Source organism: Pseudoliparis swirei, chromosome 7 (assembly GCF_029220125.1).
Source record: "Pseudoliparis swirei isolate HS2019 ecotype Mariana Trench chromosome 7, NWPU_hadal_v1, whole genome shotgun sequence".
Lineage (NCBI taxonomy): Eukaryota > Metazoa > Chordata > Actinopteri > Perciformes > Liparidae > Pseudoliparis > Pseudoliparis swirei.
Window position 1 is genome coordinate 1,848,721 of NC_079394.1, and position 143,400 is coordinate 1,992,120.

At 43.1% G+C, this 143,400-nt stretch overlaps 4 protein-coding genes across 5 annotated transcripts in view; 2 read left to right on the forward strand and 2 right to left on the reverse strand.

Moving 5' to 3' along the window:
• The window catches only part of fam219ab (family with sequence similarity 219 member Ab), a 7,098-nt gene extending 535 nt beyond the window's left edge, over positions 1-6,563 (reverse strand). Inside the window, exons 1-6 of the mRNA XM_056419575.1 lie at positions 6,335-6,563; positions 4,905-5,004; positions 3,216-3,324; positions 2,197-2,277; positions 2,048-2,102; positions 1-1,059 (exon numbers count right to left, since the gene is read on the reverse strand). The exon at positions 1-1,059 is cut by the window's left edge and continues 535 nt beyond it. Of these exons, the coding sequence (XP_056275550.1) occupies positions 901-1,059; positions 2,048-2,102; positions 2,197-2,277; positions 3,216-3,324; positions 4,905-5,004; positions 6,335-6,412 (582 nt within the window). The 5' untranslated portion in view covers positions 6,413-6,563 and the 3' untranslated portion in view covers positions 1-900. The remainder of the gene's footprint in view (positions 1,060-2,047; positions 2,103-2,196; positions 2,278-3,215; positions 3,325-4,904; positions 5,005-6,334) is intronic.
• Positions 6,564-25,782: 19,219 nt separating this feature from the next.
• ela3l (elastase 3 like) lies at positions 25,783-28,545 on the reverse strand. The gene is made up of 8 exons (XM_056418923.1): positions 28,491-28,545; positions 28,204-28,292; positions 27,939-28,036; positions 27,636-27,763; positions 27,122-27,259; positions 26,747-26,892; positions 25,942-26,094; positions 25,783-25,830 (listed from the first exon to the last, which is right to left on the reverse strand). Exons 1-8 carry the CDS (start codon positions 28,528-28,530, stop codon positions 25,813-25,815), a joined length of 810 nt encoding a protein of 269 aa, XP_056274898.1. The 5' UTR covers positions 28,531-28,545; the 3' UTR covers positions 25,783-25,812.
• A 5,013-nt stretch (positions 28,546-33,558) lies between these two features.
• bco2l (beta-carotene 15, 15-dioxygenase 2, like) lies at positions 33,559-53,621 on the forward strand. The gene is made up of 12 exons (XM_056419623.1): positions 33,559-33,608; positions 41,381-41,558; positions 42,377-42,588; positions 43,428-43,543; positions 43,665-43,767; positions 43,896-44,036; positions 46,163-46,323; positions 49,234-49,404; positions 50,374-50,511; positions 51,529-51,711; positions 51,848-51,958; positions 52,715-53,621. Exons 1-12 carry the CDS (start codon positions 33,575-33,577, stop codon positions 52,829-52,831), a joined length of 1,665 nt encoding a protein of 554 aa, XP_056275598.1. The 5' UTR covers positions 33,559-33,574; the 3' UTR covers positions 52,832-53,621.
• A 3,297-nt stretch (positions 53,622-56,918) lies between these two features.
• Positions 56,919-106,120, forward strand: LOC130197293 (GDNF family receptor alpha-2-like). 2 transcript variants are annotated; one of them, XM_056419891.1, is made up of 9 exons: positions 56,919-57,256; positions 57,377-57,538; positions 58,711-59,067; positions 68,747-68,833; positions 83,536-83,914; positions 94,249-94,361; positions 95,879-96,019; positions 99,306-99,448; positions 104,776-106,120. In XM_056419891.1, exons 2-9 carry the CDS (start codon positions 57,487-57,489, stop codon positions 104,911-104,913), a joined length of 1,410 nt encoding a protein of 469 aa, XP_056275866.1. In that variant the 5' UTR covers positions 56,919-57,256; positions 57,377-57,486; the 3' UTR covers positions 104,914-106,120. The 2 variants fall into 2 exon arrangements, with proteins under 2 accessions (XP_056275866.1, XP_056275865.1); XM_056419890.1 differs by having other exon boundaries at positions 56,919-57,538.
• Positions 106,121-143,400: the final 37,280 nt, after the last annotated feature.

The window sequence follows — 143,400 nt, forward strand, 5'->3', positions numbered from 1 at the left end:
CATGTGTTCGATGGTTGTGGCAACAATATATATTCTTCCCTTTTTGACACAGTTCATATCAGATAAGACACTGTCACTGCGATGCAGGAAAGAGGAAACCGATATGGGCCCAAATAAAACAAATTAAAAAGTGCAAATTCAAAACAAGTCAAGCTAGGGCCACAACAGCAGCGTGTGATTGCACAATATAAATGGGGGGGAAAAATCAAGTGTGCAATGAGCCAATTTGTTATTATTTTCCTTTCTATTACTCAGTCCAGTGTTCCACATGCAATTTGTTCCTCAGCCATTCATGTTCATACATTAATCCCTATACGGTACTAGATATCCTCTATGTAGGGATACCAAGACTGCAGTCCAAATATCCCCATGTCAACGCAATCATACTTATCCCTCAATCCTAAAAAAGTAAGCGTTCAAATAAAAAGGAACAAATAAAAAAAAAACTAGAAATATGCAACCCATAATTCAGTAAGGTAAGCAGACCAGTTGAGTCAGAAGTTATGATGGTTCTTATTTGTCAGGGAAAGGGAGTTCACTTTATAGCATCAATTTACCTTCCGTTTCACGTCCTCTAATACGTGTGTTACACCATGATCACCAGAAGAAGGGCTCTCAAACACAAGTCCTACCATAGGAGGAAACCAACACTTTTACTCACATTTGAAATAAGTATTTCATATTTTCAAATATGCTCCGTCACCTAGATTTGAAACCAAATATTCCATGTTAATTTGATTATTTCTCATCACCATTATTATCGCAGCACTTAACGGTCATTACAATACTCTACCAATGCCTCTCTGTCACCACTGTGGCGGCGAAGTAAACTCACAGCAGATGAAGATTGGGGGTTATATTGTGTGGAAACGGGAAGGGCAGAAGGTCAGAGGGGTGAGGTTACTGTATTTGACAGGTGGTGGAGGAGGTTGCCTGGCAACACATGCAGGTAGGGTTGACTGATTTGGGCAGGATCAGATCCAGGTCCTCGTCGTCCGGGATCTCGTCGAGGCGGTACCCGTCCTTCAGCAGCTGGATGTTCAGATCCTGATTGATTTGCTGAAGAAGGGAAGACAGACAGAGGAGGTTGGTTCCAAACCCCGGGGACCGGTACCATCTCACGGAGCACACCTTGCTCGTGGGCCACGGCAGCATTGGACTCAGTTTGGGTTCAGATTTGATTCTTTTCAGAGAAAATCTTGAAATAAATTTCTCAATGCTGATCGTCTGTTTTCGTGTCTGTCAAGTAAATGTACTATAATAGGAATGTTAAATGGACTTGTACTTGAGACAGAGTGTAGCAAACGTGCCTCAATGAAGGATGACAGATTTATAAATAAGAATACTTTGGCTTTCGGGTCAAAGCCAGCAGATGGTTAGCTGCGCCTGGTACACAGACTGGAATGGCCTGGCTCTGTCCAAAAGGCAACAACACCTCAAAAGGTCACTAATGATGCTGTTATATCTTGTTTGCAAAATCCATAAAAAAAAGTAGTTTTGTGCCAAAAAAACACATCTTCCTCCAGCTTTATCACATCTTGACAATACACACTTTACAAATCTTTAAAGGTATATGTTTGAGCTGGAGTGGTAACCATGGCAAACTGATTTGGGGCACTTTCACAGATGGCTGTACGGATCATCACTTGGAGTTTTGTCATGAGTGAGATGACGACTGCCGTCCGGCATTTTGATATAACACACAATAAACCCACAAGGCCGAACACGTCAGAGACAGACCGGGTATTTACAGGGTGGGAAACGGGACTCCTGGGGAATAAATGTGATGTGCAGAGTTTGCAGGAGCGGACACCTGCTCTGTGTCTCATGAACATTTATGTGCAGGTGCATCCACAATACAAGCAAGCGACACGGCAACAGAATTACCATGCATAAGTAGGATGGATGTAGATGGGTTTGCTTTGAGGTAAACGCCTGGCTCCTGGCCTCGTGACCAACATGAGAGATGGATGAAAGAAAGTGTGTGTGTGTGTGGGGGGGGGGGGGGGGGGGCTGAAACAAAAACGTGCCGCATCGCATGTCTCACCTCAGCAGAGGAGTATCCCGATGATGAGTATCGAGACATATCGAAATCGTCATCGCTGAAACAAACGACACGGATTGGGTTATCATGTGTGTGTTTGAGGTGGTCATGTGACCGTGCATGTCTTAATGTGTGTGTGTGTGTGTGTTTACCTGTCTGTGTCCAGCGCCACCAAGGGCTTCTCATCTGGGCTCTGGTCTAAAGAGGAATAGCCTTTATTGGGCACTACCAACCTGCAGGGAGGGAACCGAGAAAGAGAGTGAGAGAGAGGGACCGAGAGGGGGAGGAGCGAGAGAAAGAGGGAGAAAATAAATGATCAATAACAATAAGGGTGGAACAGGACTCAACCAAGATGATGGAGGTCAAATGGATTCACAAACAGGAAGAGCTGAGTAAGATTGGCAAATATACTGAAACAGTTACGTCTGTTACTACGGTTACCACAGAAGCATGAATGAGGTCTGATTTATAACATTTTACACACCCTAAATTAATACAACTGTACTCTTGCCAGCCCCACAGAAAGACATGAGAATAAAATACATCTGTTCTCTCCCATGGGAACCCGTTTCTGTGGTCAGCTGTGGGTAGAAAAACCTAACACTGCAATACTAAACTAGAATAAGAACTTCAGTAGAGTTTATTGATATGTTTCAATGACTGTTGTTGTGTAATTTCATCTACTGTATAATGTCAGATTATCTAAAACATGCAAGTCAGAGCTCAAGGTTCGAGAATCTGGGTGACGCCTCGGTTTGGGTTTGAACCTCTGAAAGTCCAAGTCCCTGGGGGTGGATAAGAACCTGAGTAACGGGCCTCGATTCAGGTCTGGATTTAGGGGGTCCACGTCCCTGTGTTCGACCTGGTAGATCAGTCCCAGAATGAGGTCATTATGCCTGCGTGTGATTGGACCACAAAGGCCGGGAATAATGAACGCCTCCTTGTGTGTTGTGTATAAAGCTCGTGGTAGATTATTATTCTGCACTATCGGCAGACTTCTCTCAAATTCGGCCTCCTGTTTGACGTGTACCTTTAAGAATAAACTGAATATTCTTGCAAAGTACAGTGTCACCCGGAGATTCTTCTTCATCATGAAGTTCTTCAAACCGCCTCCGGTCGACGAGAAGAAACAACACTGCAAGAGCTAAGAGAGACAGGCGCCCCGTCTCACCGTGTTCTGGCCATCACGTTGTTGTTCTTCTTGGGCTGCTGGTTGACCGGACTGCCGACCGTGTTGCCGCTCTTCAGTGACCCCTTCCTGGCCAGCTCTCTCTGCTTCTCTGCACAACAACACACAAACACCAGCTGACCTCCAGATGAAGAACAAAGTAGACGACGGATTGAGTTGGAGCTAAATGTTAGTTTACAGGACAGCTCCAATGAAATGTTGTAATGTACTCATGCAAACAGTAACTGGTGTTAATGTTTGCACCGAATAAGTCCTTGACAATCCAATATGGGGGATTGTTTTTGAGCGTTAAATCTCTCCTTCCATGACGATGAACCACCGGCTTTGCGGCGCAGCAGGAGAAGTGACATCATGGCGGATCAGATTCTTCAGTTCCTGCTGATCAGGCAGTAACGATCACTGCTGTTATGACTATGGGGGTTGCTTAATGTAATACAATACACAATTCACAAAGCACGAGACACTGGCTCTCGTCTCTGATCCCTTTTCTGATCCTCGTCACATGACTCAACTAATGCCATTCGTCTACTCTGAGACAGCGATGAACTAAACTATAATTACATTACATCACATGTCATTTAGCAGACGCTTTTATCCAAAGCGACTTACAATAAGTGAATCAACCTAGAGTACAAACTAAGAACAACAAGAATACAGAAAGTAACATTTCCTCAACATAGTCGAACTCCAAAAGTACCATAATAAGAGCCATTTAAGTGCCACTGAAGTGCTAATCTGTGTTTCAATCCAGGTATAGCCGGAAAAGATGTGTTTTTAGTACATAATACATCAGCGACACTAGAACAGGTTGTATCTCATGTATAGTGTGTCCCCACTCAATGGCATTACACTTTGAATCCAGAAGTGTTGAAGGTCCATCAGATGCAGATGAGAGGATTTTCTATCTCATGGTTACTTGAGGTCAGAATCTATTCACACAAATGAGTTTAGGCAGAATAACAATAATACAGTTGTTGCCCTCATTGTGGACTGACTTGTAATTTGTAGAATACATATAGAATAAAATGTACCTTTCAGCGACTGACATACACATGTGCCAGGGTTCTCAAAAAAGAATCCTTATGTCAGTAAATAGTTTACTCTTACTGACTCTTAATGTTTCTTCAAGGCTTTGGCAAATAAAGTTTAACAGTAAAAGTCAAAGAGACCAGACTCTGTCCAAGGTGCTGAAAAGAGCCTTTTAGAAAGGACTGTGGCTCTTTTATTTTTTAAGAGATGAGAGCTGAAACATTTTTAGTATGAATTGATTAGAGAACAGTGATCATTATTATTTACGTTATTTTTCAGGCAAAAACCAGCAGCCAAACCTTTGCTAGCTCCAGTTATAAAATGCAAATATTTATATTTCCCTATATAGTAGTTTTTACTTCTATTTTGGCAGCATAATAAGGATAAATAGAACCTAAGGCATCACAACACTCTTGGTTTACTGTATGAATTAATTTTTCAGAGAACTTTTCTATCACATTGTGCAGATGCCATCATCCTAGGAAACACAATTCTGCAAAAGTGTTTCTTTTGTGTCAAGTGATGATGCCACATCTGCACACACCAGTAGGTGATGCTTTCCAGAACCTATGACATCCAGTAGATTACAGGATGTGGTTATTCCCAGACACTAAGCCTACACATACCGACGCTCTCACTCACCTATTTTCATCTGCAGGGGGGAGGGCTTGTAGATAATAGTGACAGGTTCCCCCTCTCTGGGGTCGGAGACCGCCTCTGAGGCTGTGGACGAGGCCGGGTCCTGGAGACAAACGAGACAATGGCACGGGCAGAAAGACGAGCAGAAATGTTCATTACTGATGCATTGATGAATAATTAATGTATTTTTGTAATGCATAATAATGTCTATGCCGAGGCAATGTGAATACAACAGTTCATTAATAGATACAATGTAAGCAAGAGTCTCTCTATCTAGATATACATACATATACATATACACATATATACATCCACATATATATACATATATAAATATATATACATATATAAATATATATATATATATATATACACATATATATATACATATATAAATATATATACATATATATAGAGTTGTTTACAACCTAATAAGTCCAACAAACATACTTCTCAAGAAATATGTTCTATTAACCTTTATTGGGATTGTTCATAGCTGAGATTGAAGTTGTGATTTAAAATATAAATGACACGTTATTTGAACGTAATTGAAGTGATTGAAAAATACTGAAGCTAAAAAGGGATCCATGATTCCTTCAGGTTGCTTTAGGACAATGTGGAGGACTCCTAGAAGTCCCTGAATACAAGTTTGGGGAAACGTTCCTAAACAGTCACATCTGATATCCAAAGGGCACAGATATGGACAAAAAACATATATCAACGAGGGCCCACAGCGGAATGAATGGATGTGTGGGGCCGCCTGCAGGCTGCAGGTCAGACTGCTGAGGGTCTGGTTCTCTGAGGGTCTGGTTCTCTCGTGGCCCCGGCGGGGGGCTGAAGAGGCCGCCCTGCAGGCTGCAGTAACCCGGGCCCCCCGCTACGGCCGCGGAGCGCAGCGCCACATCACTCACACTGGGTTTAAATCAAAATGCATCGCTTTAACGTGTCATACAAGCACAAACGCGCATTTAAATAGAGCTTATAAATGACGCCAAGGCGACACAAGCAGCGTTCAGCCGCACGACGTGCTGCATGGATGCTGCTGATGGAGCAGCGGCGCTGGGATGGGATGAGCTTGTTTTCGCCAGACATGACGGATGCAGCTCACTACGCAGCAGACCGGACGCTGCTTGCATTACACAGTGAATCAAAACACGTCTGTCTATGAGCAAATACATGATCCTCTGGCGCGTTACACTGGCATTTCTACATTTTAATGGCGTAGAAAAAACACTTGAAGAAAATGCCAAACGGTACAGCCAGTATTAGCCTACGCATGGCAGGTGATGGATCCGTCTGGATCCCAAAGCATAACATTAGGCATGGAAGGCCTCACACACGAAACATCCGAGAATAACAGCGACATTACAATTTAATACAATGCCCAAGCATTGATATATTGTTTCCAACAGCAGCCTCCACAAATAACTTACCAGCGGCTGCATCTCCGCCTGCATCTCCGCCTCCTGCACGGCACTCGGCACTTGAAATTTATCTATTTCTTCCATCATTTCCCTCTCTTCTCCTAAAAAAACGAATTCTTGGGAACTGGTCGTTTCGACGAGTTATCGCCGAGATTGTGAGAAAACTGTGGACTCAGATTTGTAACAACCTCTTTAGATCTCCGGTGGCGAGCTTCATCCCAGCAAGCAGGAGGCTATGTCGGAGGTGGTGTGACCAGTTGGGTGACGGGGACTCTACCACCCACTTCCGGGTAGGGTGTTACAAGCTCGGGTCCGTTGATCCAGAAATGGCCCTGGGAAGAGGACCGACGCGGTCCCCAGATAATTGAGAGAGTGGTGGAAGGTCCATTTACTCAAATACTGGAGACTACTTGTCAATATATTTAGGAGGCAAATATTGTATTTCATTTATTATATGAATGACATCAGTTGAAGTTAGGCGAGTACTTTGCAGATTCGGATTATTGATAGGACATGTAATTAAAAATATATATAAACGTAGCCTAATAAGATTATATTTTCTCTATCTAAAATTCACAAGCTATCCAGCTATAAGTAAATAATAAAATGATCCCAAATTTTCTCAGCATTAAAATAATGTTAACACATTATGCATCAACAATTATAATAAAATAGCATCATCCATATTTTTCGTATTTGGACCAATCTACAGGACTACTTTAAAAAGGTGTAATGTGTAAGACATGTCCACATACTCCAAAGACATGGGAGTCCATACAACCTAAATTCATAGTCATCAATTTTTAAAAGAGAGGGGAAAAAGACGACCAACAACCAAATCCCTGAAACACTGAGAACTGGTCAAAATAACCCTCCTATGTATAGTCACTACATAGCAAGCCTAGTTTAGGCCAGCAATGGGCAGGTGAGAGTGATAGAGCCGACGAGGTGAGTGTGACTAACAGGTGTATAGAATAAACTGATGAGGTGGGTGTGACTAACAGGTGTACAGAATAAACTGACGAGGTGGGTGTGACTAACAGGTGCATAGAATAAACTGGTTTGACTAACAGGTGTACAGAATAAGCTGACGAGGTGGGTGTAACTAACAGGTGCATAGAATAAACTGGTTTGACTAACAGGTGTACAGAATAAGCTGACGAGGTGGGTGTGACTAACAGGTGCATAGAATAAGCTGACGAGGTGGGTGTGAGACAGAGTGGGAGGAGAGAAGGAAAGTTGGACTAAATAAATGTTCTCTTTTCTGCCACTTTGGATTTAATGCAATAGACAAACTATCCAAGCTCACAAGGATGATGTCCCCCACCTTTGAGTTCTATAGGCAGGAATAATGGACATGTATCTGATACCATAATGAGTAAAAAGATACTTAAAACCTCAAGTTACAAGCACAATATGTGTACAGACATACATGTACGAGTTTATCTTTTGAACTCGGTGCATCTTTAAGTTCCTGCAAGGAACTTTCATTATTTTGCAGGTGTTGTCGGTCCCTATGAACAAAAGCAGTTGTTCTGAGCACCAGATTCCCTTTAGAAAACGCCTCATGTTTGTGCAGCAGGTGCCTGGCAGTCTGCTCCAGTCCTGATGCTGATCCTCTTGTGCCTCCTTTCCCGAATGTTCAACACATAGTTGATTTGTTCTTTAAGAGCTTTCCCCTGAGCTGCACCATGCTGATAGCAGGGAAGGTCAAGAATTGATGAGACTACTCAATCCAGGCGCTCACATGCGTAGATCGCTATTCCCGCTCTTGTCAGGGAGAGAATCAAATCCCAAGATTATCAAATCAAGATCCAGAATCCAATGGTATTTGAAATGCAAGCCTGTATAACACATACATTGTGTTTTAATTTGTGTATAATGATTCCTTCTGGTCACATGACGCAGACGTGTCTGGCGATGTTTCTGGCGATATCCCCATCATAGTCTGTGTTTTTCTCATTGTTTTTGGTTCCTCGGCTGAAACAAGAAGCAGCACTAGCTTGATTCTGTACAATACGTTCCATTGTTGTGCAGTAAAGGCACAAGGTGTCAGTGTTGTGAGAAGGAAATATATGTTCACATTTTATTTCTTAACATGTTTCAAATGTAGTGCATATTAAATGATGAACTAAGTGTTTTTTTTATAATCATCTACAAATGAAAGCGATTCAAAATGTAATAGGGATTGCATAGTTACTATAACAGGTTTCAAAATAACAGTGAATTTACATTTTATAGATGAGCACTTTATTGCAACTGATTTAAAAGTTGTGTTGCATGTTTGATATTGGCAAAACGAAATATATTTAATGTATTCAATTCAGTTTATTTGTAGAGCTCATTTTCACAAATTACAAATGTGTCTCAGAGTGCTTTACAATCTGTACATATAGACATCCCTGACCTTTGACCTCACATCGGATCAGGAACAACTCCCAAACAACCCTTCAGGGGAGAAAAGGTCAGAACCCTTGAGGAGAAAACAGAGGAGGATCCCTCTCCAGGATGGACAGGTGTCATAGATGTCATGTGACCAGAAGGAATCATTACACACACATTAAAACACAGCAACAACACAATGAAGATGACAGAGTGGATGAAGAGTTGGTCGTGATGAGGTCTGTACCAGCGCCGTCATGGCTCCTCTCATTCTGGCATGGAGGTTTTCCAGCAGGGAGGACCAGCTGTTGCGATGTGAGGAGCTCGCCCACAGACTGGAGGGCTGAGTGGATCCCCTCATCTGGGGATGGGTCTGAGCCCATTTTAGCTTTCCAGATAGTGAAGTAGTAACCCGCCTGTTACCTTCAAATTTACTAACATCTTTTACCCTTTTTGACCCCAGCAATTAAAACCTCCAGAAAATGATTAGAATTAATATTGTTTCCCAAGTTTAAGTGCCAGGTACTTTATGTTTGTTTGTTGATACCTAAATAGCCCTTTAAATAAATAAAAATGTTGATATTTCTTCTATGTTTTACACAGTGAAATACAGCCTGGGGTCAAATTGAGCCCAAAGAACACCGATGCGTACAAGTTGTGTTCAGGACAGTGAAAACATATCATCATGTTCATTTTATGTTTCCCAGTTGTCTCCAATAAATTAGGAAAAGTCATGAACTATGAAGCAAAAATTATGATTTTTTAGAGATGCTAAACATCGAATGGGATCAAATTGACCCCAAAGGTAACAGGAGGGGTGGACTGAGTGGTGTGACTCTGTACTCCTTGTTGCTTGTTTTGTATCGATGTCATTTCTTCACCCAGTTCTCTTCCTATCACGTTTGACAACTTGCTGTCTTTTAAAACGTACAACACAAAGGAGGCCTTAAAGGCAAAACTATACGACATCCTTTCTCTAACCGGAGATCTCCCTTCGACAGTCTTAACTACTCTGAACATTGTCTAGATTTTCTTTGCTTTATTTTGACCAGCTGTGTGTGGTCAGTCACCTCACATATTTGATTCATATTTACTGTTTGCAAAGGGTCTTTTTTTATTAATGAAGTTGACTTTGCAATTACCTTTAGGTAACAATGTATGATATTTATTTACAATACAATATTTCCATGCATCCATCCATGCACCCATCCATTTTCATCCGCTCATCCGGGGTCGGGTCGCGGAACAGGCCCAGCAGGCTGACCCAGACTCCCCTCTCACCCGCAACATTTTCAGCTCATTCCGGGGGACTCGAGGCGTTCCCAGGCCAGATGGGAGATATAATAATCCTCCTAGTTGGGCGTGCCCAGAACACCTCCAGTGGGAGGCGCCCAGGAGGCGTCCTGATGAGAGGCCCAACCACCTCAGCTGACGTCTTTCGACATGAAGGAGTAGCGGCCCGACTCCAAGCTCCCTGCTGATGTCCGAGCTGCTTACCTCCACTACGGCTCAGCCTGGCCACCCGACGGAGGAAACTCATTTTGGCCGCTTGAATCTACGACCTCGTTCTTTTGGACCCCGGAGTTCATGAGTTTGAGTTTAGTTGGAAATGCCATTTTTAAGCCATAGCTAGAATGCATAGTGCAGTCTGGGTTTGGTAAAGAGGTGATTATCATGAATAGACTACTATATATCATCTATATAACTATAGAGTTATAGTAGAAACACCTGTGAAGCCAAATTGTGTGCAAAACAGCCACCATTTTTAATAAAGTAATTACTATTGGGATGGATGAATACTTCCTTGGAGAAGGGTGATCTAGAGGTCACCAATGCCAGAGGTAGATGGTCATGATTTAGACACCAGCCTTCTTCAGGGAGATTAAACCAGTCTATTGTTTTCTCTATATTTGCTGCCCAGTAATATCAGAAGAGAAAGTCCAATTTAAGACCGATGTCTTTGTACACTTTACTTCTCCGTGGTTGCTTACCATCCCATAACAAGCTTATAATATGCTTATCCAAGGTAGTAAAAAAGAGGAGTTGCAGGAACACCGGCAGACATTGAAACAGATATAAGACACGTGATAAAACCTTCATCTTAATAGAATAGACTGCCTGTTAATGAAGCATTGATGGGTTTCCATTTGTCGAAGTCTGTCTTTACACGTGGTATAAATGCCCAGATATTTGAATTCACAATCACACTTGTAAAAAGGCATTTTCTTTTCTAGATACCTTATTGCCAACGTGTTTAGAGGGGAGCGTTCACTTTTGGAGTAATTTAATTGATATCCTGATACCGTCCTAAATTGCCTACGTATTTTAATTAATGCAGGAATAGATTCCACCAGGTTAGAAATATAAACTAATGAATCATCAGCATATAGCGAGACTCTGTGCTCAGTGCTAAATCGGTGAATTCATTTAATGATGGGGGATGCTTTAGGAGGAACGGTTAACAGTTGGACAGCTAAGGCGAACAATAGGTGACTAAAGGGCAGCCTTAATGGGTACCTTGGTATAAATGTTCTTTAAAAGGAGTCTCTGTTCCGTCAGTCTTAAAAGTGTTTGTATGCAACACATTTATTTATTATATTAATACTAGAAACCTCAGCTGCAGACAGCTCAACAACCCACCATTTTAAAAGTCAATAAACAGCTGTCTTGATTCAGGGATTTTAATTAAAACAAAATAAATTACTCAATTAAATTAACAGCTTCGAACCAATTGATTATACACCAGGGACAAAACATAATATGTCCAATGAAAAACCTCAGGAATTGATTCATAACCTGGGCTCTCTGACTGTGAATATAGGTCAAATGGTCTATTCATTCTAAATGATATTACTGAGGTTGAATATCTTTGTTAATGAACATTTAGAATCACTGAGTTGAACCAACTTTAAACAACCTCAGTCATCACTGTCGTGCAGCACGGCCATGGCAGCTTTCTGCCGTGGCACTCAGAAACCTGTCTGCTAGAATTTCTTAAAATAAATAATCAAGTACTGTACAACATTTGTGCAAGTCAACGTTATGTATTATATTTATTAAAATGTTTGAAAGAGTTGTCATACACTGTGGTAATAGTACTTCCATCACTGAACCGCAGCAAGAGTTGATTCAGTGTGTACATTGAAAAACAACAACAAATAAACATGATAAACTTCACAAAAATAGGATTTATTCCAGGACTATGGCATTATTCTGTCCATTCCTTCTGCAGGGCTGGTGACAAGTGCACTCGATACGAACAGTTCAGATCAAACCTGAACTACGGAGCACATTCATTATGCATTCTGGGGAACATAACATGACCTCTGGTAATGACCGCCTGCAAGCATTGGAGATGACTGACACATTTGATTGCACATTGTCCTTACCTGGAAATGCCAGCAGAGAGCAGCAATAGCATGCTCTGCTGCACAATAATGGAGAGGGCCTTGGCAGCAATCAGCCGCCGCTGCAGCCAACATCAGGTGGGTCCGGCTCACGCCAGCACACAGGACACGTGTCTCCAGCAGGGGGCAGTGTGATCCTACAGGAGGCACACAAGCTGGACGCAGGACGAATGACAATGAGGTGTGTGGAGGCGGGTCAAGTAGGTCGGAGTGTTTTCGTGTGCTAAGTGCAAATAGTTTGAGGTCCACACTTCCATATTAATGATATACGAATGTCTGGTGGTCAGTTTGTTGCACTTTGGAAAAAGTCAGACACTGCAAGTATGGGAAAAATAGATCATTCTCTCACTCCTGTTTCTTACAGCTCATGCACACTCACAACGTTCTTTTTTTTTGGTACCCCTTCATGTCACGCATGCTGCTCATGCTTTTCCTTTCACGGCCATTATTTGAGCTTTCATGCCATGATTTAACCTCAGTTGACAGAATAAACATATACTGTATATTATCTAAATTGCTGGATGATGTCAGAGCTGCGTTGTAGTCAAAATCAATTAAATGACTGTGAGTCTCTGTGAAGGTAATTGTGATTCGTGTTCGTGACTCCATAGGAGTCCTGCTATGGAGATCGTATTAAGTATGATTAGCAGAAAGTTCTCATTCATTATTCATACATCAGAACAGTAAGATACCAGAACACATGTATCATCCCTGCCTCAAATACTTAATACCTAATATCATATTCAACCATAGACGGCTATGTGCATGTATTCACTCTGTCTTTTTTTCACACACACGCAAAATGTTTTATTTAAAATGAATTAAAATGATATATTACATAAGATTGAAATAGTAAAATAAAAAGGCACACACACAATTGCTGGTCTTGTAGTGCTCCAAACCAGAGACTAACATGTATCCCTCTTGTAATTAGGATAACACACACACACACACACACACACAAACACACAAACAAACACATTTGACCGGCCACCCACCACTCCCCCCAACCAGACCTCCCGGCTGCTGCAACCCCCATCATCTGCACCCCCTGTGGACCACTGCCCCCTCCTCTCTCTCAACACCTTCTTCCACCAGCACACTCGGCTCCTCATACACATTCCACAACACACCTCCAACCCACTCCACCCCCACACCCCACCCACCCCTTACCCACCCCCAGAGGGAACTGAGGAGGAGTGAGAAGGAGGTCAGGGATCAAAGTCAGGCAGGCTCAGCACATCCAGGCCCTTCCAGCTGTGCTCCAGCACAGCGCAGACGGAGGGCTGACACATCTTTGCTGAGAGAGCTACCACAGCTATGAGGCGTCAGTAAAGTACGCCCCCCAAAACCAGGCCAGCCACCCCCCGGCCAAAGCACCCCATACCTGGCGGCGGAGCAGACAGCCCCTGGCTGGCCTCACCTGGGCTGGTCCGCGGTCATCCTCCCCCCTGGTCCACCCATCCTGGACCTCCCGGACCTTCCACCTTGGGGATGGCACAGGGGATCTTAGCATCTCCTCTTCCTGCCTCAAAGATGCCTCTCTCTCTGGAAAAGGCTGAGAGCTTTCTGTCTTAGAATCAGTGCCTTCAGCACCATCTAACTTCTTCCGCACACCTTTGCTTCTCAGCAAGACAAGCTGGACCACCACCTGACGGACACCCTGCACATGGGATGGACCCACGTCCTCCTCCGGTTCTGGATATGAGTGGCGGGTCGGGGTGCGATGCGCTGCCCACAGGAGCAACACAACAGGCTTCATGCCTCTTCATCTTCTCTCCATCTACATTACATTCACTTCAACACTCTGAACCATGCTTCCTTCTCGCTGACTCTGCCCGATGACTCTGCAATCGTCGGCCTCATTTCATGACGATGAACGCTAATACAGAAATTAGGAGTGAACCAGGACTTGAACATCAGATTAACTCCAGTAAAACCAAGGGGCTGGTGGGTGGACTTCACGGGGTAAACGCCCTCCTCCATGCCTCCTGAGCATCCAGGAGCATCCAGGGACTAGAATTTGAGATATAAAATCCTGGGTATTCCTTGGTGTTCACTGAACAACAAACTGGACTGGTCCGACCACATACATGCACTTTAGAAAAGACACACAGACAACTTCTTTTGCTGAGGAGACTGAGTCTTTCGGGGTGCAGGGTGTCTGAAGACCTTCTTCCTTCTTGTCTGGCATCAGCCTCTTCTACTCTTCTGTTGGTCTTCAGCAGCAGCACTGCAGCACACAGAGACATGAGGAGGCTGGTAAAGCTGAGCGAGCTTGGCATGGGCAGAAGCCTGGTGGAATGGAGATGTGGGGGAAGGAGGGTCCATGATGACTGATGTCGTCCATGATGAGCCATGACAGCCACCCATGCACCTCATGAGCGACACTCACTGCCTGCACGTCACCGGTCACGGCTGCTGACTCATCCCCTCTGAGGAGAATACCGCCCCCTCTCTCTTCCTTGTGTTAGTTTTCACTACAGCTGAGCTCGGTCTCTCACTGACCCACTTCACAAACTTGGGTACTTTGGTCACTAGTCAGTTTATCACTTATCACTCTACTACAGGTGCAACAACATGCTGACTGCTATTACTTTTTGTTTATATTATATATATATATTATATATATATATATACTTTCACTTTGTTTTTAATGCGATGTTTTCTTTTTAATGCTTATTATATTACTTGTGTCTATTTTATATTTCGTTTTTTATCGGTAGGCTATACTACTGATCTGATCCTGTAATTGAGGACTAATAAATACTGCCCATGACTCAGTATTTGCTCAGCTGCAGATTACTGACCCCTCATATTATTATTAGTAATCTCTCTGTTACATTTTTCCTGATCCTTCTAGAACACCATGCTGAGTTAAGTGATATTCTTCCATCTAAACTGCCATTGGAAGATCTGGGATATTGTTCTGATGCTGTGTAATGCATTCCCAGACATTGAGGGATGGAGTGCCATGTCTCAGCATTAAACCTGCGGTGGATCAATGGGAGTGTGATGGCCAGCAGAACAGATGGATGAACAAGATGGATGCTTATTCAATTGTTTTCTCTCACTCGTATCACACATGATCACTTTATGAACTCCTGTCTTGAGAATATCTGATTAGAAAAACCAGGGAGGGGAGGAGTGCAGTAGTTCACACACAGTGTGTGTAGGAACATGCTGACCGTAACATTCAGCTCACTGTGGGGTAGATCACTGGATCGGTGCTGGGCAGCCTGCATGGGTCTGGCACCAGTCTGGTTAGAGGGGAATAGAGAGACAAGGAAGAGGAAGAGAGCCAGAGAGCGAAAGAAAGCAACTGGCAGGTGGATCAATAGAAGGGAAGCAGATAAACAGGAAACAGATGTAGAGCTGCCTTTTTGATGATCAGCTTCAAACCAAAGGCCCCAACCATCTGTCCCAAAGTTGCTGTAAACCACGTTTTTACACACGCATGCATAGACATATTAAAACAAATAACAAAATAATATTCCACTGATAATAAACTGAAGAAGTGAAAAACAATCTAGTTCCATCTTAAGTGGTAAGAGAGCTTTTTAGATGCTTCACATATATATATAAAAGTACTCTGAAGTACAAATATGTCATTGCAAGTGAGCATTCTGCATTGCAATTATTCAAGTATGACTATTTACACTTAGCAAATTACACATAAAGTATCAAAAGTAAAAGTACACTCTATGCACACTGAATTTTCCCATCTTCTTTTTGTATTATCAACATAACAAATGCTTATTGATGCATTTTTTTAAATGTACCCTAATCTTATTTGTTTTATATGCTGCAGTTTAATCTACCTCAGTATATTGTATTTTAGGGGATATATTGTAATGCCGTGTTCCGTTTCTCCTGTTCTCCTCTGTTTCTCCTCTGTGTCTCCTGTCCTCTTGATTGGTTAATTCCCTTCACCTTCCCTCAGCCACTCCTCTGTCTTAATTGGTTAATTCCCTTCACCTGCCCTCAGCCACTCCTGTCTCCTTGATTGGTTAATTCCCTTCACCTGCCCTCAGCAACTCATGTCTCCTTGATTGGTTAATTCCCTTCACCTGCCCTCAGTCACTCCTGTCTCCTTGATTGGTTAATTCCCTTCACCTGCCCTCAGCAACTCATGTCTCCTTGATTGGTTCATTCTCTTCACCTGCCCTCAGCGACTCCTGTCTCCTTGATTGGTTAATTCTCTTCACCTGCCCTCAGCCACTCCTGTCTCCTTGATTGGTTAATTCCCTTCACCTGCCCTCAGCCACTCCCCTGTCTCCCTGATAGTATCATGCCGTACACCTGTGTTTCCCCCTATATATAGTGCCAGTCTTTCCCTTGTCTCCTGTCAGTTTGTTGTCTTGATCTCAGTCTCTAGTGCAGGGCTATTCAACTTCAGTAGCAAGTGGGCCGAATAAGAAAATCACGGGGGGTGTGAGGGCCGCACAGAATATTGATAAAATAATGGCTAAAAATGAAAAACAGTAATGTATATTTCCACAGGTAAACAGTCACACACGAAAATGCGTCGGTATTGTGTGGCAAAAGTGTTGCGAACAAGCATCAATATAAACATGTTTCAAAGTGTAAATATCCGCTCAAGGTAACCAGTTGTTTCAGATCCCTTCAACCAAACTGTTCCCATGAAAACATAAGAAATGTGACTAATGCATCAATATATAAATTACTTGAGCTGAAACTAATATCTGGTGGCGCAGTGCACAGGCTGCATGTCTTTGAGTTCAGACTCCTTTTGCGTGAAAGGGATCGAAACCAGGTCGGGCGATCTTTTTATTTTTATTTTTTCGAAAATGTATTTCTTCATCCGTGGCTGTGATGCGCTGCTCACTTATACAATCGTAATCGCCGAAATGGATATGAACGGTGGCTTAAAGATCTCCAGCAATATGTTTGTGAATGTGTGACGAATCTGGTGCGCGAGACAGAGCCCCGCTGCAGATGTGAAGAGAACACAACGCACGCGCAGGGAAACCAGTAGGTCTGAAAACCAGTAGGGGTGTAACACCGGCAACCAACACGGGTGCGTAACATAAAGATGTAACCATACAGGTTTGGTTGAGGCAACAGTGAAACTCAATGGCTCTGGGTTAGATGTCTCAATGTATAAAAGAGGCGTGTCCGTCAGTTTTATTTTTTCTTACCAAGCTATACTGATTTGCAGGCAGTCTTGCGGGCCGTAGTTAAACTCAAACGGGCCGTATCCGGCCCGCGGGCCGCTTGTTGAATAGGCCTGCTCTAGTGTCTCTGTTTTGATGTCTCAGTCTTTCTTTGCATGGTGATTCCTAGTGATTTTTTTGTAGCTGCATTCGAGCCAGAGTTTTTATGTTTTAATTTTTCCCGAAGTAAAGTGTTTTTTGTTTCACTCAAACCTGGAGTCCAGCCTGTCTCTCTGCACCTGAGCCTCACCCCGTGACACGTAACTGTCAATCTTATTCATCTCAAATGTGCTGTAGTAAAACGACAGATTCGTATAAAATGTCAATTCTTAAGTTCCTAACTATGGCACTTAATGGAAGTACTTGAGTAAAGGTAAGAAGTTATGTTTCACTGCCTTTTGTGTGCTGACAATAGAGATAAATAATAACTGTCATAATTACAATGTACAATTAAGATGCTGCTTATTGGTTAACACTCAGAGGTTCCCTCTGTTATAATAATGCTGGATCATGGTTACAAGATAAGGATGGTTGTAGTAACAACAGGATGTTGAGGTCAATATTTTCTTCATTGATAACTTCATTGCAGGAAGATGAAGTCAATTATTATTTTTATTCAAGCTCTTATGCTATTATTGAAACATGCTAATACACATTAACTATAAACAACAGTACATTATTTTATTATGTCAGTAAAATATGACAATTACAAAAGTGAAACAATAGTTATTCTGTAAAGTGTAGGACTGCAACACATTATTGTTTTTAAGGGTAGTTATTCTTAAATATTTGTTTGATCAAAGTTATATTTTTGTCAGAATTTAAAAATCCAAGTTACATTTTTATGAAGGTAAAATCTCACACAAGAAGCTGCAACTCAATTGTGACTTAAATGATTTACCAAATACCAAAAGAATCATTTCAATACAAATTACTGTTCCCCATTAGGCCTAAATGTAATCTACACAGAACAATTATATCATGGATCAGAAAGTGCTGAACAGAAAGTCCAGCATATTATTATTTTAGTAAGTTGATGCATACATGAGATAGATCTTTGTCTTTGAAACACAAAATAAAACCTGACCTCTGTGAAAGGCCCTTTTATTAATAAACATTAGTTCCTATTCAAAAACATATTGAGATATGCAGCTTTTTTTATATTGATGATGGAGATACACGTAAGACCGCTTGTTACATTATCTCTCTTTCATCCTTGAGACAATATTGATATCACACAGTTAGTGCGTTAACTCCAGTACATTCACTCCAACAATACGATATTCACGTGGAGGAGACTGAGTGTTCAGTAAGTCTGTCATTTCTGGTTACGGCTGTATATAAATATCTTATTCAGACTTTAGCAGATCATAAAATGAAAGAGCGGCACTGGGACACAAGTAACATTTTTGCTGCTGCTTTGACTCCCAGTGGAGTTGGCTCGGTGAAAGCTTGTGTGTCAAATAGGGAGACTGTCAAACGGGCCTGGAGCTCCCTCTCCGTAAACAACACATCAAAGCCTTCCCCGCTTTGATTCTTCACTTGAACTTGATCATTTCCACAAGATAAATCTGTCCTTTATCTCCCTCCGTCTCCCCCTGTGCCCTGTTGTGACTCTCCCACGTTCTCCTGCAGCATCTCCCTCCATCCCGACGTTTCGGCTTTTGGTTCTGGCAGCTCTGCCGTTGCCGTTATTAGTGATGCAGTCGCCAAACACGAACCGCTTGTGCGTTACATCTACTTCTTCTCTTTACCTCTAACATGTTGTTGTCACTCTCAACCAACCCCGTCAACCCAAAATATCCCCATATCATTTGTGTCTTTGCAGTTCCTCCTCCACATCCTCTCAGCTGTGTGATATGGAGGCGTGAAGAAGGCTGACGTAGAGGAGGTCCGTCTGCGCAGAGCAAACTGACAGATGGAGAGTCCCCGCTCCGCACAGCAGAGATAAGAGGATTGGGCCTGCTTGTTGTTGTTGTGGTTGGACTTGCCACAACTCTTAATGCAGTTAGCATATATATATTTGTTTGTGTGTGTATATATATATACATATATGTTTCATTTTATTTATATACATATATATACTTCATTTTATATTTTACTTGTATACATCTATATCTTCATCCCTGTTTTTTATATTTTATATTTATTTATATTTTATTCTCGTGTGTTTAGTTTATTGGTGCTGCTACTGTGACGACAAATTTCCCCTTGGGGATTAATAAAGTATATATCTATCTATCTATCCCGCTCTGCTGAGTGGCGTAGACGAGAGGCTGGTGGAGAAATGTGAACATGTTTGCTCATGTAGAACACAAGGAGTTACTGAATAGAAATAACGAGGAGTATTCGTGAATATGAGTGAGTAGTTGAAGCAAAAATGTAGAAGATCACTCAAAGTTCAGAATCCAGCTAGTTTACAAACACCATTTCTACTTTTGGTCTCTGCGAGACTGACACAGTTGAATTATATCTACATTTCATGACCGTGTCCTTCATGCTCGGGCTGTGGTCAGCAGGTATTTCTGTTCCGGGATCTTCTTCTTCTCCGGCATTGCTGTAAAAACTGCCATTTTCTCTTGTTGTGAAGGCACCTTGCAGGCCTTGTAGAGGATGACGAAGAGGATGAGGATGAGGACGGCCACCACAGAGTTGCAAACGATGGCTATAATGGTCCACACCGACAGGCCCGTCCTCAGGTCATGCTCCATGGTCGACTGAACTGCCGCCTCCAGACTCATGTGGGACACATGACACTTCAGAGTTGGGTCTGACGTCTACAGCATGGTGCCAGGTCCACAACGATGCAGAATCTCCCTGGAAAGTAAGAAAAGAGTTTTGTTTCTCAGCAGTGTATGCCCAGACATCCCCCCCCTCCACACACACACACACACACACACACACACACACACACACACACACACACACACACACACACACACACACACACACACACACACACACACACACACACACACACACACACACACACACACACACACACACACACACACACACACACACACACACACACACACACACACAGTTAACCTGCCTGTCACGTGGTCCAGCAAAGTAATTTCTCCCTGACGAGTCACTAGGACAAGCTCTCTTTATCCCTGCAGATGATCTACATATGGAATAACCTTCCTATGCATGTTCTCTTCTTTGCACCAGGGTTTTATTGTCAATATTCCCTGAGAAGCAATAAGCGCATTAGGAGGGGGTCTAATAAAGCTGGACGATGTATTGTAGTTTATTATCGACAGCATAATTAATGCAGAACATAATTCATTCATTGCGTACACTAATCTGTGGAAGATAGGAGAGTATATTACAGGACAAGAAAGTGCCTTTCGGCTGCAGTGCTGTGTTGAAACATCCTTTTTTAGACGCGTTTCCTTTACACAGACAGAGAGTGATGAAGTTATTAAACTGATAAAGAAGGTGCCAGTAAGCACTTTCCCTCACTGAATTATTTTGAATGAGTTTCAGCAGAAATGTGTTTTCAGGAGGAACGTGTGGGAATATAGTTGCCAGTTTTGTTGCTGATATTAAATGGGTCACTGAGGTGTGTGTGTGTGTGTGTCAGTTAGGGAAAGAGAGAGAAAGGAAAGGAAAGAAAGAAAGAAAGAGAAAGGGAGAGAGGGAGAGAGAACTTGGTTCAAGCATGAGTTGGAGAGATTTCTACCTCAGAGCTCAACAGATAAAAGCATATTTCCTTGCTTCTATATATCCCTCCCTTCCCTCTAATGCATTTCTAATGAGACCACATATTTCCTCCTCCTGCCAACTGAGGACAATACTGCAACAGTCCAGGGCTGGCTGTTGAGAACTCATTTCAAATGTATCCGTCCCTTTACAGGCATTTTATGACCAAGCCAAATAGAGATGGATAGCTCTGACTCGGAGTCGGTGACAGTGATGCATTTGATCTGCTCTCCAATGCAAGAGTTGGTTTCTGTTTGAATCAGATGGGGCCCTCTGAGGATGTTGGTGTAACTTCGGAACTTCCTTCACCTTCACATCTGAATTAAATGTTTAAATTTTTTTTTATCATCAACATTTTTCTGAATTTTGAAAATGTAACAACATTTTGGTCACAAGTCTAATAAATTAGCGTGATTAGCTCCAGATTACTTACACACATAAGAATGGACACCAAGATCATTCAAATCGGGGAAATACAAACAGTTTTATGAAGAAACTAATTTTTGGAGACCCCTCTTGAACAATAGCCGCCATCTTGGATTTTTGAATGGCCAATCGGGCAGATTTGACCAAATAACTCATAATTTGCACGATTCTTATATTAAAAAAAAGCTTTTATCTGCCCCACTAGTGGCATCATTGTAGGGAATGAACCCTCATATTCATTAACTGTGATTACTGTAAATACAACGTCCCTCGCTGCTTTGCAGAATATTTCCAAAATATCCAGAGGAACATTTTCGCAGAAGTCTCGTGACACTAAATGTAACGTATCAAGTTTACAATTTAAATTGGTGCAAAAGCAAAGAATGTGTAAGCTATTAGATGATGTGTGTGTGTGTGTGTGTGTGATAACCTAGTGTGAGCAAAAAGGGTTTGAATGCTCTTATTGATTTCAGACAATCAGTGGTGCATATAACAAGGAAACACAGCCGTCGCACCATGCCATTCATAATTACTAATTATATTTAATAACTTTTACTTCCCAAAGTACATGATTGTGTTTTAATGACTACAAGATAATGTGTTTTCCTTTGCAAGATAAATACATTTCCTCTGAATTGGATTCAATCTATTCTCATTACACAGGCAACGACATGTATCCTCTGCATTTAACCCCTCCTTAGTCATGAAGGAGCAGTGGGCTGCAGTGATGCGCCCGGGGAGCAACTGGGGGTTCAGTGCCTTGCTCATGGACACGTCGACTTGTAGCTAATGGGGAGAGCGGGGATCGAACTGACCACCTTGGGGTTGCAGGACGACCCCCTGACCCCACTGAGCTAAAACAGAGCCAGATACAGCTCTGTTCTAGCTGTTGGCCCCACTAGAGCAGAGCAAATGTGTCAAGATGCTAATATAACTTCCAAAGAGGATTGCTTTTCTGTGTGCAGTTGGATTCTGACACATGTAAGAGGCCCAAATCGCACAACACTGCATTAGTAAAATAATATCATTAAGTTTCAATTTAAATTTAATTCCAGAAAAAAATGTATTGATCAAATGTGTGTTTTGGTAGATTCAAAGGTCAGAACAGCACATGACTGGCCCGCCACACACACACACACACACATGCAAAAACACACGTCCACACACTTCCTGAGGCCACGATCAATACACAGATATCTACAGTCACTAGTCTATCTGTTGTGTCATGGCTCTGCGCTCTGTAGCTGTAGCAGGACATAGTTGAGCTTTAGGTTGGTACTGGTGTCGTGGAACAGCAAGACACAGACACATGCATGCGTGTGTCTGTGAATGGTGCCATTGATTGATATAAAGGCCTTTTGTGTACAAATGAAAAACAATAACATTTAAATGCATGCAAATATAGTCTAGATGCACCAAAGGTTGCATGCCACAGAGGCATGCAACCACACACACATGTGTGTGTGCAGTGACCACATTGAAAACAGACCCATGCTTGTACATAATGCAGCATCTCGCAGACGGAAAGGCTCCGTCTCATGTGACTGAGCGGCCTCCCTCCCTCCCTCAGCTGCATGGCCAACCACTGATATGCATATGTTCACTGCACTAACACTGTTTACAACATAAACAAGTTAAGCCAACAAGTTGTTGATTTGTAGACAAGGGCGTACTCAGACAGTTATTCATGGGTTGTGCTTAAAGGATTCAAACTATAGCGGTCTATTGTGGATAAGTATTTTATATTGCAAATTAGTTTTTGAAATATTTTCAAAAAGGCAGAATTTGAGGAAGGCAATTAATGTTACCCTTATTACATCTTTCAAACATAATTATTCAAACACTTTGATGTGGACTCCAGATGACATACAACATGTATATTGTTGTTTGTCGTATCGCTTTAAGGACATGAGCTTCCCACCAGCCTACCTAGTCCTCCTCCTTCCCCCGGCGCGCGGTGTCCATGCTCCCCCCCCCTCTCCTCCTGCACGCGCGCCTCAGCTGCCAAACAAGTCCTTATGAAACGTACACACATTGAACTACTTGTTTCGTGAGGCGGGAACTTTTGCTTCCAAGTCACCGACCTCTTCCTCACATGGCTGCACGGCACCGGACTGGTAATGCAGTCCAGCTGGTGGTGGAGTCCGGACGGGTTCCCGGTGACCGGTGACAGGCGCGGGGCGACAGAGCGGAGATGCTGCTGTCAAGAGTGGCTGCTCATCATCCCCCAAGCCCCTCCCCCTCCTCCATGCATCCTCCTCCCCCTCCTCGCTCCTCCCTCTCCGAGTGTGTTACTACTGAGCCATTTATACAAAGGCGCTCTTGGAACATCCCATCAAGGGTTTTTCCTCTCAGCCTGTAGCTGTGAAGATTACACGCTGCAACACTTTTGCATAAAAGATCTTTGCATCAACTCATCATTACAAGTTCAGTCAAATACATGTAACATAATGCAAAACAACCATGGGGAATCCAAGAAGAAGACAATGAAAGCACGAGATGCAGCTTGCACTCAGTATGGATAACAATATTGTGACTTCTGTTGTACAGAAGGACTAATTGAAAACTACCCAGACTATTTTGTATATTGACCCTCTTCCTTGCTCAGTTCTCTTGAAGTAAGTTGCACCAACTTGAAGAGCAGCTGCATCAACTTAGAACTTGTTGCTTATTGGTATTCCGGACAACAGCAGAGCGCCCCTGGGGGACTCTCCTTTTCTTTGTCTCGGTGTGTGTGTGTGTGTGTGTGTGTGTGTGATGGAAGTGGGGCACCCTGACTTACAAAGATCAGGAAGAGACAAAGCATTCCTTTGAGGCCTCAGTCCCCTGCTGGCTTCAGAACTCCGTGTTGCAGAGATCAGCAGTTTCACGTCTTTTTGTGAAATATTTGTTAGCACAATCATTTTATTTTATTTGGATGGCTTACTGCACTCACTATTTAATCATTCCATGTCGATGCTGTGCTACACCGCCATTACTGTGCGATGTGACGATGCAAAGTGCTTGTCAGAACGGTATGGGATGCATTTCAAATGCAGACGGGCAATTTCCTCGAATATATCCTCCATTTCCATCCAAATCAAACCGAATTAGCCAGGGAGCTGCACTTGTGCTGTAGCTTTCATGAGAGCTTAGATGAGATAGTTATCACTCATCACTTGCTGATACTCCAAAGACATGCTTCAGAAGAGTGATTCATCATATCAGAGAAATGCACTCACACACACACACAGGGCGTGTCATGTCCGATCCTTCTCTCACATGTCAGTAAAGGCGATTTCACATCTTCCCTGTCAAAACTGATCTGGGTGTGTTTCTGCGTGAGAATCTTGCAAATTTGACTGCAAAAGAAAGAAAGTGAGATGCATTTATTTCTTAATTTCCCCTCTACTCTCATCCTCGTCTCATCATAGCGAGGGGAAATATTCCGAGCAATATTATTACGAGGAAAGATACATTCCCCAGTTTAATTGTTTTCATCAAGCCCTCCCATTGAGAGGTCACATGGACAAACCAGGTCAGTTTCCAGCTGCATATTTGATCCATATTTTATATTTAATTCAGTTTATTCGTAGAGCCCATTTTCATAAATTACAAATGTGTCTCAGAGTGCTTTACAATCTACACATAGACATCCCTGACCTTTGACCTCACATCGGATCAGGAACAACTCCCAAACAACCCTTCAGGGTAAAAGGTAAGAACCCTTGAGGAGAGAACAGAGGAGGATCCCTCTCCAGGATGGACAGGTGTCATAGATGTCATGTGACCAGAAGGAATCATTACACACTAATTAAAACACAGGAACAACACAATGAAGATGACAGAGTGGATGAAGAGTTGGGAGTCGGCATATTCCACCATCCAGACCTCGATGCTCCATCAGGCAGATGGAGGAGTGGGCGGAGTCTCAACAGGGGGCGGAGTCTCAACAGGGCCATGTCATAGCTGGTAGTAGGAATATTCCACGATCCAGAATAAAGTGTCTATTTCATAACGGCGACCACTGTTTATAATCCAATATGCAACTTGGTTCTATTTGACATGTTGTGACAGTTTAGTTTGAATCCCCTGCTTGTTTTAAGTGTTTAAGTTTGAAGCTTTAAGTGTTTCACATCTGTCGGTGCTGTATTTGCAGAACCATTGGTCATTCTGCACAGTATCCTCATTTGGAAAGCTGTCAGAACCAATTTCATATTATTAGTGAGTGAGGACACCTGCTGGATATTTGTTGACATTGTTTCTTTTTCCAACCAGAGTATTGGTACATAGCATTTAGGATTCATTCACTATTCTTCTGGATGGAGGTTAATCAGATGTGGGTATCCAAACAGACAACAACAAGACGGTTTGCTGGATATCTTTTATTGTCACTTCATATTTTCTAGTTGTTAATCATAACCTGAAAAAACAAATATTTATTCATTAGAGAAAAATGTAAACAGCGAAACAGTCAAGAGGAGGTGCTTCCCCCCCCCAAAATAAAGAACATCCATGTGCGTGTCCCTCTCACCTGGTCGATCCAGTCGTTGAAAGCTGACACTCTGGTGAAGACGGTGGGTTTGTTCTTGTAGTTGCAGCCGAGGCCAGAGACAAAGCTGGCGATGCCGTGGACCTCCCAGGTTCCCTCTGTGTTCTGACAGTTCAGAGGGCCACCGGAGTCGCCCTGGACACAGAGAGGAGGACGGCTTATGTTTTATGCATTTGGTGTCGCTGCTGGGAGACCGGCAAGGCACAACTATGAGAATCACAACCAGAATCAATGTTTCACCAAGGACAATGGGGACGCATCACACAGCCGTCACACTATTTGGCAGCAAGATAACTAATCTTTCCCTATTGTTGGAGCTATTAAATTTGACATTTGTATTTAGGTTATATTGTAAAGTAATATTGATTATTTAGGTTATATTTTTATATGTTAGTTGTGATTTAGTTTAATATATCTAGTTTTAGGATTCACTGATTGGGTAACACTGGGCACCTGTGTTTATATGTAGAGGTGGGGAGGCACAGGACCAGCATGCACCTGGGTGGCTGATGTTTTTTTTACCACAGCATCAGAGAGGAAGTGTCAACATTTTGTTTGTTCTTTTTTGTTGGTTTAAGAAATAAATGATCAGAATAATAACAGGCGGAAATGGACATTACTTTCTTTTGCATGCGTCAACACCGAAACCCACGGAGCATCAGTGGCGGCTTGATTTATAGTTTTGTTTGAAGTTGAAGGACAAATAGCCACTACACCTATGATTTGACATTTGTATTTATTCCAATTCCAATCTGCTTCACGACATACACACACACACACCACTTACATTGCACCCGGCCACGATTCCATCCCCACCGGCACACACCATGGTCGTCCTGACCGCGATGCCCCACCAGCCAGGCTGGGAGCAGGTAGCATGGTCAGCCACAGGCATCAAAGCCTGCTGCAGATTTTCAGCTATGGGGCCTCCGGCTAAAACACACAGGTGGTCCGTTACTGCACCCTCATCCACATTCACCAGACACCTTTCAAATCTGCTATACAGCATTTCCCCCAGCGCCAAACTCAGTCCGACCCAAATTTTCAATTTCGGAGTCATCCTACCCCCGGAAAGGATTCATCTAAAATCTCAAGCATGTCGTTTTCATCCCACCTTTTCCATGGGGAACCAAGACCACGCCCACTAAACACAGCGCCTTACTGTAGAGCCTGCCCCACCCGGTGACGTAGCAGGGGTAGAGGTTGGACAGCACGGTGCCAGCAGCAGGGATGCATGCCAGCTGCACCTGGTCGCTCAAAGTTACAGGCTCCGACAGCTTGATCAGGGCGATGTCGTTTCTGCAAGAAAGACAAAAAGAAGGAGAAAGTCATTATTTATGTATTGTACATTTAAATAAATTACCTCCATGGCTAATCTGAATTCTCTAATCTCCCACTGTGAAGACCGTCTGACTGCATTTGCGCACACCACTACGGTTAAAGCGGTCCATTCTTATTTATGTTGTCTCACACATTTTATTATCTGTGGAGAAGAATGAGATGCATGACATTGGAGAACTCGTGTCGGAGGCATGCGCTGGAATAAAGGGAATAAATAGAATGTGAGCGTCAACCCACTTTGTCACCTTAACACACAAGAGATGAGATTATGATGTCCTGCACGTTGTGGCGTGCGACTCTGACTGCTTTGCGCTGCACGCTGACGCTCGTCTTACCCAAACCCACAAAGATCTGGTTCCATTTCTCATGCACGATCATCTTCTCGGGCAGGATGGCCTTGGAGCCGGCCTCTTCCCCCAGCAGGTTGTGTTTGCCCACGAACACTCTGTAGGAGAGCTTGGCGCTGGGGGGAGAGAACAGCTTTTAGAGTGAATGCTCTGATTGTCTTTTCTTTCAGGGTTATATCGGGTTAAGAAGCACAGAATAAGTCCAGTATTTAACAGAAGATCTGTGCGTATGTGATGTCGTGGTCGGCATTAGTTTAGTTGTGTTTCTTTGTCCCTCAGCTGTGTTCCTACTTGATGCAGTGAGCAGCAGTCATGACCCAGTTGGCAGCAATCAGAGATCCCCCACATGTGTGCCTCCACACGCCATCCCTCTCGTACTGCAGAGAGATCTGGACGCCAAACAGGACAACGCAAAGCATTCAGGCGGGTTGCGGGTGTATAGATGTTTGTTGACATCATTTAATTGCAGAATTTCCTGGGTTTGTCTCCGAAGCAGATGCCAAACCCAAAAGGTTTGCCGATGAATCCAAACACATCAACAGACGTGTCGGCGTACCTGCCAGGGCCAGCTGTGGGGCTTGGCATCGACTCCGTTAACCACACGGGGAGTCAGGGGCTCGATGGGTGGGGTGCCACACCCAAGGACTGGAGGAGGAGGAGACACACGTGAGAGTGATGACTGATGAGATGGAGATTATTGACATGACTTTAGGATCTTACATTTGGCACAAACAGACGGCGTAAAGAATCGGACACTTCTCGCTCCCCGTGTGGGAATCGGCTCGCACATTCACTCTCTCACACAAACGTGCAACCACACGGAAACAATCACAGAGTTCTTACCGCTAGCAATGAGCACTGAGGCCAGCACGATGGGGATCATGTTGATGGATGCTTCTGTTCAGGCACAGCGGGACCAACGCGCTCATTTAAACTTTCTACCACAGGCGACGCCCAGGCCCAATGCGGCGACACACACTCCTATTGGTCTGTCACGGCCTCTGGCGATGAAGCTGGACCAATGGCAGTGAGGGTCAGGTTAGGTGTCTGAAAAACACACACAGGTGTATTCTTTTGAACATTTCACACGACCTTCATGGAGAGCGACAGTGTGTGCTCTGTACGCACATGTGTATTCACAAGGGTTCACTTATATATGCATATTTATGACGTGTTCTGTATGTCTGACGATTGTTGACACATACCAGACAGCCGTTGTGTTCAGTTGTTGAACTCACCTTCACTCCTTTCCAGGACTCTTTCCTGAAACCTTGGAATTAAATGCTTGCGTAACAGCATGGGAAGCCAACATCTGGATGACCGGTACTGACCTGTTTTCCTCCGAAATGCAAAACAAAAATCCAACTGAGGCGTTACTACGATAAATAACCAGGACAATGAGCAGACGATGGTGTCACTGGTGCAGAACATATCGATAGACACGCCACAATCTTTTGACACCGTACAACAGACACGGGTCTGCAGGGGATTCTGCAGCGCCAGGAATGTGAGACATGTTGTATGACCGACCACACGTATGATCAAAGTCATCACTCAGTATATTCAAACATCCGTAGCATTGTTCTATGCAGTGAATGTGTTGTTGTAAAGTATATATCCTGAGGTTGTTATGATGACTGGAATGATTTCTAAGCCATGGAGGACGCTGACACCGTTCCTGCGTGTGCAGGCCTGAAGTGACTCGGCACGCAGACTGTGTCAATCTGTCAAAGGCTGGTGAAACGACGTGGCGCCATAAAGGTCAGGGGTCACGGTGCAGTAAACAGGTGGAGTTAGTAGAAGAAATGGCGAGGAATAGTCGTGATGAACACAAAAAGCTTGAACTTGGAATTATTTTCAAGGTGTTTCTGATGAGACACAAATCAGGCCAAACATTGTTTAGTTACAGGAGCTTTATCACTGCTCTGTGGCCCCTTTAAACAACTGATATTTATTTCATTTCAAAACAACTTTTTCATTAGACTTGTTCAGACCAGACTGGAACTTTTGATCGTGAATCAATTAGTTTCCCAATTGACCACTAGATGGGACAATTTATCTGTTTAGTCACCGACGCGAGTTGAATTCTTTCACAAAAGCAAAAATCATGATCAGTCATTTAGAAAATCAGTTTTCAATCCAACTGTGTTTTAGCATCCTTAAAGGAGAACAGACACAACTTTGACATTGCAAATGATAGGAAGAGACTCATACAGATATTACCTTATGACATGACAGCTAAATCTATAACACAACAGTGTTGTTTTTAAAGTTCTGTTTCAAAGTTGGTTTAGAAATAGTTTACAGATTGAAGAAAAAAACACGACAGGAACAAGGACAAGCTGAAACGTACTTGGCTTGTTCTTGGGGGTGTATTTGTGCGTCTAAATGTGTGTGTGTGTGTGTGTGTGTGTGAAAGCATCCCTGCCGTGCGTGTGAACGTCTCCACGGCGAGGATATGCAATTAACTGCCAGCTAATTAAAATAAAACAGTCAACGGATTACAGGCCGGTGTCCAGAAGATATGCCTCCCTCTCACTCCCTGTATTCAAATAATATATTAAAGGGAGGGGTCTTATGTTGTATTATTATGACTAAATTACTCAGGGGAAAAAAGATAGAAACAGATAAGTAAATGATCTAAGTGAATACCAATCTGAGCTGAAATACCACCAACCCTCATATACAGGTAAAAACCTTTTATCTCCAAAATCTGCATCTTACAACTGAGATATGTTTCTACGCCGTCAGATACAGTCAGCCTGAAAAATACTTCCTGCACAATATTTCTCGTGGCCCTAACTATCGCCAAGGAAACAATCCTCATGTACTGGAAATCAAGGAATAACACACATCACACACTGGAAAATGTCATTTACAACACAGCAGAACACACATCAGGTCATCACTCCCTATGTTTGTACAAACGTAACACCACTCATCTTATTGATTAGTTAATTCATCTTAATTCATTTTATTTTTTTATTTTTTCCCCTTGCCTGGAAACCAATTCAATTCCACGTACATGCATACAGCCGACGCTCATACATATACATCATGCCTTCATCCATGTATTTAGTTTCTTTAAATAAAAAATTAAATAATATAATTTTTAAAAAGCTCACACATGTACACATGCATTCTTCTTTATTTCTTTTTCTTTTTTTCTTTTTTCTTTTTCTCAATACTCTGACTTTATGAAGTCGTGTCCACTGTTTCGTCGTTCTCTAGGTGTTATGTCTATGTATTGTCTTTTGTCTTATAATTAAACAAATTTTAAAAAGATCCCGCCTGTCATTGTGAGAGGAGGCGTACCGTCTCCTGAGCGAAGCAGAACACCTCGTCAGCTGAAAGCCCCTCTGGGGTTCGTAACAGGTCAACTTCAGCTGCTGCTGAACTCTGACTGACATCATGTGAGCTTCGTGGTTGTTTGGTATCGCTGTGGCTCGGTAAACATCGCACTTGGCCATTGCTATTACCCACGTGGTGTAAAGGAGAAAGATTTTTGCCATATTGCATCAATATTATTCTGGCAGCACACTGCTGCGTGGCTTTCGTCAGCCTTGTGGTTTTTAAGTAATTACCCTCGCATTCCTCTTTGTATCAAACAATACCACCACTGTATTTAGCATGCCTAAGCACAGCATGCAGGATCTTTTGTGGCATTAGCATAATAGTTTAGCCCATTCCTCAAGTCAATATTGATAAGCTTTTTTTTAAAACTTTGAATAATAGACAGCTGTATTTTCCAGCAATGTGTTTTTAATCTGTCGGGCTGAAGTAAATCCAAATCTCGGCTGCCTGCCGCTGATTTGCTTTCCTCGTGATCCTTCCTGATGTTGACGGATGGTCGTCTCTGCCTTTGCTTTCGGTTGTTGGCACACATGTTCATTTCATTTAGATGTCTTTGTTTACTGTGGTTTCCCTTCACTTCAATGATTACCAACATTTTTGGCTGATCATCATCTTGTATAGACTCCCATGCTGGGAAATACTGATTTAATTAAAAAACATCCGGACCCAACAGGTATTCTTACAGGTCTTGTACGTACTTGCCAGGTTTTCCATTTCCTACATGTTGAGTGGGAAAGTCCTCGTGGGAATGGTGCAGCCCTTCTTACCACATAGTGCCAGAGTGTGTGAGGACATGCTTTCTGCCTAAATGCATTATTTATGTGATTTAGCATGTCTCTTATTCTGATAAGCTAATTGTTGACTTGTTCTATTTTCACAAGATAATATCCCGTTGGCCCTTTTCTGTGACACATAAATACGTTATTTTACCTGAATTTGGCATTCACTCTCCTGTTTTTAGCCAAGAATATATGTATCATATTTTAATAATATATTATAAAGTTCTGTGTTTATCTACAATTGAGTTTTATTGAGTGCTCCCTTTGAGTATTGTTCTTCTTAACACATGTTGTTTTTCTGCACACATTTATTTGTGGTTTTGGATCTACCACAACTATTTCAGATTGTTTGTGTGCCTGCTTGCAAGCTTGGATAGCATTCAATGTCATATAACTAAAAACAGTACTTATCAGAATTATACTTATTATTGTATACAAATGAATGTGTAGTCTTTTGGAAGAAACACATGTTGACCTCTCAAACTAAAACATTTAGACTACAGGGCTAAAGCTACACTGCTGTATCTGGCTCCAAGACATGCACGAGGTTTGGCATGAACATTCTGCTGCTACATCGATTTATTGTAATTATAGATATTTTACATGTTTTGACTTGATGAGTTCGAGCTCTGATTGCAGGAGGGACACAGTGACATTAGATAAAGGCAGCAGACACACAGACCTCTTCGACCAAGTGTCATTTGTACATACATTATTGTTTTACTGTGTATGACAATAGCAATGACTACATCAATATGGCCAATAGGCTGTAATTCTACACAATTTCTAGTCTTCCGACCACTCGGAGCCCTTTAACACGACACGTCATCTTCACACATCCAAACCGTGATGACAGGATGTTACGGCCTCTCGGTCGTCTAGGGGGGCACAGGCCGTAACGTACACATAATAAGGGGTACAGCTAAGGGTGGAACAAAGGAGGCGAACAATAAGGTGAAATACGTAAGCAAAATAAGGAATATTTATTTAGCAGAGATAAGGCTTAACAAAGGTAAACTAAAACTGAAACAAAAAGGCGTCAGGGTCTCCAAGGCCAACACAATAAAACAAAACCCCATGCTAACTAGAAAACAAAAGATCCCACTGAACGAACATAGTGAAATGAACAACAACACTGAGCTCCCTGACTGACCACAACAGGAGAAAAGACACAACAAACATGACGGAGGACCCGACACCGCTTGACCCAAAGACACACAACTGGTGGCCGACACTGAGGCACCATGCCACAGGAAGGTCACCGCTCAGGTGAAGAGAGAGAGAGAGAGAGAGAGAGTCACTTGATCTTGGGGGTGTATATATGTCCCGCCCACTGATTAGGAGATGCCTCTCAGGTGGTGTTGCTCCAGGTGTGCCAGACCTGAAAGACATAGCTCCGCCCTCTTTCTGGAAGAGGGCCGTCTAGTCAGGGGACGTAACACAGGAGCTCCCATACAAGGTGCCACCTGGACGAGCCGATCCGAGGACGACCCCGCTCCACACGGAGCCACAGTCGCCCCTATCTATTGACTATATTGCTACTACTGCTATGATAAAACAATTAAGTCTTTCAGCAAAATAAATGTCCGAAATAAACTCTTGTATTATGTCACATTATGCAAACAGAGACCTGCGTCATGAATCAATGGACAGTGAAAGTCAACACTGCACCTTAGCGTTGCTCCATGAAAGAGATCACTTACTTAACCTGGCAAGGAACCAATGGTTCAAAGGTCTTCCTCTGGGATTATTAAATCCTCTGTTAGTCTGGTCTCATGTGCAGAAGGACCAGCCATGTCCAAGACCACAGCGCTCCACACACACAGCAGTGAGTAGACACCACTTCCACTTCTGTACTCATCGATTGATTGCATTCATATTGGATTTATATATATTTATATTGTGGTGGATAACATAATTCACCCACGGAACTATGGGTGGGGGGAGTGTTTAGCACGGACCCGTTTAGGGGACGGAACGACCGTCCAGTTTAGTCCGGTTTTGACTTGACGAATGAACGTCTTTTGGTATTGTGTTCATTAAAGCTTTGTGCTGGATACTCCGCCTCCGACTCCCGTCTCTCGGCACTACACTGGTGACCCCGACGAAGGTCTCGCTGAAGCTTCAGAGACCAAAACGAACATGGCGAATAATGCTTTTATTAAGTTGCCGGAGTTCTGGGAGTTTTCACCGACGGCGTGGTTCGCGCAGACAGAGGCGCAGTTCGCCATCCGTGACGTCACGGACGACACCACACGCTACTACCACGTCGTGTCGGCGCTGGGAAGATCCACTGCGACCCGGGCGGCGAATTTCATAGCGAATCCCCCGGACCACGGCAAGTACAGGGACCTCAAAGCCTTCCTATTGAAGACTTTTGGGCTGTCACAGTCAGAGCGGGCCCAACGCTTGTTGGCTATTCGGGGCCTCGGGGACAGCAAACCCTCTGAACATATGGAGATGATGCTTAACCTGCTGGGTGCTGAAGAACCTAACTTCCTCTTCATGGAGCTGTTCCTCCAACACATGCCACCGCAGGTCCGGACGGCGCTCGCGGGCACGAAGATTACTGAGCCACGCGCGTTAGCGGAGGAAGCCGACCGTTTTTTCCTGGCTGCTCAGAGTTTTGCACCCGAAGTGCTAGCCCCAACACGCAGTGCCTACCCACCGGACAGGGACAGGCTGACCAACAGAGCCCCAGTAGCCGCCGATGGCAGCGCCAGCAATGGTATGTGCTATTTCCACGCACGTTTCGGCGCTAAGGCAAAGAGGTGCCGGTCCCCGTGCAACTTCAAGCCGACGGGAAACGCCAAGGCTTGCGCTTTTTAGTGGCCGTGAGTGCAGGCACGTCAACCCGGCTATTGTTCATCAGGGACACCCTCTCCGGCCGCGAGTTTCTTTGCGACACCGGGGCTCAGAGGAGCGTCCTGCCGGCTACGGTGGAGGACACCGCCCCGGGCGTCCATGGTCCACAGTTGAGGTCCGCTAACGACACACCCATCCGCACGTATGGCACAAAGACCGCAGACCTGTGCTTTGGAGGCCAGCGATTCAGGTGGGATTTTGTCACGGCCGACATCTCCTTTCCCCTCCTCGGCGCGGATTTCCTTTGTGCGCACAATCTGCTGGTAGACGTGAAAAACAACCGCCTGGTGGGCGCGGACGTTCTCACCGTTTGAATGTGCACGCAGTCGGGCGGCTTACGGCGGACTCTCCAGCTCCCACTCAGAGGGGCGAATATCAACGCCTGCTCAGAGAGTTCCCGGTATAACCCGACCTACCTTTTCCGCGGTCACGGCGAAACATGGTGTAGAGCATCATATAGACACCAAGGGCCCGCCCGTCTACGCTAGGGCCCGACGACTCAACCCGAGAGGCTGAAAGTCGCTAAGTCGGAGTTCGCCAACATGGAGCGCCTGGGCATCATCCGCCGCTCGGACAGCCCCTGGGCCTCACCACTTCACATCGTTCCCAAGCCAGGACGGCGGTGGCGACCTTGTGGGGATTACCGCCGCCTGAACGACGCCACCACGCCCGACCGCTACCCAATCCCGCACATCCAGGACTTCTCAGCACACCTGGCGGGCAAGCGGGTCTTCTCGAAGGTGGACCTGGTGCGCGGTTATCACCAGGTGCCGGTGCATCCCTCGGACATCGCAAAGACAGCGGTGGTGACGCCGTTCGGGTTGTTCGAGTTCCTGCGTATGCCGTTTGGGCTCAGGAACGCGGCTCAGACCTTTCAGCGGTTAATGGACTCGGCGCTCAGGGAGATGCCCTTCGTTTTCGTGTATTTGGACGACATCCTGGTCGCCAGCTCCTCCGAAAAGGAGCACCAGGGTCACCTACGCGACCTCTTCAGGAGGCTCGACCAGCACGGGCTGATCGTCAACCCGGCGAAGTGCCTGTTCGGGTTGTCCTCCATCCACTTCCTGGGGCACCTCATCAACAAGGAGGGGCCACCCTCTTCCGTCGAAGGTGGAGGCGATTTCGGCTTTCCCCCGCCCACACACCGCTCGGGCGCTCCGGGAATTCCTGGGGATGGTGACTTTTTACCACCGGTTCATCCGCCAGGCGGCTCACGTCATCGCCCACTGTACGGGCTCTCAGGACAAGTCCCCTAACCAGGCTGTCGACTGGACGGCGGAGAGGGAGAAGGCGTTCGAGGCCACGAAGGCCGCCTTGGGCGAGGCCGCCATGTTGGCCCATCCGTCGCATGATGCCCCCATCGCCATCACCACCGACGCGTCTGACTACGCCGTCGGCGCGGTGCACGAGCAATGGGTCGATGGTGCCTGGCAGCCGCTCGCCTTTTTCAGTCGCCAGTTGACCCCCAGGGAGCGCAAATACAGCGCTTTCGACAGGGAACTCCTTGGACTCTGGCTGGCGATCCGCCATTTCCGATTCCTCCTGGAAGGGCGGGAGTTTGCGGCTTTCGTGGATCACAAGCCTCTGACGTTCTGCATGTCCAAGGTGGCGGAGCCGTGGTCGGCCCGCCAGCAGCGTCAGCTGGCGTACATCTCCGAGTACACCACGGACATCCGACACATTGCTGGCAAGTCTAACGTGGTCGCAGACTGCCTCTCGAGAACGGTCATCGGGGCCGTCCAACTGGGCCTGGATTACGTCCGCATGAGCGTGGACCAGGCCTCCGACCATGGGGTCCAGGCCCTGAGGGATTCGGACACAGGATTGCGCCTGGAGGAGGTCGCGGTTGACGGCTCGGACGTGAGGCTATGGTGCGACGTCTCCACAGGCCAGCCTCGACCGCTGGTCCCGTTGTCCTGGCGCCGGCCCGTTTTTGAGGCGTTGCATGGCCTTTCCCACCCCGGCAGGAAGCCGTCTGTGAAATTGGTTTCCCAGAAGTTTGTATGGCAGGGACTGAGAAAGGACGTTGGTGCGTGGGTCAGCTCTTGCGTTGACTGTCAACGATCCAAAGTGCACCGCCATATTAAGGCCCCCCTTGGAGAGTTTACCGTTCCCGAAAGGAGGTTCGACCACGTCAACGTCGACCTGGTGGGACCGCTTCCCTCCTCTCACGGGTTCACCTACCTCTTCACCATGGTCGACAGGACGACCCGCTGGCCTGAAGCTGTTCCCCTCTCCTCGACGTCGGCTTCTGATGTGGCACGCGTTCATCGGCACTTGGGTCGCGCGCTTTGGGACTCCTTCAGACCTCTCCTCGGACCGGGGCTCGCAGTTCACCTCGGAACTCTGGAACGCGGTGGCTGAGGGGTTGGGGGTCAAGCTGCACCGCACTACCGCCTATCATCCCCAGGCGAACGGCTTGTGCGAACGTTTCCACCGTTCCATGAAGGCAGCCCTACGGGCCAGCTTGAGGGACGGCGACTGGGTGGATAGGCTGCCATGGGTGATGCTCGGCCTCAGGTGCGCCCCTAAGGAGGACCTGCGGTCCTCTTCGGCGGAGCTGGTCTACGGGCAGACCCTACGAGTGCCAGGCGATTTTATTCCCGACGCCTCGGTCCCCTGGTCGGCGGCCAAACAACGTTCCTCCCTACTGGAAACCGCTAGGGTTTTCGCGCCTGTTCCCACATCGCAACACGGCACTCCCACTTTCCGCATGCCCCCCGATCTGAGCACGGTGGACTATGTTTTCATTCGCCACGATGCCCACCGTGGTCCCCTACGCCCTCCTTACGATGGCCCGTTCAGGGTTTTGAGACATGGAGACAAGTGCCTGGTGGTGGACGTCGGGGGTAGGCCTGAGACCGTTTCCTGGGATAGGGTTAAGCCGGCTAACGTGGACATTTCCAGACCGGTGGAGGTGGCGCAACCCCCACGCCGGGGATGTCCGCCTGCGCCGCGCCCCGCGCTGCCCGTTGAGACTCCAGCGACCTTGTTGACCCCCGGGACCTCCGGGGTAGCGGACGGCGCCGACGTGCCTGCTGCTTCCTCTCCCTCGGCCCCTGTCATCCGCTCGAGACGGGGTCGGGTCGTCGCCTTTCCGTCACGAGGACTTTGACTATGGGTGAATTCTGGGGGGGCTTGTGTGGTGGATAACATAATTCACCCACGGAACTATGGGTGGGGGGAGTGTTTAGCACGGACCCGTTTAGCGGACGGAACGACCGTCCAGTTTAGTCCGGTTTTGACTTGACGAATGAACGTCTTTTGGTATTGTGTTCATTAAAGCTTTGTGCTGGATACTCCGCCTCCGACTCCCGTCTCCCGGCACTACAATATATACATATATATATTTAATATATATTTTTAAAATATATATATGTATATATATATATACATATATTTAATATATGTATATATATATAGAGGTGAGGTAGAAGTAAAGATATTTGGGATATTTTGGAAATAACACAAAGTTCTGGTAATAATAGAGCTGTACATTTTCCATGTCATGCTATTTTATTGTTACATAATAATACAAATACTCCTTTATATTCCTTATTATTCATTTGAGTAAAGTATTTTGGAATGTGGTTGACTTCCCTAGAGTTACATCTACAGTACATGAATCGAAACTCTGATCAGCCTCTACAGGAGGCTATTTAAACCAAAAAATTATTAATTATGACGGAAGTTCATGACTGACTAAATCAACATTCCACTTATAACAAAACATGTATTTCATCCTGTTTAATGCAAGAACAATAACAATAGTATGTTATATAGAATACCTTCTATGGAAGCAGAAACACACACGCAATCAAAGACGTGCCCGATGTGACTCAGCATTCATGTTTCCTTCTCTTGTTTTTCAAAACCAGAGCTGTAGTTTTACAATAGCAGCTGGCAGGTCCCATTGTTTCTGCTCCGAGGTCTTCTGTTGAATCAGAGCTGGTGGGAGAATGTGCTCAATTAACAGCTTTTAGTCATTATCAGCAGTGAACTAAAAGTAGAACATTGACTGTCAGGACCCTGCAGAGTAAAAATGAAAAATGAAAAGAACAGCCATTTTAATAAATATGTGCAACAAGGAAATGTTCTGCTGTGAAGAAATCAGTTCACTAAAGTAATAGCTGTTAGATTAACCACTGCTGCAATTGTGATGACAGAAAAATGAGAGCTAAAAAAAAAGGCAATACCTGAATCTATTACACACCGGGCTCGTGAATGTTGCCGAGACGGTTCTGAATGCAACAGTCGGAAAGAGACGTGAAATACCAGGAAAATGACGGCCCGCGTTCAGGGATCATTATGCTGCAGTCATCACAATCAGAACTCACAAACTCTACGTTGAGAGAGATTGTTAACGCCTACAACGGTTATCTCTCTATTGCACAATCTCGTTTTTATTGTACGCCGTGGTCGTGTCACGGGAATGAAACAAATTCCGGTTCGCAGAATCGCAATAACGATTCATGCCGTCAAAAAACTCTTATTTTGTAACCTCGGCTCAGCGTGGGGCTCCGTATTTAACAATGATTTGCTTTTGCTAATCACGAAACTCATAAATATTTTACAATCTGCGTTATTTGGAGGTATGAGGTGATGAGCAGGAATTGGTTATTGGATAACAGATAAGAAAGGAGGCAGTGCAGGTGTCATTCACAGTGCGAGACCCCAGAGAGTCGTAGGAACATCCAGGCTGGAGCTGTTACAGCGCGTAATGTCTGCTGCCACAGAGCAGATCCTCCATCACACTTATACATCTTTAATCAGTTGTTTGATTATTATTTCGAGTGTCGGTAAAGCTTAAAATACAACAGCCGAGGTGAGAAGTTGTGAAACTATTACGTACTAAATCTCATCAACTCAATTAGAAAGATAAAGGTTCAAAGGTTCTTCTTGATTGTGTTGAAATTAGTAGATCACACTGACAATGCAACCCGGAAGGGTGAATAACATGTATAACACACACACACACACACACACACACACACACAGTGTCAGGCCGGGATTCCAATCAGGACTCATGCTGAGGCGTCAGTGAGCAGTTTAATAATTCAAACAAAAACTCTCCTAAGAGGTGGAGGCTAAACAAGGTCCTAAGAAATAAAAAGCTGGACTATGAAAACTACAACAAAAATCGCTCTTTCGAGGTTGGTACTTAGTTTACAAAAAGGCTCGGCGGCTATGAATGTGGCCTTGGTGAACGACCATGAGACGAAACACTTTGGCACAGGACAGAGGGAAGACGCAGACTATAAGCACATGAGGGTAATGGGGAACAGGTGGAACCAATCAGGGATCAGGGGAGACAATCAGACCGGTGACACATGAGGAAGGGCAAGTGACCTGAAACGAGAGGAGAGTTAGACTTCAAAATAAAACAGGAAGTTACGAGACAAAAACCCAAGACAAGACAAGCTTCACCGCGGTGTGACGCACAGGCCACGCTCACACACACACACACACAGGCCACGCACACACACACACACACACACACACACAGGCCACGCACACACACACAGGCCACACACACACACACAGGCCACGCACACACACACACAGGCCACACACACACACACACACACACACACACAGGCCACACACACACCTACACAGGCCACACACACAGGCCACGTACACACACACACAGGCCACGCACACACACACACACACACACACACACACATAGGCCACACACACACACACACACACACACACTTATATCACTTCCTATTTCACATTCGTTCAAAGTTCCATGTGGTTTACAGCACCACACCCATGTTGAAAGTGGTGATACACCTGTGTGTGTGTGTGGGTGTGTGTGTGTGTGTGTGTGTGTGGGTGAGTGTGTGTGTGTGTGTGTGTGGGTGAGTGTGAGAACATGAGTTGGATGTGAGATTGTGGGACCAAGAGTTCAGCTGCTGTTCAAGGACTGCTCTTTCCACTCTGCTATCGCCAGAGATCTTTAGTGGATTCTCCAGTGTGCTTGAAATCCTCTCCTTTCTTCTTCTTTCCTCTCCTTTCCTCTTCTTTCCTCTCCTCTTCTTTCCTCTCCTCTCCACTCCTCTTCTTTCATCTCCTCTTCTTTCATCTCCTCTCCTTTCCTCTCCTCTCCACTCCTCTTCTTTCAACTCCTCTTCTTTCCTCTCCTCTCCTCTTTTCCTCTCCTCTCCTCTCCTTTCCTCTTCTTTCCTCTCCTCTCCACTCCTCTTCTTTCATCTCCTCTTCTTTCATCTCCTCTCCTTTCCTCTCCTCTCCACTCCTCTTCTTTCAACTCCTCTTCTTTCCTCTCCTCTCCTCTTCTTTCCTCTCCTCTCCACTCCTCTTCTTTCCTCTCCTCTTCTTTCATCTCATCTCCTCTCCTCTTCTTTCCTTTCCTCTCCTCTCCTCTTCTTTCCTATCCTCTCCACTCCTCTTCTTTCCTCTCCTCTTCTTTCATCTCATCTCCTCTCCTCTCCTCTCCACTCCTCTTCTTTCCTCTCCTCTTCTTTCATCTCATCTCCTCTCCTTTCCTCTCCTCTCCACTCCTCTTCTTTCATCTCCTCTTTTTTCCTCTCCACTCCACTCCTCTTCTTTCCTCTCCTCTTCTTTCATCTCCTCTCCTTTCCTCTCCACTCCTCTTCTTTCATCTCCTTTCCTCTCCTCTCCACTCCACTCCTCTCCTCTCCTCACTCTTCCACTCCTCTCCTCTCCTCTCCTCTCCTCACCCCTCCTCTCTTCTCCTCTCCTCAGTGTCCAGCAGGCAGCGATGTCCGCCGGGCAAGGGTCTGGAGAGCATCGAGCGTCTGGTGCGCTCTGTGGAGGAAACCCCTGATCCCATCCCCACCTCCATCACGGGAACTATTCCAACCTGGATCAACGGCAGCTTCCTGAGAAATGGTCCCGGGAAGTTTGAATTTGGAAAAGACAGGTATTCTGAAAAATACGATGGAGTTTAACAACCTTTACAAAATGAATTCAACCAAGAAAGCTTTATTTGCATGACAGTGTACAAACAAAAGGAAGTACAACCCAAAGCCATCACAACGCTTTATAACACATAACTGAAGCCGCCTATCACTCCCAAATTGATTGATTGTATTTCTGACAACACTATGTGCACATATGACACATATAACAACATATATGGTCAAACAATACAGATAGTCTTTGAAATGACAACAATTATAGTAATAAAATAGGTAAAATGACACTTGATGTATTGCCAGTACATTAACAGAACAACATGTATGAGGCTGAACCTCAACAGTATACAGTAGTTTTATGACGGCCCATAAATTTGTTTTCTCTCTTGAATTAATATTTGTATCACTTGAATTCATGTTTTCTCTCTTGAATTAATATTTTTCTCTCTTGAATTCATATTTTTGTCACTTGAATTCATGTTTTTATCACTAGAATTTATGTTTTCTCTCTTGAATTAATATTTGTATCACTTGAATTCATATTTTTCTATCTTGAATTCATATTTTTCTCTCTTGAATTCATATATTTCTCACTTGAATTCATATTTTTCTCTCTTGAATTCATATTTTTCTCACTTGAATTCATATTTTTCTCACTTGAATTCAAATCCTCAAACTGTTCGTCCTTAAATGAAGGTTTTCTTTGCCGATGTTCAAAAAGCTTTTTGTGTATTTCTCATTATTTGCCTTACAGAGCTCTCTCTCTCTAACTTTGTCTCACACAAATTCCCTGCTTACAAAAGACTCGTCTTTATCCTCTCAGATACACCCACTGGTTCGATGGCATGGCCCTGATGCACCGGTTCCACATCTGTGAGGGCAGTGTCACCTACTGTAGCCGATTCCTCAGAAGTGACTCGTATGTCACCAACTCAGAGAAGAACCGCATCGTGGTGTCAGAATTCGGGACCTTAGCCCTGCCCGATCCCTGCAAGAACATCTTTGCTCGCTTCTATTCCCGCTTTCAGATTCCTAGTAAGTGTGTCTCCTTTTTATATTGCATATTTCCGTATGCAATCCACTTCAATGTACCATAAGGTAGCACTAGCAGTGCCTAATGCAGGGGTCCCCAGACTGTTTCCTGTGAGGGCCACATAACTGTCCCCTTCTCTGATGGGGGTCAGGAGTCAGTTTGTAACAGAAACAGTGTGATGATCACAGGGTGGCTAAATATAAACATGTATTGTTTTCCAGAAAGCCACATAACCAAATATTAAAAACCCTTTCCGGGATCTTACCTAACCTTTTCACCATTATTCCGTTCTATTTGACAGCGGCTAGTCGTGGATTTGCGTGGCCAGACTAAAAAATCAATAAAAAAATCATAATGCGTCTCTGGTTTTGTTCAGGGGGCCAAATGTGGAGGCGGGCCGTAGTTTGGGGACCACTGGCCTCATGCATTATTGAAGTATTCAATCAACTTTTGTGAGTTCAATTTTAAAGTAAAAAACAATTCCGTGCCAGATTACTTGAGCCAAAGTAGAAGTCAAACAAATAGAGGGAAAAAAATGCTCTATTTTTCTTTTCTTTTTTTACTGAATGTACTGTATTTGTTATTGGTTCTGCAGCCTGTGAGAGCCAATGTTACATCCGACTGTGTTACATGATTGTACGTGTGTTTGTGTGTGTGTGTGTGTGTGTGTGTGTGTGTGTGTGTGTGTGTAGTTGTCTGTGAGGGAAACATGATGTAAAGCTTCTGAAAAACTCGGGATGGAGAAGCTGATGGACGAAGTAGTTTTCCGTCTAATCCCTCAGAACGATGAGTTTAGCTGAAGTGTTTCATGTGTTCGTGCCTTTTCTTTTGGTGTGAACAGAGGCCACAGATAACGCCAGCGTGAACTTTGTCACATACAAGGGAGACTATTACGTCAGCACAGAAACCAACTACATGAGACGAGTAGACCCACAGAGCCTGGAGACGAAGGAGAAGGTGAGTCAGCATCACAAATACAATCGTCGCTTTTGAATGCCGACGCTGATAAATAGTCGGGCGAATAAAGACGAGAAACATGGCCGACTGTTGATGATGACGACGATGCTGTCCTTTCAAGGTGGACTGGAGTCAATACATCGCTGTCAACTCGGCCACAGCTCACCCACACTATGACCGCGAGGGAGCCACGTACAACATGGGCAACTCCTATGGGAAAAGCGGTACTCTTCTTTTATGTCCTTTCTCTTCTCACCCGTCTGCCTTCTCAACGATATACTCATGTAGATATCCTTATGGTTTCCATCCATCATATCCATCCTGAACATCATTTGTTTTTGTCCCTCCTCAGGTTTCTTTTACAATATCATTTGTGTCCCTCCTCCCGAGGAGAAGGCAGCAGTGGAGGACCCTGCAGACCTGAAGGGAGCCAGAGTAATCTGCTCCATTCGGGCTTCTGAACCCAGGAAACCTTCCTATTATCACAGCTTTGGTGAGATGCACGCCGCAGGATGACAAAAGCCTTCTTTGAGTTGCCTGCATGCCGGATGTAAACTGAATTCATTAATTAAATGAGAGATTTAGTTTTTTGCCACTGAAAGGGAGCGTCACCGTTTTCTCCTTGCTCTTAGTAATTATTCATTTGAATTCTTGTCTCGCCCTGCTTCTTTCGGATAATCACAGCTCCTTTGTTTTTCAGTTTAGCTTATCTCTCTCTGTCGATAAGTCTGCCTTTGACTCACACGAGTCTCTGCATATAAAAAAAGATCAACTCATTAATTTAGTTCTCTCCAGGTCTTCACACTGATAGCACAGTTTCCAACAAACACAGGATTTGTGTCATTGTGTTAGTTGTAAACCAGCTTTTTACTGTCTTATGTCTACATTTCAGTCAGTTATACTTGTGTATTTGGTGGAATAGGTTTTGCTTGTTCCAATCCTCACCTATGGTCTAGGAACTTTGGGTAGTGACCCAAAGAACAAGGTCGCGAAAAGGTTCCTCCGTAGGGTGGCCGGGCTCAGCCTTAGAGATCGGGTGAGGAGCTCGGACATCAGGAGGGAGCTCGGAGTCGAGCCGCTACTCCTTCGCATCGATAGGAGGCAGCTGAGGTGGTTCGGGCATCTGATTCGGACGCCTCCTGGACGCCTCCCGTTAGAGGTTTTCCAGGCACGTCCAACTGGGAGGAGACCCCGGGGAAGACCCCGGACACGCTGGAGGGATTCTATCTCCCGGCTGGCCTGTGGATGCCTCGGGGTCCCCCACAATGAGCTGAAAAATGTTGCGGGTGAGAGGGAAGTCTGGGTCAGCCTGCTGGGTCTGCTGGGTGTGCTGCCCCCGCGACCCGACCACGGAATAAGCGGTTGAAAATGGAATGGAAAAAAAAAATGGTTTTGCTTGATTAGGAGGAACGAAGAGAAAAGTCTGTTTTTATAATGGCTACACACTGAGGTACACCTGCATGAATATGATTGGATGTTACTGGTCAGCTGATAGCCAAGCAGTTGATGAAGAATCTACTGATAGTGAAGCATTTAGCATTAACCCGATGCCAATCAACAAGCACAACTCTGCTGCTCTCCCCAACCTACAACAATGTAGCTCCGTGTGGTCGTTGCTGCCCCGGCTCCCTGATGATATCTCAGCCCATGTTTCCGGCAGACCACCCTTGGTCTGCCAGACTATCTGGCACCGAGAAATCTCAGAGTGTACGTTCATACAAGGCACCACATAATTACTCCTGTCAGTAGAGTTAGAGTAGTCGGGGGGGTTATGTTTAGCCCCAATTTAATGTGATTATATTCAATTCAGTTCAATTCAGTTTATTTGTATAGCCCATTTTCACAAATTAGAAATGTGTCTCAGAATGCTTTACAATCTGTACACATAGACATCCCTGAGCTTTGACCTCACATCGCATCAGGAACAACTCCCAAACAACCCTTCAGGGTAAAAGGTCAGACCCCTTGAGGAGAGAACAGAGGAGGATCCCTCTCCAGGATGGACAGGTGTAACAGATGTCATGTGACCAGAAGGAATCATTACACACACATTAAAACACAGTAACAACACAATGAATATGACAGAGTGGATGAAGAGTTGGTAGTCGGCATATTCCACCATCCAGACCTCCACCATCCATCAGATGGAGGTAGAGAGGAGGAGTGGGCGGGGTCTCAACAGGGCCATGGCGTCGTTGGTAGTCGGCCTGATTAGGAGCACAATATGTTTCGTAATGAGGCAAGAAAGTTTTACCGTTCAAACTGACAAGCAGAGGAACACGGTCCTCCTGCAAAACCTCTACCACTGGGCCAATTTAGCAACATGGGGGCAGTTGGAAAACTCATTTTCAGTTTAGATACCCCCAAGACACTCCTGAAATCATGCTAGTCACAGGGCCTTGCAATAATGAACCGTGACCCATTTAATGTGCTTGTAACACAATGAAATGGCGCATCAGTGTGGGAAAAGATAAAAAGAATAAACTCTGTCGTGAAACTACACACTCAGCAGTTCACTGATTTATCGTGATATACGATGACACGATGATGAATAAGCTCCGTCGATCATGTGTTTTTTTAATTCACGCCTCTCCTTCTGCGCTCGCCCTCTCTCTGCAGTCATGTCGGAGAACTACATCGTGTTCGTCGAGCAGCCGATCAAGCTGGACGTGATGAAGATGAAGCTGTACCAAATCCAGGGAAAGAGCTTGAACAAAGCCATGAAGTGGGAACCTCAGTATGACACCATCTTCCACTTGGTCAACAAGCACACCGGCAAGGTGCGTTAGTTCACCGCAGACAGGGAGCCGGGGGGGGGGGCTGCGGCGCGGCGGTCGCTCTGCAGCCTGATTGGCTGCAATCTGCCGTCCCTTCAGGACTTGTTCCCTTCCAGAAGCCTGAGGCGAACAAGAGAGATTGTGGCCGACCGCTCTCACCCGGGACACACACTGTTTGAGTGCCTTCCATCTGGCGGGGGGATGCGGTCCATCAGGACCGTGACCCCACGCCACACTCACAGTGTCCTCCCGTCGGCAGCGGGGCTCATGAACAGAGCCCGGTCCCCCGCCGACTGACTGTCATCCCCAGGATAATTTCCTTCCGGTTACTCCCCTGCACATCACTTCATAAGTACACTTAAATACACTTAACTCTTCACTTTAAATACACATGTCACTTTAAACTGACTGCAACTTGCCTGTCTGTGCACTTTATCTTATATTTATATTCTTAATTCTCGCACCGTGTTGATTGTTGTCACCGTTGCACCACCGGTCTATTGTTGCACCTCCATACACATGGAAATAAAAGGTTCTGATTCTGATCTGATTCTGAGGTAGGAAACAAACATCTGCTGAATAGTCAGAACTAAGTAGGAGATCTGCCAGCTAATCTCTTCACGCATCGCGGAGCTTTCCCCTATTTATTTAGATAAATTAACCCTCTGATGGCAGAGCCTTTCCTCACACATTGTTACTCTCAATACCCTCATCTCATCACACAGCAGACCCGTTAAGCATTCAATATCGGGGAGGCTGTAGCTCAGGGGGGTCAGGGGGTCGTCCTGCAACCCCAAGGTCGTCGGTTCGATCCCCGCTCTCCCCATTAGTTGCCAGTCGAAGTGTCCATGAGCAAGGCACTGAACCCTGCTCCTTCATGACTAAGGAGGGGTTAAGAGAATCAGTGGCGGCTGGTGAAATTTTTTTTGGGGGGGGCGCAGTTTAAATAGCACTCAACAATGAGAAGAAAAGAGGTTTTGAGTAGAATATTGTAAAAAACAAAGCTTTATTTCAAGAACACACCGTGCTCAACACTGTCCAACAACAACTATCAACACACTGTAACTTTGGGCATGAGAGGTTCAGAGCAGCTTTAAGGAACATTGGGTTGGGTTTCAGAGGTTTGCAAAATAAAAGAGTTTCACCCTCACATGAAAGAGGTTCAGAGCAGAATAGAGTCAGAAAGAGATCACATGTTACATTGTTTGACAGAGTAGACCCACTACTGTAAAGACAAGTAGCTCCTCTCTTTAAAGTTGGCAAACTTCTCCATAACTCTCTGGTTAAAGTCAATCATGTCTGTAACCAGCCTGTTTCATTATTCTTGAGGGAATGTGTCTGTTTTTCAGAACTTCTTCATTGTGTTTCGCTGCCAGCTCGGTCTCCTACTGCTCTGCATGGAGCTAACTCGCTAACAGCTGTTAGCGAGTTAGCTCCATGCTCTTAGCTAGATAACTGCGGCAAGATTCGTGCTTTACACTTGTCTGCATCTCTTTAGATCCCTCACCCCGTTGTAGTCCAGAGAGTTTCAGTCCCAGGACTTTGGAACAACAGACAGGGGGAACAAAAAACGAATTACTCATGGAGCATTCAGCTAACCAGCTCCGGTTAGCATATCGGCTTGAGGAGAATCTCCGGGTGTACGTCCTCCCGCGGTCAGCGATTTGCTGCTGAATTTTTAATTCCGGATGTTCGGGTCCCAACTCTTTCAGCCTCTTCTTATCAATATCTGACCGTCGATTGAAAGGTCTTTCGCGTAGAGATACCACAGAGTTTTCAGTCACCGACGCCATGCTAACAACAAGCTTCTGCTAGCTATGTTGCTCGCGTACCTGCGTGGAGGTGGAGGTGGAGCTCCCTGGCAGGGTTGCCAGGTCTGTGAGATAAAACCAGCCCAATATCAGAACTCAAAATATGCCCGTGCCAAACCATATACACTGCTTTTAAAGTCCAACAGCATTGCTATCATTGCCAAATGTATTGTAATATCTACAAAGTAACACCAAATGTTTAGTTTGCCAGCATTAAAAGCAGTTATTTCACCTAGGTCCTAAAATGGCCTTGTGTAATTAGATACAGTATATTATCATAAATAAAATGTGTGTACGTGCTGATCTGGAGTCAGTTTGGTAGGATTTGGGTATGAATAAATTATTTCATTTAAAATATGGATTTTTATTTAAAGATATTCATGTAATTTGCATGCAAAATAGGTCAACCCGAACCAAGGACACAAAATTCAACCCGCGGAACACTTCAAAAGTGGCCCGATTCCGCAGGAAAACCGCGGACCTGGCAACACTGCTCTATGGGCTGAGGGAACATACGGGTCTCTGATCTGCCGAATAATCCAATCGCGTCGCACATTTGTGCGCCCAAGATTCCAGTTTCATCCGCCAATGTGAAGCCGGTCATTGCCAAAACGACTGAAATGTTGTATCGATGCCGTACACACACGTTAGACCAGCGCCTCGAAAAAGGGGAGGGGCTTCTCTCCGTGATAATGGCGATATATTATATTTTTTCACATTAATTTAAGTGGTTGTTGACAGGGGCTTGCGGTCTCCCACACACATTTAGCGCGTCAACACGGTATATTTACTATTTAAATGATTTGGCATATGTTTTTTGACAGGATTTTTTTTGTTTCTTCTTTTTTTTTCATCTCCAAATTTTAAGAGGGGCGGCACCCTAGCGCCCCCTATGGACGAACCGCCACTGAAGAGAATACATGTCATTGCCTGTGTACCTATACTCTGTGTACCTGGACTCTGTGCAACGACAATAGATTGAATCCAATCCAAAAGTTCACAATGCTCGTCTTCAAATGTTAAATCCAACACGGACGCTCTTCGTGTTTGTTCAAAAGCATTCATAGTCTTCATCATACTAATACTTTCTTTGCGCCGACAGGAGAGTGAAGTGAAGTACCGCGCAGCGCCCATGTTCACGCTGCATCAGATCAACGCTTTTGAGGACAACGGGCTCTTGGTGATGGACATGTGCTGCGGGGACGATGGTGAGGTCATCGGAGAATTTACGCTGGAGAACCTCCGTCGGGGCGCGGGAGAGGAAATGGACAAGGTGAATTCATTTTATTTTATTTTATATTTTCAATGTATTTAACCAGGAAATGCCTCATTGAGATTAAACATCTCCTTTAGTAGAGCGCCCAGACAGCAGCACGTCACACAAAGTCTCAGACATGCAACAGAAAACAGTGACAGATAATATTTAAAAATGAAAAAAATCATACAGACTCTCATTCAAACACACACACACACACACACACACACACACACACACACACACACACACACACACACACACACACACACACACACACACACACATAATCAACATGTCTGACATGTTTGATCGGTTCATCATCGGTGAGCAGCTCATGAGGTTCTGGCTTTTACTAAATGATTTCAACTGTTTCTTCATATAACATCTGTTGACACAATTGTTTCGCGAATATATTAGTTGCATTCTTAACATGAGCATCAACTCATCCATCCACCCAGTGTTTACTCACTTTAGTAACAAATATCTCCACCAAAAATATTTAAAAACATGATTCACAATTGATTCAGAGGTTGTTGTGGTTCTATCCGTAAGAACCATATTGTTCACCGATCATATATATATATGTATTTCTGTATGTATGTGCGTATGTGTTAATATGTATGCATATATATATATATCTATATGTATTTGTGTGTATGTATGTATATATATATTTTATTTTTATTTGCTTTGTTATTATTTTTTACTTTATATTAATTTTCTGATTTATTTTATATTAATTTAGGATAGGAATAAATAAGCATTTTTTGCTTCTACCTATACCTTTTCAGTCTTTCTGTTCTGTATATTCTATAGAATAATATTGTATTTGATTTGATTGACTGAATAAAATGCAAAAAACATCTATATTAAATGCAGGATTCGGTGTGCGTGTGTTTGTGTGTGTGCGTGTTTGTCATTGCACCTTTCAGTCAAAAGAGCCACGCTCACAGTTCTTCATGTCTGTCTGATTTCGTTTGGCAGTTTTACAACTCAATGTGCAGAAACCTCCCGAGGAGATACGTCCTGCCGCTGACCGTGGACGAAGAAACTCCTTTGGACCAAAACCTGGTGTTGCTGGATAACTATACAGCCACAGCCAGGAAGACAAAACCAGGAGAGGTAGGATTAAACAGTGTGTAATATGTTTACCTGAGCTTTACACTCAATATGGTTTTTATCAAGTACAAATGTCGGCCTATAATCATGATAAATGCAGCCAATTCACTCCCACACACTGTATAATTATTGGGCATGACGAGACATTGAAAGGTACTGCAAGAGAGTCCTTTCATGACTTACGGCAGATAAAAGTGATTTCAAAATGAGAGTCCATCATGGGGCTGAACAATTACCATCTAACACTCACACACACACAAAGAGAGACACACAGTCCAACATCTTCTTATGGTAAATTAAAGCTGAAACGATGAAAGCTAATGTGATGTTTCAGTTGTCATGACAACCTGAGTGACACCGTCCTCGGTTCTCAGTGCCGCTGTGTACCGTTCATGTAACGGTTGAAAAACAGCTGTGAAGGTGCATTGAAGTCAAAGACGGGTTTGCAATTTGTAGGTTACATCAATTTCAAAGTCAAATTAAAAGAAATATTATTTATTCTTAACTCAAGTTAGAGGATCTCGTGCAGATATCCCTTCATGGGTTTTAAGGAATAACGCTGTATTGATTCCAGCTCTCTACAATGTGCAGTAAATCAGGTATGCAGGTGTTCATAGGGCGGCTGTAGCTCAGTGGGGTAAGAGGAAGGGGGTCGTCCTGCAACCCCAAGGTCGTCGGTTCGATCCCCGCTCTCCCCATTAGTTGCGAGTCGAAGTGTCCATGAGCAAGGCACTGAACCCCCAGCTGCTCCCCGGGCGCATCACTGCAGCCCACTGCTCCTTCATGACTAAGGAGGGGTTAAATGCAGAGGATACATGTCGTTGCCTGTGTACCTGGACTCTGAGTACCTGTACTCTGTGTACCTGGACTCTGTGTACCTGTACTCTGTGTACCTGTACTCTATGTACCTGGACTCTGAGCAATGACAATAGATTGAATCCAATCCAATCATTAACTAGGCAAATATGTTTGGTTAAAATGTAAACAGTGCACTGAAAGTTGAATCTTGACCTCCTCCAGGTTTACATGACTCACGAGGAACTTTACGATGACGAGCTGCTGCAGTACGGCGGCCTCGAGTTCCCTCAGATCAACTACGAGCAGCACAACGGCCGACCCTACCGCTACTTCTACTCCTGTGGCTTCGCACATGTCTTCAGTGACTCCTTGCTCAAAATGGATGTCCACACCAAGGAGCTTAAGGTTTCTATCGATCAGAGACCGCTTCATTGTTAACTGTTGGCATCAAAGTTACTTCTCCTGCTGCTTCTCTAGCTCAGATGGGCAGGTTTTATAACATGAAACAGCTGCCAGTGTTAATGTAATCTTCCCTGTCAAGGTGTGGCGTTATCCCGGCTTGTTTCCGTCTGAGCCGGTCTTTGTTGCGGCGCCCAACGCTACTCAGGAAGACGATGGAGTGATTTTGTCAGTCATCATCACACCCAGAGAGGTGAGTTATAAAAACAACAAGAAACGATCAACAAGAGCGCAGCAGGCGTCGTTCACTCGAATCATTCCTCACGCTGTTCGTTCATAACAGGGCGGTTTGACACGACTTTCCCACATTGCTGTGTGAGCTGACTGGACTTGTATTCTTTATTATGCACGGGGAAGACAAATGTTCTGTTACTTTCGCCAATGTTATTGTGAGAAGGGTGCTTTCTGACCTTTTTGTTCACATGACTCTTAGTTTAGTTTAGTTTATTTCGATCAGCAAAATATACAAAAATCAAAATTCAACAAAAGAAGAAAGTAGCTGACCGAAAGGGTCGAGGCTGAAGCTATCAAGCTTATAAGTGCCCAAACCTATCATTTCATGAAAAAACTTATTTCAGAGAACCATATACATATATCTATATATATATTATATACATATACATATACACATGTACATACATATACATATACATACACATACATACATATTCACACACACATATATACATATACACACACATATACATAAATACACACACACACACACACACACACACATAAATAGACACACATACATATTTCATAAAACAATAAACAAAACAAAAAACTTGTCCCCATTACCCGTTACTTATGATGCTTCATCAATGCTGTTACGTCTGTACTTCTCCAGAGTCATGTCTTTAAATTCTTTCTTGAATATCACCAGATTTGTACTTTCTTTCACCAGATTTTTACTTTCTTACTCTATTTTAATCTCTTCTATTTCCAGGAGAAAAGCACTTTCCTACTTATTCTGGATGCGAAGACCTTCACAGAGCTGGGGAGAGCAGAGGTCCCCGTCGATGTCCCGTACGGGTCCCACGGCGTGTTCAACAGGATGGGCTAGACGGGCCGTTGTTCACCACTCCGGGAAACTCTGGACAGGACAAAGACCTCCCGCCACACCAAAAGCTTTGTCCCGTCGGCAGTCGGGCTCATCAATGGAGCCCGGCTCCCCCACTGACTGACTCTGTCACCCCCAGGACTTCCTCCTCTTCTTCCTCCTTCCTCTCTCCTTCCTCTTCCTTCTCCTCCTTCTTCTTCTTCTTCTTACTCCTCCTCCCTCCTCCTTACACATGTCACTTTAACATACACTTTAACTTAAACACACATGTCTCTTGAAACACACACCTAAACACTTTAACGTTATTTGTTGTCCGAGCACTTTATCTTATTTTATCTTATCTTATGCCAAAAAAAAATCCTCGTTTGTGTAAACATTCCTGGCAATAAACTGTTTCTGATTCTGATTCTGATGTAACCGGGAACCAGCCTCTTCAGCCACAGAATGTGATCGTCTCCGGCGATGTCGTTGCATGTACGATTTCTGAACTGTAAAAGAAACGAGAAGCAAGGGGGGAAAAAAAATAGTTTGTAGCTCACCATCAGAAATATGGCAATCATTTGCAGACTTACGAGACAGAAAGCCCAGCATGGCATCGGCGCTCTGATAACGTTGGTCCTCTAAGTGCTCTCATGTGCTCTTGTAAGATTTTGAAACAGATTTTAGGCAATGGCCAGACTTCCACGTTGATGTCGGTTACGTGGAAGAAATGACATTTTATGTGGAAAACCTTTTGAAAAAAACACGACAGTGAAGACACAAATTGAAATAAAATCTTTTTTTTCTGTTTAAACTGAAAGTGTTTGTGCATCATCACACCACTGGAAACGCTATATTCCCCGTGAGAACCAAACAGCACTTAGGATACATAAAAATGCATCAGAGGAAATTCAATTTCTGTCAAAGTAATGTGATAGAAATGGACAATGTCTGAAATGCCTGGAAAACAAATGGATCTAACTGGTCGATAGCCTCCAGAGAGTCTAGCAGAGGTCACATCAGAAGTGGAGTGCTGTTTAAACGCTCAAACAACCCAAAACAAAGTGGACCTACACAGAAACGTTGACAGGTAGGACCTTGAGAACGAATGGCAGCAGTTTGTTGTTTCTTTGTATTAAACCTCGAGCCGAACCAAACGGATCTGAGTGGAACATGCAGAGCCGGCCCAGAATGTGGAGCTGCTCCGGTCACGCCACCGTCGCCACAATTGCCTTTGAGATGCTTCTTCCATCGGCTGTTTTCCCTCTCACATTGACTTGAACCGATTATTTAAACTAAATTTGGGCTCTAAACCTGATACAGGCACTAATGTCTGTGTGAAAGCTGAGACATTTAAACGATATTACAACCCCCCCTTATACAGTATATCTCCATTTGTTGTGCCTTTTTTATACTTGGAAATAGACTTTCAGTCAAGAGTTACAGTGGGGACGTTTCAAGAATATTTGGCAATCGCAAGTCCCAACCTTCAATAATGTATGAGTGTTCATACAGTGCACTGAGGCAGAGGTTTTATCTTTAGCTTCTCTTACACTGAACTGAATAAAGCAGAAGGGAATAGCGCAATAGTATACTGTGTGTTATTTAATTTAATGTGATTAATTGGATCTTGGAATTAACACCATTTTAGTTTTGTCATGTTCCTTGCTCCACTCAGATTGTGTCTCCTAATAAGCATGCTGTACAGGTCTCTCTAGATACACATTAATTAGCCTATAATTCCTAATCTAATCAGTCAAGCTGAACCTCTGTGTGCTTGCGTGCAAGTGTGTGTGCACGTGTACTGTATACTCAGTTCATTATTAGTCTCTGCAATGAGCACGACTAGCAGAGAGAGATACAGCGACCTTTGCCCTCTGATAAATCTCAAGCCAATTGTATTTTCCGCAAATCTGTGAGGCAAAAGGAAATCCTTATCAATGTTGCCAAACACCCTTTTAATTCAAAGTATTATTGGGTTAGATATTAAACACGACGATCCATGCTGTTGTTCTGGAAAGTTACCTTGTGACGGCTGAACGTGTGGACTCACCTGGGTGGAGTGTGAATAATAGCCGAGCACACCAACCACAGCCACTCTGAATGCTCTATAGAGACAGTAACACACATCATATTTCATATGCAACATTTTGTCTGGAAGTTTGTCTGTCTTGTTTTCAAGGTGACTGCCTCAGCTCTTATTCGACCCATTAGAGTTTGTATATTCACTTTATTAGACACACCTCCCAGAGGCGGGTGCACCTTCAACGGTTAGAACAATGTCCTCCATATCCAGATGTGTCATTCCCTATCTTCGCTGTCCTGAGCCATCATGCAGGGGCACATTTATCTGACATGCAGCTGACGTGCATCTGGGTGTGCAAGCGCACATAAGGATATTCATATTTATGAAAGCTATGCGTGTGTGTGTGTGTGCTTCTCTGTGGGCTCTCTCTAATTCTACGTGTGAAAGAAAAGCTGCAGATGCTTTATGAAGTCAGAATGGAGCAATTAAATACCCATGGAGGGGGGAGTCGTGCAATGTCAACAAGAATAATGTCCCACTATAGACCTGACAGCCGAGCTCAAGACAAACAAAAAAAAGGAAGAGGATTTATCCATATTGCACAATCATGAATGGAAATAATGTGATGCCCGATTGAGAATCCACTTTGTGATTGCTAATGTTTCTTTCTTGATTTCGTGCCTTTTCGTGCCTTTAGAAATGTCTGATTCTTCCTGAATCTACCGCTGAAGCGACTGTACGCTTTATACCGTTCATGCATCTGCCCTTCAGTGAAAACGTACTTGAATAATAAAATGCCTTCTTTGTTATCTGCAAAAATGAAAGCAGAAAATTGGTAGTGGTTTAGGAAATAATAGCTGGAAAGCTACAAGTTTTCCATTCTGTGTTAAAATATGTATTTCTGCAAAGAGTTTCCGAAACATCCTGCGTCAGTCACTGCAGCGCTGATGCGGGACACATTCATGGTGGAGAATGATGCTTTTCAGTGTCCTCATAATGACACAGACTTCAACATCTGGGGGGGGGGAGACGAGAATAAGCCCGGGCCAATATAGGCAGAATGAGGCTGATTTTGCCATTATATAGCGGCAAGCTCTTTTCCCTCTTGGACGGGAGCCGGGGCTGACAGTCAAACGTCATTATGAGCCACTGGCCTCGCAGTTTGTCACTGTCAGTCCCTCTAAATAGAGACTTTGTTTTCGAGATTTGTAAAGATTTATGACATTCCGGGCACTATTTAAGCGGTGATGCACAACAAAGTCATTTTGTCTAATGCGAAGAAGCCACTTTGAAAAATGGCATCTTCTGTGGGTCGTGGGCTTATTTCCTCCAAGCACAAATATAATACGAGGCATTGTGGCGGGTTTTTTCTTCTTTTTTTTCCATCTTTCTTTCAATCAGAGGAAACACAGATGCCACGAGAAGTGTCGCGGTATTGCTGAAATGAATGATGACATTGTCATCCCCATTGTTGAGTCCACCCTTGAACCCTGTCGCTAAAAAACATTTGCAGATTTCCATGAGTTGTGGATATGAAGCTCTAATATCAACCAGAAAGTACGTGCAGCGGCATAAATACCGGAATAAAAGATTCACTATGCGCTAGAAGACCAGCAGCTTGTTTCTTCCCAATTCTTTGTTGATGTGTTGCAGTTGTGTGGCTTCATCTCTCTTAGCAAGACTGTAAAGACTCCCGTTTGGAAGAAATATGAATATTCTAACAAGGATACAATACATGAATCACAGACAATCTTTCACAAAACGTATGGAAAACCCTGTGGCAGTATCCCAGGAGATCCGGATGTGTGAGGTCACTGTAATCTGTACTGCTGAGTTGCACAGGTGCATCTTTCCTCAGCTCCCTGCAGGGAGGAGATTATAGGAATATGGTGGAGATTTCTCTGTAGGGTAACATGTATTATTGGGCCTCGATGTGACCGAGTTCCACGTTTGCCAATGAGAGCACCCCGGCGAGAGCGCCCTCTGCTGGTGGACTGGAACTCCTCTGTATAAAGTGCAGCGGAGCCTCGACACATGCAGTCAGTGCAAAAGAAGCGTTCACTTCCTCCAGACGAGCGCACCGCCTTTTGGAAGGAGCTGGTGGTGGGAAGAAAAGCATGCAGTCAGCGTTTTGTGGCACTTTCAGATGAGTTCTTCCTCCTGGTTAGATATATCCGCAGAGTTGAAGGATCATTTCACGCCAGTTTAAGGAATGTTTTAGGGACACGTTTTCTCCAAGGGGGCAATTGGAGCGGGCAGCCTGAGCCCCGATGATGCGGAGAGATCAAGTCTCAATAGTTTCCCCGGATGAACGCAGCGCAGACGGACCCTGAGAAACTGCTTTCATGGATCGACTGATTGATTGATTGGCATTTGATTTTTCATTTATTTTTTTCAACGTCAGATGATTTTTCTGCGTTGGGGTTAGTGTGTTATTTTAAAAAATCCCAAAAACAAAAATCGTGGATTATTATTTGGAGTCGAGGATTTTTTTTCGGAAGTGCGTCTTTAATGAGGATATTCTTCTCTCTTTTTTTTTACAGTTAGCATACGGCTTCGTTTAAGGATTCGGAGAGGGGAATTCAACCTTTTGTAAGGTGGACATATTAGTCGTATTGGACCCTAACTCATCTCTCTTCCCGCGGAGTCCAACATGAAGTCTGTCTCTGTGTGGATGTGCGCTTACGTCTTCCTCCTGCTCTTAGGTGAGAAGTGACATATGACAAGAATATGTCGAATTGTGTTTAAATTTGAATTGTGTGGCTCATAGAGATTCATTTTGACATCAATAATTATTGCCAAGGAGCATTTTCTGTCCTGTGTCCACTTGTATCATGCAGGAGTTTGAAGGCACAAGGTTCATTCTAATTTGTATTATTTGTGGTCAAATACTGACGGGCGTTCATCGTATGCCATGACTCTGTTTAATTGTTAACCCTGGCTACTAACAGAAGTTGGTCTATGTGCATCTCCTATATCGGATATGCATTCAACAACCACAGCTCCCACAGTGGGAGCACACACCTCATCTGTGGAACATTATTTAGTCAGTAAAGGGAAAATCTCTGATGTCATTTCAGTTACACCCTTGTGTTTGGTTCATTAGGAAAAAATTCCATCATTATCATCAGAATCCTCCTCATCACCACCGCTATCTTCATCATCAGCACATTTACCATGACACGTGTCGTCCTCAAACGATACGACTGCGCTTCAGATACAATCATCTTGACTGATGAAATATTTGAACTTCGTGTTACTCTTCTCTTCCCCGTTGCTCGCGGATCCTGATGCAGTGTCCGCTGCTCTCGGAGCGCAGTACCCTGCATCGCCACAAGGGGTCTCTCTTGTCATTTCACCAGAACTGTCTCGACTTCGGTCTGAATCTTGACTCGTGTCGAAACGACAACACCTGAGTTCTGCTCTGTGAATCACTGTTTACTCATCGGAAGCTGTAATGTTTTGGTTACCCAAATGGAAATCTAGTGTAGTTCACTTTTTTTTAAAGGTGAGATCCTGAGATACACTTTAATGATCAAGTCTTCCTTTAATTACGTTTAATATGAAACTTCAACCTGCTGCCTGACTGGTTTCGGAGCCTTTAGGTGCCCTAAATTAAATAGAGATAAGCACAGCTAAATCAGTGAATATTAATTCAATGATACATAACCTGACCACATGGAGACTAGTGCATACGACTAATGTGAACTGTGAATAATGCAACATGTCTGCGCATGTATGGGCACGTCAGAGGCCATCAAACCTGTTTGTATGTCAAACAACTACTACAAAATAAAAGCAGGATTCTGATGTGTGCTTACACATTAATTTGCCATTTCTGAGCCCAATTGTCTCTTGTCATCCGGTCCCTATCTAGATAAGGCAGCGAGTTCCTGGGATGGTACCTCAGCGCTGTCCGTGTCCGTGGCTAATGCTTCTCCAGGATCTCCAGGCACAGGGTCTGGGCCCAGAGCTCAGTCAGAATGGGTGGACTGCATCCAGGCCAGCGACATGTGTAACCAGAACCCTCATTGCAGCTCTCGGTACCGGGTGATGCGCCAGTGTCTTGTGGGCAAGGAGAAGGAAGCCATGCTGGACAACAACATAGAGTGCCAGGCGGCTTTGGAGGTGCTGCTGGTTAGTCCTCTGTATGACTGCCGCTGCAAGAGGGGCATGAAGAAGGAGCTGCAGTGTCTGCAGAACTACTGGACTATCCACATGGGACTCACTGAAGGTAGGAGGCAGATGGTTAGAGCATTAACTGTGTCACAAAATTCACATCATGTTTAACTGTGTGGCAAGTTCAGGGCCTGTAGTGGAATGACACCTCTTTAAGTAACGTAGTTATACCAATACCAACGCATTCACTTGAAATTATCACTTGCTTCTTCCATGTGTCCATCAGTCAGTCACGTGGTTCCTTCTGTATTCCCTCTTTGGTCATGTTTAATTAATTAATTACTAACTATAAGATGTGCAAATACATGCGTACTCGAGGATGCACCTGCATTGCTGCAGTAGTCTAGAAGTGGATGTTCACCACACCTCTATTGATATTATTGTATAAGACTTAGTGCATTCTTTAGGATTATAACAATTCTTTTAAATGAATGTTCCGATCTCAAATAACAATGTACTTTCCGGGCATAGACAAGAAGGCTGTACACCACACCCATTGTTTATGCCCGATTCCCTGATGCCCTCTTACAGTGATACCCAGAAGCCCATGATGAAAAATATATGCTTTCCTACTTTCCTCAACCTCTCGAAGGTAATGGAGCTATAATGGGATTACATTAGGTAGACCTGTTATGGTAGTCTTATTGGTTTTCACCAAAGTGTTCCATATTACCATGTAATTAGGTTACAATCGTATAGATCAGCGGCCCTTATGTGCCCACTTTTGCAGGACGTGAAATAGCACTCTTGTTGTAACATTGCAGCCCTCTGGTTTTTACATAACAACACATTTAGAGATCATAAAGCAGCCTCCTTGAGCTGACTCCTGGCCCATCTGGAAGGGTCAACGGCATGCAGTGTTTCATATGGAGACACATCTGAAAGAATCCGAGTTGAAAGAGATGCGATGCTCTGGGGAATCGGACCGCCGAGGGGGTCCGATTTCCCAAAAGTGACTTTTCTCCCTGCTTGTACGCATGGCCGGAGTTTCGGGCGACTGATACCGAGTGGCGTGCCGCGTAAACACGGAGGACCTGATATGTGCCGCCGTTTTGACACGCGGGGTAATGGTGGTGGCGCCGCGACGTCTCTAAGCTCTGAGCGTTTGGATCTTTTGTGTCGTGATCCGAGAAGCGATCCGGCAGGCGGACTGCTCATAGCACCAGCTCCACTTCAGCAGAGGGTCCCTGACATGAGTTCAAGGGAAATGTAACGACATGTATGCTCCCCAGGCCTTCAGTCTCCCTCCCTCCCTCCCCGCTTCCAACTCGTTCCCCTTCGTAATGATCGCTCTGTTCTCCCTCTTTGTCTCTTTCTCCTTTCCCAAACAAACGGCCACGTCCGTCACGGTGTTGGCGTTTGAATGCATCGTGCGAGCCGTCTTCCTGTCGGGGATAGGTACCTCCTGCGCTCGCAGCACGCCCTTTACAGAGCTTGTGTTTCTTAATGAATAAATGCCTCTCAGCTCTGTCCTGCTTTGGCCCTGTCACCCTCGGAGATAAAACCCGCTTTAACACAAACGAAAAGCTCTTATAGTGCAGCTTTAATCTAATCACGATCCATTGTGCAGTCAAGCAGGCTTTTGTTAACTGGAAACAATCTATGTACAACATCCATCTCTGGAAACAAACACGAAGGGCCGAATCCCGACACACCCTCTTGAAGCGCTGCTCAGCCACTTCTCAAATGATTTGTGGACACATCAGAAAGGTTTCGATGTAGTTGTTGCGTTTGATAATGCGTAATGCGGCTTTGAAAGTCTTATTTGAAGGTAATGTGGAGAGATTAAAAGCCTAAGAGTATGCCAGAGAGAAAAATAACAAAGTGAGGAGCTATGGATTAGAAGAGGAGGAGTAGAGCTAGAGAAGGGGAAAGGACAAAGGTGAATACCGGCGAATGACAAACAGAGGAGGGCAGAGGTTATTATAGACCGGATTTAACTAATGTGATTCACTCTTTATGAAAGTAATGCCTGGTGCCTTATAGACAAACATGTTTACCTCAGGCCAGGTTACCTTAGTTAGTCCCTTTACTAATATACACAGTACATGTCTATTTTGATAACCGGAGTTTTTTTGTCAAAAGAAAATTATTGTTTTGGCTTCATGATTGTAAAATGTTAAAAGAAATATACAGTTGAGCTTGGATGCCCATATTTACTGTTAAAGACTTTATCAACACACAGAAGTAAGCACCACGTGAATCGGGGCTTTACGGCATGTAAAGAACAGCAACAATCAAAACCACCGGAGAAAGGTCTACTTCTTCAAATCGTTGTTGTTCTCATTCAGCTGGCTTTCAGTTTAAATTAGCAGTTAAACTAAACTAAAGCAACAGTAAGAAATAAACACTCAACGAGTCCTCGTGATTTATTTTATCCAATGCATTTTTTTTTGCATTTGGTGTGTTGGGGAGAACAATGGAAAATATTAATAATATGATAATAATGATCCATACAGATGAGATAATAGGCGAAAGAAAGGAGCTTAATTCAACATTGATTCAAAATGCTGAAGGGCAGGAGGGATGCGACCTTGTGTGTGAGATGGCCATCAGTGCCAAACCAGAACACCATCAGCCATCACAATCAATTGTCAGATGACATGGCGTCAGTGGATATTGCGCAAGCTTTCCACCATTGTCTTAACCCTCCTGTTACCTTTATATTTACTAACATATTTTACCCTTGAGGTCAATATGACCCCAGCTATTAAAATCTCCAGAAAAGTATTAGAATTAATATTGTTTTCCAAGTTTAAGTGTGAGGTACTTTATGTTTGTTTGTTGACTCCCGAAAGAACACCGACATTAAACATTGAATCGGGTCAAATTGACCCGAAGGCGACAGGAGGGTTAAATATTGAATCGGGTCAAAATGACCCGAAGGCAACACAAGGGTTAAACTGAGCAGCATGCACCTCTCTTTTCTTGGAAGAGTTCACTCCTATAAAGTGTGATCACTTAAAAAAGGGACCGAAAGGCAATCTTTCCTAAGTTAAGTCAAAGCATGCACACCCCGCAATGCCCCGGTGGAAAGGTTGTTGAGCCGCAGCGTGGCCTCTAACTGTACATCACATTTGTCTTCGTAGGAGTCCAATTATGGAATAATGTTGAAATGGATGTAAGAATGGTGAACTCCTTTTTGGTTTTCAAGGGAATTATTTATAAAACAATTATTGAGTTATAAATGTGATTGAAATGTATTTATATGGAAGATGTATGTGGAAGTCTGTCTGTATGTGTATATATGTATATATATATATGTATGTATATATTTATATATATATATTTTTTTCTTTGTTATTTTTTCTTTATTTGATATTAATTTTCTGATTTATTTGATATTAATTTAATCAGCATTTTTTGCTTCTACCTACACCTTTTCAGTCTTTCTGCTTTGTATATTATATAGAATAATATTGTATTTTATTTGATTGACTAATAAAATGAATACAAATAAAAATACTAAATAAAAATAAATAAATAAAATTGACTAATCTAATAAAATACACAATACACAAATGAGGGCCGGACCCCTCGGAGTGTCTCCAGTCACACGAGTCCAGCGAGCGGCCTGAAGCTTTGCACGTTGGTTCTAAACTGACTCTGTGGTGAAAACCCTCAACAGTCCAGACCGTGGCCCCAAAACCGCCATCGAGGGTCGCATCGAAACACGTTAGCGGTGTGACGCCACGGCTATGATGTGGGGTTGGATTTCCTCTTGACCGCTATACTTATCGTTATTAACTGCCTTTAGGCCGTGCTGTTCGACTCTGATTGGCTTAAAATCCTGAGGCTAAACGCTGTTGTTATGCCATCTCGCGATGTCTTCGAGCCATCCGCGACGCCGCTAATGATGACCTGTTAATTGTGTTTTCCAAATGGGAAAATGCCAGCTGATTTCAATGCGTCAATGCCGCCGTCCTTGATGGATCATGGGTGGTTTCTGCTCTGAATGGGACTCGGTTGGTGCGAGGCAACGAGGTCTAGCAGTTTGAATCTATAAAAGAAGTAATTACTGAGAAAGAAACATTGACTGCTACACACAGCAATATTGTATAGGTGGCTGCGGTTCTCTTCCAATTGTGCCCTGGGTCTCATGTGGATATAACCTTGCAGTAATGCTGTAATTTAACGTATACATTATTTCACAGCCTCAGTTATGAAACCACGGCCAAGGTCTCAAAGTAGGAATCAAAGATCTTTTGTGGGGACCTTTCAGAGCAATTTAATTAGCTCAGACACTTTTCATTGCAGTGAGAGAAAGGAAAGCTCCACCAGTGCTCCACGCCATTCTGCTCCAGTTCATTGTGGGAGAAGTCTGCATCGTTACATGCAATGACGAGAATACCGTTTTCATGAACGTCAGCGATGCAAAGGTCACCCTCTGAATCTATCACAGCATCATGCTGGCCCCTGACTGCATGTGCAAAGTTGACTGCAGCCCACTGAATAACTACCGATGGGTCAAATGCAGAGAAGACATTTCCCGAAGGGGATCAATAAAAGTGTACATTTATTTTTATTTTTTTATATAAAATGGACAGTGTAAGAATGATGTGCACATCATGATATATTCAGGCAGGGAGGAAGATAAATGGGGAGAGTGTGAGAGAGAGCACAGGAGGTGAGGAGAGGAAGGTAAAGACAAATGATAAAAGGGGGAGAAAACCATAGAATGAGTGAGCGAGAGTAAGAAAGAGAGTCATGGGGGGGAAACAGAGAGGAGGGGGAGTTACAAAGGTACACAGGATTCCTGGGTGAAACCATCATTACTATGAGCAATGGTAGCAGTCACCAGCCATTACCTTCGCCATCCACCGTCATAAGCAGAACATTTCTCCCAGGGATGGAGGAAGCCGGCTCCTCCTGCATGCTGAATACGTCCTTTCTGCTTTCGCCTCCCATCGCTGGCTAGGTGGCTACTTCATCATCAGAGGAAGGGACCTGTCGATAGCTCCTGGATGTGATCAATACAGTATTTCAGCACCCCCCCCCCCCCCTCCTCGCTCGTTTCATCCCTCCTTCCACCCTTTTTATCTTTAGTCCCACAATGGGGAAAAGGATCAGTGAAATATGATGATGAAGAAAAGGCTCTGTTTGTCCTCGTGAATCTGTCTAATGATTTCACGCCGTAAGGTGAAGTGTGCCCGAGATGACTCCCACTCGCCATGAAGCTGTGTGGTTTGACAGTGCGACTGAAACGAGGGCCAGGTAGCGGAGTTGAGATCAGCCTTTTATCGGGGAGTGAGTTCTGGTCTCTATCGGAGGGCAGAGTGAGTGACGGCCCATTCTGCTGGGTGAATTGTGCCGTGATGTGGGCATTGACTCACTCCTGGCTGGAAGCTGCAGCCGACTGAATGAACGTGCTTTGCAGAAGTCAACCGGCTGTCATCACAGCCCGGTTACTTCTATTTCTCTGTCTCTCTGTTTTTATATATTTAGACTCATTATTTGGGTTGTTATCCTTCAGTTAATACAGCAGCTACTTATGTTTACAGTAAATACTCAGATGATTAATATTGACTGGTTAAAATGTTATACATTTATATGCATTTTTTATTCACTCTTATTGATATAGCACGTAAGATGTTGAGCAGAAGCTGATATATTGAGCTGCACCTCTGCTGCCTGTTTTTTTTTTTTCTAAAGATTTATTTTTTATTAACAACATTTTTTTTTTTACAGAGTATTTGTAGTGAAATAGCATTTACAGTTTGTTATGCTGAAAATATTATTTTACAAAAAGAAAATATACAAATGTATAACCTTGTAGAAATCACCACACAAGGATGATGTATTTTTTGTTTTAACATAAAATGAAAACAAGGAGAAAAAACAACACACAAAAAACAAAACGAGACAAAACAAAACAAAAAAACATTACACAAATGTTCCCCCATCCCACCCCTCCTCTTGTATGGCTCTCAGTTTCCTTTCATTTATACATCTACACAGTCTCTACACAGTTTACCTACACCCATCCGTACACATTTATATCTACATAAACCAATACAGCACTCACAACAAAATAAAACCAAAATAAAAAATAAATAACCTGCAGCGGGCTTAATTTGACGCCGGTCTCACACCACCACGATCAGCCAAGTCCAGAGATGGCAGAATATCTATGAAGGCTGCTGCCTGTTTTTAATGTTTTTTAATCCCCCAATATGTTGCAATGCCATAAAGATGAAAGCTGTTTTTATGAAAGTTTTGTTGGATTTACACCATATTTAATATTTAGTACCTGACACCAGGTATTAAATTGCTGATTTAGAGAAGCACTTGTGTAACTATTCCTATTAACATTACATTCACATAGCCAAAGGCATGAATGAAAATATCAGCACTCATTTTCATCAGCTGTGTTTGCCCACCATGCCTCGCATGAAATTGTGACTTGAAATATTATTCCGAGCTAATCCAATATTCTATTTGTATCATTTGGAATTGAGTTTAAAATGTCAATATCACTTCAAACGCTAAGCCGGTGACTACATTTATGCTACGTCTGTTCTGTGAGGCACAATTTGAAAGTTTCATTTGTCGTATCACTTTACTTTATCTTGTTTTTGTTGAACGTGTAATAGGAGGAAGTCATGATGAAAGATTATTTCATAAAAATGTCAATTCCCATATCTCAGTGTTCCCTTCGATACATTTCTATAGAATACAATCGTGCGTTTGAGAAGAAAGTGATGTGGCTCTCCGATGTCCGCCGACAGCTCATTTGCAGACTTCAGGCGCTCTGACAGCATCGGTCACCTTTTGTTGCCGCGTTGGAGCAATAACCAGCGGGGCTCTGCAGAGGACCTCCGGCTGCACGAAGTCTTCTTTGTGTGATTATTATAAGAACAGAACTGTTGCAATATATTGTCATAAGAAGTCATATATATATATTTCCTGCAGCAAAAAAGGGAACAACATGAAATCAATTTTAAAACGGGAACAAAATCCGTATCGGGAACCTTTTAAAACCCAAAAACAAGGGGATGACATTTATTAAAATTGACTTGACTTCTAGCCATAAACGGTTTGTCGAGAGAGTCGCTAAAGACTCCACAAGGCAGTTTCCCTGACCCCGAGAGTTGAGCTTCATTGATAATACATAGGAAAAGGATGAGTGATTGTGCCCAGTGACTTCATAAAACCCCCCATGACGAAGGAGAGGACTGTGAATCCGAGTCTTCCTCTCTTGCTGTGACTCGGGGAAGGCCTCCGTGTCCGTCTGAGCTGTGCCGGTCATACTGTCAGAGCCAATTAAGTCAAACGGAGGCTTAATTACAGCGATAAGTTGTTGCCCTGGGGCTAAAAACATATCACTAAACAGCTGGGAAGGATTATCTATTATGAATGCATAATTTGGTCCAGGATGACTGTTAAAGAGCACTTTTTATTTTACAACAAGGGCCTCCTGCTGTGCGGTTTGTCGCTGTGTGTGTGTGTTGGAGTGTGTTTTGCAGTTTTACGATTCTGCACGGCTTGAAACATTCATTTAAATAAGCTTTTAATATGAATTAACTGTAGCTTACTATAGCTAACTGGGTTGATGTTAATGTTTTATAGAATCACCACTGTACGATTGTAGTTTTTCAATGCACTGTGCCGGTCCACTGTTTGGTCCCAGGCTGATTGTGCAGTGAAGAGTCGACAGTGGGAGGAGCTTCCGGATGAAAATGCTCCGGCATCTCCTGTGTTTTACTTTTGGTGAAAGACAGCACTCCCTTTATTCCATGTGCTTCTGTACAGCACAGACTGTTCTGAGTGTGGCGTGAGAGGCATTACACTTTTCTAAAGGAATATCTTCCACTTCTTTGAAGTACACAATGACTGTGTCTTCTTCTGAAATAGACATGGGAGTACGTTTTAGATAGTTGTTTGCAGAGTAAGTGGTAGTCTTGAACTCCCGAAAGGCTTCCAAAGCACTATAGCTTCTGTAGGTAATTGTTGCAATTAGAATCACTGAGAGATCTCGAATCCGGCAGCTTCTCTCTGGAAAGAAATGTTACGTGAACGTCGCTGTGGGCGATGCAAAGGCAACGGGAAAAAAGTAAAGACAAAGATAAACTTTCGAATTCGCAAAGAAAGAAAGACAAACAAAGACGGCACGAGTAGTACGCTCCCAACCTGGAGGGTTCAGTTCATTTACTTCGAGGCTCTTTGTCACCCTTTGTGTGTTCCTCCTTTCTCACCTCCATCTTTGTCCTATTTAGTTTTCCTCTCCTTTATGTCTCCGATCTACTCTTTTTCTATTTTTCAAACACACATACCTCAATGGTGCCAAGTGGCCAGAGCTTTATGCTCAGATGGCCAGCTGAGTTGGTCCAGCTTGTTGAGATTGTCAATATTTTTTAAAAGAGGAGATGTAGAACAAGTCCTAAATAAATTACTCTTGTGCTGTACACAAGTCAATGGTTAGTTTTCTCTGTGGACAAATCATGATATAAAATGTCCTTTAGTTATTCCCTTTTCCTTTAGATATCTCACTTGAGTGTTTTTTTTTTTACCGTGTTCCAGTATGTACATTTTTAGTGAGGTATCAACACATATCTGATCTGTTATTACAGAATATTTGATGCTTCAATATGTTCACCAGACGTATGAATAATTTAGATTTCTACATGCACAGAGACACACACACACACACACACACACACACACAAAGAGAGACACACAATATCTTCTCATGGTAAATTAAAGCTGAAAAGTTGAAAGCACATGTGATGTTTCAGTTGTCATGACTACCTGAGTGACACTGTCCTCGGTGCTCAGTGCCGCTCTGTGCCGTTCATGTAACAGTTAAAAAACAGCTGTGAACGTGCATTGAAGTCAAAGACGGGTTTGTAATTGCAATTTCAAAGTCAAATGAAAAGAGAGAGACAACTTCTTGCTCCATCCTTTTAGTAAGCATCCGAGTAGAACGTCGATCAACAAAATGTACTTTATATATTGATTGGATCTACTGAGCGGCGCAATCTCACACTGACATGTTTTGAGATGTTCTCATCTGTAGCAGCTTCTCCAAACCTTCCTCACAACGCCCCGGCTGTGTTTCTGTCGGGATGAGAATGCGAAGCGATGACACACTGGAGGGTTTGTCTCAATCACACCGAATGGCTATGAATTTTAAATGCAGGATTAGGGCCTACAGAGAAGCAGGCACATGGGAGAGGCTCAGTCAGTTGAGTGCTAATTTGATTTTAATTTTTTCGTCTTTTTTTTCTTTTTCTGGCAACATTGTTAGCAGGGAAGATGCATCGCTCCTGCTTTCGTCTTTCGGCTACGATCACGATGAACATCCTCTGTTTTCCATATGCAGAAAACAACAACTCAGAGTGCGAGTCAGTTGAGGGTCAGCCAGTCTAACAGAGAAGTGACACACAGATCTAATTGAATACAGTATCTCCAGGAGGAACATGATCCGCATTGCCTTTCTGTTTGAGTGTGTTCTTTCTGAGGGAGATGCTTTAGAATCGAGAATGAATTCTCGCACATTGCTACAATTTCTACACATGGATAGATGATTGAAACACAAAGTTTAGTGCCACAAGCTCGGCCTGCAGGTGAGTGGTCGGGCACGGTGATTCATTCGATGGGGCACGACCTTCAAAAGCTGTCCCCGTCTACAATGCGTTCCATTCTCTGCTCTTTGGAAACGCTCGAATGTTTTGCTCTGCTCGAAAGGTAACGTCGTCCCTTGGATTGATAATTGATCTTTACTTTTGTTTCAGATGGAGACATGGACGACTCATCCCCGTACGAACCTGTGGCACCAAACCGACACCCTGATGCGTTCCGCTTGGCCTCCATCTCTTCAGGTACCGCAGGTTTGATTTGAACTCTATCATATGAGTGGAAATATGATGAAAACATGCATTCTGGAGACGGTGCAATGGATGTCTTGTGATGAATAGCAGCGTCGAGGCTGATAAGACTGTGCCGCATTCCACCAGTCAACTGTCCTGAATGAATCGGGTGCTTTTCATTTGATCTTTCTTGGGATTTAAGATGATTGTTAACCATATACTCTCACAGTATTACCCCACATTTTCCCAGCTATCGATTTAGCTTTCAGTTTGATTTCCTATTTGGTTTACTAATTAAACAGCCCAGCACTCATCAGGGGAGCTATACCCTGCTATTTAATTTACGGACTATTGCAGTAATGCGATCACTAATCAATGCAGATCTTATTATAAAACACAGCCATAATGGTCAATGCAGTGCCGAGGAGCAAGTTACACAATAGGTGTGAGACACGGGAACGACGCCTGTCCATCGCCAGAGCCACAGGCGAGGCACGACGACATTCAATCGTTTTCTTTCATCTCGTACTGACAGAAATCTCCGGAGGATGTTCTCTTCTATATATATATATTTTATTTTTTTTGCCAAACGCAATCGACAAACACTGAAGCCAACTCATTTCCCTTTCTTTTGGCTGATGTATTTGGCTTTGTTTTATAACTGGGAGGTACAGGAAAGGCTTTTTGTATAATCCCCTGAGCTTGGAATCAGCAACGTCAAATGCGACTGTTTGCTATTTTGAAAGAAGGAGAGAGTATCAGGATACATATGAAAAGGTGCAGGCTTTGATTATCTTGAGAAAACTACCATTCCTGATTTTCACCTGCCAAGGCTGCAAAATCCTTAACATTTAGTATTTGAGCTGCATCTGCATTTGAGATCTGCACCAAAATATTTATAGTTAACGATCATGCTGATTAATCATTGGTGTTTTTAGTGCTTTATATAAGGAGACATTTTCAATTTAGTAACACTTATGACCGCTGAGTTATGATCATTTCAATCTCTCTATGTTGCTTTAGTTATATACTTGAAATCCCATTAAATAGTGCAAAGATCATTCTAAACCAAAACAGTATGTGCTCCCATCATTTAAATATAGCTGGAATCCCACCATGGGCTCGAGAAATATGGCCATATGTCAAATAGACTTTAAATGATTAAGCAAGCAGTTCAAGTTAAAGTAGTTAAAGCAGTTAAAGTACGCAATATCGAAACACAGGAAACACATTTTCATCCTAAATTGGGTTAAAAGACACATTTTGTAGAAACTGGATGACGTGTGTGGTTAAAAGAACAAAACAAAGATATTTGACATGTTGGAAAATCAATGTAATCTGCATGGATATGATCCAGTTCAGGATTAGTGAGTGGAAACGTAGAGCACTTTCTAAATGGTGTTGTTGGTGTATGTTTATTACTTTTGAGATGCCCTGTTCACAAACATTCAAGTGAGATAATAATCAAAGCACAGACACTCTTTAGCCAGTGTGAGAATGCAGTTGGTCTGGTGAAACAAGGAGGAGCACAGTGTACCCAGACGTATTGAGATACAACAGGGGACCCTTTGCTGCCTCCATGTTGCTTCAGCTGTTTCTTCCATTCTCTCCCAGGTGAAATATTGGATTTGCTCTCTGAAATCTGTTTAGCCGCGAGCTTTCCTCATTATTTATCAATTCTGAGGACAGATTAATTAATTGGGGCACTAATAGAAAACCACAGGCAAATGGATAAGTAATTACGCACTTCTTTTATGAAAATAATTCTTCTTTCGATAACCACATGAAAGTATTAATAATCCCATCTCCAAATGTTAAACTGCGTAGAGACCTGGGGAATATATGATATCTGGTTGGTTGATGAGGACAGGGGAATCTACCTGTATACTCTCTAAGAGGAAAGGTAGGAAATTGAAAAATAATCTCTCTCTAACTTGCAGTTTTGGTCTGGAAAGAAGATAAGGGACATAAATTGTGATAGAAATGAAAAATAATTATATGCTACTGCATGCACTCACGCATTCTCGCTTTGAAGTTTAAATTAAACAGAACATATGGAGCCTCAGTTTCTGCATTGCCCCAAGTGATAACTGCAAAGCTATTTCACACAGGCGTCTCCTTCTAATGGGACTGTCTCCTTTTTACACATCCTCTAACCGAAAATTAGCATGCGCTGTACACGCAGTGCGTTCCGTCCCTTAAAGGAGGGCAGAGCCCGCCCTCCCGTGACCACAGTACCTGATTCGTCCTGTCCCGGCTCCGCTGGCGCTGTGCACCTGCGTCAGCGGTGTTTCATCACTCGATGCTCAGCACAGGTTCACGAAGGGCCGACCGCGGCGTCCTCGTCGACATCGTTTCCATCGGCTTCTTTGCGGTGATAGCCGTGAGGCCCAGTGGGGTCTCTCATGCCACATCTCTCACCACCTGAGGGTGGGGGTGATGGCAGGTGTGTTTTTATGTTGTGACAAGGCGGACAGCCGTCGGTGTCACAAAAGAAACGAGAAGCGAACGATCAACATGTGACTAGTGTCATTTTGCTTCTCGACTAGTTGCTAACTTTGAGAAGTGACCTTACAGTCATGACCCCTGAAGGATCGCAGAGCAACCCCCTGCTAAATACCCCAAATGCACCAATGAGTGTGCCATCCAGTATCGAGTGTCATTTTATATAATCTATTTTATTTTGTTATCATTATTTGTAATTACCTTCGCATTGAAAATGCGGAAGGTTATGTTTTGATCTCCGTGTATTTATTTATTTATTTGTATGCGTGTTACTCGCATAACTCAAAAAGTATTAAACCGAATCGCATGAAATTTGGTGGGATGATTGGTTATTATCCGGGGGCTATTTGATTAGATTTTGGGATCAATTGGATCAAAGGTCGAGGTCAAGGTCATGAAAAGGTCAAAATCTTCTTTTTACCATAGCACGGTCAATTTGTATCCAATTGACATGCAACTAATGCCAAAATATTCATCATTCAACGCCCAATCTTGTGATATGCGAAGGTATGCGCTCTACCGAGTGCCCATTCTAGTTGTATTTTATTATTGTCTGGTAGCTTGTTTCTTATGTTTACTGTATTTGTAACTTGTTCTTCCTTGAAGGAAAAAAAAATAATCAAATAAACACATTTTGAAAAGAAAGAAGAAAAAAAAAACCTGTGAGAAGCTGTTCAGGACAGCTGGTTGAATTAGCCAGCGAGGTTATTTTATTTATTTAACCAGGAAATGCCTCATTGAGATTAAAGATCTCCTTTACTAGAGCGTCCTGGCCCAGACAGCAGCAGCAGCACGTCACACAAAGTCTCAGACAATACAACATGAAACAGTGACAGACAATATAAAAATAAAAAAGAAAGATGATTTGTTTTGATCACAGCATGAATAAAACCTAAACTAAGACTCAAGTCACCATAACCCCGTTCACACAGGTGTATATTAGCAGGTTGTGTGAACGATTCTTACAGTCCTGTTCCTCTGGTTTAGAGGCACAGACACGTGTATTCCGGAAAGCAGCTCTACGTGAGAAGCAGGTTCTCCCAGATATCCATCCTGCTTCACACAGGTACACATCGGACGCAGTTAGCGCTGGGCTTGCCGCTGGGTTCAGCGCACGTTGCTTCACTCTGCGATCAAAGTTGAACCGGATTTTCAAAAGCTGTTCAGCTGCCACTCAACCCCTGGAAATAATGGGCTTCAATGCAGCGGTGCCGTTGCCGCGTTGTTTGTGAAGAGCCCAAAAGGCTTCGCTGTCAACAGGAAGAAAGTTGTTCCCCGTCTTATTCAAGAAGTGCAGCGTCATAAATATTCTTGCACCTTTTGGCCCACTGTCACACGGTTTGAAGCTGCACACCTGCCCACCTGTCTACATTCTGCTTGAGCAGTCTGGTTATTGCTGGGTGTTGCGCTCTCCTGTGACCTGTGACTCTTAATCGCTGTGTCATGCTGTCAGTGTCAGGTCAGAGGGCACGGTTACCTGATAGATGATGGCGACCGTAGCAAGAGAGTAGAGGTTATAAAGGGAAGCACACGTGTGATTAGGACAGCACTGAAAGCTCCAGCTGAAGTGGGTTCTGGTTACCAGCCAGTGGGAATGCTGTAACAAACAAACACTGGTGTTGTCTTGGGGGATTGCTGTTATGTGCATATCAGTCCCACAACTAGTCACACTTTTAATTCGGGTCCTCGTGACGACTTCGTCGTAGAGGAACCTATTGTTTTTCTAAGAGGTATTATTATTCTCGTTCTTCTCTAGCAACGAAAGCGTGTTTGGGGACTTTATCATATCCCAAATGTTGTCAAATTTGACCTGCACATCAGGACTCGTGAAAATGTTGATACTTTAGAAAAAAATGTCTCTCTAGCGCCCCCTAGAGTGTTCGTACCCACGGTTTGTTTCGCCAATGACGGATTGACTTGAAATGTGGCACTCAGGTCCGCTTGGACCTGCTCTACAACATTGCGAATATCAATCACCCATAAGTTCCGCCTACTTAGATTTTCCTCCATTTTGAATTTTGTAAAAAAATATTTTTTTCATTGTTATTATTTTTGAAATTTGCCATAACAAACATCAAATGGCACAGAATAACTACTTCCACTTGGACCAAGGAAGCTAATCTCAAATAAAATATGAGATTTGGAGGTCAGAATCATCAGCCGGGGACGACGAGGGTCTTCCAGTAAGAAGCGAAAACACATGGACAAAGTGTGTGTGTGTGTGTGTGTGTGTGTGTGTGTGTGTGTGTGTGTGTGTGTGTGTGTGTGTGTGTGTGTGTGTGTGTGTGTGTGTGTGTGTGTGTGTGTGTGTGTGTGTGTGTGTGTGTGTGTGTGTGTGTGTGTGTGTGTGTGTTGTGTGTGTGTGTGTGTGTGTGTGTGTGTGTGTGTGTGTGTGTGTGTGTGTGTGTGTGTGTGTGTGTGTGTGTGTGTGTGTGTGTGTGTGTGTGTGTGTCACTTTAACTGGGAGTGAGTAGCTTCCTCGACAGTGTGCCAAGTTGATAACAGGAAATACATTATGGGGCCCGGTTTAGACTTGGACCGTTTAGGAGACGTATTAAAGTAATACTAGTTATTGTAAACAATGAGGAGAGGCTGCCATGTCCTCTAAAGCCAGTCGTGAAATGGATGCATTGAGATCCAACCAGCTTGGTAACAGGCCCATGTGATTAAAATGTCATCTCGACAATTGGGACAGAAAGTCCTCCTTCCTGACTGCCACATCGCAGGGTCGACAGTTTGAGGCGAGGAGGCTTGCCCCTCTGAGATGAGACCGTCAAAGTTTAGCCAGTAAAATATCCACGGTGGGGATGACATCCAAATATGGACCACTGGACAGGAGAGAGCAGCTCTGTAGTCATGACTTACACCATTTGATGTCAATTCTTTGAAATTATCCAAGACTTGGGGATTGGATTGTAGGTATTATCGTCAACATTGACCTTACTATGAATATGAAGGCAAACTAAAGTTACACAGAAACACAAGATGTAATCTTAACCCTTCTGTTGCCTTCGGGTCAATTTGACCCGATTCAATGTTTCACCCTCCTGTTACCTTTATATTTAATTCAATTCAGTTTATTTGTATAGCCCAATTTCACAAATTACAAATTTGTCTCGGAGTGCTTTACAATCTGTACACATAGACATCCCTGCCCCAAAACCTCACATCGGACCAGGAAAAACTCCCAAATAACCCTTCAGGGGAAAAAGGAAGAAACCTGGAGGAGAGCAACAGAGGAGGATCCCTCTCCAGGATGGACAGATGCAATAGATGTAATGTGTACAGAAGGACAGATTTAGAGTTAAAATACATTCAATGAATATGACAGAGTGTATGAATAGTTCATAGTAGGCATATTCCACGATGGAGACCTCCACGATCCATCAGGCAGATGGCGGTGGAGGAGGAGGGCGGAGTCTCAACAGTGGGCGGAGTCTCAACAGGACAGTGGCGTAGTCAGGAGCAGGAATTCCACGACCCAGACCTCAATGATCCATCAGGCAGATAGGATCTATGCCGTCTCATAGGGTCCGATGACCCCATGAGACGTGAAGTCAAGGACTCGGAGAGAAAGCAGAGTTAGTAACGTGTGATTGAGAGATGAAAATTCATCCTTAAGGAGAGAAAAAAGAGGAGATAGGTACTCAGTGCATCCTAAAACGTCCCCCGGCAGCTATAAGCCTATAGCAGCATATCAAGGGGCTGGACCAGGTGAACCTGATTCAGCCCTAACTATAAGCTCTGTCAAAGAGGAAGGTCTTAAGTCTACTCTTAAACGAGGTGACTGTGTCTGCCTCCCGGACTGAAATTGGAAGCTGGTTCCATAAAAGAGGAGCTTGATAACTAAAGGCTCTGGCTCCCATTCTACTTTTTAAGACTCTAGGAACTACAAGTAGTCCCGCATTTAGTGAGTGTAGCTCTCTAGTGGGGCAATATGGTACTACAAGCTCCTTAAGATATGATGGTGCATCACCAATCAAGGCTTTGTAGGTTAAGAGAAGAATTTTAAAAGTGATTCTTGATTTTACTGGGAGCCAATGCAGAGCAGCTAGTGCAGGAGTGATGTGATCTCTTTTCTTAGTTTTAGTGAGAACACGAGCTGCAGCATTCTGGATCAACTGGAGGGACCTAAGAGATTTATTAGAGCAGCCTGATAATAAGGAGTTGCAGTAATCCAGTCTCAAGTAACGAACGCGTGAACCAATTTTTCTGCATCTTTTGAGACAAGATGTGCCTGATTTTGAAATATTACGTAGATGAAAGAATGCAGTCCTTGAGATTTGCTTTACGTGGAGTTAAAGGACAAGTCCCGATCAAAGATAACGCCAAGATTCTTTACAGTGGTGTTGGATGCCAGGGCAATGCCGTCTACAGAATCCACATCACCAGATAATTGATCTCTGAGGTGCTCAGGGCCGATTAAAATTACTTCGTTCTGTCTGAGTTTAACATCAAGAAATTGCAGGTCATCCATGTTTTTATGTCTTTAAGACATGCTTGAATTTTACCGAGTTGGTTGCTCTCCTCTGGTTTTATCGATAAATATAGTTGAGTATCATCTGCATAACAATGAAAGTTTATGGAGTGTTTCCTGATAATATTGCCCAAAGGAAGCATGTATAAGGTAAATAAAATTGGTCCAAGCACAGAACCTTGTGGAACTCCGTGATTAACGTTAGTGGTTATCGTTTACAATCGCTACAAATACAAACTGAGATCGATCTGATAAATAGGATTTAAACTAAATTAGTGCCGTGCCTGAAATGCCAATCGACTGCTCCAGTCTCTGTAACAGGATGTCATGGTCAATGGTGTCGAATGCAGCACTAAGGTCTAACAAGACCAGGACAGAGAGGAGTCCTTTATCTGCTGCCATTAAGAGGTCATTTGTAATTTTCACCAGTGCCGTCTCGGTGCTGTGGTGTTTTCTAAATCCTGATTGAAATTTCTCAAATAAACTATTATGATGTAGAAAGTCGCACAACTGATTTGCGACCACTTTCTCAAGGATCTTGGAGAGGAAGGGGAGGTTAGAGATCGGTCTGTAGTTAGCCAACACCTCTGGATCCAGAGTGGGCTTCTTCAGGAGAGGTTTAATAACAGCCACTTTGAAGGAGTGTGGTACGTGGCCTGTTAGCAGAGACACATTGATAATATCTAATAGAGAGCCGCCAATTAAAGGCAAAACGTCTTTAAGCAGCCTCGTCGGGATGGGGTCCAAGAGACAGGTAGACGTGTTAGAAGTAGAAACCGTTGAAGATAATTGGTCACGGTTGATGGGTTTACTAACATATTTTACCCTTGAGGTCAATATGATCTCCAGAAAATTATTAGAATTAATATTGTTTTCCAAGTTTAAGTGTGAGGTACTTTATGTTTGTTTGTTGACTCCCGAAAGAACACCGACATTAAACATTGAATCGGGTCAAATTGACCCGAAGGCGACAGGAGGGTTAAATATTGAATCGGGTCAAAATGACCCGAAGGCAACACAAGGGTTAAAGACCTCCGAAATGAAACGGTTCATGCATGAAATATGCCTTCCAGCCATTGTAGTAAGTGATTGATCAAAAAATAAATAAATAGATAACCTTATTATCTGCGTCTGAACAGTTTCAGTACTAACACATCAACATTTATTATTGCAGCAAAGGATGCATGTAGTCGGCTTCACAGGCGCTCTTTAGTGAACACAGGATTAGCAATAACAGTATTATTCCAAATATTAGCAGCTCAGTACAATATTATTTTATTTGTTTATTTGTTTTTCCTTACCGCTGCCCAGAGTTGCCCTTTACCACCATTTATCAACTTATCTCTAATTATTTTCTTAGTATGTAAGGCAGGTCCAATCCAGAGCGTCAAGACTATATTAGCCAATCCTGGAGTAAAGATTGTATTTATTTCCAGTTACTGCAGTAATGTTGTCAAAAGAGAGACACAACAATGTATGCCGACTCCCAACTCTTCATCCACTCTGTCATCTTCATTGTGTTGTTCCTGTGTTTTAATTAGTGTGTAATGATTCCTTCTGGTCACATGACATCTATGACACCTGTCCATCCTGGAGAGGGATCCTCCTCTGTTCTCTCCTCAAGGGTTCTGACCTTGTTTACCCTGAAGGGTTGTTTGGGAGTTGTTCCTGATCCCATGTGAGGTCAAAGGTCAGGGATGTCTATGTGTACAGATTGTAAAGCACTCTGAGACACATTTCTAATTTGTGAAAATATAAATAAACTGAATTGGATTGAATTGAATTCTGGCATGCTCCTACCAGTTCATAAACACATCAGCATTGTCCTGGCTCCCTCTTCCCTGGACATTGAGCGACTCCCACAGTAACGGTTGTTTTCAGTGAAAAGCGTAGCTACATTTACACAGGGCATAGCCTTGCAAAAAGAAATACTCACTCATGCAGCTCATGAACAATCTTCATCAACAAATGACAAAGTGTGCTGAGTGAGTATTTCCCACAGGAAATCTATCGATAAACAGTTTTCTACCGAAAAGCCCTTTAGTTGCTCTAAGAGTCGAGTGCAACAAGTAATATTAATGCATATTTTCCCTGCTCTAATGGAATTGGACTAAACGCCGGTGGGAATCTAACAAAATCAAACAAAAAGATGAAGTGTGAAGATGCAACAGGAAGGCACACGCAGAGTCACACACCTGCCAGGACTCCTCCTCACCCCAAGTGTGGAGTTCAGAAAATAAATCACTTCTGTTTCCAGATGTGCTCACGCTCGTTTGTTTGATGAATGCAGAAAACTTTTTCTGCAACTTATTTTCTGTAATAATCGATTCATTGTTTTTGGACAATGAATTAACAGAAAGTAGTGAACAGTGCTTGTTTTGACTTACTTACAGTCCAAAAGTCAAAGATATTCAGTTTACTGTGATGAAAAAGAAGAAAAAAAAGCAGCAAGTCATCACACTCAAATGCTGGAACGTATAGCCGTTGTTTTCATGGTTTCAAGGCAGGGATGCTGTACAATCAATAGCCTAATCAATAAGATATGTGTGAAGCACGTGCAGGAGAATTACTCCTCCACAATGCACCAAAACCCACAGATTTGATGGCCAGATGAATTATATATGACATAAAGCATGCCAAGATATCATTAACTGTTATTGTTTATATGCTCCATGTGAAATATATCCGGTTCTCTTGATCCAACGCGGAGCTAATTAACTTATTAGGAACCGAGTCCGGCGGAGAATCCTGCATTCAAGGGTCCCTCCAGGAATGAAGTGTAACATCCCAGTTAGACCTTCTAACTCTCAGCCGCTCAGCTCTTTGCTCAGCGTGCCCACCGTCCTATTAAAACCCAGGAAGCTGTTTCTCCAGCTGGGGGAGAGACGGGAGCGGCGACACAGCCGTGCTCAGCATGCTGTTAGTTTGACATTTTGACATTGCCCTCATAACAATTACGATTAGACAAACACTGAGATCTTTTTTATCCTGTCAGGTGTTTTGGGTTATTCGTGGTCGGAGTGCATTTTTACCTGCGCTTGTTTGTGCAAGATTGGTTTTGTGTATTCTTGTGACTGTGGCTGTGTGTAGTAATACCACTTTGTTGACATGCTTCATTATTCCGTGTGAATTTTCTAATCAGTCTCCAGCCCTTGCTCGTCTCTCCGCGGGTCAATAATGAGAGTTGTTGTTCGGAGCTCACTCACCAGAGACCCTTTGTTGGAGTCAGCGTTTTTCTAACTAGTTTGCATTAAACAAGAGGGAATAATCCACAGAACATGTTTGTTAGTATTTGTAGTTACTCTCTACTTGCACAGTGATAATGAACACAGAAGCAGTTTGTTGATATTGTGTCGGCTCACCAAGCACACATCCTATTAGATTATGTCACTGCATTCTGCATTATTGCCAGTGACGGTTGAAGGAGCTAAACAGCATGCGTATTAAGACTGAGGGGCCAATGAGGAGCCTTGTGCTTTGAATTTCACCAGAGGAAGCTCAACTTGGAGGCAGATGTTCATAAACAGCTCAAGTATTTAGAAGTGTGTTTATAATGATTTAAAATCCTTTGGACAGCCCTCTCCAACCTCTGCACACACATCTCTTATCCTCACATACACATATTTGTCATCTCTCATTCTCTACATCTGCCCTTATACTCTCTCTCTCTCTCTCTCTCTCTCTCTCATCCGCTCCGATGGTTAATTCTGCAGCAATAATTTCATGCACAGAGGTAAGATTCAAATGATCCCTCAGAACAGAAAACTTCACGAGTTCCGCCGGTCTTCCTCTGACGACGTCTATTCGTTGCTCAATGGAGCTTCGTGAGATGACTTTGTAGATCCAGTGCACCGTCTTCCACCCCTCTGGAAACCCCATCGCGACACAAAGTACAGAGCTAATGACTGATGAGTCCTTTGACACGGAAATGCTTGACATGCTCCTCAGGGTTCGGACTAAACACTTCCCTAACAAGCTCTCGCACGCTCACCCAGGGCCGCATTAAATCCAAACGTTGGCACCTTTCCTAATTACTGAGAACATACCCGGAGCCAAGAGCCTCTTACTAACATGGGCTGAACTCCCCTCTGCAGCGCAGTGTCCCTTGAGTATGGGATGATATTTGAAATGCAAAATTCAAATTAGGCTGACAGAGAGCAATTACCGGGGAAAAGAAGATCCCTTACTCTCTGGGAAGACAGCATCAAAATCCAGACACAGTGCACATTTCCGTTTTTATCCGCACATGTCCTGTCCACCTCCCTCGCCTCTCTCCTTTGCGTTATTATCCGGCTTTCTCTTTTCTAACTGGAACACAGGCCTTTTGTAATGTTCTGTTTTATCTCCGCCTGTCTCCCTATAGGTGTCCTCGATCTCACATTTTATCTCCCTGCCTTTTCTTTTTCACTCTTTATTCCTTCGCCTCTCTTTCTGTCTCTCCCCGTTTGTATTATAAGTGAGAAAAGAACAAATGGTTATTTCCACTACATTGCCATCAGTGGGGTCTAATTTATGATACCCATAGAGTAAAGAGCCCTATTAAAAGCCTATTTACAGTCAAACGACAGGATCACCAAAAGCGATGCTTTCACTGTTGTTGACATCCTCTAAACGGTTATGAGATCGCATTTTCTTTCGACGGCACACGAGGTAGTCGGGAGTAAACAACCGAAGACCAGGCACCATTTTAAACTGCTTTTGTGAATTCATGTTGTATTACTCAAATAAATATGTGGCTTTGTGCTTCATGCACACATTCAACATATCTGCACATATTCACAGGTGCCAATTAACGACTTTTCCTGCACTTGATGACACTGATGTGCTGTGTTTAATACATCCATTAATCAATCAATGAGGACACCCGCCCATGTATCTCTTCATTCAGCCAATGCCTCGCTTGCTCATTAATGTAAAGGACACCAGTCAGCAAGGTATGGTGAGAGACGTGAACTCATAAACTCACAGCATCACAACTATTGTGGCGCTGTGAGTTTATGATTGCACTGCTGATGGGTTGGGTTAATTATTCCGCAGTTTTCCTGAATTCGTCTGTATTAATTGAAAGCTCTCCAGCATGTCTCTCTAAGTGGCTGACCAACCTGTTAGTCCGTGTCCTCTCATTTCATCTCTCCATCCGTCATGATAAGCTGCTGCAATCAACTGCTCAAGTCTCCTCTCCCCTCTTAAAGCTTTTTCCATTTTTGTACTTCTCGCATCATTAGCCTATCAACCCCTTTCTCCTCGCATTATAGCAGAATATGTGTGCTGAAAACCTTCATTGTAATGTACTTGGAAAAATCAATTATAGCAATGCAACAATAGTGCACCCCCCCCCCCCCCCAACCCCCACACTTTCCTGCTTCCTTCCTGTTCCCCACACACACACTTCACACACTCTTTGCTCTCCTCCTGTTTGTGTGTAAGCATGTCAGAGCCATCGAGTGGGCTCTCTGTGTTATGTTCGCCCCAGGACATCTTTTTGGGTTGAGCACAGAATTCAATCTCAGCTCCCCAATCAGAGGTAGTAAAAACCTGTCCGCCGCTGCAGCCTCAAAAAAGGCTTCAGCCCTGCTTGGTCAGATAAATCTTTGTACTAGCTTATCCTTCTCCTATTTTCTTTTTATCCTGGACACCCCCCCCCTCCCCCCCCCCCCCCCCCCAGTGGATGGCCAGGGGAGATTTAGGAACTGCAATCCATCAATGTAACGCAGTCTGAACCACTGGGCGGCCGCTCCGCTGGCCTCCCCTCCAGCTGGACCTCACTGCCCCTCTTCTTGCCCGCTTTAGCCACGCATGGCCCACTTTAGGACAACGTCGGTCCCCGCTTGGCCCCTTCTTGCGAAGTCAGCTATTTCTGGGATTCTCGTTGAAACGACATCATCAAAGCTGCTCCTTCTTGACGAATTGTCTCACATCCTTTCTTTGTTTGTTACTGTCGCATAAGAACCTGATCTGAGAACATTTCTGTCTGCCTCACCCCAACAAGACTGAGCTTGCGATGCTACCAGACATCTGCTGTGGATCATTTATCTGTTCCCCTCAGAGAGTGCAACAATGAACCAGTTAAATTACTGATACAATGATGTCTTATTCTGATAGGAGTCATGAAAGTTAACACTCTTCTTCTTCGAACAAAGAAGGCTCTCCCGTGGCGGCCTGTGGCAAACATAAAAAAAAGACTATTTTGAACATCTATTTGTTGAATGTAGGATATGTGTCATAACACCATGTTCATCAGAGCGCTGCTACATTTGACGTCCTTAAGCTAAATGAAAGCCGTGGTTAACAGAAGGAAAAGTTTGAGTGCGGCGCTTTCGTCTCTGTGATGAGGTCCAGATAATCTACTTCTGAGTTTACGTTTATCTGATGTGATCTAAAACCACAAAGTCATTCATTTTGGGGGGTTTGCTTATTTTGCATCCCCCAGTTGTGTGATGTGATCTGTTCTTTGTATCCCCATTTCTAGGATTGATAACGTGACATGCGCCACTTGGAAACAACCCATAATCTCTCACATAAATGGTCCTTTTCTTGTTCCCTGCTTTGCTGTCTGATAGACACAGAGTGAGATTGGTTCTGTTGAATAAGAGATGAATCTTTCTGGGTGTCACCATACTGCTACGACCTCTTAAATATCATTATCTACAGGGGAGGGAGGTTAACGTCTCTAATAAAGCCGGAATACAAGAAAGGGGTGCCACAAGTGAACATGATCCTGCTTTATTGCCGGTATTCCTCGGGAAAGAGTGCGTTATCGTACTGCCGCTGGTGTATATGCAGTATCTCAAAACTCCTAATGACATAATCTGTTTGCAACCAATAGGATGTGTATCCAGAGGGGCAATCATAATGTTTCACATTGTTCAATTCAATGTGATTACACAGGAGAAAAGCTAACTTAATTTCGTACTTGAACTTGAACCAGCCTCTGCCTGGTCCTTGAACTCAGCATGTTTTGGGCAGATGTTACAGTGTTCCTTGTTGTTTCCCACTAACCAGTGTTCACATCAATACGTGCTCCTGTCAATATTTTCCCAAGGACTCCCGTTCGCTTTACAGCCGTCCCATTTAAATAATTCAAATATGTTGTCTGATTGTTAAGCGTGTTTTCCATACATTTTAGTCATAGAAAGCATGTTACAATAATCAGCACAGGAATAAAATCAAGGCAACTCGCTACGACAACTTGATAATGTTGTATTATAATCACTAAATCACATCATATTATCACCTGGAAGTGAATAATTTATACATATCCAATTTTAAATCATTGCTTAATTCATTCATAGTTCACTCAAGGTCTGGAACATACTGAATCAATAATTCAGTTAGTGGATAAGGGCTAGCTGCAGGCATCCCTCCTGTGTTGGATGATATTGAAGAGTCTCCTCCAGCGTTCAACTCTAACATTTGCAATGAACTCCCCGGTGGTTAGAATTGAGAGGCTTATTGTTTTATTTGTTGATCGTACATTGCGGCGGAGCCGACAGTAAACTACTCCAGAACTACATCAATGATGTTGAGTCACAGGATCAATGGAAGTGTCAAACTGTTGGGATTTTATTTCATCCAGGTTGTGTTTGCTTAAATACGAACAATGGCGCCAGAATTATAAAGTCAATATAAACGGCTCGCTCCTCTTTTGAAATACGTGTCTGACGTCTCTTTTTCCTTTAGAGGTTCACTGCAGTCACTGAGTTTTCTCTCTCCTTTGTGCACTCTGACACAGGGATGCTCACGGTGGCCCCGAAAGGCTTCAACTGCGTCGACACCGAAAAAAACTGCAACCCCTGCCTGGACGCGGCCAAAGCCTGCAACCTCAACAGCAGCTGCAAGAGGCAACGCTCCGCCTACATCGCGACCTGCAACAAGGAGGACCCCAACAAGGGGGAGGCGTGCAACAAGAAGCGCTGCCACAAGGCGCTGAGGCTGTTCCTGGACCGCGTGCCGCTGGAGTTCAGCCACCGCCTGCTGTTCTGCCCGTGTCAGAGCGTGGGCTGCGCCGAGAGACGCAGGCAGACGGTCGTGCCCGATTGCTCCTTTCAGGATAAGGAGAAACCCAACTGCCTGGAGCTGCGGAGGGTCTGCCGCCAGGACTCTCTCTGCAGGTAAAGGCAAGGGAAGTAGCAGGGGTGGAAGGTGTGGTGGCCGTGAGGGTTAAACGGGAGGCCTGCTGTATGTGTGTGTTCTGAAGTGGCAGGCTATTCAGTTTTTCAATTCAGTTTATTTGTATAGCACATTTCCACAAATTACAAATTAGTCGTGCTTTACAATCTGTACATATAGACATCCCTGACCTTTGACCTCACATGGGATCAGGAACAACTCCCAAACAACCCTTCAGGGGAAAAAGGTCAGAACCCTTGAGGAGAGAACAGGAGGATCCTCTCCAGGATGGACAGGTGTAATAGATGTCATGTGACACAATGAATATGACAGAGTGGATGAAGAGTTGGTAGTCGGCATATTCCACCATCCAGACCTCCACGGTCCATCAGATGGAGGTAGAGAGGAGGAGTGGGCGGAGTCTCAGCAGGACCATGGCAGACATGGGTAGACATTCGTTTCATGGGCTTGAATGTGTTTGTTTTTTTGTGAGTGCATTTCGTTACGTCGGTTCGATGGACATATTTTAGCGCGGCGCATACGAGACGAGCAGACGCATCTCAAGATTCATTAACGTCTGTTCATATTCATCGAAATGAGAAAAATTAAAATGTAATCCATTGGAGAGAGTTCCTGTCTGACAGCCAACTCCTCCCTCCCATGACGTCCTCAAATGTAATATTTCTCTGCTGTAACTTTCACGAGTGAAGAAATTAGTCATTCAGGCATTTCTGTGGCTATTAAGCGCAGAATGAAGATGTGAGGCTAAGTTGAAGGGACAATGCTCAATTAGGCTGAAGAAAACATTAGCGGATCACGTTAGCTCCATGGGGCCTCTATTGAATCCAAGCAGCTGGATTCAATTCACACCTACCCAGCCATGACATGTTTCCTTGTGTTAGTGCTGCTGAGAGCAGGTGAAACACAGCGGTTGCACAATCAGCCAAATCTGCTGTCAAGATCTTGATATCACGCAGAAGCCATGTGCTGCGTCTGGCCGTCAGCCGTCTGCACGCCCAGTCAGTTGAAGGAGATATGCTCCGCGTTCATTAGTCTAATAGCATGAGAATGTGGTGCGTTTGAATCATTCTAAGCATTTAAAAACTCATTTGAGAGCTTAATGGAGTTCGACCAAGTGTCAGACCCTTGAAAGTTCACTACTAAAAATAATACTCACGTGAATTATAAGAAGGGGAAACTTTTGGCTACTTTTCCATGCCCCGGCGTGACAGATGATTAGGCAGCTAAAACAATTTAGTGACAATAAGTGACGGGTCTCGACACAGCCATCAATGGCCTGCCTCGCAAAACATTTATCATCTCATTGGATTCATGCACTAAAATGAATATTATGTTTCCCGATATGAAAGGTGACAGAAGCTCTGTGTGAAAACCATTCGTACCACTTTTGGATTCCTTGTTTTTTTCCGCTCTCTTTTGGATAACGAGCCGGAGATGTTTGTTTCTGTTGGTAGAATGATTTACAGCCCCGTGGAAATCAGATTAGTCTTTCGAGCCATGAACAACAATTCCTTGTGAGAAGTATATATGGGCACATCACAGTTAACCTTTTTCTGTAGAGGTTAGCAGCCAGAGCAGCCTAAGCATTAATTGCAAAAACCCAATTCCTCTCCACCAACACTAAATCCAACCACCGCGCCGCTAAAGTAGGGGAACTCTATTGCCTCCTCTCCGATTTATGATTGTCTTGATAATTACTTGCTCGCCTGCGTTGGGTAATCTGTTTTCAGGCAGAGTTGCTTTGCTTTGACCTTGAGGCCCTCAGGTGTCTGTTGTTCACCTCCTTATTGAGAAAGATGAAATAGAACGTTGAAGCTCATTATCTGCAGATGGGTAATGCCCCACCGAGGTCAGCAGCTCGATGAGTGCACACACACTCATGCAGTGTGGACCCACGCTGGCCGGCGCACCAATAGACCAACAATCACTGAGCAGAAATACACACTCACGCACACACACTCACTGATATTCTCAATGTCCTCCATCTGTTGAAGGATGTGAGGCATCATCAACGGTTGATGTCTTTTAAGACCTTGGAAACACCGACTTGTTATTTAATCTGATAATTTATCGGGATATTGCACTTAGCAACGCGTTCTGTTCTTAATTGTTTCTGCACCTTCGGTTTGTTGTTCAAGGTCATTTTATTTTAAATGTTTTTGTCATGCAAATGGACACAAAGTCCACAAAGTTTGTTTTTGTGAAAAAAATGTTTTAATAAACCTCGAAAAATCCCTCCCGAAGCAGCACTCTCGTGTACAACCGCAGAGGAAACGTTCCTGGGCTCAGTTTCGCCCTCTCACAGATGTGTTGATAAAAAGCAAGGGAAGATCTATCAACAACAGGCGTGGCTTCCCTGGGGACGCCGGTCTGACTCCGAACGGGGGATACTCAGCTGGTCCAATCCTATTCCATTTCAACGGAAGCAACTAATCGAGAGAGGGAGGGGGAAAGGGAGGAGGGAGAGAAGGAAGGAGAGATGACGAGAGAGAGAGAGGAAGAGATGGAGGGAGGGAGGGTCGCCGAATCGATCTGGCCCGCCAAGCTGCTGCAGCGGGTTGGAGGTCAGCGGGTTGGTCACACAGCTCCGACAAGCTCAACACACTCTGATGCAGAAAGGGTGACGGCTCGAAAGATATTTAGAAATGTGTACTCGTGTCTTTTATTATTTCGACTTTAAATGACCAACAGTGTATTGCTCTACCTTCTTTTTTTTGGAGTTTTACCTGAAGCACATTGGATGCAAGATTGGCTGGAATTTCCCCTTTGGAGGCTGTTCAGGTCGCTCCAGGTGAAGCCCACAGCTCAAACAAACCCAAAATAAACATTTGAAAGGATTTCAAATATCTCATGTCGGCGTGGGCTTCAGTGGCATATTGCACTGGGAGATTTCATCCTCTCCCCGGTCTCTGTGAAGGCAATTGTGGCACACTCTTGAGATCTAGGGACTGGAGATGGACAGAGAACACGCATTACATATAGTAGCTCCTATTTTATATTCCTCTCTCACTCCTTTGTTGTACTTCTGCTGCAGTTATTATATTATTTCCTTCCATGATCCCAGACAAACAACAGACAATAAACTCGTGTTTGTTACTGTTCTGCTATGTTCCTCTCCTCTCAGCGACTCACCTTCCAATGGATCCAACATCTATTCATGTGTCCACAGTGACAATAGGGCTACAGTTAAATGAGCTGTTTGTGTGCGTGTGTGTGTGTGTCTGCATGCATATATGCAAGCTTATAAACCTCCTATCCATTTCTATGTCAGTTAATGCAACACCAGCCCAACGAAGCCTAACCCAAAGAACATTGCGTTGTGTATGTATATTCTGTATTGATTGTGAGTTGTGTATGTATATTCTGTATTGATTGTGAGTTGTGTATGTATATTCTGTATTGATTGTCTGAGGATCAATGCAACACTTCTATCTTTGATTAATATCCACTGGTCTCCAGGCTAACTGGGTGCTCTTTGATTGAGCTCTTTGGCTACTGGTTATCAAAGTGGGGAGCTGGGAGTCAATCGAACACGTTACAGGTAACCTGACCCAGTTTGGGAGATGCTCGATCTGTACCAGGCCACCTTTCTCATAGAAAACTCACACACACACACACACACACACACACACACACACACACACACACACACACACACACATACACACACTGTCCTAAATCAACAGTCTGCTTTGTTCTGTTATCTCTGACAACTGAAACCTCCGCTGAGGGCAGCAGTGGAGGGAGACCGACCGGCCCAGATGGCATTACTGTGCAGCTTCTGAGAGAAGCTGCAAGAAATCATGTTTCACTTTCATCATCAGTTTCTCTCACTTTCTTTTTCTCACATTCACTGGCACACACACACACACACACACACACAAACATTTGGGCACTTGTGAGGACCCTTGGCATACTCACAACGCCACCTCCCCATACTTGCGTTCACACATACGGACTCCATTCAATCTCCACGCAGCAATAATCTGTCAACTGCGATAGTTTTCTGAATGAAACACCTTTTACAAGTCTGTCATTTGATCCGTTGGTTTAATAGTATTGACTGATTAACACCGATTTTAACCTCTTATTCTATTTTGTTATGTAAAACTAAGTCTTGACCAGACTATAAAGTTTAAAAAAGATCATCTTTAATAATGCAATCTGCAGAAGTAAAAAGATAAAGATGGCAAAGACTTTAAATGAACTACACCGTCATTTTTAAGAAACAGAAAGCGGTGGGGTGTATACAAATACAAAATGTTACCAAAAAAATAAAATAAAGTCTCTTAAGCTTGTGCTAATCACAGACCTTTTTTCTATTTTTTTAAACCATTGATTTCGTGACTGAGAACCAGAAGTATTGAAATGTTTCAAGTTTCAAGTTTCAAGTTTTTTTATTGTCACATCCCCTTTTATACAAGTATAATCGGTTTGTGAAATTCTTATGTGCAAAACACCCGACAGCAGTAGCAGACTAAAAAAAAGAATAAGAATGAGAATAAACTATACAATATCCACACAAAAAAAGGAAGAAAGTATTAACAATATATATATAAAACAATGTAATAGAATATACATCATGACAATATATATATATAAAACAACGTAATAAAATATGTGAATAAAATAAATAAATAAATAAAATAAAATAAAATGTGAACTCTTCTCCAGGTTTTGACTCATTCTTGCACCAGTAGATTAGATTAGATTAGATTCAACTTTATTGTCATTACACATGTACAAGTACAGAGCACTGAAATGCAGTTTGTCATTCAACCAGAAAGTGCAACAGAAAGTATCATAATAAATACAGTATATACAGATTATAGTAAATAAAGCGCTGTACAAGAGGGCGGCTTAAGGCCTGACCTGTACGATTGGTAATAAGTTAGACAAAACAGTAGACAGATGAAATTAACATTAAATAATAACCTATCTGAGGTTGCTAAACTAGTGCAATATTCAGTGCATATTGACTTGAGAGTGCAGACAAATAGATGACACGAGTATAACAGCATACACTCACTTCCTCTGGAGGCCACGTTTAAAAGTCTGTGCTCCAGCTGGTTACAAGTTATCAGAGTGAAGTGTCTCTGGTTTTGTAAGCGTGTGTCAACTAGCGACCTTTTCCTCCCTCATAGTCCAGTGTGCTGCAGTGTTCGGCTTTAATCAGGCTTTGACTTCAGCGGAGACACACTTAGCTTGCTGGCTACACATAAGAGCTGGAAAGAAAGAGTCGTGCATTTAATTACAATATATGGATTAGTATCTGCCCATTTACTTTCCGAACATTAAACCTGAAGGGAATATAGCGGAAAACTGCAGCCATTACTAGGCCTCATGCTTTACTCTACAATCTCTTCTGCCAGCTGTATTGTATTTATTATTAATGCAAACGGTATCAATAGGACTACAGAACGGTCAGTGTGTGGTAACTCAGGGCCTTCTGTTTCCATCTTTCTGACTCTGAACTCCTTTCTGTATTTAAGGAGTCTCATTGATGGCTGCAACCTTAATTACTTTCCCCACACACGTATTTGATATGTGGCTAACAGCTATTTAATTTCTGCTAGTAACTACAGATTACTGCTAATGCGGGTTTTTTTTAGGGACGGTTCATCCATTTGATTGACATGTACACTTTGCCTTGGGCGTGGCTGTTTGGCTCATTCGGAGTTCAGATAACCTTGAATGATCTACTCTTACCAAACGGGCCGTATTGGGTTGTGTGTGTTGCCCGCTTGATTTAACATTCAACCCGATGACGTCACATTCAGTCGGGGGTCGTATGGCATCTGCAAGAAAGACAGAAGCGAGAGAACATTTAGAAGTAAAAAATAACATGCAAGCTAATTTTTGGGTCACCAAACAAGGAACACGGTAATCATCCATAAGTAAACGTTTTAAAATAGAAGAAAATACTTGTTTAATTCAATAAGATTCTAATCGTTGCTTGTGTTCTGTTACATAGGATGTTCAGCTTAATGATGCAGGGGAGGTTGTGCCACCAGGCAGTTTTTGTTGGTTTCAATTTTCTGCTGAGTAAGAGTTGGAGAGGTTGTGTCATGTGACAGATAAGCTAAACTGCCCTGTGTCTGTCCTCATTGCCCTTTTAGAGGATTGACTGGGAATCCCAATGAGGACAATGCTGCCAAAAAAAAGGCCGGCCTCTGTCGAGGCATATTACAGAGAAAATAGCTGTGGGTAAAATAAACAATCAACTCTGACCAGAGTCAAAGAGACCACCGGCAGAAAGTGTGGCAGCAAGAGCAGATTGCCGCGGTGCAAATCGTAAAAGTGCCTTTTAGTGGCGAGAAAAATATTACCGTCATATGTTGTGTCCTTTTAATCTAAATATTCAATTCAATTCGGTTTATGAGTATAGCCCATTTTCACACATTAGAAATTCCCCTGAGTGCTTTACAATCTGTACACAAAGACATCCCTGACCTTTGACCTCACATCGGATCAGGAACAACTCCCAAACAACCCTTCAGGGGGAAAAAGGTAAGAACCCTTGAGGAGAGAACAGAGGAGGATCCCTCTCCAGGATGGACAGGTGTAACAGATGTCATGTGACCAGAAGGAATCATTACACACTAATTAAAACACAGGAACAACACAATGAATACGACAGAGTGGATGAAGAGTTGGTAGTCGGCATATTCCACGATCCAGACCTCCACTATCCATCAGGCAGATGGATAAATATATAAAAATATATTCGTAGCACAAGGTCAGGGCTGCATTATGAGGCTGTGAATCGTCATCATGTAATGAGCCATGCTGCACAATGCAGAACATTCAGAGTGTCGACAGAGAGTAAGAGCCAGATCTCAGATTGAGTGTTTGCTTTGTTATCTTCAAGTGACGAAAGGACACACAAGGTTAGTGATGGAACCGGGGGCAAACACCCCTCGTTGGGAGTTTGCACATGAACACTTAAGTCTGCAATGTCAAATCAGTTTATACCATACAGGACATCAATGAAAGAGGAGAGGTGAGGAAGAGAGGAGGAGGAGGAGGAAGAGTGAGCGAGAGGAAAAGAGGAGAGGAAGAGGAAGAAGGAGAGAAGAGAGGAGAGATAAGGTTGGAGGCACAAAAAAGAGGAGAAGACAGGGGAGAGGGAGAGCATAGAGAGACCTCTTTTGTTTTTTTCTCATTTGCTTCATGTAACTGCAATTATGTTGGCAGCGATTGTGTCATGGTTGTTGTTATGCTTTCTGTAGCCGAGCGAGAGATACGGATTCTAAAGCCTCTCTGGGCTGAAGACTGGGGGAAGTGATAAGAGTGAAGAGGAGTATACCATTAAACAGAAATTATCATCCGCAGAAGAACTCATATTTGTAGACGGAGCGCAGAGAGAAGTCTCCCAGCAGATAGGGCTCTCAGAAGACTTGTTTTTAATGAAGAAAGGAAGCTATTAGAGTCTTTGGAGTCTGATAACTGTTTTCCTCCGCCCCTCCTCCTTCATGAGGAAATGGTTTCCAAGACTGAAACTCATCTGATTTTAGTCACATTGTTTGTCACAGACATCAAATGATAGGAATAAGAATCCATATAAAAAGCCATTAGTTTTCTATTACTGCCAAGCTGGATGGACAGGCACTCATTGCTCGGCCGAATCACTGTGTTTAAAGTGTCAGGTTGGTTGAAAGAAGTCTACCTCTGTGGGGGCTCCCCTGCCACTTCCCTGGGGGCTGAGTGGCTGAAATGACCATAAAACTCTGTTGAGCTAGACAGCCTGTAATTTCAGCAGCGAGTGGTGCATTGCCGAGATATAATGGAAAGCCAGTGGAAGCCATGAAATCTGCTGAATCCCAGTGTTGGAACACCATTGTCTGAACACTCAGGACACCTCTAAACATTAAATTACTGTTTTTAAGCCATCATTGTCTGAAAGAGCTTGGCATCTAAAACGAAACACAGTGCTTGTTCAGTTCCTTTAATCTTCTGTGTTCTTTGCCTTTCCTCCAACCAAATCCCATAAGTTAGCCCATAAGAAATCGAAAAATGGAAAATCTGGTTCTAAAGGTTGCTTTGTGGAGGCACACGTTGTTCTCTCTCTCTCCCCCCCTCTCTCTCTCTCTCTCTGTCTGTTGTGTCTTTTTATTATCTGTGGCATGATTGTGGGTACAAGTGCCTTCTTTCACTCAGAGCAGGAATAGATGAGAGCGGGCTTTGAGGAGGACAGGTGTGGGGAGGGATAGGTTTGTGTTGGTGTGTACGTGTTCTTTCCTTTCTGTGATTTAACAGCACTGTGTGTCACTGTTCGGGTCTGTGTGTGTTTGCGTGCGCACGCTGTGTCGGTCTTTGCGGACATGAAAGAGCAGCCATGCAAATCCAGTTTTCTGAAGCGTGGCTTTAGATGTGATGTTAGCAGCATGTCACATCCAGAGACTCTGTGGCTGATTTGATAGGAGGCCGGATGGAGATGGAGTTGAAGTAATGAAGTGAGTCTGAGTTTGCTGCTGGAGGCCGAAGCCCATCACACCACACTCGCTGCATATGTAGTGCTGTAGAGAGAGAGAGAGTGAGGGAAGAGAGAGGGAGAAAGAGAGACCTTATCACCCCCATTTCCCCTCAGCCAAATCTGCTTGTCTCCACTCTCTTTATTCGCAGAGTTGAGATGCAGCATAAGTGTACACCTTGGTCTTTAACTGCAACAGAAGAACTCTCTCTCTCTCTCTCTCTCTCTCTCTGATCAGCTGTATAATGGCCAACTGTACCCTCCATTTCCTGAATGGCAATGTCCCAAAGCATAGATTAAGTGTGTTTAGGTAACACACAGGTTAATACTGTTACTCTACATCGGATCTCATGTAATTATTTGAGAGCCTTAAGAAAAAACACAAAATGATGAATGAGCGATCAAGTGGTGCCACTGTATGAGGTTGAAGACGCGATACAGCCGCAATGCATATTTAGAGTCACGGGCAGTATGTAAATGTCTTTCACATTAACATTCTACCTGTTTCATTTACTGTCGCATGCAGTGTTGTGCACCATCAGCACGTTGTTGTCGCTATTTAACATGAATGTGTGGCTCAGTGCTGTAGATGCATCTGAGGCATGCGCTTGACCTCAGCCCAAATAATCTGAAAAAATAATGAATATTATCACCTTTTAAAATTCACTTATCAAAACATCATATCCAAACAAGGCTAGCTATTTCCCAATGTTTTTATTCTTTATGCAAAGCTAAGCTACCCATCTCCAGCGTTCAGCAACAGTGTGCAGCCGATGTGAGAGTGGAATCACCGCAAGAAGGCTCATAAGGAGAATTCTCACTCCGTCAAATAGTTCCTTTAATCGTGAGAAACAATTATAACCTAGCACTGGCTGGAGATTATGACACTTTAAAAGACATTACCCCACTCTGGATGGCAACAAACGGCTATTGAGAGTAAAAGACTGAGAAAAGAAGAAGAGGCCATCAGAGCGGCGATCATAAGTGTCAAATCAAGCGTTGTTTACAAGCTGCCCATAAATTACAAACCAATTGCACACAAGACACAACATGTTTCCGTCTCCTGGCCATACTAAACCTGTTCCCGTGTTGTTGCACGTGCCTGAGCATGCGTGTTTGTGTTCACTGTAGACAAAACAGCCGGAGGACCATTACAGCACTTTTGAACTCACGGTTGCAAAAAGTGTTCCGACTAGCCCAGAAAGCATGTGTCATGGCGGAGAGAACGACGTAGAGAGAGAAATGTGCGGCAATGGATTGTGATTCACTTGGTGGGCAGCTGTGATGTGAGCGGTACAGACAGAGCCACTGTGCACGCGCTACTCCCAATAAACCTACTTCAGTGGATTAGCAATGCCACCTTGGGGCTCTCCGCAGACTTAAAGCTCTTATCACAAACACACACCGAAACAAAACGGACTATTTTTTATCTGTTCCCTCTGTTTGTCTGCAGAATGAGTTCGGAAGACGGTCGAGATGTCGAGGATAAGCGGCGAAGTACCGGTCAAATAAGGCTCATGCTATCGCTCTCATCCATAAATAAAGGAACTACCACAGGGTGTGTGTTGCATTCTGGTGAAGATAGTAAATAGCTTGTTGGTACAGCGGCGTGAGCGAGACCTAGTTTGCGATTCAGGACACCGAGCCCGCAAACAGATGTTTGGTACACTTTCCCAGTATGACGCCGGTCTCGATTGCCAGATGCTCCAGAATAGAAATGGTGCCAAAAAGATTCGGCCCTGTGCTTTGATTGTGTGTTCGCGTGTTCATCTGTCATATGCTCGTGACTGAGCGCCTGCTTCTCTTTTTCTCCCCGCGCTGCGCTTGGCGTTTGCTGTGCAGGTCGAGGCTGGCTGACTACACGGTGAACTGCTGCGTGACGCCGCACACGGCGACCACCTGCCCCAACCAGGACAATCACCAGGCCTGCTTGGCCTCCTACGCACGGCTCATCGGTCAGTACCGCCGGCACCGGGGATGACTCTGTGATGGAGGGAGAGTCTGCTTGTGTGCAGTGCTTTCGGAACTTTTTTTGAGCAATTAAATATTAAATATATCTCGTGTTCTGCCTGTTTTGTGATATACATGCCTAAAAGGTGTCTAATATTTCTATACTGAAATAATATCGGCATTATAACTATTATAACTATGATGATTTTTCAGTTGCCTATTTTCTGGTGCCTAATATTTCTATAGTGAAATAATATCGGCATCATAACTATTATAACTATGATGATTTTTCAGTTGCCTATTTTTTGGTGCCTTATATTTCTATACTGAAATAATATCGGCATTATAATTATTATAACTATAATGATTTTTTTAGTTATCTATTTTTTGGTGCCTAATATTTCTATACTGAAATAATATTGGCATTATAACTATTATAACTATAATGATTTTTTTAGTTATCTATTTTTTGGTGCCTTATATGTCTATACTGAAATAATCTCGGCATTATAACTATTATAACTATGATGATTTTTTGAGTTATCTATTTTCTGGTGCCTAATATTCTATAGTGAAATAATATCGGCATTATAACTATTATAACTATGATGATTTTTTTAGTTGCCTATTTTTTGGCGCCCCCTCAGGACTCGGTGCCCTACGCTCAGCGCGTCGTGCCCGTTATGGGAGCGGCGGCACTGCTTGTGTGTTTGAGAGAGAAAAAGGGGCAGAGGTGGAGATGACGGGAGATATAAATGCACATAATGTCACATCCATGGTTAGATAAAGAGTAATGGTTATAGTTAGTGCGGCAGTAATCTACCGTCACTTTTATCATGAGTGGCAGATGGAGCGGTGAGAGTTTCACCCTCCTGGCCGAATGTCTCCCCCAGCATACTGGACATCAGGTCACTACTAGAAGTAATGAGGCAGCAGGGGCACAGAGGGAGTGTTTACTTCATTAAAACACTTGATGACCATCTGTTTGCGCTCAGTAAATGTTGCTCAAACAATGTGCCTGGACTGGCAAATGCACATTATTAAACCCCAGCCAATGTTTGATAACCGCACCTTGTTTGAATCACCAGGTTCATGAAGAGTTCCAAAAAAGAAATGTCACAGTGTCCATATTTCAGTATCAGTCACTGCCTCCCCACCATGTGTCATAACTGGCACAGTATGAAGTGATAATATTCCACGGTGCTTCTTGGATTTCTCTGGAAAATGGTACGCGAAGTGCATCCGACACCCCTGACTCCAGCTGAAAGCATCGACACAGACATTTGAAAATTGAAATGTTTTGGTGCGATATTCAAACCGCACACGCACTTCCTAAAGCACCTACTTTACAAAAATATTCATAACATAATGGCCTCTTTACATCAAAAACAAAGCATTACAGAATGCTTCACCTTCCTATAACCTAAATGGAGTCCATTATAGTCCATTAGTGACCCATAACTGTTTATCCCAATGTGTGTAATCTGTATTTGTGTCTGTGCTTGTGTGGGTACCCTAACAGGAACGGACATGACTCCCAACTACGTCGACAACAGCTTCTCCAACTGGACCATCTCCCCGTGGTGCACCTGTCGGGGCAGCGGAAACCAAGAGGAGGAGTGTCTGAACTTCCTGCGGTACTTCACCGATAACACATGCCTAAGTGAGCAATCCCAAGACACGGATCCTGTGCATGCGTCTGAAATGGGGTTGTGTCTGATCGGGGTCCAGCAGTCATATGATATTGATTCGAGCGCCAGTGTGTGATGCGGTAGTTCCTCTTGCTACCATGTGAGAGGAGAGTGAGCCATGAACTTCAATCTAATGCAACTTTAATGCTCTCTAAGCAGATTCTGTTTGTCAATGTCGGAGAGGTCTTCAGCGGAATAACTCTGGATGTTGTTGAGGAAACAATGTTGGGGGGAGGACTTGATATGGAAATAATGAGCGGTGGGGCTGGATGCTCTTCAGATATCCAGGTATTAAAATGTCAACAGACAATTACGTTGATTTACATTTTACTCGATGCATTTTATTTTGATTCAACAGTCATTTTGAAAAAAATTTTTTTATATTAGGTTATAACAAAATAGGAAATAAAACGTGAACATATGTATGACTGCTTGGAGCTTCTTGAAGTACTAATGAAAATGTGTCTGCAGCATAGTTTGATATAACCATTCTGCCCACTGATTAAGTTGGAATTTAATGTTCTTAGTTTCTCCAAAACTAGTCATTTCTTATCACTTCTCATCCACCCTTTGGGCAAGATCTGCCCAGACTTTAATACAAAAGAAATCATGTGCATATAATTTTCTTATTCAATCTGACAGCGTTTAGGGGCTTATCCCTTGCAGGAGACAAATGCCATGAAAAAAGAACAGATCTAGCACAAATTAAATAATTACAGGAGCTAAAATACATATCTGCACATCTGATGCATAACACCCAGGGTGCAGCAGTGGGTACCTCGAACATCTTTATGCTTTTTTTTTACTGTGATGAAAAAAAATCCAGGGTGCTCCTTCCTTGCTATGGCGGAGCGAGCCGTGTCAACAGCGCTACGAGACACCGTCACCTTTAACACGTTCCATTGTGTGGATCATGCTTTCAGACCATTTCAATAGATTGCTAGGGTACCGTTTTAGCTGAGTGTGCGGGATGAGGGATGAGGCTGGGAGCTGAGGAGGCGTCTTGAAAAATAACACAAAATGCAGCATCTCCTCTCTGCAGTCGAGGGGAACAGGCGATAAACGTCACACCATGGAGGAGAATATACACAAACATGCACATCCATATGTATGAGTGAGTGTGTGTGTGTGTGTGTGTGTGTGTCTGGGGGGGGGTGTATGTCAAATCTTTCTGCAACTATCTGTCAACTGTCATTGTTTCTGCAGATTAAATCCTTTTTTTTACATTGATAAAACAAAGCTCATTGTGATGGATACCGAGTGTTAGACAGATCATGTTTTATCTGCTCTTTCTTTCCCACTTTCTGCATTCCAGTGAAAGGAAATCATAATAGTTCAAACATAGTCTGGGCCTCCCTCTGTTTCTGTTCTTCTTGTACTTTCCTCCCTTTCTCTTACTCCATCTGTCCCTGCAGGTAGGGCAATGCATGCTATGCCCAGGGGTGAAAGGAAAACTTATCCAGAGTCATTAAAAAATTGAATTGCTATTGGCAATGAGCTTAATCACTCAGTGAAACGTTTGGGTGCAGTAAAACATCCTGTGTGGAGACCCTCCAGCCAACTAGTTTGATTTATGACTTTTTCTCCCCCCATCGTACGGCATCTGTAGGGGGAAAGCGAGCGATCGACGACCCTGACAAACAGATGCGTAACATCGCATGTCTCAGCAGTACTTCACCGTCTCTTCACCGCTAGCATTTTAACTTTCTCGGCTCCACTGGCGAGCTCTGTTCCTCTCTGTGCTTTTATTCTCTCGCAGCAGCCCCGATCGCCTAGAACATCATGAGAGACGTGAAAGATAGATAGATAGATAGATACTTTATTAATCCCCAAGGGGAAATTTGTCGTCACAGTAGCAGCACCAATAAACTAAACACACAAGAATAAAATATAAATATAAAATATAAAAAACAGGGATGAAAGATATAGATGTATACAAGTACAATATAAAATACAAAATGAAATATATATATGTATATCAAATGAAACATATATGTATATATATACACACACACAAACAAATATAATACAATGACTATGCAAAGTAAAATATAAAATACAAAATAAAAAAATATATGCATATATATATATATATACACAACATATATGCATACACAAATATAATACTAATGACTGCAGTGTAAAATTAAATTAAATATAGACAGAGTGTGCAAAATGCAAAGTGTGTGTATGTGTGTAGTGTAAATGAAATGTGTGAAGTGAATGCATCGGGTGTGCAGGTGTATGTGTGCGCATCTGTGTGTGTGTGTTGCTGATGTGCAACACAGTGTAGGTGGATACGGGACAGACAAATCCCTGTTGCCATGCGTCAGGAGTCCTCAGGACTGTTTGTGTCAATCGGATTCTGCTTGTGTGTTCCATCCTGTTTGTTCTCCTTAGTTTGGGAATGTTTTGAATTTGATCAGTCACATGAATCTATTCAAAAGCATCTCTGCCTGCTGACCTTTTAATGGAGGTGGTTGCCAAGCAATTACATGCCTTGCCTTCTCTCCGGCTGAACAAAGGAAAACACTCCTCGTGTTTAAAACGGATGAGCAGGGAAAAGGTACTCAGCCCCTATTTTACCATATCTAGCTGAAAAGCTGAGTGAACAGGGATTTATCGCAGTTTTGCAGAGACTCACACATGCACTTAGACACAAAATGACACGCGTACATATTGTGCATCTGCCGGTATATACAAAAGCGCTAATATGCATCAACTGCACAGGCTGCCGTCCTGTTAGAGTTGATTGATTTGCTACTTTTAGCAGATTCCATTTCTGAGTGTGCAACTGTCGGCAAACAAATTGAGCTTTGTCGTCTCAAGTGCCGACATTTTGCCACTTTCTGGTCCCAATGTTGCAATTTGCTGTTGTAAGATAAAAGTGTTTTTGTAATGAGCCCATGGAGTGATGGTGTTGTATTGTTGTAAGTGTGTCCATTGTTTCTCCGCAGGATTTGCTAAGAGAAGGAACATTACTTTATTGATAATATATAAACAGGTTAGGCATTAAAAAAAGGCACAACTTAAGATATTGGAATATTGTGAGACATTACAATCAATCAAATCTCTAAAGCTTACTGATGATGCAAACAGTGTCTCTCCTTACTCTTTTTACTCCCTCCTTCCTCAATCACACACCCAACTTGTTTGCCAACGATTGGGTAGGGGACCAAGAGGTGACTTACAGCGGTGTGCTAGCTATAGCTTCTTGCTGGGTGCAAAACCAATAACTTCATATCTCTGTCCCTGCAGAAAATGCTATTCAGGCCTTCGGTTACGGGATGGACAACATGCAGAACAAAAATGCGTCCGTCCCTGGTCCCTCAGCAACGACGAAAACGGGGTCGGATTGGTCGACAGACACTTCAGAACCACCCTTTGTCACCATCCCAAAGGTAATAGGTTTGCGTTGATTGATTAATTTCAGGTATATTACAACTGTCAGAGGCGCTCTTTCTGACATCCAGACCATTATTATAGCAGCAAACAACTATTTTCTAGATATAGTGGAGTAAAGTCAGAGGAGGATATTTCTGTGTGTTGTAATCTCAGATTCTCCTTGTTCTATATTGACATAGCAGCAGTGCCGCTGCTCGCCATGTTGGCGCCCGAAGCAGAACTCCTTCCACATTTCCCGTATTTAACAATCATTAAACATGGACGTACCTGAAACTGATTTACGGGCGCAATCTCACAGTTTCTTTCTTTTCCTTTTTTCTGCCCCTGACTCCTTTTGTCTTTTTGAGGCCATTTTCGAAAAGTTGAAGCTTACTGTCAAAGTTCGTCAGGCCGCTGAGAGGAAATCAGAATCAGAATCAGAATAGTATTTATTGCCAAGTAGGTTGGCCCACGGCGAGCTTGGGAAGTTGAATGTGTATATTTTTCATCGTAACTTTTTTTGAGCAATTAAATATATCTCTTGTTCTGCCTGTTTTGTGATATACATGCCTAAAAGGTGCCTAATATTTCTATACTGAAATAATATCAGCATTATAATTATTATAAGGATGATGATATTTTTTTGTTGCCTATTTTTTGTTGCCTAATATTTCTATACTGAAATAATATCGGCATTATAATCATTATAACTATGATGATCTTTTTTAGTTGCCTATTTTTTGGTGCCCCCTCAGGACTTCCCGGCTCAACTGTTGCCATGTATAGAGCCAGCAAAAAAATACTCTTAAACTCGTGTCTATTACTGTACCTCTCAATTCATATCCAGTATTATTTGTTGTTAACGCACGAATATATTCATGCATTTTACATGAATTTGTTAAACTGGACAAGAAGACAAAAAGAACCACACAAATACTCGTCTCTGCTTCCATGAAAGGAAGATGTACAAAATCACAAAGTTCAACAAACTGCACTCTTCACATTTCCATCACAGTCAATCTCTACGCTTGTTAAAGGCGAGCGGCACATCAAAAGAGACCCTTTTTGATAAGACCGTTTATGCTACATCCAAGATGATGACATTTGGATGAAATATATTCATCTCTCAACAATGAAATAGTGAAATAAATGGGAGGTGGAGGTTTTAATCTGGATTAGAGGTTCTAAAGCACTGGCCCAGGGCCTGTACTTTAGAACATTAGTAATGCCGTCTCAACTGAAGACTGCAGTGAGCTCTGCTGTGACCGGGTTCACGGTCCAGAGCAGAAACATATCACTCCTTGCTTTGCTGCAGGAACGCACACGTGTTTGTCTTTAGACTGTCATTCCTCTTCAAATAACATGTTGGGAAAAGGACAGGACCGTATTGTCCAGCAAACCCCCCCCCCCCCCCCCTCTCTCTCTGTCCCTCTCTCTCTCTCTGTCCCTCTCTTTCTCTCTCTCTCCTCCCTCTCTCTCTCTCTCTCTCTCTCTCTCTCTGTCCCTCTCTCTCTCTCTCTCTCTCTCTCTCTCTGTCCTCTCTCTCTCTCTGTCCCTCTCTCTCTGTCCTCTCTCTCTCTTTCTCTCTCTCTCTGTCTCTCTCTCTCTCTCTGTCCCTCTCTCTGTCCCTCTCTCTCTGTCCCTCTCTCTCTCTCTCTGTCTCTCTCTCTGTCCTCTCTCTCTCTCTCTCCCTCTCTCTGTCTCTCTCTCTCTCTCTCTCTCTCTGTCCCTCTCTCTCTCTCTGTCTCTCTCTCTGTCCCTCTCTCTGTCCCTCTCTCTCTCTCTGTCTCTCTCTCTGTCTCTCTCTCTGTCCCTCTCTCTCTCTCTCTGTCCCTCTCTCTGTCCCTCTCTCTCTCTCTCTCTCTCTCTCTCTCTCTCTCTGTCCCTCTCTCTGTCTCTCTCTCTGTCCCTCTCTCTCTCTGTCCCTCTCTCTCTGTCCCTCTCTCTCTCTGTCTCTCTCTCTCTCTGTCCCTCTCTCTCTCTCTGTCTCTCTCTCTGTCCCTCTCTCTCTCTCTGTCTCTCTCTCTGTCCCTCTCTCTCTGTCCTCTCTCTCTCTCTGTCCCTCTCTCTCTCTCTCTCTCTCTCTGTCCCTCTCTCTCTCTCTCTCTGTCCCTCTCTCTCTCTCTCTCTCTCTGTCCCTCTCTCTCTCTCTCCCTTTTGAACGGGTCAGAAGTTTTCGCTGCACTTTGGGTCAAAGGAGATGTTTTTTGTTTTTTTATCTCGCTGTTCAGTTTGATTAGTTTTCACAATATTGTGCTGTTTCACAACTGCATTTTAGATGTGCCATGCAGCCTGCTGGTGTATGACTAATTATGTTTTTCACCTTTGCAGGAGACCCAGTTTTCCAAGCTAAGCTGACTAAAACTGTCTTTTGTAAATCCTTCTGCTGCTGCTTCTGTTATTGTCAATGTCATTTTTGTGTGTCTATTCCAGATATACAGAAAATCAAAGCAGCATGCAGTGTTTATGAATGCAAAAGATCGGGGGAAATGAATGACCTCCATTAAGACAACTATTTTGAGTATTTCCAGGGGCTTTCACGGCCATTAAATGGTCACACTGCGCCGGAGACATGCAGAATTGCATTTACGCAGAAACCCTCATTATAGCGAAGACGGCAAATGAAAACCTTAAAAATGTTGCGAAGAGTAGAATTAATTATGAAGCACCTCTGATAACAATAACAGTGTGTATGTTTGGGAAAGGTGTCGGAAAGAGAGAGAGAGAGAAAGGTTGGTGGGGAGGGGATGGATGGTGGATTTCTCCAAAGGTGCAGTGTGTGTATGTCAGTATTGATGCACCGCTCTGTGCCTCTCTCACTGCAGCGTGGTGTTTATTTTATTGTAAAAATGGTAATTAGGAAACAAAAAGACGTGTGATTATTCGAGCAGGAAGTTTATAATTAGAGAGGGAGCTGGTAGTGACATGTTGGGCCACTCTGCGCTCTCAGACAACTATGCCTGGCAATTAAAACTTGTCAAACTTCCACGGCAGATAAATAGGGGGGAGTATTGTTATGGTATGGGGTCCTTTTGGCAGAACGCCGCCTGTCCACGCCGTAAATTTCATGGGAGCCGGCGTATGATCTGTAATATGAAGTACGGTTAGAGAAGAGCTGGCATAGGAACATCTGCGGTTCGTATCTAAGCTGCTCGTTTCAGTCACACTGAAGCAGACACCCTCATCGAGTATTGTCTGCTAATTGATACGCATAGTTATTATATATGTCACTGCTTGTGGTTGTGGGCTTTATCGTAGCGCGGTGGGTAAACACGGGAGCTGGAGCGGGGTCCTCTGAGCATTGTGAGTCAAAGCGGTAGCCATCACAAGACCTGCTGTGTGCATATGGAGAAACACAATATGCTGTGGAGCTGGAGGAGGGATCTCATAAACCCCCAACGGGTCGAGGTCTCGCAGATCAGAAAGAGTGTGTGTCTTCTGCAATTCCAGTTCTAATTTATTCCAAGGAGTTGTTCATTCTTACTGCGTTTCAAATTTAGTTTTAAATGTAATACAAACCAACCTCTGTATGTGCCCCCCCCCCCCCCCCCCATGTTCCCACACTGTCACTGGAATATGTTGATTATGAACTAAATTGAGTGAAATTGATTGTGGGCAGAAACCTCGCAGCTCAGAGGGACTCCATGACTTGCCTTGGGAAATGCAGCCCAGCACTGTACATGTGACAGTGTGGTGATTGATCATGAACACCTGGCTGCCGATTGGACGAGCCCATTCCATGACAAGTGGGACACTTTCTTATCGACAGTTTAAATAAATACTCCAGGCTGTTTCCACCCTCTCTCTTGTGTGTTAAAGCATCAGTATATAGTTGTGTGTTGTTCCGTCACGGTGTGTGCATTTGTATGCATATGTTTGTGCGTTTTACCGTGTGTTAATGTGTGTGTGTGTGCCTTTTTTACAAGCCGGTACGTGTGGATGTTGGCTGCAGCCGGAGATCTGGACTCGTGTCAACAGGCTGCTGTCACACATCACTGCCCTTGCTAATTAATTGGCTTTTAATTGAGAATGTGTTTGGTGCATTGTCAAGCTACCTATGGCTCCCCCCCCCCCACACCTCTATTTTTGGCAATTGTTATTTAACCATTTCTTTGTAGAGCATGAATTTCCAAGCCCAGGTACTGTGATAACTGCCGCTATTTTGGACACTCCTCTTTTTCATCCATCCTTCTTCCCCTTAGCAGGAAAAATATCCCCGTCCTGTTAGCACGATCCAAGACAAATTTCATTTCCAAGACAATTTTCATTTCTTATTTTCTTCTCCATACGTTGCCTTATTCTAATGGAAAATGAGGTGCTAGTAGATCACATCAGAGTCGATGTGTTTCTTGTGTTCAGGCAAATGGACCAAAGTGCAATCTTTGCAAAGGTTACATTGGTAAAGATGATCTTTGGGGACGGAGGAGGAGGAGGAGGAGGAGGAGGAGGAGGAGGAGGAGGAGTGTTTCATGTTCCTTATGATGTGCCTCTGTATTGCTGCGCTGGACTGAAAACGGCGCCTCCACAAATTGAGCGAGAATACTTTAACTTGGAGGCAAATGGTTCTGCTTTGTGTCACACGAACCTGAGGAAATTGAAAAAGTATTCAAAATGCTAACATTTTTATGGAAAAGCACATAATAAGGCAAAGGCAGTGAAACTCTGGAGGCCATGGAGTTTAATATCTGGACCGTCATCTCTGCTGTTATGTGAACAGTGCATGTCTCGATGTCTTGAGTTTATTTTCTATTGTGCATAGAAATAAACACTGTTGTGTTATGATTGTACACAGTCAAACTCCATAAACTGAGTCTTGCAAGTGTGTTATTTCGGCTTCTCCTTGCTGTAATGTTTGCATTATAAAATATTGAAAGAAATCCACAGCTGCTGTTGGCTTCTGCAGTGTGTGTTTGGCTTCTTGCATGTTGTTCTTGTAAGTGAAGTCAGTAATGATAGCTTTAACAACTGTTTAGAGAATTGCTGGCACAACCTAAAAGACTTTAATAAAAAAAAAAGTCTTCACAAGAAACTTTCCTTTGTTGCCAACTTGTTTAAGAAGCAGGGGATTGAAATATACTTCACATATCAAAACATTTGGTGGATCAAAAACGTGACGTTGGTGCCAAAGTGGTTCTGCCGTGGAACCGTGCAACGTCTCCTTCTGACTTTCTGACTCTGTTTCTTGTTTTCTCCTCCGCTCTGACTGACCCTGTTTGTCTCACCTCCTTCTTGTCGCCTCCTACTCCTTTCTCTCTCAAATGCCAGAGGAAGAAACCACACAAGTGTCTGACTCATGTCTAACCTTTACACGTCTCCCCCTTTGTGCGTCCCTCTATCTGCCCAGTATCCTGAACCGAGAGACGGCGACCTGGGCAAAACCCAAGGCCTGGCCGAGGATCACACTGGCTGTCTGTGTGCCAACGTCTGGGCACTGCTCCCCAGCCTGGCGTTGGCTCTGGTCCTGGCCCAGCACGCCTTATAGAAGCGCCAGGAAGAGAAAAAGAGGTCATCCACCCACAAGCTGATCCCAAAAGCAGAAGGTGTTATTTCTGAGACTGATATGAAGAAGACTGAATCTCTGGGCAGTTGACAAAAATGGTATTTATGAAAGCAGAAAAAAAAAATAAGAGGTGGCAAGTATTAAAATGTTACAATTGTGAATTTGTTGTTTATTTGATGTAATTTTTGGGCGGACCACAACTGTGATAAAGCACATGGCTTGAAAAGGGACTCTTGGTGGGAGAGGCCGTGAAAGCCATTCTTTTGGGAAGGACTCTCCCTCAGACTGAGACACAATATCCTGGAGGACTGAAGCCGATCATTTTCAATGCTTGCGCTTTTCTCATCAGAGGAGGGAGAGAGGAAGGGAGCAACATAATTAAAAGGAGACAGGATTGACAGAAAATAAATGGTTCCAGAGAGAAAAGGAATGAGCGAGAGGTAAATGGGGTAGAGTTAAAGTGAAAGGACAGAGAGAGAGATAGAGAAAGAGAAAGAGACATATTTCTGCTATCAGTCACATTTTTTTGGGTCCCGAATTGGTTCTTGACTTAATCTTCTCTTGGATGAACAGACCACAAATGTAGGGGCGTGGATGGGGGTTGATTACATTATGTCTCTTCAACACTAGTCTAAACTCTAAACTGTAAAGCCTACTCAGTGTTCTAAGTGTTGGTATAGTATCCGTGACCATATTCAATCTACCGTAAAGTACTTTCATTCGAGTGCTACAGTCAACTTTTTAGCAGGCGGAGAAAAGAAGGAAAGATGGCGATGTAACCGTAACGGTCCTTTGGTCAGTTGAAATGTTGTAAGTGACTGCGGGTGTGCGTGATACGTCCACCTGCACATGTGTATATTTCTGTCTCTGTATATAGTAAACACTTTTTTTCTTTCATTAAACCAAATGATATCTACAGTACCTTGAATGGACACGGCTGTACGCGAAGATGACTCTGTATTGGTACTAATGGAAGGTCTTCATTATCTGCATTTCTATTTGTCTATAAAGGTTTGATCACAAAGAATGTATACAGGGATGAAATTAAACAAGCGCAAAGTGCTTGGAAAGCCATAACCTGTGTGTGAGTATTATGCTGTGTTCACTGAGTGTGTGTGTGGACAGTTATTGCAATGTGTGAGCATCGATGTTCCAATGCAGAAGAAAAGAAGCTTATGAGGAGTAGTTTAAATTGCCCGTGTGGGGGTTGTGCTGCCCCCCTCAGAGAGCAGGGGTTATGATGCATAGTGTAATTAACTGTCGGTACAGCCACCACTTTGGAGAACGCCTGCACCCAGCCTTTTAACTTTATTGTCCTGCTTCCCATATACACTTGTAAAGGCATCGCTCTTAATTCAATTACACGTGTGACCATATCCGTTTACAAAAAGAGTTAAGACAAGATCATAATTGTGAACATGCACAATGTGTTTTTATCAAACAAAATAGACATTTATTCGCCTTTCAAAAACAACGTTAACACTGGGGTCAACGCACTGTTAGCTCAGGTGCTTCCCACACACAAAGCAGAGCGATACTCATTTAAGAAAGTTGATTTGACTCATGTAATCTGCTCAATCACTTTATTCAAATTGAACCTTTTGTTTTAAAAGAATGTTTTCTAGGGTAACGTCACAAAATATGATCACGCGCCCTGATACCGCGCTCATATTGGGCTCCTGTCAGCAGCTGGCTAGTTTAGCATAAAGAATTAAAAAACAGAGCGCCATCCAAAGATCTGCCCACCACCACCTCTAAAGCTCACGATAACACACAGGATCTTGTTTGTGGTGTAAACAGTATAGATGTTTGTAATTCCTAAAGGATCAGCTTAGATTATGTACATTGAAAATGGTTTTGGCTGTCACCATTTGTCTTCTCCACACGTGAGGGGATACCCAGTCCAATATCTTCTTCAATGTACCGATGGGCATGTGAGTGTCATATTACAAATCTTAACCTAATCCTTCTGACTGGATCACAAATACCACGGGCGCATTGCCAGATGTATTTTTGTATGTTTATTCATACATCACATGTGAACTGTTGCTGACGCACAGTCAGTGTTTCCACCAAAAGCTTCACGTCTTCAGGCGCTGCATAAAGTATAATGTCGTGTCACATGAATTTATGCTACGGAACCAAACCGCTTTATGTTGCTGGCTGATTTAGAAGAAGAAAAAAGGTTTGCTATTTGTCACGGGAACAGATTTCCACCGTAGCTGCCCTGTACACAGTGTGGTCAGGTCTGGCATGAATTACAGTGATTTCATAAAACAGGGTAATTACTGTTCAGGGCTTCTGTATATGAAATGTCAAACACTTGTATGATTTCCAATTAGAGCTCTGAATATCACAGATTTGAAAAGTGGCACCATGTTTGATGTTTTGGCTTGGTCATATATATATATATACAGTATATATATATCCATATATATATATATATATATAAATATATCTTTATATATATACATAGATCTTTGTATATATACAGGACTGTCTCAGAAAATTAGAATATTGTGATGAAGTTCTTTATTTTCTGTAATGCAATAAAATAAAATAAAATGTCATGCATTCTGGATTCATTACAAATCAACTGAAATATTGCAAGCCTTTTATTCTTTTAATATTGCTGATTATGGCTTACAGTTTAAGAAAACTCTAAAATCCTATCTCATAAAATTTTAATATTTCCTCAGACCAAGTAAAAAAAAAGATTTATAACAGCTGAGTGTTTGTCAAGGCTCAGGAAACCCTTGCAGGTGTTTCGAGTTAATTAGACAATTCAAGTGATTTGTTTAATACCCTACTAGTATACTTTTTCATGATATTCTAATATTTAGAGATAGGATATTTGAGTTTTCTTAAGCTGTAAGCCATAATCAGCAATAAATCAGAATAAAAGGCTTGCAATATTTCAGTTGATTTGTAATGAATCCAGAATGCATGACATTTTTGTTTTTTTAATTGTATTGCAGAAAATAAAGAACTTCATCACAATATTCTAATTTTCTGAGACAGTCCTGTATATTCATAGATCTTTATCTATATATACATATATATATCCATATATATATATATACATAGATCTTTATCGATATATATATCCATATATATATATCTTTATATATATATATATATTGGATGTCAAAAGACATGCTGACTACCGTTTTCAAAGTACAAGCACTTCCTTTTTTAGTTTCTTTCACCAGTCTCACAATAAAAAATCCCACATTTATAACAGTCAACATTTCAAACTACCATCGTATTTTTAAAATAGACAAAAGTTGCATTCAAAAGGAAGAAGCAGCTCTTTTGATCAGATATTGGGACGCAATGCTGCAATCCTTATGAATTACAATGTACCTTTACAGGCGTTTTCCAAGATGCTCTAAATTACTCTCAAAGTATAGAATACATGGTTTATAGTTTTCTCAGTTAAAAAGTAATATAGAATAGGTTGGGTACAAAACTATTCAATTCAAATGAGACCATCCAATCATCTATCTAAAACATATCCACAGCCTCACACCCAAAACTCACGATGGATGTTTGAGGATCAAAAAACAATCTAAAGCTGCATCGACATTTAACAATTTCAAAGGGAGAAATTTATCAAAGATGATGAAGATATGCTCTTCCTCCTGCAACACAGCCTCAGAACTCCATAACGCAACACAGCCGTGATATCGTGCAGACTCTTTTCTCCAACGCAGACATGGGTCCTCTTCATAGCTGGGAAACCGTATTACTTGTTACATGCTTACATATTAAACAGTAGATTTGAGTTCACTATATGGTTTAATGGGTTCGTCCTGTTGGACACTCGGGCTCTTCTTCACTTGCAGTCACTTACTCCTATTTTGCGTTTTTCCTGAATCGTTTTAAACTCAGTCGAGTCGGCAGCAGGATTATTACGGGGAGAAGGTGAAACGCAGACGGAAGCATTTGTACCTGGGTGATAACAAGGATCTGTGGAGGTTTCTGGGATGTTAACTGTGAGAAGTCACTTACTGACACTTCCTGTTCTTTTGAGAGTATAAAATGCGGTTGGGTTTTTTGGGGCTTTCACTTCATGTGTGGAACCAAATAGAGTTCTTCACGCCTCCGCAGCGTGCCGTAAATGTAAATCACAGCATTTGCCTGTTTGCAGTTTAGACTGTTCCATAAATGCAACATGTAAGTGAACTTCTGCCCTGCTGCGTATGTTATTACAGTCTGCTCTTTCACAAAATATACAGCTAGAAAGCTCTCTGGGCTTCTTGTTGACGCAGCTGTCACCAGAACAATGCTGTCTATACCTCCCTGCCTATTAATCAAGCTTTAATTTGGTCCGTTTGTTGCTTACTTTTCAGAAAAAGTAATGGCTCTCTGTGAGTTATTATACAGTCAGCTAAAGGAGATCAAAACTGGCAGATAAATTAAGGGTTTTGACATGTAGAAAATGCAAATAAACTGATCAAAATGCAAACCTCCCCTCCCTTCATTTTTCTTCCCTGGAGTGGATGTGATTTTGGGGTAAAAAAACAAGCCAGATCAGCAGTTCTTACACAGTTTAAGATTATGTATATGCAAGAGACCTACACAACACACGGCACAATTTAGAAAAGAATGAGGCATTGTGTGACAGATATTACCGGGGCAGGAGCGCAGTGATGGGACAGCTTGAAAAGAGGCACAATAAAGCGCTTTTATGGAGGAGAGAAGGAAGGGGCAGCAGCTGGGTTTGGATGTTAGATGTAAAGCCATATTTATATGGTAATCTGTCTGTGTGATCATAAGGTGCTGAGACAGAAGTGCGTAGGAGATGTGTCTGTGGAACAATATGGCGAGCGGCACAACTCTGAAGTAAGAACCAGTTGAAGAGTGGAGTCGCTCCTTTGGCCCCTGCCTCCGTGCATTCCTGCCTTTGAACCCGGAGTGTGTGTTCACGCTTGTCTCCGTGAGTAAAATCAAGCGCACAAATGGCTTTGAGCATTTGGATATAATTCGGAAGGTGCATTTCTGGAAACAGGAAATGCTCGAGAAGAGCAATTCCCTTTTCTTTTTTCAAACAGAGTCCTTGTGGAGTCCATTTTGTTTCTTCTATTTACAGGCGGGTAAGTGGAGGAGGTAGCAGGTAGACGGCGGAGGGGTTTTGCAGGCACGGGAATAAGAAAGCGGCAGGTAGCTGTACATTTCACAGTTGATTAATGAGTCAGTGGGATGATGTCTCTTATCAACACTCAGCACATGGCGGAGAGAGAAGAAAGGTTTACTCGGGCTAGGAATGCTCCAATCACAGACGGCTCCCATCGCCATCCCATCATTCCTTTCTGTGCTCACCCACCTGTTCTTGTTGCTCTTCTTCTCTTCTCCACAGCAGTTTGTAGCTGATGCAACAGAAGCCTTTACCAGACGAGTTTTGTCTGAGAAATTAGTGATACTGCGGCCGTGCATCACAGTCTTTGTTTGGAGATTACCAACTGATGTAAATGCTTGTAATGAGTTGTGAATGTGGCTTATGTCATCATGCAAGAGGAAAGCATAGTAGGCTGCCTGCTGACAGACAAACAAGACCCCACAATAAAACATTGAGTAGTTACAGATGTGCTTGACAAATATCACTTTCACGCTCGACGGAATCGGATGTTTGATATCAACTCCTGTTTATCAGGTTTGATGCACGACCTGGACGTGATGTATCCTCGATAAATATGTACGGCATGCACAAACGGCTCTCAAAACCCCTGCCTTATGAGCTGAGGACAACAGTTCTGTCGATGTCTGGGCAGAAAGATCCACGCCGCATGAATCCTTTGCACTGTAAAACTCTGTGAACAATTCTAGCGGGAAATATAGAAAAAGAAGTAACAGCATGTATCAGTGTGAGGTAAAATATGACTTTAATGCCAGCATAAATTGTTCGGATGTTTTTGTCACGGGCAGTAAGCCTGTACTTATTTTCTTTTCTGCCTTCATTTGTTCAAGTAAAGGTGTCAATACTTTACTATAATGGGAGAAGTCCTTTCTGGTTGATTGATTTGAAATACGGTATAATGGCAGCAGAAGGGGATTAAAGTGATTAGAGATAGACAGATGCAAGACCAGTGAGTCTAGCTTTCTCTGGATGGACTGCAAAACTCACCATTAAGTCAAGTTGACTTTTTGCCTTTTTTAGGTGAAGAGAGAGATGGGAAACATAAAGAAGAGGGATGTGGAAGCTGAGTTGTTGCGTGAAAGCCCAGTAGATCACAATGACATAACACTGGTAACGTTTCTTTTCTCTGAAGTTTGCATATTATTTACATTACATTATATTACATTACATTATATTACATTACATTACATTACATTATATTACATTACATGACATGTCATTTAGCAGACGCTGTTATCCAAAGCGACTTACAATAAGTTCATCAACCAAGAGAACAAACTAAGAACAACAAGAATACAGAAAGTAACATTTCTTCAAGAAAGTCGAACTACAAAAGAACCATAAGTAATACCATAAGTAATAACATGAGTAATAACATGAGTAATACCATGAGTAATACCAAAAGTAATACCATGAGTAATACCATGAGTAATACCATAAGTAGTACCATAAGTAATAACATGAGTAGCACCATAAGTAATACCATAAGTAGTACCATAAGTAGTACCATAAGTAGTACTATAAGTAATACTATAAGTAATACTATAGGTAAGAGCCATTTCAGTGCCACTGAATTGCTAATCTGTGTTTTAATCCAGGTATAGTCTAAAGATGTGTTTTTAGTCTCCGGTGAAGATGTGGAGACTTCCTGCTGTCCTGATGTCAGTGGGGAGCTCGTTCCACCAATCAGGAGCCAGGACAGCAACAGTCTGGATTTGGAGTGATGAGCTCGAAAAGTCACGAGTCGATTGGCTGTTGCCGAGCGGAGGATAAAGATTCCTAATACCTAAAGACACTACGAATGGATACTGGGCAACATGAGAAGCTCTTGTTGAATTAAATGTTTCACTCTCGCTGATACTACATGTTTTTCATAATACAAAATCTTGCTTGCAAGAACATTTAGAATTTCACTCATTAACACTCATTAAATAAAACAAAGGCAGGCCCAAAGCAGTCCCAACATGGTGGCGGTTCCAGGAGGCAGCGAGAGGTAATTGAAAGATGTGAACTTCAATCCCTTTCCTTCATGAAACTCTGTGGAGGATGTGAACAACTATTTCTACCTCTCATTTCCTGCATGACAAGACAAATTCGAGCATTATAAATGACACATCTGCGGTGAAACCTCTTCAGTTAACAAACAAGCGTGAAAGGCATTTTTAAACGTGAAATATTTTCGTTTAACCCGCACTTTACTTCTCATTCCTGAGAGACATTTTGATCACAGTCTAATAAATGGTGTCTAGTTGGGGGTCACTCGTGATATAATGACAATCGCACTGAAAAGTACTTTGAGGTTCAAATCACTGGCAAACTCATATTAGATGTGCAAAAGGCCGACGGATCCATCCAAAAACAAGATGTGCTTTGCGACAGAGTGCTTTGGAAGGAAAGCTGGAATCCTTCAGATTTTTCGGGTCTGAAAAAGCAAACGTCTGATGCCTCTGAAAATGTTAAATTGTCTGAAAATTTGTTAGAGTCCTTGGGACTTTTATACAGCTCTGTATTATTCTGACTATTGAAACAAAAACTTTCAAGAAGGATGACAACGCTTCTCCTTCGTGTCCATTCAGTGTCCAGTGAAGGTGGCTGACATCGCTCAGACTTTTGTACGCATGAGTTCAAGTCGCTCAGATGCACTGAAGTGTTATTTTAACAGTTTTCATCAGTGAGCTTCAGCAAAATGCTATTTCCAAACAATGCAGTAGTTTGTCAGGTGAGCGCACTGTGAATATGAAGCTGATGCCAGTTTGAGAAGTGACAGATGGGAAAATCTTGTTTATTTTTTACAGGAAATGAGCAAAACACATGGCTATGTGACATATTTTTTCATTCAATGATGTCGTTCTTTTAATTTATTGTTCAACTTGTTACTTCTGGCACGGCGTTTGACAGAGAGGAGGAGAGTAAACACAGAGACAGAGAAACAGACTGCAATTGGAAAGCAAAACAATTTTTTTTTTTTTAAGAAAACATCTTCGTTGTCTGCAGAGTGGACAGCAGTATTGAACCAGACCACTTGAGATGTAATGCCTTGCTCCATTGAAGAAAGACTGGACATTTCTATTGTTAAGACAGAAAAAAAAGTGAAGGTGAAAGAAAACGACAGGACCGAGAGAATGGAAGAGAGGCGAGAACAAAGAGACCTCACAGAGAATGCGGGGAATGGAGGGAACGGAGGGAGAAAAGACCGAAGCTGGTGGAGCTGTGAAACAATCCGATATAGATTCTGCCACGGCGGTGCGATTTTGACTGCGTCATGCCCACCCCTCTGTCTCTCACATGTGGGATGGTTATTGATGGAGCCATCATATCCAGGCTGAACATCTGTAATGAAATTCTACTCTTCTTATTGGATTTGGCGATGGGATCTCTGTCTCTCTCCCAGCTGTAGTCGGGCCTTTATTGCACAGCCTCAGCACGGACTGTGTATGCAGACACACAGCCCTGCATGGAGCATGGGGATTATGCTGCTGCGCACCACTGCAGCTATTGTTAAACCTCTCTGGATTGGGCTGTCAACACTGCATGTTTACTGTATCTTAATGCTGGTTTCTTTATTCTCAGAAGAATGTTGAAAATTGAATTACAATTTATTCGCGCTTTCTAAAAAATACATTCTTGCAAAAAGAAAAGAAAAAAGGCAAACATACTGGACACTGGTTCCCAGAGAGAGAGAGAAGCATGGCTCCAAACTAGAACCAGAGTTGGCATCAGCAGTGGCTGCAGGCGGCGATCAACAGCAGTCGGGTTGGGGAGGAGCTCCGCTAGCGGCGTTATGGGGCGGAAATGAAGAAATTAAGCAGGATACAATGAAATTGGAACATATCAGAACTAGAACGGACACTCGGTAGAGCGCATACCTTCGCATATCACAAGATTGGGCATTTATTAATAATGAACATTTTGGCATTAGTTGCATGCCAATTGGATAAAAATTGACCGTGCCTATATGGTAAAAAGAAGATGTTGACCTATCCATGACCTTGACCTTTGACCCGATTGATCCCAAAATCTAATCAAATGGTCCCCGGATAATAACCAATCATCCCACCACATTTCATGCGATTCGGTTTAAAACTTTTTTTGTTATGCGAATAACACGCATACAAATAAATAAATAAATAAATACACGGCGATCAAAACATAACCTTCCGCATTTTCAATGCGAAGGTCATAAAAGAAATGGCATGAAGCAAAACAAGTTTCTGAATTATTTCTCAATAACGTGCTAGACTCTACATACGACCGTGGTAAGAGCGGTCGTGGGCACGGGAGGAGCTTTCAGCCGAATTTCCAACGGGAGGAAAAAGGAAAAGGCGAGAGAGAAAAGAAAGAGAACAAACAGAGCGAGGAGACAGGGTATAAAATTCTCATGACAGGTCTCGTTATCTCGAATGCAAATGCCGGCTGTGTGTTGGCCAGAGTGACACATTGGTTCTTTTATTGATAAATTGAGGACTGCTATGCTATAATGCTCCCAATATACTTTGCAGGGCCCTGAGTAAAGGACCCACTCTGAAGGCACAGATGATGACGGACTGTTTCGACCGCCTCTCGTTACTCTCGCACCTCCCGGCCCGGCGAGTTCACATGTTTATGACGTGCACGCGGCGAGAGATTGATTATTCCTGTTCTCTGTCGTGATTTAAAATGGTATGGGTTGATTTTTGGATTACAGGAGCGATGAAAAGAATTAGCCTTGCTTTTTTCCACTTTGCTGGAATATGTGAATTTCGAGCAGATGACCCATAAAGGAGGCGCCTGCTAATGAACCCAAACTCCAGCAATACACCGAGGATTTTCATTAGTTGGCTTTTTCCAATCAACCGTTTCAGAATTATGATGACATGATTGCAGTATGAACGAGGTGGTGGGAGGAAGGCATTGTTAGACAGTAATCCCTTTGAAACTCTCCTCATTACACCGTCTACACTCCTTCGGGGATAGACATTTATCTTGTGCCACCATTTCCCACCATATAGTATTTAGATATATTTTGCACCTAATCCCTCAACGTCAACCATCTGAACCATCAGACTACATTCATTAACTGTGAGATGGGAAAATCCATAATGCATACATGTTTAATCCATACCTTGAAGTGAAAGGGACCAAGATAGGAGTGCATTCTCTTCATATAACCTGACGCGAGTGACTTGTAATCATATTCACATGAGCTGTACATATTCCAGCAGGAGTGCAGTATGACTCAATCACTGGGAATGGATTTTGACTTTGTAAAACATAACTATTATAATGCAGAAAAACGGCACAGCGAGCAGTCCGTCAGCGTGCATTGTAAAAAATAAATACGATTTTCCTTAAACATTCAAAAACTCAGTTCATGTTACATATATAGATGTAATTCTGTGTCCCTTTCCTCTCTCTCTGATGAGCGAGTGTTTCCCCTCGCCGCACAACACCGTGCTACCCCTCCACCAATTAGAAAATTACTCGGCATGTGGAATAGCGTACGCCGAGCTTCATCAATTACCGTAAAACAGGATTTCGCTGCTTCAGCAAATCTGCCACGGCGATGGCCTTATTTATGCCCTGGTGTTAACGTTCATATCAGAACCAACTGCAAATAATATTAATGAATTATGAATAATTAAGTGGGCTGCACAACCAAAAGCAAGGGGAAAACATTTGGTCTGAACTTGTTGTTGGACGGAAGTGGGATCATTAAGACGACGTTTCAATATATCAAACAGTATCGATCAAAATGCATTATCGTAATGAATGTTACATCTGTGAGTAACAGCAGCCAACTATATGGAATATATATATACAGGACTGTCTCAGAAAATTAGAATATTGTGTCTTTTTGTTTCAATAAACAGGTGAAATTAAAAAACAAAATGTCATGCATTATTGCCTTAAACAAAATTTAATATAATTTTGCAAGCCTTTTTATTCTTTTAAGAAAACTCTAAAATCCTATCGCATAAAATTTTAATATTTCCTCAGACCAAGTAAAAAAAAGATTTATAACAGCTGAGTGTTTGTCAAGGCGGAAACCCTTGCAGGTGTTTCGAGTTAATTAGACAATTCAAGTGATTTGTTTAATACCCTACTAGTATACTTTTCATGATATTCTAATATTTAGAGATAGGATATTTGAGTTTTTCTGCTAGGATATTTGAGTTTTCTTAAGCCAGAAACCATAATCAGCAATAAATCAGAATAAAAGGCTTGCAATATTTCAGTTGATTTGTAATGAATCAGAATGCATGACATTTTGTTTTTAATTGCATTACAGAAAATAAAGAACTTCATCACAATATTCTAATTTTCTGAGACAGTCCTGTATATATATATATATATATATATATAGTGATCACACTGGAATAGTGTTTCCCAATGTATTAATGAACTGAAAGAAAAGGGGTGTAGTGTGAGCTTGTGGCATATATTAATAATAAATAATTAATTGCTAATCAAAAAAAGGAAGTTGGTGCCTTAGAATTCTGTTATTTAATATACAACTAATTGTTTTTGATAGACCAAGTTGAGTGCAGTCTATTTCATCTGTTGTACCAATTCATATGTTTTAGATGCATTATTTTGGTATGAATTAATTAATCTTATAATTTAAAGATCGCAATGAGTTGTAGACACGTTTTACTTTTACAAAATATTTCATACGTGCACAATTCACAGAATCAAGTTCTTTATTTCTGAAATATTGACCTGCCAACAACTCAACTACTAAACAGAAAAATAAATGACTAAATTATTCATATATTTTCACAACGAATATAATGATTAACAATTTATGATCGCCGAAAAGATCAGGTAGAATCAGAAATGTGATCTTTGTTTGATGTTCACCGATTACTTTAAATTGAAATAGAAGAATGCGTCGTTCAGCAGGTGAGAGTTAAACCAGGAGAGCGTGTGAAGCAGAGTGAGAGGAAGAAGAAGAAGAGCGTGGTCTGTGGTAGTTTTATGGACTCCTGCAGTGAGTTCGGTGTCACTGCCACCGCCATCATGCACTTTGTGGTTTGAAATGTTTTATATTGATTTCCCCACACATCTCATCCATTCATATTTGAAAGTTGTGTTTCTCATCTGCAGCACGATGCCAACACTTGATTTCAATTATTCAAGAAAACCCGATGAGTCGACTACAAATTGAATTAAACAGGCTTATAGGTGGCACTTATGTAAGGATGTGTTATTGTGACACTTGAGGTGTTCAAACATTACGACAGGCATGTAACATATCGGCATAACAGATCAATTTAAGTACCATTTATTTTGCATCGAAGACCTTTTTTTCTACAGTTTGGGGGAGCCGTCGGTGTCTTATCTCTTCTCAGGAATGTAGATGGTCAACAAAAAAAAGGAGGCAATGGGGTCAAAACTTGACCATGTGGGAGTTCTTCTTTCAGAAGGAAGCGCTGTGCCAACGGCTGCTTGTTTCAGTAGTGGCGTTTTGCTTTTATTTTATTGTCTTTTTTTTGCACTTTTCCTCTCTTTTTCTTCTTCTTTTCTTTCACGTTTGTCTTAGTTACGGTCGGACACTGGACCATAACTACTTTTTTCGATACTTCTACTGTGGCTTTTGTTCACTTTGTCGTGAGTATCGGTGAGCCGCAGCATAACAATGACGGGGACCGTCCACTCACGCTCAGCTGATCGCGCTGTGCAGGCCAAGCTTCTGCCTGGAGAAAGACCTGTGATCCCGCTGGAGCTACGGAGAAGGGCTCGCGGCTGCAGAGCGGGTGTCAAGCGGAGGGCTAAACGAGGAGATACAAACCCTCGGTACCGTCGATCATAACGGGAACGGAGGTCTTTGGCGAATAAGACGGATGAGCTCGGCGCTGGTAATGACCGAGAGGGTCTTCCGTGAGAGCAGTCTCTTGTGTTTCACTGAGACGTGGCTGCACGCGGACTATCCGGATCATGGCGTCTTTGCCCGGCTTCAGGACTGTTCGGGCTGACAGAGACGCTACACAGAGCGGTAAGAAGAGGGGGGGCGGGATCGCTGTTTATGTGAATGAACGGTGGTGCCACCCGGACCATGTGTGCGTGAAGGAGCGCTTCTGTAGCCGAACATTGAACTGTTGGCCGTGGGGATGCGCCCGTACTATTTGCCGAGAGAGTTCACGTCCGCCATTTTGGTTGTCGTGTGCGTGCCACCATCAGCTGACGCTGAGGAAGCTGTGGACACCATCCACTCCACTGTGTCTGCTCTGCTGAATCATCAGCCTGGAGCATTCATAGCTATCACTGGTGACTTTAACCACACCACACTGGATAAAGCTCTGCCAACCTTCCATCAATACATAGACTGCCCAACTAGGAACAATAAAACTCTGGACTTGCTGTATGCTAATACTAAGGACGCATACAGCGCCACTGCCCTTCCCCCCCTCGGCAGGTCTGATCATGACCTGGTCCGGCTGACACCCAGGTATGTTCCTCTGGTGAAGAGGCTGCCGTGACCACCAGGACTGTGAGGAGGTGGTCTATGGAGGCTAACGACTCTACAGGACTGCTTCGAGTCAACGGACTGGGATGTGCTGTGTGGACCGCACGGGAGGACATCAACAGTATGACCGACTGCATCACGGAATACATCAAGTTCTGTGAACACACCACCATCCCATCACGGACTGTGCGCTGCAAAAAAACTTTCGGGGAAAATAAAGGGTCAGGTTTTTGGGGTTTTAAAGGGGAAAATTGTCCCTCTTAAAGGGTGGGGAAAACCAATTAAAATTTTTGGACTTTAAATTTTTTTCTTTTTAAAATTTTTGTTTTTTTTAAAAAAAAACCCCCCCCTTCCTTTGAAAAACAAATAAAGGGGGGTTTCCCAACAACACCCTATCACCAGGACCTGAAGGTTTAACGAAGAAAGCTGCTTTCGTTCTGAGACAGGGATGAGTGAAAAACCAGGAACCCTAAATAGCCAGGAGGCAAGGACTTAAAAGGGAAGTCCCAACTACTAACACAAAGGATTGGCCATGAGCAGTACTGGCTTCAAGTGAAGGGAAACCATTCCTTAACCAACTGAATGTTTTCAATAGGTCAGTTCTCTTCATATAATACCTGACCCTTCCTCCTCTTCCCTGTGAGCTGCAATCCCGAGCCTCATAACAATCCCGCATACCTCCACTCTTGTAAACTACAGTGAAAGCAGTGAAAACTACAGCAGAGTAGTCCTAGCAAGCCCAGGTTTAAAGACTGCTTCACATTCTGTTCCAGGCTTTCAACTAGCCTATTCTGGAGTCCCTGTGTGAGACGCCGCCTGTCCTTCCGAGTAACCAACTGCAAATAATATTAATGAATTATGAATAATTAAGGGCTGCACAACCAAAAAGCAAGGGAAAACATTTTTGGTCTGAACAAGTTATGTTGGACTTGAAGTGGGATCATTAAGACAACGTTTCAATATATCAAACAGTATCGATCAAAATGCATTATCGTAATGAATGTTACATCTGTGAGTAACAGCAGCCAACTATATGGAATATATATAGTGATCACACTGGAATAGTGTTTCCCAAATGGGCTAATGAACTGGAAAAAGAAAAGAGAGGAACATGTAGTGTGAGCTTGTGGCATATATTAATAATAAATAATTAATTGCTAATCAAAAAAAGGAAGTTGGTGCCTTAGAATTCTGTTATTTAATATACAACTAATTGTTTTTGATAGACCAAGTTGAGTGCAGTCTATTTCATCTGTTGTACCAATTCATATGTTTTAGATGCATTATTTTGGTAAGGCAAATTAATTAATCTTATAATTCTTAAAGATAAGCGAATGAGTTGTAGACACGTTTTACTTTTACAAAATATTTCATACGTGCACAATTCACAGAATCAAGTTCTTTATTTCTGAAATATTATTGACCTGCCAACAACTCAACTACTAAACAGAAAAATAAATGACTAAATTATCTCCATATATTTTCACAACGAATATAATGATTGCTAACAATTTATGATACTTGAAAAGATCAGGTAGAATCAGAAAATGTGATCTTTGTTTGATGTTCACCGATTACTTTAAATTGAAATAGAAGATAAATGCGCTCAGCTTGGGTGAAGAGTTAAACCAGGGAGAGAGCGTGTGAAGTAGAGTGAGAGGAAGAAGAAGAAGAGCTTTGTCTGTGGTAGTTTTATGGACTCACACCATTGAGTTCCTCGTGTCACTGCCACATGCCCATCATGCACTTTGTGGTTTGAAATGTTTTATATTGATTTCCCCATCCCATCCATTCATATCTTTTGAAAGTTGTTGTTTCTCATCTGGCACGATGCCAACACTTGATATCAATTATTAAAGAAAACCCGGATGAGCTTCGACTACAAATTTGGAATTCTAAACAGGCTTATAGGTGGCACTTATGTAAGGATGTGTTATTGTGACACTTGAGGTGTTCAAACATTACGACAGGCATGTAACATATCGGCATAACAGATCAATTTAAGTACCATTTATTTTGCATCGAAGACCTTTTTTTCTACAGTTTGGGGGAGCCGTCGGTGTCTTATCGCTTCTTAGGAATGTAGATGGTCAACAAAAAAAAGGAGGCAATGGGGTCAAAACTTGACCATGTGGGAGTTCTTCTTTCAGTATCTCGACAAACTTTATGACCGACAGTGGGAAGAAAGAGAAAAAGAAAGATTTTGACGGATAAATACGAAAATGGTTTGTCGTCCAGCTCAGAACACGACGGAGAGAAGTTCAGATCCAACACGTCAGAGAAAGACAGAGATTCAGTTAGTGGGGAGAAAGCCCGAACACAGCCTAGCACGGTGCCATAGCACAGAGCAGCTCTGGGAATGGACCGATATTGTGAGCACGTGTGTGTGTGTGTGTGCGTATGTGTGTGTGTGTGTGTGTGTGTGTGTGTGTCGTCTCACGTAAGGATGTGTTGAAGTCAATATGTGTAGGTCTTTGCCCGGGGCCGTTGTACTACCCTGAGACTGTGTACTTTATGCATGCATTGAGACATAGAGAGAGAGAGAGAGAGTGAGAGAGGGGGGGGGGGCAGAGAATAAGAAGGGGGGGTGAGAGAGATGGGAGAGAGAATGGAGTGAAGAAGAAGGGGTGATATGAGAGGTGGGAGGGAGAATGGAGGGAAGTAGAAGGGGTGTTGAACCTCCTCTCACCCTGGCGCCTGCCCTCCAGGTCTGGATTCTCAATGAGGGGACTGGCTGGAGAACTGAACTCCACAACCAACAAACCCTCGACCCCAGAGGAGCCCGCAGGGCCTCCAGCAGCTGTGGACTGACGTGCTCAACAAACCAGGTCAGGTCAAACCACCTCCTCTTACAACCACACATCAGACTGGGCTGAAATGGAGAAAGAAAGAAAAAGAAGTGAGAGAATGAGGTGGGGAGGTGCAGGAGGGGGGGGGGTGGAGGAAGAGATGTAGAGGGTGAGAAATAACGAGAGAGTTGGGAGAAATGGAGGTAAAATGAAGGTGGTGAGGGTGGTGATGTCTTACAGATAGTCGTGAGAAGGGGAGGCCTATACAACGTGTGTGTGTAGGTGTGTGTGTAGGTGTGTGTGTGTATGTAGGAAGTGGACTATTGAATAAAGAAAGCAGAGAGGGGAGCAGAGACCAAGAGTAAAAAACACAAAAAAGTGATAAATCAATATCCTGCAGATGTTGTTGTTCTCGTTTTCCATGACAGACGTTTCTCTGTGAATCCTCAAACAGGACAGTTATAAAGACTAAGAGCTTAATATGGTTAAACTCACAAACATCTGAAGATGGGGCTAAATAATAAATTGTGATTAATAAGTAGAAATAATTAATTGTATTATTATAATATAATAATATATATAATTAATTAATTATATTATTATTTTAAATGCTGTATTTGGTAAAGAGGGACGGGTGGAAAAACAGAATACCTTTTTATAATAATAATAATTATTATTATTTTATTTATTTTATTTATTTAATGCCTCATTGAGATTAAAGATCTCCTTTACTAGAGCGTCCTTGTCATGTGTGGTCACGGTTGTCGCAGCAAGAGAGGACCCAAACGCCGACATTACTGCAAAAACGAATATTTAATCTTAAACAACTAACAGGAGGACAACCACGCGGACCAAACAGTACGAAGCCACACTGGGAATGAGACGAACAGGGTTTACATACACAGGCAGGAAGAGGTGATTGGACATCGGGGAACGAGACACAGGTGGACACAATGAGGGCGGGACCAGCAATCACACAGAAGGAAACAATCAGGGCCAGGGCAGACAATCACAGGGAGACAGACGACACAAGAACTTCCAAACAAGACACAAACTCCAGATCCTGACAGTACCCCCCCCTCAAGGGACGAATTCCAGACGTCCCAAGCGTTCCACAAGGGTGGGTGGAGGGGAGCTGGAGGAGGGTCAAGGCTGCAGAAGCAGTCCGGAGGAGGCGGGCCGCATGGGGCGATAACCAGAGCCCAGGCGCCTCTGGAGAAGGCTCGGGCGGAGGACAAGGGCGGGAGCTGGTTTTAGGGACCCGGGCTCAGGAGAGAAACCCAGCAGGGTCTGAGGATGGGGTCCTGTGGGACCAGGACCAGGGCTGACAGACATGAGGGAACTTGGGCTGGAGCCGGGCCAGGTCACACAAGGAACCGGGGATGGAGGGAGGGTACACGGGGAAGTGTGACTGACCCAGGGACGGAGACGGGATGGGGACAACGGAGGCCGGGCGGAACGCAGGCGGAACAGCGGCGACTGGAACATCGGGGACAGGAGCCGGTGATGGAACTCCAGGGACTGGAACCTCGGGGTCTGGAGCCGGAACATCGTGGACTGGAACCGGTGATCGAACTCCGGGGACTGGAACCTCGGGGGCTGGAGCCGGTGACGGAACACCGGGGACTGGAACTGGAACATCGTGGACTGGAACCCGGTGGCGGAACACTGGGGACTGGAACCAGGAACATAAGTGGACTGGAACCGGTGATGGAACTCCAGGACTGGAACCTCGGGGTCTGGAGGCTGTGGACGGAACACACGGGGACTGTCATCCCATTTGAGGGCCTCATTAGGCTGCCAACCACCTCTCTTTTCCCAGCCAGGAGGCTGCAGGTGGCGGTCCCCTCCGTCCCAGCACAATGTGCCCACGTCGGTGAAGGCGGGTATGGAAGACCGAGCTGCCCTCGCCCGCTTCGGCGAGACCGGAACAAGAGGATGGCGGATCAGCGCGTGCTCCCGCCCGATCTACCGCAGCCGGACAAGAAGTGGCTTTCACAAGAGACATCCTCTTCATACCGAGGTCCAAGAAGCTCGCCCGTACATCGGCCCCTTTCCCATCACATCCATAATCAACCCTGTCATGAGTCAAGCACTCAGTTGCCCCGCTGCATGAGAATCCACCCGGGTGTTTCATGTCTCCTCCTCCAAGCCGTTGTTTCCAGCCCTCTGAACCCTCCGTCAAGACCTCACCCCTCGACTCCATTGAGGAGGCCCGGCTATCTGACGGTGAGCCTTGCCTCCCGAGTGGGTTTCAACATCGTGTGCAGAGGTTCAATACCTTGTCGATTGGGAGGTTGAAGAATAGAATATACACTTTTATTAATCCCAGAAAGTGGTTCTCATTTTAACCCATCACTTAACTATTAAGGAGCAGTGGGCTTGATGAAACGCCAGAGCTTGCTTGGGGTTCAGTGCCTTGCTCAAGAGACCGCCGACACAGCAGCCTGGGAGGCGAGATCGAACCCCGCAACCTCGGTTGCAGACCCTCTTACCCCACACAGGCTTCGGAAGAATAGAATATACACTTTATTAACCTCTCAAGGGGAAATTAGTTCTCTGCATTTAACCCATCCTTAGTTATTAAGGGAGCAGGGCCGCGGTGTGGAGGCTGCCCGGGAAGTAACTGGGGTCTCAGTGCGCCTGGCTCAAGGACACTTCGGACTTGCAACTAATGGGAGAGAGAGCGGGTGATCGAACCCACAACCCTGGTGTGCGTTGCAGGACTGGCCCTCTCACCCCACTGAGCTGTAAGCCGCCTCGAGGAAGCCGCCTGCTGGGTGCTCCTCGGTCTCGGATCCTGGATCCGGCATTGATCCGTGATTATCATCACAGAACCCCGGCAGACCGGGCGGTTCGCCAAGAGGCTCCCATTGAGGGAGGGTACTGTGCACGGATCTCGGTCTCACCCTGCAGCTTCCTCCTCCTCGAACTCCGCCCACTGTCACGCCTCCCTCCAGAAAAGCCAGCTGGGGCTCATCTCACCTGATCATCTCCAGCTGGCTTAAATACCTCGGCCCCTGCTCTTGCTCACTGTCAGGTCGTTGGTTTACCAACCTGAGGCCCAGTCCATACGTCCACCGTCTCCTGTAGAGTTCATCTTCTCAGTTGCTGTTACCTGTAAACCGGTACTTTGTTTTGTTTTTCGCTCAGTGTAGAGACACGGTCATCACCTGAGTGAGGAGCCCACTTTGGACTATTTTTTCCTTTTTGTTGAGTGTTCTGGTCGAATGAGCTTTCCCTCCCGACTGGAGAGCAAGAGACTTTGGTCTGAGACCCCTGCCTTTTTGTTATTTCTGTTTTGCCTTGTTTTTGGAATAAAGAGCGCTGGTGTCCGTCTGCGTTTGGGTTCAATCTCCATACCAACACATAACAGTCCTGGCTCTGACAGCAGCAGCAGCACGTCACACAAAGTCTCAGACAATACAACATGAAACAGTGACAGATAATATTTTTAAAAATCACAGCATGAATAAAACCAAAACTAAGACTCAAGTCAACACAACCCAGCTCCCACAGGAGCATCCCTAAAGAAAACATCTACAACCAGATGAATCTCCCTTATTTAATTAATTATCCACTTTCCTGTCTCCACGGTAACGATGTAGCTTGAGCGAGGAGTTAGTTTATCTTAGCTCCAAGACTTAAAACACGGAATATATGTATATGTATATAACTATATATATATATATAGTTATATAAATTTATATAGTTATATACATATATATATAATTATATAGTTATATATACAGGACTGTCTCAGAAAATTAGAATATTGTGATAAAGTTCTTTATTTTCTGTAATGCAATAAAAAAACAAAATGTCATGCAGTTCTGGATTCACAAATCAACTGAAATATTGCAATCCTTTTATTATTTTAATATTTTTCATTATTGTATACAACTTAATGAAACTCTAAAATGCTATCTCATAAAATTTTTAAATTTCCTCAGACCAAGTAAAAAAAAAAGATTTATAACAGCTGGGTGTTTGTCAGAGGCTCAGGAAACTCCTTTGCAGGTTTCGAGTTAATTAGGGACAATTCAAGTGATTTGTTTAATACCCACTACTAGTATACTTTTTTCTAAAATGATATTCTAATATTCTTAGAGATAGTGGAGTTATTTGAGTTTTCTGCAAGCTGTGTCCATAATCAGTACAATAAATCAGAATAAAAGGCTTGCAATATTTCCAGTTGATTTGTAATGAACCAGTAAATGTATGACATTTTTGTTTTTTTTTAATTGCATTACAGAAAATAAAGAACTTCATCACAATATTCTAATTTTCTGAGACAGTCCTGTATATATATAGTTATAAAGGTATATACATATATAGTGATATATTTATATACATATATATAGTTATATACATATATATATAGTTATATAGTTATATACATATATATTTATGTTATATAGTTATATATATAATTATATAGTTATATATATATATAGTTATAAAGGTATATACATATATATAGTTATATATATATATATATAGTTATAGTTATATACATATATAGTTATATATATAGTTATTTACATATATGTATATATACATACATATATATCTATATAACTATATATACAGTTATATATAACTTTATATATATAACTATATATCTATAATTCTATAGATATCTAGTTATATAGAAAAAGAAGAAGAAGAAAAAAAAAATATATATATATAGCCTACAGTGCATATCATGAATGAGAAGCCATATTTTAAAACAAAGATTTCTACCTTAGCAAAAAGACTGCAGGTAGGTATAATCCGCATAACTGCTCCCAACTGGGAAGTAATCCGAACATAACCTACTCTTACTTTAAATCGGCTTTTGTGGATTAAACAATTGAAAAATATAATTTTAACTCGTGAGCTCTAGAATAACTTGACAGACTCTGCCCCCGTTGGACCAAACCAGAGAAGAAGTCCCTGTTTCCAGTCTTTATGCTAAACCAAGCCATCCGACTATTCGCTGAAGACTTATGATTAAACGGCAGATATCGATCTTCAACTCTAACTCTCCAAAAGCTTTAAAAAACATTGACGTTACGTTAAAGCAGCGCATCTTATTCACGATGAGGCGGATCGATGCCGAGGTGCTCCTCCAAGAATCATGCCTTAATCATAAACGAACGCTGGCTCTCTGCCAGCGACGTGATGACTGCTCCATCTTTAAAAACAATATCATTGGAGACTTCGTGAGATGGAAAGAAATGAGAGAGAGAGTAGGGCTGGTCAGAGGGAAAGACGGTAAACACTTAATGGAAAAAGAGGGAGGAGTGGTGATTAATTGACGAGGTCAAGTAGCTGAGAGAGAAGATGGCTGCTTGTTGACGCTTGCGTCTAATGGGGGAAGGCAATCAGACAGTAATGGAGAAACACAGAGCTAGGGATTTGTTCTCTGAGAAATTGTTCCTCCAAATGCTTCCTGTCAGCAGAAGTGCTGTTGTGCTTTTGTTTTGCTCTCATTTTATATGGAGATTTTTGGGAAGACGGCAGCATCAGGGCTACTGTTTAAGATCCAAGCCTTTTAAAAGCTCATCCACCGTGCACCACATCGTCCAAGGCCGTGACATTCAAACCCTTTCATAACTCTTGACGGCCTTACGATCTAAATGATTCATTTAAGTGACTAAATAGCCATTATAGAAGTGTGGATTCATTGAATATATTACAGAGTCAAAGGACAGTGAAGGTAAAGCTTTAGTATTTTGAGGACATGAACTCTGGTTATAAAATATTATCATAAAACCTATATGATGCATAATCAGAATGCAAAACTTTTGGCTAGAATTGTCTTTTTTGTGGGTATCTTTTCTTTTTATCTTCTGCCACTTGGGACACTCAACCCACCGATACGGGAATAATGATGCGTCTTCGGGAAAGGGATTTAAACTGAGGAGGTGAGGAAAATATCCCAACACACAAAACTACGGTATTCAAGTGACAGTGACAGGCTTAGCGTGACAGTATAACTGTGGTATTATTCTCCTCCTGTCTATCTCATTTGCCCTCGAACTTACGTAACCAAGTTACAATATGAGTTGGGAAGCGGGGTTGATTAAGTTGAACTGTTTTCATTTTACAAATTACAGATCTCTTCTTGCGAGGCTTTTTTAAGAAGGTGCTGCTCTACACCGATCTCAGCTCCATCCTCCCCGCGACACTCGGGTCTGATGAGTTGAAACCAAAAGAAAGACGAGCTGCTTTAATCAGAGGAAGCGAGCATGAGCCTGAACAGCCCCTCCACGCACACCGCTGAACCATGTGGACTAGCGTATCTTGGCCCTAAACCAGCATGCCAGAAGCAGTAGGGCGCGTTGTCATCAACTTATTCCCGATCCAGAGAGAATTCCTGCTGTTTTATTTAACCTTTATCTACTTATAGACGATAACCTTGTTAGGTTGTTGCTTTAAAGATCAAGCTTCTTCCGCGCCCTGCGGTCAATCATCACAGCAACAGAACAGTGTGCATGCTAATGTGTGTGTGTGTGTGTGTGTGTGTGACTTCTCCGCGGCGTAAAATGTTCTTTTGGTTTGATAAGTTGAGTTTTAGTTCGTTTAGAACAACCGGTATCAATTCAATCTCTACAGGATTTTCCAACAAGATATGTAGTGAAGTGAAATAAATAGTACATTTGACTTTATAAATTCACGGGGTTGATGGGAACTGATCTTCTCTCAACTTTTCTGCTGGGTTTAATTCTTCTGATCAGGATCTGTTTCAGCTTTTGACAGCCAATGTACTTTAAACATGACAATGGAGACTCTCAAACACAATGGGTGGGCATGTCAGTTTGCATGAAGAGGCGGGCAATAACACCGACATAAACATCACTATCGAGTCATTTATCTTTTGTCCTTTTTGTTAAATAATTGACAGTCGAGAGATTCTTATCAGGGTCAAAATTATAGCCTTTCTCTTCATCAAAATTATAAGTCCCAGTGCATGAGGGTTGGGCGTCTGGACTGACAAATGGACTCTCAGGCGCACGTTTGATGTTTGGACTTGCTTCTTCCTTCTCACGAGAGACAGTTTAAACAACCCATCAGCCCAAAGAGGCTGCCTTTAAAACAAAATAAATAAATCACTGACTCAACTCAATAGGAAGTGAAACATATACCCATGACACAGCAGCTTTTATTTTGGAGTCAGCGTGTTTGTGTGTGCCACTTGTGCTTGTTCATGTGTGTGCACAGAGTGTTCACTGTAGTGTGCGTATTTGTTGTGTCCTGCTCCTGTTCTGCCTATAGTGGTCACTCAGAATTACACATGCCATTATCTTAGTCTCAGCCAGCAAAGCTCATTTAGAATTAGATTTTAAAACTGCAGTAAATGCAAAATATATATAAGGAAAAAAGGGAAGGAGTGATTTTAAAATTGTTTGTCAGAGTTGTTTAAATCACAACTACTTGGGCATCTGGATAAAGCGATGAAAGACATATGGCTCTTACTGCGAGCCAGTGTTTTGGTGCATTTGGGTCCCCTTGCTGAAAACAGTATTTTTCACGGTTTGATCCTTCCAGGATAATTATCCATTGTGATGCCCATCCTCAGATAATGACTGCCTCACCACGGTTTAGGAAATTAAAAAAAGGACTGATGCCACGTCAAAATGGAGACTGCCCCTGTGTCAGCCATCCGTGGTTTATTAGTATGGAAAAGGGAAAGCTGTTTGTTAATACTCACACTCCTGCTTATGATTAACATTGTTTATTTAATTGTGATATCATCTCTAGAAGAATACGAAAATGAAAGTAAAGATATTTTGTGGACTGTAACAGTGCCCCCTTATTAAACAGAGAGACAAATTATATGTTGGCTATATATATATATATAGCTGTCAATCATAAATTAACTAATTAATCGCACAGTTTGAAATTGCGATTAATTAATCGCGATTAAGCGATTAATCCTGATACAAGTTAAAAGTTAAAAGTTCATTCTTTTAAAGACAAAACTTCACACAGAGCTGTGTTTTCAAAGGGCTCCTACATATACAGTGCCAGCGAGGTATTTAATATCGTGGATGATAAATTGTTTCTTCAGTGAAACATCAGATTAGTAAAAAAAAAAGTATATTGAGACCCCATTGGTCCTGTCATCTTTAACATGAACAGCAGAACCAGTGGCCTTGATAACTGACTGACATTCAAATATGTCACGTTAACCTCTGGAGGCTGGGGCATTTTATACATTTTACAAAACAACAAAATTCACCGTTTAACCTTGTGTTGCCTTGGTCATTTTGACCGAATCAATACACCCTCCTGCCGCCTGGTTAATTTGACCCCATTCAATGTTTAATGTCGGTGTTCTTTGAGTCAACAAACAAACATAAAGTGCCTCACACTTAAACTTGGAAAACAATATTAATTCTAATAATTTTCTGGAGGTTTTAATTGCTGGCGCAAATTGAACCCAAAGGGTAAAATATGTTAGTAAATATAAAGGTAACAGGAGGGTGAACATTGAATCGGTCAAAATGACCCAAGGCGGGAGGTTAAATATTTAATCGGGTCAAATGACCAAGGCAACACAAGGGTTAAAAGTGTTTCCCTTCTTTTTAAACAAAAAATTTCACACAGAGCTGTATTTTCAAAGAGGCTCCTACATATAAAGTGCCAGCGAGGTATTTAATATCGTGGATGATAAATTGTTTCTTCAGTGAAACATCAGATTAGTAAAAAAAGAAGAAGTATATTGAGACCCCATTGGTCCTGTCATCTTTAACACTGAACAGCAGCAGAACCAGTGGCCTTGGTAACTGACTGACATTCAAATATGTCCTGTTCACCCTCTGGAGGCTGGGGCATTTATACATTTACAAAATAAATTAAATTCACCGTTTAAAGTTTTTGCATGTGACACACCCCACGTGTTATACATCAAACATTCCAGAACAATCTCAGCTCTGAAATGAGCCTCATTGTCCTCGCGCTGTGTCCTCTGGTTCTCTGACTGACAGGCTGCTAAATGAGCCTACCTGTGTGGTGGGAGGTCCTTTGTGATTTACTGAGTGTTCATTGGTTTTTTCCGAAATGTTGACAGACAAACGGATTGACCAATCACGGTGAAGGTTTGTGTGACGAGTTCTTTCCGCGCGTCGACGTCGCCTCCGTTCCTCTGTGTATCAGAGGGGGAGACGGGAGGAAGGAGGAGCAGGAGGAAACCCGACTGATTCATCCACGAGTTTAAACTGATTTCTGCTCCTTATTTTCGCGGAGAAATGATTGTTTTAAAAACGGAAACAGTGTCAAACCGTACTGCTGCGGTAAAAAAAAATTTAAAAAAAAAACGCGTTAATTGCGTTAAAATATTTTAGTGCGTTAACGCGGCCAAATTAATCGCATAGATTAACGCGTTAACGCTGACAGCCCTAATATATATACATATATACATATTTGCAATGGCTCTCCACATTTTTCTTTTCTTTCATACACTAGGAAGCTGATTTGTGCGGTTCAGCCTCATCCTGTCAACACACCTTAGTTACTTTAAAAGATTAAGTGATAAGGAAGATCTTCCACACTTCCCTGCGAGGGTCAATCATCACAGCAACAGGGAACAGTGTGCATGTGTGTGTGTGTGTGTGTGTGTGTGTGTGAAGCTTCTCCATGACATTAAAAATGTTCTTTTGGTTTGATATGATTGAGTTTAGTTGCGTTTACCGCACAGAACAGCCGGGCATCAATTCAATCTCTACAGGATTTTTCCAACAAGATATGTAGTCAAGAGTGAAATAAAATAGTACATTTGACTTTATAAGTTCACGGGGTTGATGAGGGAACTGATCTTCTCTCAGCACTGCTGGGTTGAACTGCTTCTGATCCAGGATCTGTTTCAACTTTTTGACAGCCAGCCTTAGTTTTAAACGTGACAATGGAGGACTCTCAAACACAAATGAATTGACCGCGGTATCGATTTGCATGAAAGAGGCGGCAATAACACCGACATGACATCATATCGAGTCATTTATCTTTTGACTTTTTGATTAAATGATTGACAGTCGAAGAGGATTCTTATCAGGGTCGAGTATAGCCTTTCTCTTCATCAAAATTATAAGTCAGTGCATGAAAGTGAGAGCGTCTGGACTGACAAATGGACTCTCAGAGCGCGTTTGATGTTGGACTTAACTATGCCTTCTCACAGAGACAATTTAAAGCAACCCATCCAGCCCCAAAGTGGCTGCCTTTAAAACAAAATAAATAAATCACTGACTCAACTCAATAGGAAGTGAAACATGTTACGCAGCCGTAACTTTTATTTTGGGTCAGCGTGTTTGTGTGTGCACTTGTGCTTGTTCATGTGTGTGCACAAGTGTTCACTGGTGTGCACGTATTTGTGTTTGTGTCCCTGCTCCTGTTCTGCCTATAGTGGTCCACTCAAATTACACACTTTATTATCTTGGTCTCTCCAGCCAGCAAGCTCATTTAGAAATTAGATTTAAAACTGCAGTAAATACAGAAATATATGGGGAAAAAAAGGGAAAGGGAAGTGATTTTAAAATTGTTTTGTCGGGGGTTGTTCCAAATCACAACTGGGCATCTGGATAAAAGCCGATAGAAAGACATAATAGCAGCGTCTTACTGCGAGCCAGTGTTTTGGTGCATTTGGGTCCCCTTGCTGAAAACAGTATTTTCACCACAGTTTGAAATCCTTTTCCCAGGATAATTATCCATTGTAGATGCCCATCCTCAGATAATGACTGCCTCACCACTGAGCTAGGAAATTAAAAAAGGACCCAGTGTGCTGCAATCACAATGGAGAGACTGCCCCCTGTATCAGCCATCAGCTGGTTTTATACAAGTATGGAAAAGGGAAAGCTGTTGTTAATACTCACCTCCTGCTTATGATTAATAACATTATTTTATTTAATTTATGATATCATCTCTAGAAGAATGCGAAAAATGAAAAGTAAGAGACCTTGTTTTGTGAAGTGAATGGCAACAGTGCCCCCTTGTGAAGCAGAGACAAATCCTGTATTGAGCAGCACTATATATATATATATACATATATACATATTTGCAATGGCTCTCCACATTTTTCTTTTCTTTCATACACTAGGAAGCTGATTTGTGCGGTTCAGCCTCATCCTGTCAACACACCTTAGTTACTTTAAAAGATTAAGTGATAAGGAAAGATCAGGACTGACAACATGGCTGAGGAAGATGTGTGATGGTTATACGGGTTAAGTTGTTCTAAGTTATTTTAAGGCACCAGATCATAAGCAGTATGTGGCACAGAAAAAAAGAAGGATACAATAACAGTATGAATAAAGTGCAATCACAAGCTGGTATTGTGTCTACAGCAGGAATCTTATAAGTGCATTAGTGCAGCAGGGCCTCAGTTTTAATTAGAGTAGGAAGTATTAACACATTAGTTTAGTGTTGTGGTATTCACAGAGGCTTAATTATAGGAAAGTGAAGGCCATTTTTCAACAGCTTGGCCTCTTGGTGAAGTAATTACCTCTGGCTTACCAACCGCGATTTTCATGATTCAATTGAGACACTTGTTGAAAGCGGACATACGGCCTTAAAGTCAGCTATGGCCTCGTCATCATCGCTATTTACATATATAACACGATCGATCTGGAGAAAAGAACAACAAGAAGGATCCGACCTGGAGCTGCCGTCACATGGCCGTGTTCTGTGAGGCACGCGGTGAGGAGGGAGGAGGTGTTTAGTGTGTTCTGCTCTTGTGTTCACGCTGCCTGGCCGTGCACCTTGTGACAATTTATTGCTCAGTTACACTCCATATAATCCCTATTAGCAGATGCTTAAGACTTCTGAAAGCAGTTAACTGTTGTTAGCCTGTGAAGTGTTAACCACGGGGAGAGATGGATGACTTCATTTGTGAGATTTTTATTGTGCGTATAACACCTGGGGGGGGGGGGGGGGGGTCAGGGTGACTTTGGCGGTGATCCATCACCTGTTTCTGATTCTGATTCTGATTCTGATTCTACATGCGGGGGGCACAGTCACCCTGCACCTCTTCCCCCCTACGTCAACAACTCAACTCATCAGCCACGACTCTTCTATTAACCCCGCGACGTATTGGGAGTGCAACCTGAACCGAAAAGCAAGATAAAGGTGAAGCAGCGTCTGACAGCTTCACGCTTCCCATTAACACCCCGCTTCAAGATGGATCGTGATGAGCGCATCTGTACGCGTTTGACCCCAGGATTTTATCTGAAGTCGGTTAATCCTTCTTCGTCCGCGAAGACGATGCTTGGCCTCGCTCTATGCCTCTACATCTTCATCACAGAGAGTATGTTAAAGAATTAAAGCCTTGGCAAACCGTGGCTTAGCAGAGTTGAGCCAGGCAGATTAAATCAACACTAATAACCCCTGTGTGTGTTTGTGTGTGTATCTGGGTGACAGCACTAGTATTACTCGACCCTCATCAGGTGTGTGGGACAGACAGACAACTTCATTGTCCTCATCTCACCTGACAGGCTGTTACTGTGGGCTCTGACGCCGGGCGCCAGGCTTATTTATATGCTGCCGGTGAGAGAGATCTTGGGGAGAGCAAATTGCCTTTCACAGAGAGACAGACATCACTGCTTTGAAGTGTGAGCATCTCTGTGTGTACGTGTGTCTGCATAGCAGCCTAACTTAATCTCTTGCAGCAGGCAGGACCAGTTATATGTATTTATGCCAGGGGGAAATACAAATCTGTGCATAGATTTGATTCAACGATGATGAGTTCATGTCGTCTGGCACTGCGCGCCGGAGATGGATCGAGTTCAGCGACAAGTCATGTCGCAGGTCAGCGAGCAGGTGAATGTGTCTTTTGCCCTCCGTGGTTCCCAGCGGCGCTCGGTGGAGTCGTGATGCACGGGGAGCGGAGGGCGGCCTCGCCCCCTGTAGCGCCTTGCTCCCTTAGTGTCCCTCGCTGGGGAAGGAGAGGGTGAAGCAGCCATACATCATAGGCCAACTGTGTCCTCTGAGGCGGTGGCAGACAAAAGCAGCGGGATCAATAAAGCTTTAGCTCAAGCCCGACTTCTGTGCACTCAGCCCTCGCCTCGGCCTCCTCACCTCCCTTTCTTACTCAAATTCTCCTCTTCTTCCCTCCAAACATTTTATGTCAATTTTTCTCTCTCATTCTGTCATTTCCAGGGTGACGTCATTTATATGCATCCAACTTCTGTCAATATTATCTCGATCTGCCCTCCCGCCCGGCCCCAGGTGAACATGCTGATACACAGTGGAGCTGTCAGCCTTGACAGCGGATCAATAAAAAGACACAGATGCACTTAAGAAAGAACGAAAAAGACCAAGGCCTGAGGATTACCGAAGGCCATTCAGCTTGTTAGTGCAGCGGCACCGACGTCAAACAAATGCATACTTAATTTTTTCGGAGGGGCTGAGTGATTCAAGCTCTGGGTGGGTGAATGTTCCCCAAATAGACGGTTTAAATGATGGAGGGCCGGGTGTAGTACCCACAAACCATTTCAGACAGCAGTGTAAATGCTATTAAAGAGATAGAAGGTGCATTGGGGAGTAGTTCACGGTAATTAAACTGGAGAGTCAATGTCACTGCTCCCTGTTTACGACCCAAAAGAACAGCAGTTTTCTTTTGGTGAAGGGTTTCGGCTTTCATTTATTACTGTTGATTATTAATATGAAGTCCTCCCACAAAGGACTCAAATTACATTTTTGGGAAATGATAGTTTAATCTCTCTTGGAAATAATTTCCCCCATAAAAAAAGAGTCTTCAGAGATAATAGTTGTGTTAAAGTTGTAAAGTATAGATGAATGGTTAAAACCTAAAATGTTATAAGTCTATTATTTATCTAGATATTTAGCTTTACACACTTTACTTTGCTTTAGTGCCAGTGATCATTTTCTAACAGTAGGAATGTTCTACTCCTCTTTAATCTCGTTTGGTAAAAGATGTAATAACAAACTCATTTACCAAAAGATTTTTTCAAAACAACAACATTAATTTAAAGTCGAAAAGAGTGAGTCAGCAATGTTGGAATACAACTTTTTCTTCACAGCTGCTTATAGTTTAAAAAAGGACATGCAGCTCCTGTGCATGTTTGCTCGATCATACTGTTATGTCTTGTGTCTATTTACATATTATTCAGTGTAATATGGATTCATATTGGATTTACATTCAGCTGCCTATATCCACCAGTCTGCCAAAAAAGGCATATGTGTAAACATACAGCAGGCTTACATAAGAAATTGGATTTTTAACTTGGCAGTGTGTGTGTGTGTGTGTGTGTGTGTGTGTGTGTGTGTGTGTGTGGCTTTCTAGTCCACCAAAATCCTGGGGGTCTAAATGCACACGTGACCATGTGTCATTTATGTGTAATAGAGGTTCTGTGAAAATACGTGAGGATGCATTTATGTGGTTATAAGTGTTATATAAATGCCTGTGTGTGTGTGGGGGGGGGGGGGTCGGAGAGGTATACACACAACTCAGCAGTGTCCAGCATCTGGCCTCCCGACATTGACCGGGGTCAGTTTCTTGGGCCAGCTGGGTCAACAACATTATGCTCGGCTTTTTTATTTAACAAGGTATTGATTTTCCTCCTTGTTTTAATTTCTATAGAGGGGGGGGGGTCTGTGGGGGTGAATGGAGATAAGCAGGGAGATGGGGCCAGGCCAAGAAAAGGAGGCACGTTCTGGAACAGCAAATTTGACGTAAAATCCAATCAATCGCTGCAGCCCAGTCCCGGTCTGACAGCCCGAGCAGCTCCTTCAAGAACAAAAAACCCAAAACTCACATGAGTAATCACGCCGGTTCATTCACTTTGGCAGAAAACATAAACATCTCTTAATTGTTTTCCTGTAATGCAATCTTTAGAGACCTGCTAGAAGATTTATATGACAGTATAAATAACTAAAAAGAACCTTCTCTACCCACACACACACACACACACACATGCACTACAAGCACACACAGGGTGCTGTGGCGCATGAATGATCAATAAAAAAATGTTTAACACACACACACACATTCCTAAATGCAGCAACCCGCCCATTCATTCACACACACATAGGCAGATGCTGTGTGAGGGAAAACAGGATGCGAGTCAAATAGGGCCTTGGAAGAGCGAGCAGAACATGACACACTAACTGGTGTACTTTGTCATGACAACATGACAGTGTGTGTGATAATGACACATGAATAACCTGTCCTCAGTCACAGCGCCAGGCGGGAAACAAAAAGGGGCACAATTATAGTGTCGGGTATTGAAATGAGATCATTCAAAGACACTTTGGTCAAAACCAAGATTACAGGCTTTTATTAAACGCTCAAAACATACACAGATTTACACATTCACGGCACGATACTATAAGAGCATCTGAAACTGGGCACTTCGCAGATGATGGAAATCAGGCTCCGGATGCGCGTGAATTAAGTTTAACATTTATATTTTCACAATAAAAGTCTCGTCTGTTATTGTCACTTCACGGGCTTCAACTGGCTTCGACAATCTGAAATACTAACTAACATTCACTCCATGCACATACATTAATTCTTGCCATTTACATTAGCATAGAGTAGACAGTACCCCTATGCTTCATAACACATTAACAACAATATCAATATTCTCCCTAATATTTCCTATTATAATATCTTTAAAGCATAAGACTTCCTCTGCACATGTGCAAAATCAAAATAAACTATTACAACCTAACAATACTGAGCGTAAAGGCGATGTGTACTAAAGGGGGGAATATCTTTTAAATATACATTTACACTCGAGGAACACTGAAGTCAGTGTGAAACATTTTATCTCCACCAAACATGCCCAGGCTGCAAAGAGGGAACATCCAACATGCCGTTCACAGCCAGCAGCGTAACTTCCAACTTCATGTTGTCGTGATAACTGTGACAGAACGGTATTTATAATTGAGATTCAGCAGAGAGTTTTTTTGGAGCCCAAGATTACGAAGAGTAAGCAGTGTAGACTGTAAAAGAGTAAAGAAATAGGAATATAAGAGGAAGATAATGAGAACAATAGAAACAGACGCGCGGGGACAAGATGGACTCAGGAGGACTAAGCAGAGGATGCACTTGAATGTCAAACAGGTGTTCTGCTAAGCGTGCACTGCAGGGAGATAACCTGCACACTGCGGTCCTAATCATTTATTCAACTCATCTGTTACATAAATAAACCAAAACACAACATATCTGCCCCCTGGGTGAGAGCCAATGGAGTCAGCTAGAGCAGAGAAGCAGGTTAAATCTCCAGCAGCGCAGCATGGTGGGTAACAGCGTGGCTGAGTCATCAGCCCAGCAGCCACTTACTGGCTTTCTTGCAGGTGTACACACACACACACACACACACACATATGCTGCACTGGTTTATATAAATATAGTCAACAACAACTGGACACACAATTTAAAAAGAAAACGTTGAAGCTACACAGACAGATATTTAGAACGCGTAGAGATAGCGTGTGTGTGTGTGTGTGTGTGTGTGTGTGTGTGTGTGTGTAGAGATAATATGCTGTAGGTAGACATGCAGAGGCAGTGGAGTGACTTAAAATGAAGAGCAGAGCAGCTGGGCATTATGCCAGGAAGATAGAAAGAGAGAGAGAAGCAAGATACAAAAAGTGAGATGGAACAGTTAGAGAGGGATACGTGTCGGGAACGAGGGATGGAGCGGAGGAAACACCAAAGAAATAGTTCACAACTAAAGAGAAGTGCGTGTCAGAAGTGGACGAGGCAAGCGGCGGAGGGAGGGAGGCAGAGTTGGATGTTCAGAGTGGGAGGGAGTAAATGAGGATACACTGTAAAGAGGTGGAGAGAGACAAAGAGCTTGTTTATGAAGGAATGTGTTCAGAGTATGGGAGATGGGACGGACTGATTGCACCACACCAGGTGTTGAGAAAGGGTTATAGGGGAAAGATCAGCAACAATGGCAGACGTCTCCTTCTCTCCCCAGCAGCAGTGATAACCAGTATCCAGTGGTTTGTCCACTGGGAACAACGCCGCTCAGGGAAACCGAGCAGCAGTGAGCGCGGGGGACGGCAGACGGAGGTAAGTCACCGTCAACTTCACTCCAGGGCAGGTTGTGTCTGGTTGACGGGAAGTGGCGGGAGATTCCTGTCGCTGCAGAACAGGTCCCACAGATTTGAGCATGTGTGATTTATCCTGGTGTGGCTAACATGAAGTGTTTTATATGTGTGTGTAAAGTACAGAACTAAATACAGACATGGCTCATTTTATAACCACACTGAGTCATCTCGGTTGTTTACGTTGTTAAATATTCTGACTGAACTAAAGTTCCTCGGCGTTAAGGCAGTCCAGAGTCGTGTTCTACTTTTAATATGCAAGCTCAAAGTAGAAACATCTGTGTTTGAGGACATGCCAGCTCTGAATGAAAAGTCTGCTTTCAACAGATAATTTGTTTCTTTGTAGAAAAGTGCCAATCATGTACTTTACCTTCAGCACAGCCATTACTGGACACACCATTGTTTTGGACTCGGTGAAATAACCGGCTGCAGCAGGGGGCTTTATTTAAATGTTGCACTCTACACAGCAGTTTGGGGAAATAAATGGAATCAGACAAAGAGACAATTGTTTTGTTATGTGTTTAAGCATTGAATAAGTTTGTCCATATGCCTAATTATATTTCAAAAAATGTCCAAAAAAGCTCTTGGATATTCTTAGAATTTTTCAATATAATTAATAGCAACACAAGGATGATATTTTGTTGGGAGCAATGTGCCCTTTGCACGATCTCCCAGTTGTAGAAGTGGCACACCTGCGTAGAGTAATGCATGTGTTTGGACCTGTGGGGAACACACTTTACAGGACATTGTGCTGGTGACAAGGTGAATGAATAAGTATAGGGCACCTGCTCAGGCATGTTGAGTTTGTCTCTGCACTGTAACTTAAATCACAGGGGAGCGACATAATCCCAAGGAGAGGGTGTGGGATGGAAGAAGCAAAGGCAGGTATCTTGAGCTGAGCTTTTTGTTTTCCTTACAAAATATTGTTGATGTAAATATCTTCACTCCACAGTTCATTTTGATATCTTTTATATTTGCTATTGTATCGTGGGATACAGCTCAGTTCCATCTCTGCAGCGCGTGACAAACCATCATGACCTGCTGAAGTAAACGCTGCTTAAAATAACTGTCCCAGATACCCAAATGCAGCATCCTTTTATGAGTGAGGGATCTGAGAAGAGCAGCATCCCACCATCTCTGTGAGTCTCAGCTCAGGGCGGCATTGCAGAGTTTTGAAGCTTTCCGGTCGTGATTAATATAAACTTCCTTAAAAAGAGAACGGTATTCCGATGGTATGTGAATCAGCTGAGCCACTGTGCACAGCAGGCGAGTAGCAGACGTGACTTTAGTGAGTTATGACACGTCAGACTGTGAGAAGAAGCATGCCGAGTTTCCCCACAATGATTCATTTAGCGTTGAGGGGTCAGGGGGCTTTTATTTTGGAGCTGAGAGTAAATACCACAAGCAGCACATATTCCAGCTGCGTTCACATTATTATAGACCCCTGAAAGTGAGCTCATTATGTCTTCTTTTACTTCTTACTCCCCTCTTACACCAGCCACACACACACACACACACACACACACCCACAGCAGATTAGGAGGATGGTTATGCTCCAGAATGACAACCGTATCTCTGAGTCTTCAGCTTGCAGGGTCAATGGGCCTCATTCTTTTCCACCTACCAATGCATGTCATTCCACTGTGATACCGTATCCAACACAAATATATGAGACAGAGTTTTACGAAGTGGTGCAGTGACTAAACATGACTATGCAGAGGAGGTGAGTTTAGTTTAGAGAATAAGGCTCGCAGAATCAGTGACGTCTTTTAAATCACTTCTTAAAACCAATTTTTACAGAACAGCTTTTAAGTGATCTCGTCCTTTTATGCAGAACTTTGGTTCCCCTAATTTAGTTTGTCTGTTTTTTATTTAATGTATATTTTTAAATGTTATATTTGTTTCTTACTATTCCATTTGTTTTGCCTTGACTCTCTGTAGAGCACTTTGTAAACATTGTTTTTAAAGGTGCTATATAAATAAAGTTATTATTATTATGTTAAACTTATTATTTGCAGTTTTCTAATTTGTCTTTTGGAACCCAATTTTGTGACATTGTAATATTCATACAAAATCAGGACAAAAAACATTTATTCTAATTGTATAACTTTTACTATTCTTCGCTGAAATTTCAATTATTGTAAAGATGACAAAAATTACAGCTTTTACGACTATCAATAAAGTTCATATACATGAGGTTGTCATGTCATGCATTAAAGTAACAATTGTACCTTAAAATAACAGCTTGAAAAAAATTGTGCCGCTACAATGACTTTTAATATGGCGATTTGCGGCTCCGCCATCGGGGGTCTGTGGGGAAATAACTCCGCTATGTAGGATTCTGGAGCCGCCCGATCCGGGGCGGATGGACTAAGACCTGCTTTCTGGCAGTGATTACGCAATGTCATAAAGTGCCACTCCACGCTCGCAGCTACAGTATAAGGGTAGCTTTTTTATGTAGCTTTTTGGTGTTGTCAACAATATTGTATTCGATCACACGTACTCCCCATTCAAACATTTAGAAAACAACGTATATAGGCTGAAAACGCGATCGGTATTTCATCTAAACTAAATGTTGTCATTCTTTTGGTGATGTTGTTTCATTCGCCCCTTAGCAACTCAATCAAGGGGGAAAGGTACAATACTGCGAATTCTGGTGTTAACTCTCTCTGCTCAAATGGTCATAAAAGTAAAACACACAGTCGATATGCGGAAACCCAAATGTTATTATATTAAATCAAATTCAATGCATCTGCAAGCCCCCAAAATGAACACATACACTACAAACAATCAAACCCACTCAAAACGAAGTATAATCCCCGGATCCCGACAGTCCCCAAAGTCTTTGCAGTCCCCCAAAACAAAAGTAAATGACTGCACGCACACACACCCCCTCCCCCCAAAAGCCGGCAAACAGCTGACCGACCAGGCGGAAACGTGGCGAGGCGCCGCGTTCAATCCCCGCGCTACTTCACCCTAGTCCGGTCGGTGCTGGCCCAGTTCACAGTGTTCCTGCCCGTTGGTATAAACTAGTGTTGTTACGAGATGTGCCGACGCTTCGAAGCGTGTGTCGAGTAATGGAGGGGGCGTTTCCTCGAAGCGCGTGTCGAGGCTTGCTTCATTTAGGGGAGGAGCCAAAAATGATGACGTCCGAAGCCTCGCTGCCCGGCTGTACCACGTGACTGCTTCGGGAAGTGGTTCAGATTTTGCCGGGAGGTTTGACAGCAATATAAACCCCTCAGGCTCCATTCAAAATGTGGGTTGTTGGTAGGGATGGGCATCGAGAACCGGTTCCCAGTGAACCGATTGTTTGGGATCGTCAGCCAAATTCTTTAACGGTTCTGCTAACGGTCCTCTGCGGCATTGCGCATGCGCAAACTTTTTTAGTTTCTTCAGACTGCAGCAAACATGGCAACGAGGCAGAAGCGTTCTAAAGCTTGGCTCTATTTCACACGACAAAATGACAACTACGCCACTTGTAACGTGTGTAAAAAGTCTATTTCGTCGAAGGGAGGAAATACAACAAAGATGAATAAGCATTTGAACACAGCATGGAATTAAATTACAGGAATGTCATGTGTTCGATGCAGCAGCTCAGCTAACGTCGGCTTCATCTCTTTCTGTCCAAGGTAAACTCCTCAAAAGTGATCAAAACCACTCACTGTGTGAAGCAATTTGCCTTTATTGTGTGGAGTCGATCAAGTTATCTTCTGTCCCTTCGTTTGAAGCACACATTTGAGCTCCGGCATTGGTCCCATTATTGATCACTTCACGTTTGGATTGAAGGTCCAGTTTTGAGAAATGTTTGATCGTAACGGTATCAGCAAACTATCGTGTTAACCCATTATTAAACTGAGCATATCGATTTTTAATCTATTATTAAACGTAGCATATAGCTACGCTAGTTTAGCTATATAATCTTCCATTTTCAGCCCCCTACATTGAGACAGAGGTAGTGTTTGCCTCCCCTCTTAATGTGGCTTTATGTCAGCTCAGCAAATTCAGAGATTTTGTTAGTGCCATTTGTTTCATTGTGTAAACCAGCTTTCACTATATGAATAATCTCCATTGCCATCCCATTTAGCTGATGAGGTTCAGAGTCAGACCGGTTCAGAGGCTGGTCGTCTGGGTCACAGGCTACAGCACGTCTTGTCCACCTCCTCATATCTTTGTGTTCATCCTCCAGCCCATCTGAGAGAGTGTTCTCCACGGCTGGAGACATAATAAGTCCTGAGAGATCGCGGATCCTCCCGGAGAAAGCAGACATGCTTATTTTTCTGCACAAGAATTGTTGATGATCCATACAATTGATGGTTGCACACTTGGTATTTGCCACTGCTAGTTTCATTTTTGGCAGCTCAGTTCATATACCCTTTAAAAAAAGGAAGGAGCACTGTAATTTCTAGGAACATGTTTAAATTAAACAGAATACATTTTATTTAAGTTATGTTTGTTTTATTTTAAGTTCAAGAGGAATATGTATAAATGTTTTTGGTTATTTAAAAAAAATTAAATGTGTATGTATACATACTGTATATGGTGTGTGCAGCATTATAGAAATTATATAAAAGAAAATTAATGTAAATAAACCCGTTTGTGCTCTTTTTTTCACCCCTTGCCCAATAAGAATCGATAAGGAATCGAATCAATAAGGCATTGGAATCGTTAAAATCGTATCAATTCTCATCCCTAGTTGTTGGTTGAGAGTTTGGAGAGTTTAGAGAGAGATAGTTTAGAGAGTTAGGAGAGTGAGGAAAGAAGGATAGGTGATAAGATGGAACTGTTGAGTAACTGTTATTTCTGAATAAAAATGAATAAAATGTCCCTTGTCCTGTACATCACTGTCCAAGTTACACACGCATATTCAGTCCCCTCTTCCTAGTTACACACACACACACACACACACACACACGTTCACTGTCCTCTGCCTGCTTAAGCCCATGCCATTTTCCAAAAGTGACATAATAACATTATTACACAACCTGCCATATCATATGATACTACCATTTTGGGAACATTTACACACACAGAATACATTCAAA

What these genes read in the sequence shown, in the direction of transcription:
- ela3l (XM_056418923.1), bottom strand. Translation starts at nt 28,530, where the DNA reads ATGATCCCCATCGTGCTGGCCTCAGTGCTCATTGCTAGCG. An exon ending in CCCACAGCTGGCCCTGGCAG is followed by an intron (nt 28,037 to 28,203) that starts GTACGCCGACAC and finishes TTTGGCGTCCAG; the next exon opens with ATCTCTCTGCAGTACGAGAG. An exon ending in CGGGTGGGGCAGGCTCTACA is followed by an intron (nt 26,893 to 27,121) that starts GTAAGGCGCTGT and finishes TGTGTGTTTTAG; the next exon opens with CCGGAGGCCCCATAGCTGAA.
- bco2l (XM_056419623.1), top strand. Translation starts at nt 33,575, where the DNA reads ATGTCCAAGACCACAGCGCTCCACACACACAGCA. An exon ending in TTCCCGCTTTCAGATTCCTA is followed by an intron (nt 42,589 to 43,427) that starts GTAAGTGTGTCT and finishes TGGTGTGAACAG; the next exon opens with AGGCCACAGATAACGCCAGC. An exon ending in TTCCTATTATCACAGCTTTG is followed by an intron (nt 44,037 to 46,162) that starts GTGAGATGCACG and finishes CTCTCTCTGCAG; the next exon opens with TCATGTCGGAGAACTACATC.
- LOC130197293 (XM_056419890.1), top strand. Translation starts at nt 57,487, where the DNA reads ATGAAGTCTGTCTCTGTGTGGATGTGCGCTTACGTCTTCCTCCTGCTC. An exon ending in CTCCTACGCACGGCTCATCG is followed by an intron (nt 94,362 to 95,878) that starts GTCAGTACCGCC and finishes GTACCCTAACAG; the next exon opens with GAACGGACATGACTCCCAAC. An exon ending in CCTTTGTCACCATCCCAAAG is followed by an intron (nt 99,449 to 104,775) that starts GTAATAGGTTTG and finishes CTATCTGCCCAG; the next exon opens with TATCCTGAACCGAGAGACGG.